Raw genomic sequence first — 136744 nt, forward strand, 5'->3', positions numbered from 1 at the left:
TAAGCACACTAAAACATCTGAGATCAGTTTCCTAATGGCTACATCTGGGCCCCACCTGATAGTCCTTCATTTACAACTTCCCTCCTTACCTAGAAGATAAATACCAAGAAGCAGCCTGGGAATTTAGCCAAGTCAAGAAATATTTATTAAGTACTTACTGTATGCTAGGCACCGTGCTAAGCTCTGGGGATGCAAGAAAAGTGAAAATAATTCCTTCGCTCAAGGAGGCTCACAGTCTCATACAACTCCTTACAAGCACCACATACAGAGGAGAACTTGAGAGTTGTCTTAGAGAGAAAGCACTAGCCATAAAGGGGACTGGGAAAGACTTCTTGCAGAAGGTGGGGTTTACTTGAAGGAAGTCAGGAAAGCACCAAGGTGGAGATGAGGAGGGTGGAGGCAGAGATAAGAGGACCTAGGAGCATCTGCTGGTGCTACCCATTTTCACAGTAATAATAGACATTCCCCATCTTCAAACTACTGTCCAGGATCTACTAGCTGGACTACTAGCTATGCCCTATTCTGTCTGCCATCTGCCATCCTCCTTGTCTGGAATGCACTCACTCTCTCATCTGCCTCTCGGAATTCTGACCCTCCTTCAAAACTCAGCTCAGGTGTCTCATGACTTCCTCCTACCCCCCACCCCCACTCCCTTCTCAAATTACCTTATATTATACTTATCTGCCTCCACATCCTATCTCTGAAGTAGAATGTAAAGTCCCTGCAGGTAGGGACCTTGTCACTTGTTTTTTGTATCACTAGTACCTTATGCATAGTGTTGAGGTTCAGGGGTGCTGGGGGCCTCATGAAGGGTCTTGCTTGAATGAATTCAACTCAAGCCTTCTTCAAGCCAAAGAAAAACAAAGCTTATTAAAGATTCGCCACCTTAGGTTGACTCTTAAGGAGCCTAACCATTTATTACGCTCATATTGACAAGCGGGCAACATAGAATCTCAGTTAGACAGAGCGTGTGCTGGATTAAATCTGAACTCCCTCATGAAGGCAATATGGAATTTAAATACCGAAAGTCCGTGGGAAAGATCAAGAGGTGGTCTAGTGGTATGGGAGGAGGGTCTAAGGAGGATCTAGATGGAACTGGGGTAACTAGTGATGTAATCCAGGGTGGGAAACAGCTGGAAGCAATTGGGAGGTATCAGACCATGGAGGGCTTGGGTGGGATGTAGGTGGGGCAATCTAGAGGTAACAGATAATGGCAATAGATTTGAGTATGAAAGGTCAGGTTAAGTGGGGAGATTCAAGGAAGTTCCCAGAGTCTGAACCCCATCACTTCCATTAATAACAGTGTGATTCTACTTCCTGATTATGAACTTAAAGGACCCTGTGAGAGCAGGAAAGTTATCACCAGCCCCATTTGACCTAATAGGAAACTGAGTCTCAGACAAGATAAGCAATTTACTTGTTTAATGTCATACAGCTTGTTATGTACCAAGCTATTCTCCCTTTCCCTCACTTCCCCTTCACAAATCTTAAACTTATGCTCGTCTTTCTGGGAGCCTACACATTTCAAGGGACATGGTGTGCTCTGTATATCCAAATCTGTAAAGTAGTAAATAGGGTTATAATAATGCTCCATTGTTTATTCATTTTTGTGGAGGCAGAGCACAAGCCATCAGTCCTCTCCCTGCCCACACACCAAAGGCTGGGAACAAAACCACCAGGCCAGTCTTACTTCCCAGGGAACAAATTTTCCAGGGGCACAAACTGTCAAATGAGCATTCCTTTTGCAACCTTGGGGCTGGCTAGTTCTATACACTCCTATATCACAATTCTACTTACTTAGCTCTTCCCCTTCCCTATTGCTAACATGCATCTCCAGCCTACCACTCCACCTCCCTCTTTCCTAATTAAAAATCATACACTGTTATCCTTCCCCGCTGCTATCTCTTCCAGGAGTACCATCCTTATCAAGTCTCATACTCCCCCTACCCTCATTCCTCTATCTCTCTTTCCACTACGCCCTTGGGAATCTGTTCTATTATGAACAAATTCCCACACATCCTCCACCAATTCACCCAAAATGAACTGTCTTTTTCCTAACAACACCCCTTCCCTGTGGAAGAAGGAGGATGTGACATTTTACTTGCTCCCCACTGCCATGTCCTAACCATTGTTCTGCCACCATCTCTCCAAAGCCTCTCCTCTTTTGGAAGTTCACAGCATCACCCTATACTATTGTCTCCCATCTTTGTGCCATTGTCTACTGACTTCCAGGATAGCTTCTTCAATTCCTTCTTCCTCTAAGGACCCACTTCTCTATTCTGTGACCTACCATCCTGCATAGTTATTGCATGGCCAACATTTGATGACCCTCCTAACACCCTGAATGCATAATATCTTGAACTATAGTGACCCTCATCTCCACTCTGTCTCAGCAACCTATCAGTATAGCCCAACCATAGAGCCCATAATCATTTCCTTTTCTGCTAATGGCCTCCTGGGCATATCTACCTCTTCCGTAGACTCCTATTGAATTTGCTCCTGGTTATCATCATGACCTCTCCCTACCCCTGTATTAACCAGTTTATTAGTTTCTACTTGGGTCTCTCCATTAAGGCTGGTACCCAGGGTCAGCCAATCAGAGATCAGTACTCCATTCTAGAATCCCTTGCCCCTTTGATGTTTCCCCCATTTTGCCATTTATCAGTCCTGAAAAGAAGAGAATGAGAAATCATTTATTAAGTGCTTGCCATGTGTCAAGCACCGTGCCTTCAAGTATGGCGGATGAAAACAGGAAAGCAAGAGAGACCCTGCTCTCCAAGGAGCCCACATTCTAATTAGGGGAGGATTTGTGTCCATGTTGGAAAGGGCAAGTAGCATTTTAGGCTCTGACAGGGAAAGTCACAGGAGCTTACAATCTAATAACTCAGATAAGACAAACGACTAACTGGAGGCAGAATATAAGGGTCATGAGAGAAGTTCAGACAAGGTTCTGTAGGGCAGTCAGAAGGGGAATGGGAAAAGCTCAGACTCAGCAAATGCAGACACAGAGAATGACAAATTGAGAAACAAAGCAGACCCCACCTTCAAGGAGTTTATATGAATAAGACAAACACACAAATAAGCTTGATGTGTAGTGGAATGAGATAAAGACAAAGGAAAAACTCTAAACCAATATGAGTCGTGCCTAAATATGCTCCAGTGGATCCTATTCCCCACTGGACAACCCACTTTGAATTCTTTTTCATACACTAGTGAGTTATAAACTGCACTTTTTCTCAATTAGTTACCTTTCTATCACCAGGACTACAGATCAGTAACTTCTGGGTTACAGTAGAAACAGTATTCAGACTTATCTGACCTTGGGTAAGTTGACTAACTTCTTTGAGCCTCAGTTTCCTCCTCTGCAAAATGGAAATAATCCTATCTCACTGGGTTCTTCTGCAAGTGCCAACCAACGTGAGCTCTTACTATTTCCTCCAAAGAGGTGCGGCCAGCCCTTTTGTCCCTGACACTGGCCTTATTTTCAGCATCTACGCCCACCAACAGTTTCAATGTATCTTAGCTCCCCACCTGCAAAACTGAAATATCTTCGACCTGGGAAGCGAACTGGGTCTGGAAGGGACCCTTGGGGTCCACCTAGTCCAACCACCTTATTTTCTAGATAAGGGAAGAGCTGAAGTTGTCGTTGGCTCAGTCACGCGTGTATCCAGTGGATAAGAACCCTAAGTCTGGCTCCAAATTCAAGCCCCGGGCTTGCAGACAGACGGCCCCCACCCCACCCAGGCACGGGGCCACACCACGGCCCAGTAGTCCGGAGCTGTTTTTGGATGGCTTTAGGTCCTCCCGAGCCGCGGGGTGACCACGGGTTTGAGGGGGGTCTGCGCCCCTCTGGGCCTGGAGCCCCTGCAGCTCCCAGAGGCAGCTCGGGGTTGGTTATACGGGGAGCACCCGCTGTTTGAGAGCCGGGACTGCGCTCCTCGGATAGTAAATGTCACGTCGGGGAGTCTGTAACTGACACGTCTGCCCCGCGTGGTCTAATACACGACAAGTTACTTAGTAATTGTAACAAAACGTGGCCCAAACCAGGGCAAGGCGAGCCGCTCTCCGCGGCCCCCCCTCCCCGCCCCCTGACCTTGGGCTCCGCGGGGGGCCCACCACCTGCTCCCGGCCGCCAATGGCCGCGCGGGGGGAGGGCGCGAGGCGGGAGCGGGTATAAAGGGCTCCGCGGGAGCGCGGCGCGGGTTCGAGGCGTGTCGCCTGCGTGCAGTGCGGGAACTTTGCCGCGTGCCGCCCCAGGAGACCGTCGCGATCGCGGAGCAGCTGCGCCCGGGGAGATGCTGCGGGTCCGGTGTCTGCGCGGGGGAAGCCGCGGGGCCGAGGCGGTGCACTACATGGGGTCTCGGGTGCGTACTGCCCCCGCCGCCCTGCGCCCCGCGGAGCCCCCTTGGAGGCGCGCCCGGGAGGGCACGGGAGCGAGGGGGGGGACGGGAGCGAGAGGGGGGGACGGGAGCGAGAGGGGGGGACGGGAGCGGGAGGGGGGACGGCACTGGAGGGGGGACGGGAGCGGGAGGGGGGACGGGAGCGAGAGGGGGGACGGGAGCGGGAGGGGGGACGGGAGCGGGAGGGGGGGACGGGAGCGGGAGGGGGGACGGCACTGGAGGGGGGACGGGAGCGAGAGGGGGGGACGGGACCGGAGGGGGGGACGGGAGCGAGAGGGGGGGACGGGAGCGAGAGGGGGGACGGCACTGGAGGGGGGGGACGGGACCGAGAGGGGGGACGGGAGCGAGAGGGGGGGACGGGACCGGAGGGGGGGGACGGGACCGAGAGGGGGGGACGGCACTGGAGGGGGGGACGGGAGCGAGAGGGGGGACGGGACCGGAGGGGGGGACGGGACCGAGAGGGGGGGACGGGACCGAGAGGGGGGGACGGCACTGGAGGGGGGGACGGGAGCGAGGGGGGGGACGGGAGCGAGAGGGGGGACGGGAGCGAGAGGGGGGACGGGAGCGAGAGGGGGGACGGCACTGGAGGGGGGGACGGGAGCGAGGGGGGGGACGGGAGCGAGAGGGGGGACGGGAGCGGGAGGGGGGACGGCACTGGAGGGGGGACGGGAGCGGGAGGGGGGGGACGGCACTGGAGGGGGGGGACGGGACCGAGAGGGGGGACGGGAGCGAGAGGGGGGGACGGGAGCGAGAGGGGGGACGGCACTGGAGGGGGGGGACGGGACCGAGAGGGGGGACGGGAGCGAGAGGGGGGGACGGGACCGGAGGGGGGGGGACGGGACCGAGAGGGGGGGACGGCACTGGAGGGGGGGACGGGAGCGAGAGGGGGGACGGGACCGGAGGGGGGGACGGGACCGAGAGGGGGGACGGGACCGAGAGGGGGGGACGGCACTGGAGGGGGGGACGGGAGCGAGGGGGGGGACGGGAGCGAGGGGGGGGACGGGAGCGAGTGGGGGACGGCACCGGAGGGGGGGACGGCACCGGAGGGGGGGGACGGCACCGAGAGGGGGGACGGCACCGAGAGGGGGGACGGCACCGGAGGGGGGACGGCACCGGAGGGGGACCGCGGGATGCGCTGGGCGTGCTGCGGCAGCCTCAGAGGGCACCGGCCCGGAGAGGGGGCGGGGCGGGGCTGCTGGGGGGCCGGGAGGGCACGCTGGAGTTCCGGAGCCCTCCGGGACCAGTAGCCTGGACCGCGCCCCGAGGCTGGCCGAGCGGCAGCTGCTCCTCCTCGCGCGGTCGGGAGCCCCCCACCTGCCCGCTTGCAGAGCCCCTCGGGCTGGGCCCGGGGGGGGGGGGGGCTGTCACGTTCTTGTGTCCCTTTGAGGCTCGTTATTAAACTGATTGATCCCCCCCCCCCCCTTCCGCCGTCTCTGTGTGTCCCGACTTAGTCCTAAACTCGGAGCTGTCCCTGATTGATGCCGAACGTTTGCCGGGGGGGGGGGGATGGGGGGGGACACGAGGCGGGCTCAGTCTGGCATTCTGAGAGCGTGGTGGGCCTTGTGTGCCCCTCTGAAATGCCATCCGCAGTTTGTTTGGCAGAAGAAACCCTTCATAGCAGAGAGGCCAAGAAGGGCAGGGGAGGACAGCATAGGGTAGAGAGCTGCCCCCTCACTTTCGAGGTACCAGCAGACATTCGGCGTCGCTCAGTGTGCGGGGCTGTGCCAAATGCGGGGCTGTGCCAAGGCCCTGGGCACCGACCCGGCCCTGCCTTCAAGGAGCCTAAGATTCGGCTTAGATCGAAAGCCGCGTGCGGTGTAAGCTAGGACAGGAGGAAGGGAACAGGAGAGGTTAAATGGGGAGTCCCGCGTGGAAGGAGATCCAGGGGTGGTCTTGGGAGCAGGTGGCAGCCAACCTGGGCACCGAAGAGCGTGATGCCCACGTCTGTGCCAAGGGGTCTTTCAGTGGGCAGAGCAGAGCTGCACACGGAATAATGTCCTTTCCTCTTTAAAGCTTGGCAGGGTCTTTACAGGATGGGTGCAGCGAACTTTCCAGAGCACCCAGGCTGCAGCAGCCTCCAGAAACTCCTTTGCTGCAGAGGACAAGGCCACAGACCCTATTCCTAAGGACTGCCCTGTCTCCTCCTATAACGAATGGGACCCGCTGGAGGAGGTGATTGTAGGCAGAGCCGAAAATGCCTGTGTTCCGCCATTCACTGTGGAAGTGAAGGTGAGGTCTGTGTGCTCCACAAGTGTTTGTGTGTCTGTTCCTGACCCATCTTAGGTGTCTTGTCCCAGCGTGCATTTAAGTGGTACATTTTGCAGCCTAGATGCTGCCTAAAGTATAAAATCATAATATCAAGTGAATGATTTTCCTTGAGAAGAAATCTGGAGCTCCTAACATCAGTCTAGCAAAAGTTAGGATACTTTCCAATCTATGTAACTCCGAGCTGCTAAAACTCATTAGTTACTGTATTGAAGATGGAGGGCAACAGTTATTTCTAAAGCTTTCTTTTTGTTTGTCTTAGACCTCTTAAGATTGTGGACTGCCCAGCTCAGAGTCCTGGGTTTTAGGCCTAGATCTGCCTCTCTGCTTAAGTGGTCTTAGACAAGTGGCTTAACCTTTTCTGCTCTTGGATCTATAACATGAAAGTGTTAAACTAGAGGTCATCTAATGTCCCTTCCAACTCTAAACATCTCCTTCCAGTGGGTAGTTAGAGGACAGAAAAATGCTTCTCCACTAAATCAGCATCTTAGAGCTAAGTCTGTCACATCACTAAACTAAGAGCTGAAGAGATCTTAGAAGGCACAGAGTCCAGTTCTCTCATTTTATGTAAAAGGAAGCAGATACAGAGAGGTTAAGTGTCTCAGACAGGATTTGTATCCATATCTTCCTGAATCTAAGTCCACTATTAAGTCCATCCATGCAGTTTTTCCAGCGATACTGTTCACTTCTCCCTCCCTTCCTTCTCCTCCTTTCTTCCCTCCCTTTGCCCCCTCTGACTCCTGCCCCCCTCTTGTCAACACAAGCTCATCAACAAAATTTAGATGATATTGTCAAGTATGAACAAAATTCCAGGTTGCTAGGAGAAGGTACTCTTAATTTTTAGGATTATTAACATTTTTCCACCATAGTCTTACTCTCGCTCCTTCATCTTGGTGTGGAAAGTGATTGTGGTCTCCTAGAGGCTGCCAGTGGAGCATAGATTCTCTCCAGTCCTACAGAGCTAGAAAGACCTTGAGTGTGGGTCTAGCCATAGAGTCTGTAGGTCTATCATCTGAGGAACATCTTAACAAAGTATGGAGAGTCTTATCACTATGTTGATTTGGGGATGATTTTTTTTTTAACTTGATAACTCTCAACAACTACTTTAAATGAGGCAGGATTGCGGTCTAAACTTGCATTGGTGAAGAGAGTGCCTATAAAGAAAATTTAGATTTTTGTAGTAACGTAAGAGTCAGTCTTTTGCACATTTTACCTATGCTTTAAAAATTACAATTTATGCTCACATGTGATGATTAGATCTAGATGTATGAGAAGAGAGGTAGGAAATTGAGATGGAGACTCCTAGTCTTCTGGGAGAAGTGAATATGTGGGTCTCTCCGCAGATTCATGATATAGAATGAGAAAGTAAACTGATTACCCCCAGCCATACTGTACTTGTGTCCTGAAGCCAAAGCCATAAAGTCTCAGAATGGAAAGGGACCTCAGAGGCCATCTTCTGATCCCTACCAAACAGATGGGCAGCCAACTTTTGCTTGAAGGTCTCCAGTGGGGGGTAACCCTACTACCTTCTGAGGCAGGCCATTCTACTTTTTGACAAGTTCGAATTGTTAGTAAGTTTTTCTATAATTGTGTGAGGTTTTGTTTCCTTAATTGAAATTTCCGAACCATATGAGTATTTCTTGTTTTTCTGTAAATAGAAAGTATCATTATTATTGGGGCTATTAGTCTAGCATAGATCTCTTATTCAATTAACTTGCATTTATTAAGCACTGGCTCTGGGCTAGATACCATGCTAAGTGCTGGGAATACAGCCACACAAGTGAAACAGTCCTTGCCCCCGAAAAGCTTAGGCCGATACATAAACCTCAGAGAGAGAGAGTGTGTGTCAGTCCGTATCAGAGCAAGAGGAACGTTTTTCTATTTCTAAGTAGGTCATAGTACTATAACAGCATAGGATTTAGAACTAGAACCAATCTTGAGAACTTGTAATCTAACCCCCTTATTTTTATACATAGAAACTGAAATTTAAGAGATTAAGTGACTTGGCCATGATTACTAAGCAACTGTGTTAGAGCTGGGATTTGAACCCACATCTTCTGCCTGCCTTGCAGTCTCTTGGTGCTTTACTTTAAAAAAACTTGTTTTGGTGTCTTGTTTTTATATCAAATTTATGCATGTTTGTATCCCCTTTGAATTTCAGTTTTTATTTTTAGCAAGTCAAAACAGAAAACAACCCATGACAGGCAATACAGTGTTCTCCCATCATAGTTTCCTGCCTGTCTGCCAAGAAGAGTCTTTATTAACCTATTTTCTGGGATCTTTACTGATTTTCTTATTAATTACATTAGAGGGAATGTGAGCCAGGGCATGGGGGAGGTGGACAAGTCTATTCCTTCCTTCTTCCTCACTCAGACCTGACATCAGCTTTGTCCTACATTGCCTCGGGTTCAGAGGCTGAGCAGGACTGAGCACCTGTGGGGTGATAAGAGACCTTCGTGGTGGGAAAAGCCTTGGATATGGAGGTAGAAGCTCTGTTTGTATCCCATGCCAGCTACTTATTACTTAGGTGACCTTAAGTCAGTCACTTGGCTTCTCTGGACTTCACTTTTCCTCAGATCTATAAATAAGGGATTGGATGAGATGGCCTTTGAGGCCCCTTTTTAGCCCTAACTCTGTGATCCTAGAACTTTTTAAATGATAACTTTCATTCACATTATTGCAGTTACCAAGAATGTTGTTATTCTGCACCTGCTTATTGCATAGGACATGTGTCTCTGAATTAATCAGATTAATTATTACTTTCTATAAAATATTCCATTACATTCATATAACATGGCCGGTGCAGCTATTCCTCTAGCCTTGAATGCCCACTTTACTTTGGTTCCTTGCTACCACAAAAAATGCTGCTATGACTCTTTTGGAATACTTTGGACCTTCTTTCTTTGTCTTTAACCTCCTTGGGCAGTGTGCCCAGGAGCATCAGATTGTAAACTCCTTTAGCTCAGGGTCTGGCTTTTTTACCTCTTTTTTTTTTTTTTTTTTTATATTCTCAGAGCATAAGCAGTTGTGAGGTGCTTAATAAACATTGATGGAGTGATTGGGATCCCCGGGTCAAAGTGCATGACATTTTCTCAACTCTTTTTTACTTATTTTTGGCTATGGTTATTTTTGTTAAAAAGGAGCAAGGCCCAGGGTATCAACAAGCACGGTGCCTGCTGTGTCCTTGTAGTTTTGTTGCCTACATGGGAAGACAGGACAGATGCACGGAGAGCCTGACCTAGTGTATTTACTATTCAGTCATAATGACGGCACTTTGGAATTCAAGGTGGCAGGTGAGGTGGTCAGAGAAAGCTTCCTGTTCTTCTGAGTGAGTCAAGACGAGGCACAGGACTTCTTAACGACTTGATGTCTGAAGTAATCTTTCCTTTCGTTTTAAAACTCTTAGGCTTCCACCAATGCCCCTTCTGATCCTGGCATTCTAGATGGGTAAAATCTAAAGGCTAGTGCCCTTATTTGATTTTAGAGACCTACATCATTTCCTCCATCACCCTTAATCTTTTATTTGTGATAGTCCTTTATATTCCTCCTACGTAAGGAATGTACGCCCGAATCATTTCTGTTACATAAAACCCAGAAAAAATCAAACTTGGACTGGTTTTTTTTTTTTTATCATCTTTGAAAATGCTGACCTGAGTTAGTCACATGCCATGTGATCTCATCTGGAACCAGACTACTTAGATTTTATTGCAATCTCTGTTCTGATTTGCTCTATAACCTTAGACAGTTCACTTGGAAGTTTCATGGTCTGGTGGAAAGCATAGTGAGCTGGAGGTCAGGAGACTTGAGTTGTCCAATTATCAAGTATTTATTGGATGTCTAGTCTTAGTTCTTTAATTAGCTTTGTGTCCTTGGGCAAGTTCATAGTTCCTGGTCTGGCTTTCTACACTTGTATCTACCTTATGCGACTGTGAGAGCAAAAGGAGTTAACAAGGGAAAGTAATTTTTAAAGAGTTTAAGCGCTAAATGCATTTTTATAAGTCAGATTTTGTTTTTTTAACTCTTAACAGTACAGATGCTATTGGCTAACATATTACTGAGTTACATTGTTGGGATTGTTATTATTAAAAAAACTTTATTTTTTGTCAGTAACTCCATTAGCTAGAGCATGGTGCTAATTAGACCAAGGCTGTGGGTTTAAAAACAGGTTGCTTGATTCTTAACTTCAGCGAGCTGTCTTGCAAATGAAAGGGGTAGCTCCTTAACAGCAGATAAGGAAGAAAGAAGAATCAGGCCAGAGAATATAAACGGTTTAGTAATACCAGCCATATCCTTATTTTATTGGAAAAATAAATTGTCTACCTTATAGATGGTGGGTCAGTTGCATCATCCTTTTGTTCAAAGGACAGAAATTAATTCATTATCAAGTGTTTGAGCTCTTGTTTTGAGCCTGGCACTGTGTTTGGTGCTATAGGGTTCATAAGACTTCTAATTCCTTCTCCCCAAAGAACTGTACTGCACAGTTGGAGAGGTAATAACGTGCAGATGAAATATTTAGGAAACAGTATAAGATACGATAAAACATTGGCGTAGATTGTAAGTGCCAAGGGAATCAGACACTAGAAGATGGCAGGAGATACGCATGCATACATACAGGTCCATAATATATGCACTGTTATTCTCAAGATGATACCTTTCTGTAAAAGATGACTACTTATTAATAGGATCATAGATCAAGCTGGAAGGGACCTCAGAGACCATTCCCCAGATGGAAACTGAGGCCTAATGAGATTAAGTGTTCATGAAGAATTTGAATTCAGATCCTCTTGGTTTTTTTCTCCTCTGCACCACACTGCTGGATGAAGAAAGGTGTGTATGTAAGATTCAGTGTAAATACAAAGGATATTTAAAGTCACAAGGTGAAAATCAGCTCAGTTTCCAGCTGAATAAATAAGGAACCAAACATCTGTTGAAGTTCCTTTAATTTCCAGGGACAGCAAATAGCTCTTTAACCTTTACTTGGCTATCGATGTAGAACTTATTCCTCCCAAAGCACCAAACGAGAGCTCAGGAACACAACAGCTTTTCTGTTCTCACTGTCTTCTCTCAAAAGAATTATGTGCTGAGCACCTAATATGGTGCTCTTTATCCTGTAGACACTGCGGAAATGATTGTTCAGTAATAGAGCCAGTTCATGAAGAAGTACAAATAGTTTCTCACTCTTGGAAAAATTATTATATCATGAGCACCTGGACCATGTCCAACTGATTTTCAAGTACAACTCTCCCAAGTAACCCTCATACTTGTTCAAACACTTCTCTCTCACTAGGCAGTTTGCTTCATATCTACCTAGGAAAATTCCACCCTTCACAGAAAACTATGCAGAATACTTGTTGGGATAGTGACTCACCGTTCAGCATGACAGGCAGCAGCCCATTCTGTTGTAGGCCTGGCTGACATCTAAAAGCCTCCTTGTCCTTTGGCTGTGGCCTGCAAGAGATGTGCTTGGCATGAAAAGAAGGAAAAAGTGAATGGGGGCTGTAGCACCAGCAGGTCTGAAAGGACTATAAAGAGTAATTTATTATCCCTTTTTGTTAGCTGCCATGGCATGAGTTTCCTCCTTGGTGGGAGAGGTTGGAATAAACTTGCCATTTACACCTCAGTGGCCACGGTTGGGTTTTGGATGGAGTCACCGTGAGCCTGATCACTTTTGTCCTCATTGTTTTGCCTTCGTAGAGATTGTGGCTGCCACAGTCTCTGTGATTTGCTCAGTCCTCAAGATGAAGGCAAAGAACCGCTGAGTTAGGGCATAAGTGATGAAAAGGATGGTGCTGGGCTGTCCTGCCTGCTGAAGATGTTTTTCCAACTTCTCCTTCCCCTCTGACAACATCTCATCTCATACCTGGAGCCCAGTAGTTGGGCCAGCCAGGCTCTAGATCAGTCTGCTCATAACAGGAGGTTCAGGTGGTTCATTCACTTAATCCCTCAATGCTCAGCAGCAGAAGTTAGGATCGTAGACATAGAGCTTAAAAGAGCCTTAGAGGTCAGCTAGTTTAACTCCCTTATTTTAGAGGTGAGTAAACTAAGGCCTAGACGAGTTAGGTGACCTGTTGTAGGTCAGACAAGTAGTGACAAGCAGAGTTTGAACTCAGGTCCTCTGACTTGAAACCCAATGCTTCTGATTAAAATAGATGTTTTTCAATTTTGAGATCAAATGGGACTTCAGTAGTGGAAGACCTTAAGGCCTGGTCTAGAAGTTACCCTCAATTTAAACCCAGTTTCAATTTAGAAGTATTGATAATTTTCAGGTAGTTGTAGAATTATTGATTTAAGCAATGAACTGTTTGATTTTTTTTTTTTTATAGTTCATATAAATTTCCTTTCAGTGAGAATGGGAAATATAAGCCAGGGAAGCAACCTGCTTTGAGAGGAAAAGGAATTGGCAAGAGTCTTCTGTCAATTCCTTTGCAACAAGCCTTTTTAAAATTTTTTTGCAGTTGCTGTTTGCAAGACATTGTAAGCAATTAAATAGTCCCTGCCCTCAAGGAGCTTACATTCCATTAGGGGAATAGGTCATATAAACAGATAAGTATATACAAAGAATTAGGAAGTTATTTCTAGCGTTAACAGCTGTGATACCAAGAAAGGCCTCATGTAAGTAATCCCTGACTTGTGCTTTGAAGGAAGAAGGGAGGTTCCAAAAGGCAATGAGGTAAGTGATACAGTACAGTTCCAGCAGTGGGGCCCAGCCTGTGGAGAGAGAAGGGTATGGAAAATAGAGGAACAGGTGAACAGTTTGCCTGGAATGGAGCATGTGTGAGGGGAGTAAAATGAAAGGGAGGCCAGAAAGGTAGGTTAGAGTCCAACAGTGGAGGGCTTTAAATGTCAGGTAGAAGGGTTTGAATTTTATGCTGATGGCGTTAGGGAGCCACAAGATGTGTCCTGATAACAAAACCACATTTTGCCTACCTCTGGAATACTGTGCATTTCTGGTCAGTGAACCTTAAGTAATAGACCTGGAAGATGTCCAGAAGGTAACTAGATGTGTTGTGCAGTTGCCATATGGTAATAGAAGAAAACTTCACCCGTCAATTTGGAAGGATATGTCTGTAGAATCATGAATTGAGTTGAACAGGTATTTATTAAGCACCTCTTCCTTTGTGCAGACCACTGTACTAAGGACTGGGGAGATGGAAAGTGTGGATATGTCCTCTTCCACAGTCTTTGTGTGGCTATAAGGGTATGATACGTGGGTAGATACGATATGAAGTAATAGACTAGATGTGCATGAAGGGTATGAATATTCATCGAGATAATGAAACATTAGAACTAGCAGATACTTGTTGAAACTTGGGAAAGAATAAGTTAAGTACAAACACCAGTAAGTTCTACTTTTCCTCATTGGTAAGGAGGAACTTACTGGCCACATGAGCTGCAGGGTTTACATATGCAACTATGTAGAATAATTTCATATTGTCACATTTTTAGAGCTGGAAAGAACTATAGAGGTTATCTAGTTCATCTCTCCTAATTTGACAAAGGAAGAAACTGAGATCCATCGTGGTGTTGAAATCATTTGTTCAAAGTAGTCCTTGACTCCATGTCCTCTTGCTCCAAATCGAATATTCTTTACCTGGCAACACAGAGGGACACTAGGCATATTCATCCCCTCACATCCCCGCAACCCCCCATAGATTGTCCACTGACCTGTTATTGAGGAGAACAATTTTACCTTTAAATATTCTTACAGTGCCACCAAACATCCTTTGATAGTAGAACGCTGAGCTGGATGGCCCTGGAGTCTGGCTTAGTATTGCGATATATGTTTGTCTGTTCACTGTCTCTCTTTAGAATTCTCCAAGACTCATAAACACTTAAGCTTGTACCTATGAAACACTGGAAACTGGCAAGAGTGTTCTGGGGGTGTACTTAAGACCATGTTATGGATGATAAGTTATAAATAATATCTCAGGCAGGAAGAAGATAGTGTCACACATTAGACCAGGAAAGCTGTCCCAGTTAAGTTGTGTTACATAAAGCTGTACATTGTCCTCAGTGAATGGTCTAATCTAGGATGAGTTATATTTTTCTTCCTTAGGAATTAATCTGCTTTCTTTTTGCGTTTAGGCAAATACATATGAAAAGTATTGGCCATTTTACCAGCAGTATGGAAGCCAGTATTTTCCCAAGGAGCATTTGAAAAAGGCTGTTGCTGAAATTGAAGAGATGTGCAATATTTTAAAAATGGAAGGAGTGACTGTTAAGAGACCTGATCCCATTGATTGGTCTTTCAAGTACAAAACACCAGATTTTGAGTCTACAGGTGAGTGGTTTCCTGTGGTTGACTTAGCTCATGAAGTTCTGAGCAGAGGGAAAGCAGTGGATGGATGACCTTATAGAAGTTCCTTCCTATTCTAGTGATCTTTGCAAATTGTAGACTAATTTTAAAATGATTTGTAGCAGTGAAAAATGCTGGGAACTTGTAAGTGATTGATTTGTACCATATTCTTAAGACCATTCCAATGAAGATGTTTTATGGAGAGAAGCCAAATCTTTCCTAAATTCTGCAGTTGTGGCGTTACAGAACTGGTTTTAGAGAATGAAAGATGAGTTGGAGTCCTATTCAACCACTTCCTCACTGTATGACCCTGGTTAAAGCCCTCTCACTTCTCAGAGCCACAGTTTCCTCATCTATAAAATGGGAATGATAACATTGGTACCACGTACTTCAAAGGATTGTGGTGAGGAAAATATCTGTTAAACTGTAAAGCACAGGAGAAGAACTCTTAACTGGGTTCTTCACAGTCTGAAGAACTACAGTTTTCATTTTAACCTGTTCCACCTGTAGAAAGCAAGGCATGAGGAGTATCTCCATTTTGTTTAGGAACTTGGGAACAGATGTAGCCGTGGGAGAACCCTGGGTTTTCTGAAGATTTGTATTTGTATTTCCATTGAAACTGAAGGTCACAGTTAATATTTTTAATCCTTGCCAAGCTGTTCCTTCAGATGTTTAATGTCCTGTGTTTGCTTAGCTCGTATGAGCAAGTGAATCTCATTAATCACTGTAATCCTTTCATTACATTTAATGGGATTTATTCAGTTTTCTTGTTTTCCTTAGAACAGTGGCCCTTAAATTATTTATTAGGAATGACTTGTCTAACGATTAACAACACAGAAGCAAAGATGTTTGCTGAGCTAGTCTTCTGTTTCATCTAGTTAATGATTTTTTAAGAAAAAAAATTAGAAATACTTCATGTCTCTAGACATCTAGGACACCCTTAGATAAAGAGCTTACTCAGGAAGTCTTTCTTAGGAAATGAGTTTCCTCCTAGGCTAACCACATTGTTTTTGTGCTGGAGTTAACTATTTTTATCTATAGTTTAGGAAATGAGATCAGGCTGATTTGTAACTTTACACGCTTCCGTGAAGAAGCTTATCTTTCTATATCACAAAAGATATGATAGAAAGAAATAAAAAGCTGTAAGATCTCAACGGTTATGTCTAGTGAGACCTGGAGGTAGCTCTAGGCTTATAGATGAGTCTCTTTGTAGGAACATAGGATTTAAGACTAGGGATCATCTGGTCCAATCCCCTCAAGTTAGAGATGAAGTAACTGAGGCCAGAGAGGAACGTGATTGCCCAAAGTGATACAGGTACTAGTGCGTGTTGTGTGCTTGTTAGTGGCCAAACTATTGATCAGGTACGTTTCCCTTCATTTTGTAGTAACTCATGTTTATGTTCTAGGACTTTAACATTTACCAGAGAGCTTTCCTTTCAACAGTCCTTGAAATAGGTAAGGTAGGTTTCATCTACAGTGACTTGCCCTGGCTTGGTTGTAACACAGTTCATAAATAGCAGAGTCCACACTTGACCTGAAGCTCCTCACAGTAGTTCCAGTGCTCCTTCTATTACACAGGAAGTAGTGGAGCAGGTGGACCGCTTGATTTAGATAGAGTGCTAGACTTGGAGTCAAAAAGCCCTGTGTTCAAATCCTGCCTCAGACACTTAGCCTCAGTGTCCTCTGCAAAAATGAATGTAATGATGTCATTTACCTGCCTTCTGACAGACTAAATGTGCAGAATCATACGCGCGTTTTTAGACTTGGCTTTAGACTTGGGAATTTGTTTTGCTTGGGTCTCTATGTATTTGTTGCAAAGGCTTTTGTTTTGCTTTTTTTTTTTTCCAATGGGGATGTGGGGAGGAGGGAGGAAAGAAAAAGCAAATTGTTATTCATTGGAAAAGATAAAAGCACCTCCATCAGGTTATTGTAAGAGTGCAGTCAAAACGCCGCAAATCTTAAAGTACTGTTTAGATGTGAAACATCATCATTGTTGTCATCGTTATGTTAACGAGCTTACCCTGGCTAAAACTTTGAACTCTCTTTTAAGCAAAGCCTTCTTACTGCCAGGAAAAACCAATAGTCCTCATTTTCAAGATGAAATAATGCATAGGGCCAAAGCTCGGTAGAATCCTCCCCTTTGTGTTGTGTTTTATACCTATTATACTTTCTCTGACGCTTATTTGGACATGATAGTACCACTAGAAGTACCCTGTGATTGTCAGCATTTCTTTGGATGGATTAGTATGTTTTTGTGTGGTTGTTGGGACAGTTTTGGGGATCAGATAATAAGAATTTCTCTAGTGACTCTTGTGTCAGGCACTGTGCTAGATGTTGGGAAGTACAAAGACAGAAATCAAACAATCCCTGTCCTCAGGGACCTCATTTTCTATAAGAGACAATCTGTACGTATATAAGGAGGTACAGAATAAGTGTAAGGTGTGGTGAAGAAGACACTGGCTGTGGCTGTGCAGGAGATGTCTGAATTAGTCCCAAATGTCTGGAGGACAGCTGGAGCTAATTGTTGATTTGGAGATTCCAATTTAGAATGTAAGCACCTTTGGGGGTAAAGGTTATTTCATACTTTGTATTTGTACCCCAAAGGCTTCTAGTATGGTACCTGGAACACATAATAGATATTTAATGTTTTTTGATTTTTTTTTTTATTGCTGAACCATAAAGAATTGGGATTTTGGTAACACAGAAACATCAAATTTCATTCTTTACAGGAAAAATGTAGCGAGAATTTGGTACCCCAAATTTGAGCTGTTAAATTTCTCGCTTGGAAATTTTTTTTAGAATAATCTGTTTCTGAAAATTTTCTATTATGATTATTTTAAGACTTTTTGACTTTTTCAGGTTTGTATGCTGCAATGCCCAGAGACATTCTCATTGTAGTCGGAAATGAAATCATTGAAGCTCCCATGGCATGGCGTGCACGCTTCTTTGAGTATCGAGCATACAGATCAATTATCAAAGATTATTTCCATCGTGGGGCTAAGTGGACAACTGCTCCTAAGCCCACAATGACTGATGAGCTTTATGACCAGGTACATTCCTAACTTTAATTATTTTTATTAATTTACCTTTTTCTACACAGCCCGTCAGAGATATTCTTAAGTTGTAAGTAGGTTCTAAATCACATACTCTAAGATTATGACCTGTTTGCTGCTGTTGAAGTGATTTTTCTAGTATGAATTTTAAAATCCAAAACAATAGCTTTATCCACAGTTGAACTCAGTTTGATGACTGAGGATTCTATTTTCATTTTGGACCTGTAGATCTAAGTTGATAGTTAGTCACTGAAAAGTGTTTACTTCAGCTGATTTAGTTACAAAAGTTTCTATGGTTTTGTGGGAGGTAGGGATTGTAGGGTCTGTGTTCAGGAAGGGAGGGAAGCTCCACCAGCCATCTTTGATTGGACTTAATGGAATTTGTTAAAGTATCTTTACCAGTCAGTCCCCTTAGAATAGAAACCCTAATTTAAGAATGTTTTACTTAGTTAAGAAATACATTTTAAATGTAAAGTCATATACCTAGATTCAGAAAATCGATTTTACAAATAGAAGATAGAGAGATTATCAGAGGATCTTGTGAAAGATTGAGGCTGGTGTAGGGGTGGGGATCTTAATATGAATCAGCAATATGAAGTGGAAACCAGAAAAGTTAATTTGATCTTGGGCATCATTTATACAGGCATAGCTTCCAAGAATAAGGAGCATTCTTACTGTAGAGCTATTATCAAATCACATTTGGAGTTTTGTGATTGGTTCTGACTACCACAGTTTAATAAAGATGTTAATAAGCTGGAAAGTCATCAGAGGAAAGGACCTAAGATGAAGGGTCAAATGAAGGAACTATTGACAAGAAAAGACTCAGGACATGAAAGCTCTCTTCAAGTATTGGAAAGATTTGTCATGTAGAAAAGGATTGATAGTCTTGTTCTGTTTGATTCCAGAGAGTAAAACAATGAACGCAGCTGGAAATTGAGAAAAGGGCGAATTTAAGCTTAATGGGAGAATTTTTTCCCTAACAATTAGAGTTATCCAAAAGTAGAATGGACCCTTTTGTAAGATGGTAGCTTTCTTCTCAAGAAGTCTTCAAGCAGAGACTAGATGTCCAGTTGTTGTGTATGTCATAGTGGGGCTTCCTTTTCAGATACGGATTAGACTAGACAGCTGCTGAGCTTGTGGCGACTTTCAGAGACCTTCTGCTAAGGAGAAGAAAGTTAGTTAGGATTTGCATTGTTGGAGAGAATACCCTGAAATAACAACATTTCTGACTTTTGAAGTATAGGGGACCCAGAAAACTCAATCTATACAGTGTTTTAGTCCATGGACCAATAGCATATTCCTTCTGTACAAGTACAGAATGACTTCTTTCTCGTAATTTCCAAGATTGTAGCTAAAATATATAAATTAGTGTATGGCTTATGGAATGTGCTCTAGAGGGTTCAGTTGCTGACCTTGGGCTCACACCACCTGTCTTGCTGACTGCCCTCGTTCTTTTTCCTTGCTCACATGGACACAAGTTTTCCATTCACATGCTTTCACTTAGTTTCAGAAATGAATAGTGCAGTATATTTCTTAAATAACAGACGTCATGCTAATGGGTTCTCAGTTGAGTCCAAGTTTAAACTGGTGTTCTCCGTTGCATTAGTTGCCTTATTTTTTTTCCTTAAGATTAGTGTTTCGATTTAGGTGTTTTGTTTCTCCTGTTAGGATTATCCAATCCGTTCTGTAGAAGACAGACACAAACTGGCTGCTCAGGGAAAATTTGTGACCACTGAATATGAGCCATGTTTTGATGCTGCTGACTTCATTCGAGCTGGAAGAGATATTTTTGCACAGAGAAGCCAGGTAGAGGACACCTGTATGGAAAATGCCATGCTTTTATGTATATTTTGTATTTTAGAATAAATTAGTCCACGTCTAAAGACAAATCTTTATGCTTTTCTTTCCTCTTATTTTCAGGTAACTAATTACCTGGGCATTGAGTGGATGCGTAGGCATCTTGCTCCGGACTACAGGGTGCATATCATCTCCTTTAAAGATCCCAATCCAATGCACATTGATGCCACCTTCAATATCATTGGACCTGGTCTTGTGCTTTCCAACCCTGACCGGCCCTGTCATCAGGTAAGAAAGAGTTAATGACCATGTTTCCATAGCAAATATGACTAGGCAGCTGACATAATAGTAATTCAGATGGCATTTCTAATTTAATGCTGTTGTTGAATTAGTTAGGTTTCTCTTGATTATATTCAGACATTAGATTGATGGGATGTACGTTACGGGCGCACAGGGGTGTTGGTGATAGTCATTGGGATTCCACCGGATATTAACTTAAGCCATTGGCTTTTAGGAAAGCTTTAGGTTTGTCTGTATGTACGCACACACACATGCCTACGTGCTTTGAAAATTTCCTTTGCTGCATCATAGTCATTGCTGCATAAAGCAGTCTAGCCTTCTCTCCTTCCAGCTATACCCTGCCTTATAATAACAAAATAAAAGTTAAATCAGAGCAGTCAGTACGTACAGTAACCAAGTCTTGACAGTATATTCACTGTTTTCTTCCCTTCTAATTCCCAGCCTCTATCTGGAATGAGGACGAATGTTTCATTATGTGTTGTCTGGGGCCAGTGTTGATGATAGCAGTTACTTGTAGCTGAGCTTCCTTTAAATGAATAGTTTTCGTTTATTTCGTTGTACATACTGTTCCCCTAGTTCTACTTACTCCAGTCTGTGTTAGTTCATAAAATATCCCATGTAATTTGTATTCCTTGTATTTATAATTTCATATGGTAAAATAATATGCTGCTAAATTAATAGTCCCTAGTCAGCATGCCTCCATTTTATTTCCAGTTCTTTACTCATGTTTTTAATGAAGGAAGTACTATTTCATAATATGCAGCAATTGAATTACAGACAAGAGGATGCCTGCATGCTCAGGGCAAGTCCCACTGAATAATGGATGTCTTCCCTTTCCACCTTATTGTGGCCTGATATGACCAACCCTAACCTTCAGGGGCAAAAATGGAGCTGCTGTGGTGGGTGCAGCTGACCTGAAGGGGGGGTCTGTACCTCATCTCCTGTGGCCTTATACTTCTGTTCACTGCCCCCTTCTTCCAGTTGGGCAGATAAGTGGTTTTGTTTTATTTTTAAATTTCTAGGAGGCAGTACAACTTTCCAATAATTTTATGCCACATCACTGCTTCTTTCTGCATCATCAAGAAAAGAAATGACAAAGTTTTATGTTTATTTAAATTTAGTACGCTTACTAGAATGATGTGGATAAATCCATAGGTCACAAGAATCTTGGGAATTAGAAGGGACCTCAGAAGCCATCTAGTTGGATGTGTATCTAAACAGGAATTCCTTCCACAGTCCATTCAACAAGCAGTTGACTAACCTTTAGAGGCTGAAGGCCTCTAGTGGTGGGAGAGGCCTGCCGCCCCTGAAGACAGCCAGTTCTGCTTTTGGATAGCTTGAATCAGTAGGCAGTTTTTCCTTGCCTTGAGTCTTTTTGCAGCTTCTGCTGGTTAAATGATAATAGCTGACATATATAGCACTTTAAGGTTTGTCCAATTATTTTTTATGTATTGTCATTAGAGCCTTGCAACAACTCTGTGTGGGAGGTGATACTATTTTCCTCATTTTACATGTGAGGAAACAGACTCAAAAGCTTAAGTGACTTCCCACGGACACTTTGGGAGTAAGTCTGAGACAGAGGTGCACCTGGCCCTCTGTACACTACACAGTGCTTCCCTCTGGGGCCAGGAGAGCAAGGCTTGTCAGAGAATTGAAGTCGGTTATTGTCTCTCCCAAGTCATCTTTTTTTCCAGGCTAAATAACCTGGTTCTTCATCTGACCTTCACATAGCATGAACTCAGGTCCTCCTGACTCCTGCACTATTGCTCGGTCCACTGCACCACTTAGCTTCCCTTTACACTATATATAAATAGATATAGACTTGACTCTCACTAGCTGTGTGACCTTGGGCAAGTCACTTGACCCAGGATGAGGCATTCATCCTGATGAATATCTGGTCACTGGATTCAGATGGCTCTGGAGGAGAAGTGAGGCTGGTGACCTGCGCAGCCCTCCCTCACTCAAAACCAAGTCAAGTGCAAGTCATGTCATTATTTCTCTGGTGTCATGGGCTTCTTCAGCAATGAAGGACAAGCACACACAGCATGATCTCAAGCTGCTTCACCATTCTGGTTCTCCTTCTCTGGATACTCTGTAGCTTACTGTCCTTCCTAAAATGTGCCCAGAATTGAACACAGTGCTCCAAATGCAGTCTGATCAGGGCATGGTGCAGTGGGAGCATCACCTGTCCAGTCATGGACATACCTTAATGTGACCTAAGACGTTACCTGCATTCTTGGCTTCTCTTAATGTGAGGTTCAAGCCCACTGAGCTTACAGCACCCTCAAACCCTGGGTCTTTATCTGAGCTACTGTCCAGCTCCACTTCCTCCACTTTTGACTTACGAAGTTGATTTTTGGAAACTGAGTATAAGATCTTATACTTACCCCAATAAAGTTCATTTTTATTTGATGTGTCCCAAATGTTCTGCTAATGTAGGAGTTCTTAAGTTCATCAAGGACAGCTATGTGTTCTCTCCATATCTCCCTGCTTACCTTGGTTATCAACTCATTATTAGCAATTTTGTTGAATTTTCTAGTCCTAAGATTATCAAGCATTAAATTCTGCCCTCTGTTCAGTTGAATATTCTATCCGATTCTCCCAGGACTATATCTTTTCTTTGATGTTCCTCCTTTCTCCAGGATATGACTTGGGGTGGGGGGAGGGACATAACCTTTAACTTTCCTGGTCAGTCTCAACTTACTCTGAACATTAGCATTTCTGGCACAATTCTTACTATCCTTTGCTATGTTTTTGAATTCTTCTATGTTACTTCTTGTTTGTAAATGTATTTTGAAATCATTAATTAGTTCCTTTCATTCAGAGTTTCATTTCAAAAAGGTTTAGGTTTATTTTCCTGAAGATATTTTAGGCCATGAAATCCTACCTGCTCTTTTTTTAACTACTTTGAAATCTCTCTTTCCTAAATCTATGATGTCTTTCAAACTATTCCTAGCTTTTCCTCTCCATTTAAAATAGAGTGATCACTTCTCTTCACAAGTTCCTGTCCTCTCCACCCCAGGAAACAGCTCCTCCGTGTTGGTAACCCAATCCAGAACAGAATTGCCCCTTGTGGATTTTACAGGTTTTTGAATAATGAAATTACCATTTTAGCAGATGAAAAAAATTATTGAACAGCTATTCTGTTGTTGACAGAGAGGGTTCCAGCAGATGACTGCCTAATTGAAAAATAACTGTTAAAGATGGGAAATACTGTGATGACATTTCAAATGGAATTACAGTAAAAACGGACAGAAAAATTTAAAAAATGTTTTGGATTTTTCTTTTAGATTGAACTTTTCAAGAAAGCTGGATGGACTATAGTTACTCCTCCAACTCCAGTCATCCCAGATGGTAGGAATTCCTTTCTATTGCGAGATTAACCCTGAATTTTGAACTTATTTATATGAAGTACAAAGTTGAGCAGTTTATGGGCAAATATTTCCTCCCCCAAAAGAAATAAAGTAGTTCTTAGGACTTGCTTTCTTCTATTTAGGGCATGAAAATGAGAAGGAAAAAACTGGCCAACAAGTAGAGGGAAATTGTTTAAAAGATATTTAAAAGAAGTATTGTGAAATCCAGATGTGTAAGCGTTAGAGACTGATACATATTTATATTTGTGTAAAAGACTGAAGAAATTTCAGAGGCCTCCTAGGGGAAGGAAATTGCTGCTTGCATGGAACTACTCTCACCTTCTTGTACTCCGTTCTTGAGAATCTCTGATTTAAGTGAAATAAGAATGGGTCCTGAGCCATAATTACTGATCTTGTTCTTTGTAGACCACCCGCTCTGGATGTCTTCCAAATGGCTCTCCATGAATGTCTTGATGCTGGACGAAAAACGTGTGATGGTAGATGCCAATGAAGTTCCAATTCAAAAAATGTTTGAAAAGCTGGGTATGTTCAATATGTTAGAATCTTTTTAAAGTAATGTATGAAAGAGTTAAGTTAAAGTGAGATCTTAAAAAGCATCATTCTGTGTCAAAGCAGTATTTTATTTCTAACAGTGGTACCAAGGAACATTTTGTGGAAGAACATTGTATTTCCCCTTTCATGATCTCAGTTTTTAAAAATTACATGTCTTCAAATACATCCAACTTTCCATTAGTAACCAGTTATTTAAGTTCTTAGATAATAGCTTTCTAAACCCTCAGGGACCAATGAAAACTTTATAGCTCATATGTGGGAACCACTGCTTTGTAGGTAGCTATGTGGATTGATCAGCTATGTTGAAATGGGGGAACCATTAAAAAGCTACTTAAAACTAAATGAAACACCAATTTAATAAGCTTTCATTAAGCTTTTAATAAACCTTATTAGGATACAGTTTTCTTCATGTTTTTGTGTGGAATAAAGTATTGAGATCCATCTGAGGACACATAACATCTTTAAGCTGGAAAGGAAAAAAAATCATTTTGATTTGGGTTCGGATTTGTCTTGATTTTTTTGAAGCTCATGCCAGCTATTAAAGTTTTGAAAGGCACAAGTCTTCATATGGCTTTTTATATATATATATATTTTCCTGTGAGAGCCTTGAATTTCAAAGCCAGTTGACTCAGTTTATGACTTGGATCTTACAAAACTATATACACACGTTCCTTAGGTCTCCCTTTTAAGATACATGGTCTTTTTAGATTGAGCCCAAGGCTAGGAGTTCTTCAAACATGCTTGATCCCCATGTTTTTGTCTTTTTAATCAAATGTGTAAAGATCTTCATTGCTTCTCAAGGATACAGAAGCTATTTTGGAACCCCAAAATGTTATAAGATGCCAAATGTTGATATTTAATCACCCTGCCCTCATGGATTTCCTTTCCTCTTTGGGTTTTAATGACCCTGCTCTCTCAGTTCTCCTACCTATCTGAGCCCATCTTCTCAGGCATTGCTGTGTCGTTCATCTCCGTCCCATTCCTTATCTTCAGGTACACCCAAGGCTCTGCCATGTTCCCTCTCCTGTCCCACCTCTACGCTTGCTCTTGGTAATTTAATTGACTTCTCTGTGAAGGTTACTTGCAGATTTATGTATCTAGCCTTGCTTTCTGTCCTGGGCTTGAGTCCCAGATCACAACCTGCCTATTAGACATTTCAGTCTGGATGTCCTGTAAACACCTCAACGTCAATATGTTCAGAACAGAATTTGTTCTCTTTCCTCCAAAAAGTCAACTCCACCCTGATTTCCCTGCTTCTGTGAAGGGTACCAGGGCCGGCCAGTCACTATTGATGCTCTCCTCTCCCCCGCTGCCACATCTTGTCACTTTTAGCCTGACAGCATCGCTCACACTCATCTCTTTCTCTTCATTCACAGGCACTGTCCTGGATCAGGCCCTTAGCACCTTTCTTTTGTTAGCCCCTTTCGTATGCTCCACAGTCTACCTAAAACTGCCTCTTTACTAGCTCTTACGTACAATTTCCCACCTCTCCTCTGGGTGCCTTAGCAGAGGCTGCTACTTTGCCTGGGATACGTTCCCTCTTTGACCCTGCATCTTAAAATCCTTAGCCTCCTTCAAACTCAGTTCAAGTCCTTCCTCCAGGAAGCTTTTATTGATAACCTGCTGGTACCTCTTCTCCATAATTATCTTGTAGGAGTAGCTAGGTAGCACAGTGGATAGAATGTCAGTCCTGGAGTCAGGAGGGCCTGAGTTCAAATCCAGCTTCAGACACTTAACTAGCTAAAAAGAACTGCCTTGTATTTATACCCCCGACCCCTCCACCCCCATTCCTATTTTGTATCTGGTGTTTCCCTTGACATAACATAGACTTCTTGAGGGCAAGGATTAAGGGTTTTAGGGAATTGTATTTCCAGTACCTGACACATAGTAGATGTTTAACAAATGCTTGTTGAATATTCCTAATTTTATTTCTAATAATTTAAGCCTTTTTAAATATGAAGCTTAATAAGTAACATAAACCAGTCCAAAGTCTACCAGTTAAAGGTTGTTTTGTCTTTTTAAAGGAGCTATTATCTTCCTATCACTTGGAATATTAGTCTGTTTTAGACTGAATCAGGAAGATGTAATATTTTAAAACCTAATTTCCCTTCTACTTTTTCAAACCCTATTCCCATCCATCAAGGTGCAATCCAAGTCTTACCTCATTGAAGCCTTCCCTAATTATTTCAACCCATATTCATCTTTTCTCTCTACTTTTTGCCTGATTGCCACACAGTTTTATTGCCTCATTGTATATTGTCTTACTCTGTTTTTTGTATATCTTGTCTCTCCTTTGTGCAGGAACCCTGAGGGTCTTCCCCTCCCAGTTTTTATTTTATTTTATTTTTTTGATTCAAGGGGCCATCCCTTGAGTAGCTACTTAAAGAAGCCTATTCATTGACTTGGGTGTATCTCACTCCAAGTGAGAATGTGACAAGACTTAGCCTGAAAGGGCCAGGGTCTCCCGTTGCCTCCTGGGCCATCTCCAGCTGTCCTGAGGAATATCAGGCCACTGGACCCAGATGGCTCAGGAGGAGAAAGTGAGGCTGGTGACCTGGCACCGCCCTCCCTCCCTCAGATCAAAGTCAGCTGCAAGTCATGTCATGGTCCTCTGAGAACAGAGGACAGACACGACAGCCAGCCTGTCTCTCTGATAAATTTAAGTTCTCAAAATATTTAAATGATCAAGGGACAGGTTGGATATTCGGTAGTGAATCGACTAGTAAGAGGTTCAGTTAGCTTAGAAATCATATTTCTACCATGGCATTGCTCACACACTATCTGAATTATGAATATATAATTGGACAAACCTCTAGCTTCTAATCAGTCAAGATGAGTCTTTGCACATTGGCATGTATTCTCTCCTGAGTTTTTTCAATATGTAAACAAGAAAGGCAAGTGTGGTTTCCTTATTCCATATGTTGTGAAGGGCAAGTGGTATGCCTGGGGGGTGGGATAGGGAAAAAGGAATGAAGAGGGGGAGAATGAGCATTTAACGCGCTGCTGCCTGGAGCCTGGCACCCTGCTAATATGCACTTTTTACAGATAGTGACTCATTTCTTACTATTAATTATCTCTGTTTTACAGCTGAGGAAACAATAAATTGCCCAGAGTCACATAGCTGGTAAGTGCTAGATTTGAATTCAGGTCTTCCTGATTCCAGGTCTAGCACTCTCCCCACCGCCACCTAGCTGCCAATATATATTTTACTGATAGACTTAAAAAACCAGGATTTCTACAATTTACAGCCATCAATTTCAATTTTCTATCTAGTAAGATACAAGATCTTGTTTGAATCCTGTCTCTTTGTTTTCATGCAGGTATTTCGACAATTAAAGTTAACATTCGTAACGCCAACTCACTGGGAGGAGGTTTCCATTGTTGGACCTGCGATGTCCGTCGACGTGGCACCCTGCAATCCTACTTTGACTAGAACTGGCCAGATGAGTGGTGGCGGCGGCTTATGTGGAAGCTTCATTCTACTACTAAAACACATGCATGAGCTAGCTATATAGTGCTTTAAGCAATCACATCCTTAGCTGGAGTCTTGAACCTAGTTTATTCTCTCTCTCTCATATAAGGGAAAACACTTAATTGCTAAGTCTTTGGGCTGACTTTACGAAACACTTTGTTTCTGCTCCTGAAGTCCTATTTACCTTGGCTTCAAGTGTGACAATGTGACAATGTGTTTCAAGGCAAAGGTTAGCTGCTAGAATAACTTGGCCACTAATGTTTAACCATCTACCTCTGTTTAATTTTCTATCCAAAAGGCAGCTTGAAATCATAGCCCGGAATTTAACATTCTTTTTTTTTCTTGGTTAAGTAGTGTTGTATATGTCACTTTTTTTCAAAATAAGAAAAGTACTCACATTTTAAGTGGTACCATATAACTGCCTCTTTTTCTAACAGTATTTTGGTTAATTTTTTATTTCTATTTTTTTAAGATAAGCTAAACTATGCAAATATCAAAGGGAATTCTCCAGGAATTTTGCTAATGTTCTCATCTCAACATTCAATATTAGTGTTATTCTAAAAACATTTTCATATGACTTACCTCATTTCAAATGAAATATTTTGTCCACGTTTCCTGTTATTTCTAAGGTTCTTACAGAAATATTCAGTGCAGCAAGATAGAATTGTAATTTCCCATCTCTAACTTTTTGGTGTGTTCAGTAGCTATACACTGCTCCACCTGCAAGTTTCCTTTCTCTGGTAAGTTAAGATTTGTTTACGTAAGTGCAGATTCTTTAAAGCTTAGCTGAGAATTAAGAGCATTTAGTAATTAATGGAAAAAACCTCCATACATGGTATGACCTGGTTTTAATGTTGGATACTTAGACATGTATTTTTTATGCTAATAAAAATTTTCATGTTCAAAACAATTTGGTGTGAATTTGGCATTGGTCGAAACCTTTAAAATACAGAAGGATGTAGAGACTGCACATCTAACTCAAAGCTGAATATTAGGTTCTAAAGTTATAGTATTGATTGCACTTTGGAGACAGATATTTCAGGACTGCATTAAACCATCAAGTTGCTTAGAAGAGTCATTTTTTTGTTCTTTTAGCTTGCGAATGTGTGAATTTTTCATAGATGACAGACTTTGGAACTAGAAGGGAAGGGATTTTGAGCTCATCTGTCTTGGAGATGAAAAAACTAAGGCTGTAAGAGTGACTTGTTCAAGGTCACACAAGTAATAGATCTGGAAATTAAATAGGTAAAAAGCCACTGTCCTCAATCTTTCTAATATGTGATATGAACTTTAATTGAAGGAGTTATTGATTTCTAGTAATCTATGCATTACAGTAACTTGTCCTGTAATTAATATTTGGGCAATTTATAAGGATAAAACCCAGTTTCTAAAATGTTATTATTTCTCCTACTATTTGGAAGAGTTGTTCAACCAGTATATTAATACAACTTATATAACTTAATGATAATCCTCTAAATTATTTGGCAACCTTAAAATGGCTTGCTTTCAAGTTTTAAGCTCATATTCTAAGCCTTTTTTAGTTTAGTGCAGGCCCTGCTAAAGCTTGTACTACTGTGCTAGCCTAACCTTTGAGGACCTCTAGTTCTCTTTCTCCCAAAGATGAGACATAACAGGGGGTCTGTGCATTAGGTGAGGCGTTGAACTTGATGGTCCCTGAGGGGATTTCTACGTCTTTGGAGTCTACCTTTCTAATCAACCCTCACTACTCCCTTTAATAGATTCTGTGTTCCAGCTAAACAGAATTACTTGCTATTGGTCAGAAATGCCCTGCCCTTTTGCCTCCATAACTTTGCTTACCCTGTCTCCATTTGGAAAGTCTTCCTCTCTCTCCAAATTCTGCCAATCCTCCAAGGCATAGCCCAGATGTTTCCTTCTTTGTGAAACATCCCTGATTCCTTCACCCACAATGATTTCTTCTGAATGCCCAGAGTATTTTCATGGCACTTAGTACAGTCAGCTTTGTATTGGAGTTCTCTGAAAGCTCATCTCCTTTAGAGTATAAAGTCTTCATGAATAGGGGCTGTTTTTTGTTTCACTAACATAATTCATTGCATAAAGTGAGTATGATGTCAGTTTGTTAAACAAGTGACTCTGGGAGTTCTACAGACGATAATTTTTTGTTTTTGTTATGATTCATATAAACAAACCAGTTTGATGCTGTGGCCTAGGGTTAGAGGGCTGTCCCTGGAGTCAAAGGCCTGAGTTTAAGGCCTGCCTCTGATTAGTTCGTTGCTGGGTCTTCATCATTGGAGGGATTTTCTACACTATTGAAGTCATAGGTGTGTCCCCCTCCCCAGAACCTTGCCATTATCCCAAGCATCTCTGATGACATGGTGGCCTCTGTGTTCTCTAAGCCCAATCCTTTCACATGTTCCATGTGCATTTGTGTGTATATATATGTACATGTTGGCTCCCCTTTCAGAATACAAGCTTTTTGAGGGCAGGCTCTGTTTCACTTCTGTCTATATCCCCAGCATTTCACTAGTACCTGACACATAGTAGGTATTTTATAAACATCTGTTGATTAACTGATTAAGAATTCGCAAACATCCTATACTATGAGCAGTACTTTAAAAAGGAGTAAAAGTAGCATTAACTCAAGACCAGAGAAAGTGATTCCACCAACTTCAAAGTATGCCTTCTAAAACATGACTGAGTAGTCAGTCGTTAAATCTTTACTTAAGAGCCGTCCGGTAAAGGAGAGCACATACACTTCCCAAGGGAACCCATTCCACTTTTGTATAATTCTAACGATGAAATTTTCCCCCCCATTTGGAGTTTTATTGGCAGAGATACTAGAGTGGTTTACCATTTCCTTCTCCAGCTCATTTTAGAGAGAAGGCAAGTATTCCAAAAAGGAAACTGGAAAGGATAGGCAGGCTACTGGTTTGATAGGGAACAGGGAATGTCAGTTGCTTCTTTGACCATGTGGATTCTCTTTTCCTTGTTTCTAAGTATTATTCTGAGCAGATTCTGACCTTCCCTTTCAGCATTGTCCTCAACATCAGTAACTCCCCTTCCTTCTCTGGTCTCTGGGAAGCGCAGTATAGAAATTCTGACCTTGCTCTTCAACCACACGCCCTGCCCACCTGGAAAGGCTAATATAGCCAGGAAGGCAATTAAATTGGCAGCAACCTTAGCAACACCTTCCACTGAAATAGCTGCTGCACTGGTAACGGCTTCTAAAAGGTTTTGCCCCTCCCTGTTGTATCAGGAATTTTTTTTACTAAATTGGTTTTAAACATTAGAGACTGGAGAGATCTGTCCCTGCTTTGTCCATTTGTAGTCTGATTTGGACAAACAGAAAATTCCTACTTAGTGAAAGCCTGAGATGAGGAGCCAAGAAATGACAAAATCAGATTCTCAGAAGTGGAAAGTATGTCCAGAGCCATCTTTCTTAACCTGTACCTGAAGAATACCTTCTATAACTTCTGACAAAAGATTATTCAACCACCTTTTGATTATATCCAATTACGTATGATCCAATATATCCAATTACATACAATCCAATGACAGGGTACTCCTATTCTTGAGACGTATCATTCCTCATTTGAATGGCTATAATTATATGCAAATTGTCCTTCCATTAGATCTAAACCTTCCTCTCTGCTCCACCCACCTCTTATCTAGGTCCTGTTATCTAGCTCCTGTTATCTAGGACCAACTAAAACAAACTTAAACTTCTACATAGCAGCCCTTCAAATACTACCTCAAGACAGGTTTCATTAACCTCTTTTCCTAAGTGCATTTATCCGGAGCATATGATAGAGAACATAGGTTTCTTGAGAACTATAAGGATGGGAAGTAGAAGGTTGATGGTTCAGAAAGGCTGAAATAATTCAGAGAATATTTAAAGACAAAAGTGAAAAGAGAAATGAGCGTGTGTAGAATGGGGAGCACAGCAGAGTGGAGGAGAATAAGAGGCAGGAAGAAAGAGTGGAACAAAACAACAACGATAGGATATGAAACATTTTTACAATTCAGACAAAAATGAGAAAGTCAGGAAATTTGGGAGAATGGTTGAGGTGGCGTTCCCAGAAAATGATAATGAAAAGGAAAGCAATTTTAACAAATGACTTTAAACAAGAGTTTGTAAAGTCAAATCAGGTAAAGAAGAGAAAGGTGGTACGTACAGAGTTGCTTCTTAAACAGCTCATATGAAAGCCACTCTTCCATAAGTACCTGAAATTGTTTTACTGAGACTGTAACCCTGTTGTCACTATTACACTAAGACTCACTCCTTTCCCACGCCTGCCTTGATATTTCTAATCTCTTTAACCCTGTTCACCTTATCAGACTCACCCATGTAGCAATGTTAACTCCCTCCTTGTCCTTCAACTTGAGACTTCTGGGTATACCAACTTGGACGGAGCAAGAGCACGAGGTGCAGCCATTACAGAGGCAGCAATCGAAGATACATAGTCAATCTGAAAGACTTTAACAGGAATTTAGTTCCTATGCCAAAAAATTCTAAATGGGGGAGGGAAGGTATACTTAGCTTCCCCAAACCAAGTCGGAAAATTTGGGTTTATATTTGAGAAATATCATAGAAAAAAAGGAAGTATTGAATACAATATTGCCTTAAAGCGTTAGATTTCCTTTCCTTTTTTCTCTAAAGTGCTATGAGAATGTTTCCTCTGCTAGATCTGACCTTCAACTCAGCATTGTCTTACCTGCTGTGGGAATTACCCAAGCAAGAACTAAATTTCATTATAGATAATGGAATGATGTTCTCATATTAATTTGTCACATAATAGTGATTTCAATAAGATTACATCTGATCCAATTAGATGTAATTAAAGAATTAATTAAGAAATGCCATTGTACCAGGTTGGCTTGTCCTTAACCAGATTATGCTTCCTGTTACATTTTGGGAATTCTCATAACAAAATTGGAAAAATGCAAAGAAGGGCAAATTTCTTTCTAGTATCCCTGGTACAAAAGCAAGTAGAGACAGCATTTGCATGGCTAAATTTCTGGGTAGCTGCAGGGCTCTCTCGGCCTACTCCAGAGGTAAGACATAGGAGAAGAACTAGCTTAGAGAAGAATTTTGTCCTGCAACTTCCGTGGAGGAAGGGGGCACCCCTTGGCCAGGCCAGTTCCAGATAATCAGAGGACTCCTCTCATTAGCAAGTCAGACCCAGGTCCACTGGAAGAATTCGGATTTAAGAGAGATCCCTGGAGCTTTCCCTTGAGCTGAATTAAATACACAAGATACCCTGGAGTAAATTTGACCACCTAGAAGATTGACTAGGAGGATATTAGGAGCCCAACATCATCCCAAGGTTTTTAGTGCAGACAGCTATGCCTGCCTTACCCATACAAACAGTAGAAGAAATGTGGCGAAATGAGATGTGGATAGGAAAGGGGAGCATTTAATTTCTCTGTGGTGTTGGCCTATGTCATATAATGGAGTAAAATATGGCAAAACTTCAGGCACTCTTTAGGGAATATTTTCTTGTCCTTGCCCCTATATAACATATCACAGGAAGCATACAGTGTTCCTGGGACTTTATTAAAAACAGGTGTTAAGAGAAATACGCTCCAGAAATAAGTCAAGAGAAAGTTCTCCTTAGGCTCTCATTTTCTCTCCTTAGGCTTTCCAAATGAGTCAAAGCTCTTAACATCCATAAGACATTTGCCCACATTTTTGCCCCATCAAAGAGTATCACTGAAGTAACATTACAAGCCTGGGAAACTTACCTAGGGAACTTGTGCTTTGTCGCTGGATTTGTCTGATGCTTTCACTTAGACAAGGCAGAGACAGTAGTTCTTACCCCAAAAGACATGTAGTCTCCCATGACTGCCTGCAGTTGTGGCAAAACCTCCACTCATCAAGGCATGGACTTCAGAAAGTGTCATATCTACGAGGTAAGGCTAGATTAGTAAAGATATCTCTGCAAACGAGAAGGAAGTCAGACTTAGATACGGGCAAGCCTAAACTGAAGTGGATTGTTGGCTACTTTGGGAAATAGCTCCAGAGAAATAAGCATGCTCTTTTTGTTACCAGATTTGCAAAACAAAGTAGTCACAAGTCAGGAAGGTTTTAAAATTGCTGCTAGTGTGGACATTTCTACATATAAAAGTTTTGAAAGGTTCTTTCCCATCTAAAGTAGAGCTCTGTATGGTTCTTAATAATCATGCTCAGTCTGCTACAGATTGCATACTGCTTACCATACCCACAAAGATATTTTCTGCCATACACAAACTCTCTGTGGCTATGGTAGCCATGGTGACCTGCATCAACCAGGAAATCTATAATAAAAAGAGAAACATTTCAGTTGAAGCAGGCAAAATAAGTACTGGATACAGATACTTTTCTTACTGTATCCCCTACATGAGTCTATAGGTCTATACACTGACATGAAGTGAGTCTAAAGCTACTTTAAAGCCTCTATAGATAAGTTTTACATTGATTTCAATTTATATACCACTATGGCTTAGTTATTTTTTGTCCTTTCCCTTGTCCTTACTAATGGTTTTCAATATGAAGAAGACGACCCATATTAATACAGAAGAAAGGACTTCATTATGGTTAATTAACATGTATATAACCTTTGTACTCTGAAGGCAGACCATAGACCAAATTCTTACCTGGTTGTACAGCTACCTTCTTTCACTTACATTCACTGAATTAACTTTTCTTACTTCCATTCCACCATCTCATGAAGGTTTATGTTTTCAGTCGTCCCCCTCTTCTTCACTGTCTAAACCAGGGGTGGAGAACCTTAGGCCTTGAGGTCACATGTGGTCTTCTTGAAGTTTGGATTCAGTCAAAGGGCCACACTTAAAGATCTAGAGAGCCAAATGGCCCGGAAATTGCAGCTTCCCCACCCATCTTAACCTAATATGGCATTCTGCATTCTATCATCAAGAAGGACTGAGTATGGGTAAAGATGAAAAGAGGAGGTGTGATGGTAACAGTTCCTTTAAACTCCTGATCGGATAGTCTGGTGTTCCTTAAAAAGCTGACTTTAAGAGGCTCAAGCTACTCCTTTTCCTTTTATTCAGACTTGTTTTTGGTTCAGCAAACAGTTGTCCTTCCTTTCCCATTAATATTATTACCTTTTGGATAAGGATAAGGAAAGGAGTATTTAGAGGTCAGAAGTGAAAATGGTGGTGGAAAGCTCTGGATGTATCACCTCTCCTTTAATTCTTCTCTCTGGCTACCTCTCAAGCTCCTCAACTCTCTTGTTATTTTGTTTTCTAAGCTTAAGATTCAGAGGTGTCTGACTACAGATGGATAAGCCATTATTTTATATTGTTCTTAGTATTATTTTGCATTTGAAAAACAAGTGTGTTAACTGCATTAATACCTATTTTAAAAAAAGAAAATAAAAAAACACACTAATAATGTATTTAATAGGGCCTCTGAGAACTGAGTAAAACTTCAAGCATATCCTAAGAACTACTTTCTCAATTTCTAAACTTAACCATGAACTTTCAGGTCCCAGCAATAAACCAGTGATTATTTAGATTGGTGGTGGTAGTAGTGATAGTAGTTTGAGAGATCTAGAAAAATATATACACAAATTATTCAGGATAGATTACAGGGGTGGGGAACCTGGGGCTTCAAGTGTGGCCCTTTGAATCCAAACTTCACAGAACAAATCCTCTTAATAAAAGGATTTGTTCTGTAAAACTTGGACTCATTCAAAAGGCCACACCTGAAGACCTAAAGGTCCACACGTGGCCTCCAGTCTGCAGGTTCTTCACCCCTGGATAGAACAAAGTCAGAACTTGCCATTTGTACAACTTTAATGAGATTGAACTGAGGGTGGTTGTGGGGAGAGGAGTAGAAATTCACCTTCTGGATTACCCACTACATAAGGCCCACAGGGCAGAGAACAGACATTATACAGGTGAAGAAAACAGTTATTGGTAAAATCTGTAGACAGAGCAAAGCACCATAGGTCTGATGTTTGGTCAAAGACAAATGTATCTTGCACAATGCTTTATAAGGTTCATCAAGCCAAGAGCTACATGCAATTTAAAGACTATAACTTCAGGTTTTTGCTAAATCAATTGGTCCAAGGGACCATAAGTTTGCAGGCTTCAAGGTCCGTTGGCTCTCAGTTGAAAATTGATGTGTTTATCCCAAAGAAACTTCTGGATAGCATCACTAGGAGGTTTAACTGTACAGAAATGTGGGAAGCATTTCCATGTGCTCTGTAAAACCACAGGACCATAGTTACAGATTTGAGATAGATTTTAGAAATCATTTTGTTTTAGAGCTGCTATGTAGTACAATGGAAGGACCACTGGATTTGGAGTCAGAGGATTTGGACTTGAATCCTGGCTCCTTTAGGTACTCCTTAAGAGACCTAGCCAAGTCATTCAAATTCTCTTCCCTTTCTATAAAATGAAGGGACTAGATGATCTCTAAGGTTCCAGTTCTAAGTCTATGGTCTTAGGAAACCCAATGGTGTTAGGTCCAGTAATTTATAAAACTTGGCAGCTAGGTGGTGAAATGGGTAGAGTGCTGGGCCTGGAGTCAGAATACATCTTCCTGAGTTCAAATGTGGCCTCAGACACTGGGCAAGTCATGTACTCCTATTTGTCTCAGTTTCCTCATCTATGAAATGAGCTGGAGAAGGAAATGACAAACCACTCCAGCCATTTTCTTTGCCAGGAAAATCCCAAATGGCGTCACAAAGACTGAAAAAATGACTAAACAAAGTAAAAAAAAATGCTACTAGAATGGCCAAAATCCTTCTCCCAGAAAATTTTCTTAGAGCAGGGATTCTTAATTTTTTGTGTGTGTATCATGTCAATCTGGTGAAGCCTAGGGACCTTTTCTTACAATAATGTTTTTAAATACATAGGTTTACAAAAGAAACCAATTATATTGATATAAAGATATTTTTTCCATTCAAGTTCATTGACTTCCTGAAATCTATCCATGTCTCCCAAATTAAGAACCCATCCATCCTAGAGGGATTTCAGCTCAATAGGCACCAGTGTTCTTAAATGGATTAATGACCTAAAGAAGCTTCATTAAGAAACATTTATGAAACAGTTTGCTGAAGAAAAAATTTCCATACTCTGTATTTTAGGCACAAGCCTGCCAGAAATACTGTCATTCAATTTAACATTAATATCTAAACATTTCTAGCATAGAAACAAATTTGCATAGTCCCCCCCCCCCCTTGTGATTGGACATGTCTCTGTACTCCAAGACAATTTTTGGTAACTTTTATAGACATCTTGAACAAGGAAAAGGTTATGATATGTTAAAATATAGTATAGGGTTAACATTCTACAATAACAGGAACTATTCATCTTCATTGATCATTCCCATCAAGGACTGAAAAGGATCTCTTCCCTCTGATCAGTATCACAATCCTTTACATGGTACACAGTAACACTAACTTTGATAGACTTGGCTCTTCTCAGGGATACAATGATCCAAGACAGTTCCAAGGAACTCATGATGGAAAATGCTATCCACGTTCAGAGAAAGAACTATAGAGTCTGAATGTAGTTCAAAGCATACCATTTTTCCTCTTTTTTACCCTTTGTTGTGGTTTTCCCCTTTTCTTCTGATTCTTCTTTCACAACATGACTAATGTGGAAGTATATTTAATATGATTATACATGTATAGCCTATCCTGGATTGCATGCCATCTTGGGGATGGCATGTAAAAGTGAATGTTGAAAACTACCTTTGCATATACTTGGAAAAAAATAAAATACTATTAAGTGGGAGATAAGATCGTATTAGCTCTGGAACTTATACCTCATTAGTACCCTTTGCCCCTGGGGCTCCTCTGATTGGAAGGTGGAGAGCCCTTCTCTGAACCTTCTTTTAAGAGGGGTAACCACTTCTGGACTTCTCCATCAAGGTTTTGTGTATTGTCTTCTCCATTACTTCATAAGTTCTTTGAGGGAAGGGAATTTCTTTATTTGTATTCCTAGTGCTTAGAATAGTGCCTGGCAACTACCAGGTGCTTAATAAATGTTTATCGACTGGCTGACTGAATATATCCAATCTTAGTCTCTCTCCTAATCTCCAGTCTCACATCACCAACTGCCTATTGGGCATTTAACAATGGATGTCTCATAGCCATCTCAAACTCAAAATGTTCAAAATTTGTTATCTCTGCGTGCCTCTCCCACTCCAAAGCCATCCCCTTTCCTAAACATCACCATATCTCCAGTCACACAGGTCAACAGTCTTGGCTATCCTCATTCTCCCTCTTCCCACATATCCAATCAGTTGTCAAATCTTGTCATTTCCACTTCCACAACATCTCCTACTCTCCATTCACATAGCCATCACCAAAGTTAAGACCCTTATCCCCTTTCATCTGTATTATTATTACCAGTCTCCTAATTTATCTCCCTGATTTGTCTTTCCTCTAACCTATCTATTCTCACAACTGCTGAAAACCTTGGATGATTTAACAATTTTGTTTAGCTTTCGCCTTGTTTGTTTTCTGTCACTTTCCATCTGCCCTAATTACTGCTTCATCCTCCAGACCACTGAATCTGTCTATCCCCCTTGCTTCTGTACCTTCTGGACCAGAAATTATGTGCTGGGAGACCTTCTAGAGCATGGATTCTTAACCTGAGGTCTGATATATAGATTTCAGGGAGTCTGTCAACTTGTAAAGGAAAAACAATTACACCTTTATTTTTTTATTAACCTTGAATTTCTTTTGTAATTATATGTATTTTATACATTTAAAAAGATTATTCTGACAAGAGGTCTATAGGCTTCACCATATTATCAACAGGATCCATGATACGACAAAGACTAAGAATCCCTGTTCTAAAGAAAGAAGATAATTTCTTCAAGGACTTGGAAAAAGATTACTTAGAGAGCAGAGCCAACGAGTTATTTGAACAGTAATTGGAAGGGAATTACTTGTTTACAAGTCCATAAAGTTTGTTTATATTCCAGGGGGAGTCTAAGCTGCACGTTGGTTCTACAAGTTTTGGATGGAATTCTGTGGGAGAAAATCACTAGGATGGCAAAAGATTGTTCAGATGACAACCTCAAATTTAATTCCCTTTCAGGGGAGGTGATGGGCTATTTGAATGGTGTGTGTGTGTGTGTGTGTGTGTGTGTGTGTGTGTGTGTGTGTGTGTGTATTTATCTAGTTATGGTCTCCTGTGAGTCTTTGAATCTTGTGCATTTTTGAGTGGTAAAGTATTTGATATGGATCTGAAGATCTTATTATCTGAATTTTGGGAAACCCAATCATAAGCTGTACCATGTAAGTATATACTTAAAATACTCAAATAGATCTGTGATCTCATAGACTTGGAAGTTCCCTCCATTGATGCAGATCATATTGTGTGAGCAGAATGAGCAGATCTCTGTTTGGGACATGTTGAGTTGGCAGAATTGATTTTACAAAGCATCCAAAGGCAATAAGAAACATAATTTCACCAGGTACTTGGCCATCTAGCTTTGCAGTATTCACCACAAACATAAGCAAACAGACAGACCACTGAAGATAACTGCAAATTATGTATCAACATCCATTGCATAGGACAAAAAAGTAAAAATAAAGGAAAGACTTTGCAAGATCCCTCAAAATAAATGAACATTTGCTTTAATACTTGGAAACTTCAACACAAAGTACATAAGGACTGCAAAAGTTAAGTTGGAAATTATTCAGGATTAAGAAATAAAAATGAGACTATCCTTATTATGGCCATGGGAGTGGAAACAAAACTGCTTAGCTCTCTCACAACTTCTCATTCAAGGATAAAAAAAAAATGGGTAGCTTACCAAGAAATGATCAGAAAAATCCAAGGAAGGACTACAGCAAGTGCATCTTGCTGCTTCAGTCCTCACAAAGAGATATCCAAAAGCTTATAGGTTCTTAGAAAGAAAAATTTGGCTTTCAGGAGCAAAATACACAGAAACATTCTAGTGCAGAGACAAGGAAGCCAGGGAAGGTTTAGAGGAGAAGCTGTATCACCCAATTCTGAACCGGGGTACAGAAACCTATAGGGCTTAGAGGGGAAAGTCATGATCAGAGTATACCCTGGATGAAACTATCCTACATAGATAGTGCTAGCACAGACTGCCAGATACATTGCCTTCACATAGATCACCTGCATAGATCACCTTCACATAGATCGTTAAGACTGCTCCAGTGACCCACATAAACCACTCCCAGGGCAGTAGGCTAGTCATTGATTCCTAAAGTCCTTGGAGAACACAGATCCCATTACCAAGACCCACGACTATGTAGAGATCAGCATCAAAGTAAGATTCATTATTCCTTTCAGACATGCACAGAGTCTGACCTGTCACAGTACCAATTCAGGAAGACTGGAGAGTGAGTAAACAGAAGAGAATACCAATGATAAAGAAATATTATGGAGACCAGGGTCTCTCAAGAAACAAATCCAGAAGATGGGAATAATTCCATATTATCCACAAGCAAAAACTCGAAGAAATTCTCAGATGTACCAGAAGCTCTCCTAGAATTCTTGGAAGAAATGAGGAGTCTTAAAATAATCATATGGATGAAGTGCAAGCTCCAGAGGAAAGAAAGGGAAAGAAAATGAGAGCTCTAGAAGAAAGAATTAGAACAAACAGATTAGAACAGAAAAAGAAAACCTTAATCATTTAACAAACTCTTGGAAAATCAGATTGGATAACACAGAAGTTGGTGACTCCATGAGATGAGAGGAATACTAGAACAAAATTTTTAAAAACTGAAAAAAAAATCAGAAAATGTAAAGGATTCTTATTAAAAACAATTGACCTAGAAAGTAAAGGAGAGAATCTAAAAATCATGAACTATCTAAAAAATCATGATTGTAAAAAAGCCTAGATATCATATTTTAAGAAATCATTAATTAAAACTGACCAGATCTATTAGAAAGAAAAACATAAAGAATCTATAAGTCACTTCCTAAGAGAAACTCCAAAATGAAAACTCTGAGGAACATCAAAGCTAAAATCTAGAGCTTCCAGATGAAAGAAAAAATACCACGAACAGTCAGAAAGAAAGAATTTAGATCCAAAAGGCCATATTCAGGATCATACTAGACCTGGCAGCTACCAAGAAACAGGAAAGGAGAGCTTTTAATAATTTATTCCAGAAGGTAAAAGATAAAGGATTACAAAAAGGGAAAATCCTATCTAGCAAAGAACACAAAGGATTTGCTATAGATATACATTAAACTTCATAGAGAATCTGGCAGAGAAAGAGGGAGGGGAGAGGAAGACTAAGAAGAACAGTTTTGGGGAGAGATTAGAACAAACTTAGTCTTCAGAGAGCAGATTGTGAAGACAGAATGAAGAAAAAGAAAGCGAAGAAAAGAATCTATGATTGAAGATTGGGTGAGAGAAAAAGAGGAGAAGTGGAAGAGAAGTGGATTGCATCAAATACAGATTGCTAGTACAGAGCACATTCCTTCTCTCTCAACATCTTCTTCTTTGTAAAAAAAAAGGGGGGGGAACAAAGAAAGGGAAAATGTAAAAGGGAAGACTAGAGGGAAATACATAATTAATCCTAATTATGGACATGAATGGGATGAATTCACCCATAAAATAGAAAAGAATGGAAAAAAATTAGAAAATAGAATCCAACAGCATTTTATTTTAAAGATACACACTTGAAAGAGGAAAGTTTATAAGTTAACAGGATGGAGCAAAATCTTAATGCTTCAGGGGAATTCAATAAAGCATGAGTAAGAATTATAATCTCAGACAATAATAAAAATTGGCATGTTAAAAAAAGAAAGAAGAATACCATATTATGCTTAAAGGCACTAAGACAATGAATATCAATACTTAATATAGATGTACCAAATGGCATAGCATCTAAATAGCTAAAACAAAAGTTAATCAATTTACAGAAATAGTAAAACTCTAGTAAATTGGGAATCTCAATGTAACCTTCTCAGACCTATATAAATCTAAACAAAAAGTAAACAAGAAAGAAGTTAAAGACATGAATAGTATTTTAGCAAAGTTGGATACCATTGATCTCTAATGACTACTAAATGAGAAAAGAAAGGGGCATACATTTTTCTCAGCTGTGCATAACACCTCTACAAAAATTGACTCTGTACTAGAGCATAAAAAGACCTAAGAAACAAATGCATAAAAGCAGAAAATGTGCTGATCACAATACACAATGGATTATATAGTTTTTGAAGAAAGGACTGAAATTTAATTGGAAATGAAATAATAATTCAAAAGAATTTATGTCAAATAACAAATTATAGAAACTATAGAAAACTTCTTCAAAGACAATTACAACAATGAGACAATACACCAATTTTTGGGGGATGCAACCAAAGTATTTCTAAAGGGAAATTTTATACTTGTAAACACTTTAATCAATAAAAAAGAGAAAAATTAGATCAATAAATTAGGGATGCAACTAAAAAAGAATTTAGAAAACCAACACATTTATGAAAACCAATAAATACCAAAGCAAAAATTCTGAAAATCAGACAATATTAAAAAAACTGAAGGTAAAAAAACCCTCATAATGAGTTGATAAATAAAACCATGAGTTATTTGAAAAAATAATAAAATGTATATTAAGAGAGGAAAATTAAATTGTCAGTAACAAAAATAAAAAAATAAATCACAATAAATGAACTACTTCAACTATTATCAATTATATGCCAACTGATTGTTAAACAAAATGAATACCTATAAAAACTATAAAATACCTTGATTAACAAAACAGAAATGGAGAAATTAAATAATACAACCTCAGAAAAAGACATTGAACAGGTTTACAAATGAATTCTCACTGGAGAAATGCAGAGGGAGATGCATATAAAAGTGAATTCCATCAAATATTCAAATAACAATGTTACATAAACTGTTTACAAAAAGAGAAAAAGGGATCCTACCAACAATGATGCAAATATGGCACTGATACCTAAACCAGGAGGAGATAAATCAGAGGGGAAAAAAAATCTGCAAACCAGTGTCCCTAAAGATTATCAGTACAAAAAAATTTAATATTACCAAAGATGCCAAAGCAACATATCAAAAAGATTATACGTGACAACCAGGTAGTATGTATACCAGGTGGCTAGGTGGCATAGTGGATAGAGTGCCTGGGCTTGGAGTCAAGAAGACGTAAGTTCAAATCCAGCATCAGACACTTCCTAGTTGTGTGATCCTGGGCAAGTCACTTAACCCTATTTGCCTCAGTTTCCTCATCTGTAAAATGAACTGGAGAAGAAAATGGAAAAGCACTCCAGTTTGACAAGAAAACCCCAGATGTGGTCATGAAGAGTTAGACACTACTGAAAAAATAGCTCAACAATAACAGGATTTACACCAAGTACAAATTTAGTTCACTGTTAAGAAAACTATAAATATAACAGACCATATCTGTTAAAATAATCAAAATCTAATGATTATATCAAAAGATGCAGGAAAAGCTTTTGACAAAACAAAATATTTACTTCTGTTTTTTTAAACTAGAGAACATAGAATTAATGAACCTTTTTTATTTTTATTTTATTTTTTAAAATACATAATTTATTTATTTTTCAATTCTCCCCAATCACTTTCACAAGAATTTGAATTAAAGAATTTCTCCCAATCTCTCTCCCACCCCCACCCCAGGACAGCATGCACCCCATCCACCCCTTCCTCCAGTCTGTCCTCCATTCTATTACCCAGCCTTCTTCCACCCCCTTTCCCCTCTGTTTTCTTGTAGGGCAAAATAGATTTCTATACTCCATTGCCTGAATATCTTAATTTCCAGTTGCATGCTAGAGCAATTTGTAACATGCATTATGAAAGCTTTAAATTCCATAATCTCTCCCTCCCTCCCCACCCACCCTCATTGAGAAAACAAGCAATTCAGTATAGGTCATATATTTGTAACAATGCAAAGCAATTCCATAATAGTTAAGTTATAAAAGACTAACTGCATTTCCCTCTGTCCTATCCTGCCCTCGATTTATTCCATTCTCTCCCCTTCTCCCTTGCCTTCCTGCAGGGTAAAATAGATTTCCATATCCAACTGAGTGTGTGTTATTCCTCCTCAGGCCAAATCCCATGAGAGTAAGGTTCACTTATTTCCTTTCATCGCTCCCCTCTTCCCCTGCATTGTAAAAGCTCTTTCTTCCCTCTTATGTGAAATGATTTGCTACATTCTACCTCTCCCTTTCTCTTACTCTCAGTACATTCCATTCAACAGTAAATTTTATTTTTTTTGGTATTCTCCCTTCATATTCAGCTCACCCTGTGCCCTGTGTGTGTGTGTGTATGTGTGTGTGTGTGTATGAATACACACACAGAAACACAGACACTCATGTACATATACATACCTATACAATATATGCATACATACATACCCATATACACCTACATATATATCCATATATATATATATACACCTATATGCATGCAAGTATGTACACACATACATATGTATATTCCCTCTAACTACTCTAATACTGAAAAAGGTCTCATGAGTTACAAATAAGATCTTTCCATGTAGGAATGTAAACAGTTCAACTTTAATGAATTTCTTAAGGCTTCTCTTTCCTGTTTACCTTTTCATGTTTCTCTGGATTCTTGTATTTGAAAGTCAAATTTTCCATTCAGCTCTGGTCTTTTCAACAAGAACATTTGGAAGTCCTCTATTTCATTAAAATTTCATTTTTTCCCTGAAATTTTATACTCAGTTTTGCTGGGTAGATGATTCTTGGTTTTAATCCTATCTCCTTTGACCTCTGGAATATCATATTTTAAGCTCTTCTATCCCTTAGCGTATAAGCTGCTAAATCTTATGTTATCCTGATTGTATTTCCACAATACTTGGATTGTTTCTTTCTGGCTGTTTGTAATATTTTCTCCTTGACCTGGGAACTCTGGAATCTGGCTACAATATTCCTAGGAGTTTTCCTTTTGGAGTCTCTTTCAGGAGGTGATCGGTGAATTCTTTTCATTTCTATTTTACCTTCTGGGTCTAGAATATCAAGGCAGTTTTCTTTGATAATTTCTTGGAAGATGATGTCTAGGCTATTTTTTTGATCATGGCTTTCAGGTAGTCCCATAATTTTAAATTGTCTCTCCTAGATCTATTTTCCAGGTCAGTTGTTTTTCCAATGAGATATTTCACATTATCTTCTATTTTTTCATTCTTTTGGTTTTGTTGTATAATTTCTTGGTTTCTCATAAAGTCATTAGCTTCTATCTATTTCATTCTAAGTTTTAAAGAACTATTTTCTTCAGTGAACTTTTGAACCTCCTTTTCCATTTGGCTAATTCTGCTTTTTAAAGTATTCTTCTCATTGTTTTTTTGGACCTCTTTTGCCATTTGGGTTAGTCTATTTTTAAAGGTGTTATTTTCTTCAGCATTTCTTTGACTTTCCTTTAGCAAGCTATTAACTTGCTTTTCATGCTTTTCTTGCATCACTCTCATTTCACTTCCCAATTTTCCTCCACCTCTCTTACTTGATTTTCAAAAGCCTTTTTGAGCTCTTCTGTGGCCTGAGATAGTAGCATTTTTTTGGTAGGTTTTGTATGTAGAAGTCATACTTTGATGTCTTTCTCTGATGGTATACTTTTTCCTTCTCTGAAAAGATGGAAGAAAACACCTTTTCACCCAGAAAATAACCTTCTACAGTCTTATTTTTTTTCCCTTTTTTGGACATTTTCCCAGCCAGTTGCTTGACTTTTTAGTCCTTTGTCAAGTAGAGGGTATACTACCCTAGGCTTCAAAGGTTTTGTGTGGCTGTTCTCTGAGATATCTCTAGGGACATTTATGTTCTCAGTTCCTCCAAGGTGGCACAATCAAGGGAGAGGAGTTTACTCCTCTCCTGACCTGAGCTCTGGTCTATGAGCAACCACAAGCACTCTATATTGCCCTGGAACTGTGAACAGGGTTCCCTTTCCACAGTCATCACCAGCTCTACCACACCAGTGCTCTTCCTTACCCCAGGACTTCCACTCAGGACTGAGACCCAGATCAGTGACTCAGTTCCCCCCAGAGACTTTAGACTGAGAGCTCCAAAAGTGGATGTTGCTTCCTCAGTGGCTAATGTTGCCCTGGTTAGGGCCAGACTGTGCTCCCTTTTCACCCAGGTGAAAGATCTTTCTTATTGACTTTTGAAGTTGTCTTTGGCATTTGTGGATTGAGAAATCTGGGAATCACAATTGCTACCTGTGATTCCATGCCCTGAAGCCTGATTCCATCCTGTCTGTGCCATGTGGCCCATACTGGGCTGCACTCTGCTCTGAGCCTGCTGCGATAAATCCTTCCTGTTGATCTTCCAGGCTGTCTTGGGCTGGAAATCTGTTTCACTTGGTCATTTTGTGGCTTTTTGATGTTCTAGAATTTGTTTAAAGTCATTTTTTACAGGTATTTTATGGGTTATGGGGGGAAAGCTAGAATAGGTCCATCCTTCTACTCTGTCATCTTGGCTCTGCCCCACAATGAACCTTTTAAAAAATATGGTAAATAGTATCTATCTAAAACTCAGAGTCAGTATTAGGTGTAATAGAGATAAGCTAAAGGCTCTTCCAATAAGATGAGGGGTAAAGAAAGGATACTCAATATCACCACTATTAAATAACACCATGCTAGAAATGCTAGCTATAACAATAGGATGAAAAATAGAGAGAACAGGCACAGATGAAGTAGAAAGAAAATTATTGCTTTTTCATTCTTGCAAATGGTAGGGTGGTCTATGTTTATTTAAGGAGTTAACTAAAACCTAAATGAAACAATATCTTCAGCAAAATACCAGCTTATTAAATAAACCCACATAAATCTTCACCCTTTTTGAATATTACCAACAAAGCTCGCCAAGAAGAGATATAAAATAGAATTCCATTCAAAATAACTGGAAAATGTATAAAAGATTTAGAAGTTCACCTACCAATACACAGAGAAACTACATGAATGTAACCATAAAACACTCTTTACAGAAAGACACATCTAAACAAATGGAAAGATATTAATTGCTGAGCCGAGATGGTGGAGTGAGAGCAAACACCTAAGCTCTAAGACAAACTCCTTCAGACACCTCTAAAAAGAAAATCTGAACAAATTTTAGAGTAGCAAAATACAATAGGATTCAGAGTGTGGCAGATTTCCAATCCAGGACAGCCTGGAAGGTCAATAGGAAGGATCTGTTGCATGGGATTAAAGGAGTGCACAGCACGTAGACTGTAGCAGTGGAGACCCTGCCATAGAAAAGCCAATCAGGAAGCCCTGGGTGGTCTGAAGCAGCAGCAGCACTGTGGATTCTCAAACATATCAGCCCAGGATGGGGGTCCAGTGGAAGTGAGTGAGAGAGAACCACAGAATGCCAGGTAACTGCAGCAGCTGGTTCTGAGACTATCATCCCACAGATTAAATGTCTGTAAGTCACCTACTTGAACTTCCAGGAGCCAAGATGGGAGAGTGATCTGTAAATGTTGTCCCCCTCCCCTTGTTGACCTTGAAAAACCCAGACAATATTTCCCCCGGAAAAATGCTGGAACAGAGGGATCAACTGAAGAGTCTCTTAGCCCATGAGGCTAGGAAAATTGCAAAGGAGGGCCCCTCGTGCTGAGATTGAAGGGGACCAGTGGAGGACCAGAGCTGTCCCAGACAGCCCCACCTTAGTGAACTGGGAGGAGATCCTGAGCCCCAGAGGACTGGAGTCTGTAATTACCAACACCAGGATCCCAGGCATGCCTCAGCACAGTCAAGGGAATCAGGAAGACACTAGTGCATGTGAGGTTCACCAACCACTGAGCGTGCCTATGCTCTAGCTCAGGAGAAGAGACTTCCTGCAGTCAGACCACCCCTCCCCCACACTTAACACAGCTAGCTCCAGGGTAAGTCTGGAGAAACTCAGAAAGACTTCACCTGGCCTCTGCTTTGGCACACCAGCCAACTCAGCACCAGGTAAGCTGCAGCATTTTAGCTTCTAGCTGAAAGAACCAGAAGCCACAATACACAAAGCCTCAAGTTCTAAGCACAAGAACTGTGGGACAGAACTTCCTGTGCCCCAGAACCAGAGATCCACTTTAAAAACCAGGAAAGGGATGATCATCATGAGCAAGAAGCAAATCAGAAAAGAAAAGACCATAGAATCATTCTATAGCAACAAGGACCAAAACACGAATACCAAAGAGGTCAGCAATGAGATTGTACTCCTATCTGAAACTTCAGAAGGGAATATGAACTGATCTTAAGCCTAAAGAGCATTCTTGAAGAGCTCAAGACGGATTTTAAAAGCCAAATTAGGGAAGTAGAAGAAAAACTGGTCAATGATTTTAAAAATATGAAAAAAGAATTCACAGAAAACAGCTCCTTAAAAAGGAAAATTGGACAAATGGAAAAGGAAGTACAAAACCTAACTAGAGAAAATAACTCCTTAAATGGAACAACTGGGCAAATGGAAAAGGATATGCAAATGTTAACTGAAGAAAACAATTTATTAAAAATTAGAATTGGGTAAGTAGAAATTAATGACTCTATGAGACATCAAGAATCAGTCCACAGAATCTAAAGAATGAAAAAAATAGAAGAAAATATAAACTACCTCATTGGAAAAACAACTGACCTGGAAAATAGATCTAGGAGAGAAAAATCTAAGAATCATTGTTCTACCAGAAATCCGTGGTGAAAAGAAAGAGTCTGGACAGTATCTCCCAAGAAATCATCAAGGAAAACTTCATAGAGGTCCTAGATCCAGAGGGCAAAATAGTCATTGAAAGAATCCATCATTCACCCCCTGAAGGTGCTCCCAAACTGAAAACACCAAGGAGTATCATTGCCAAATTCCAGAACTATCAAGTGAAGGAGAAAATACTGCAGGCAGCCAGAAAGAAACCATTCAAATATTGAGGAGCTACAGTCAGGATCACACAGGACCTTGCAGCTTCTACATTAAAAGATCAGAGGAATTGGAATATGATATTCCATAAGGCAAAGGAGCTGGGACTACAATCAAGGATCAATTACCCAGAAAAATTGAACATAATATTTCAGGCAAGGAGAGAGACATTCAGTGAAATAAGGGATTTCCAGACCTTTCTGATGAAAAGGCCAGAGCTCAATAGAAAATTTGATCTTCAAACACAAATCTCAAGAGAGGCATAAAAAGGCAAACAGGGGGAAAAACTTGCCATTCAAATTTGGCAAACTGTCTACATCCTGATAAGGGAAGATAATACTTGTTAATCTTGAGAACTGCATATTTATTATTATATTTAAAAGGGATATACATAGATAGAGGGAGTGGGTATAAATTAAATGATGTGATGATAAAGATGTAATTTAAGGATATGAAGGGATTGTAACAGGAGATGTGAAAAGGAGGAGACAGAAAAAGGTAAATTACATCACAGGAAGAGGCACAAAAACATATAATAGTAGAGAGAAAGAGGGGAGGGAGATGAGCATCATTTGAGATTTACTCTCATCTGATTTGGTTCAAGGAGGGAACAATAAACTCAGTTAAGTAGAGAAATCTAACTAACTCTATAGGCAGTAGGAGAGGAAAGGGAAAAGAAAAGGGAGGGGAGGCTAAAAGGGAGGGAAGAAGTAGTAAGGTAAAAGGGGAGTAAAAGGGAGCAGGGCTGAAAGAAGGGAGGCAAGACTAAAGGAAGCAGTGGTCAAAAATTAAAACTCTATTGTGGAGGGGAAGGGAGAAGGCAGAACTAAGCATAAAGGGGGAAAGAGGATGGAGGGAAAGACACAGATAGTAATCATAACTGTGAATGTGAATGGGATGACCTCTCTCATAAAATGGAGGAGGAAAGTAGAATACATTAGAAAGCATAATCCAACAATATGTTGTTTACAAGAATACACACAAGGTAAAGGTAAAAGGTTGGAGCAGAATGTATTATATTTCAGCTGATATAAAAAAAGAAGAGGTAGCAATCCTAACCTCAGAAAAAGCAAAAGCAGAAATAGATCTAATCAAAAAAGATAAGGAAGGAAACTATATCCTGCAAGGCACCATAGATAACAAAGCAATATCATTACTAAACATATATGCTCCAAGTGGTATAGCATCCCAATTCTTAGAGGAGAAGTTAAGGGAGTTACAGGAAGAAATAGATAACAAAACTATACTAGTGGGGGACCTCAGCTTCCCCTTCTCTGAACTTGATAAATCCAACCTCAAAATAAACAAGAGAGAAGTTAAGAAAGTGACTAAAACTCTGGATAAGGTACAGATGATAGATCTCTGGAGAAAATTGAATGGAAATAGATAGGAATATACCTTTCTCAGTGGTATATGGCACATAAACAAAAATTGACCATGTACCAGGGCATAAAAAGCTCACAATCCAGTGAAGAATGGTAGAGATAGAGATAGAGATGCATCCTTCTCAGATCATAATGCAATAAAAATTATATGTAATAAATGACCATGGAAAGATAAACCAAAAATTAAGTGGAAATTAAATCATCTAATCCTAAAAGAATGAGTAGGTTAAACAACAAATTAAGAAAAAAATCAACAACTTCATTTAATAGAATGACAATAATGAGACAACCTACCAAAATTTATGAGATAAAGCAAAAACAGTTCTTAGGAGAAGTTTTATATCATTGAATACCTTAATGAATAGAATAGAGAAAGAAGAGATCAATGAATTGGGCATGCAACTGAAAAAGCCAGAAAAAGAACAAATTGAAAACTCCCAAGTAAATACCAAATTAGAAATACTGAAAACTGAAGGAGAGATTAATAAATTTGAAATCAAGAAAACTATTGAAATAATAAATTAAACTAAAAGTTGGTTTTATAATAAAATTGATAAAACTTTGGTCAATTTGATTTAAAAAAAGAAGAAAGCCAAATTACCAATATTGAAAATGAAAAAGGTGAATTCACCTCCAATGAGGAAGAAATTAAAACAGTAATTAGAAATTACTTTGCCCAAGTGTATGCCCATAAATTTGACAATCTAAACGAGATAGGTGAACATTTTAAAAAATATAAATTGTCCAGATTAACAGAAGAGGAAGTTTAATATTTAAATAACCCCATTTCAGAAAAAGAAATTGAACAAATCATCAATGAGCTCCCTAGGAAAAAAATCTCCAGGGCCAGATGGATTTACAAGTGAATTCTATCAAACATTTAAAGAACAGTTAATTCCAATACTATATAGACTATTTGGGAAAATTGGTGGAGTCCTCCCAAATTCTTTTTATGATACAAATATGGTTCTGATACCTAAAGCAGGAAGAGCCAAAACAGAGAAAGAAAATTATAGACCAATTTCTCTAATGAATATAGATGGAAATATTTTAAATAATATATTAGCAAAAAGAATACAGCAGCTTATCACAAGAATAATACATTATGATCAGGCAGGATTTATACTAGGAATGCAGGACTGGTTCAATATTAGGAAAACTATCAGCATTATTGATCATATCAACAAAAAAACTAATAGAAACCATAAGATTATCCCAATAGATGCAGAAAAAACTTTTGACAAAATTAGAATTAGAATAGGCAAAGAAGAAACTGAGTTATTGCTCTTTGAAGATGATACGATGATATATTTAGAGAATCCCAGAGAATCAAGTAAAAAACTACTTGAAATAATAAACAACTTTGGAAAAGTTGCAGGTTGCAAAATAAACCCAGATAAATCATCTGCATTTCTAAATATTACAAAGCCCAACAGCAAGAGACAGAAAGGGAAATCCCACTTAAAGCTATGGTAGACACTATAAAATATCTGGGAGTCTACCTACCAAAACAAACTAAAGGACTATACGAACATAATTAGAAAACACTTTTTGCACAAATCAAGTCAGATCTAAGTAAGTGGAAAAACATCAGTTGCTCATGGGTAGGCTGAGCTAATATAATAAAAATGATAAGTCTAGCTAAATTAATTTACTTATTCAGTACTATACCAATCAAACTATCAGATAATTATTTTCTAAAGTTAGAAAAAATAATATCAAAATTCATCTGGAAGAACAAAAGGTACAGAAAATTAAGGGAACTAATGAAAAGAAATGCTAGGGAAGGTAGCCTAGCCCTATCAGATCTCAAATTGTATTATAAAGCAGCAATCATCAAAACCACTTGGTACTGGCTAAGGAATAGAGGGGTAGACCAGTGGAATAGGTTAGGTACTTGACACAGTCAGTAGTCAATGAATATAGCAATCTACTGTTTGATAAACCCAAGGACCCTAGCTTCTGGGATAAGAACTCCCTGTTTGACAAAAATTGCTGGGAAAACTGGATAACAGTGTGGCAGAACCTGGACATAGACCAATGCCTGACACCATACACAAGAATAAAATCCAAATGGATAAATGATCTACGTATTAAGACTTATACTATAAACAAATTTGGCAGATTTATGGGGAATGGAGAAATTTCTGACCAAACAAGAGATATAGAATATTATGAAGTGCAAAATGAATATTGTTAATTACATCAAATGGAAAAGTTTTTGCATAAACAAACCCAATGCATCCAAGATCAGAAGGGAAGCAGAAAACTGGAAAAGAATTTTTGCAATTAGTGTCTGTGATGAAGGCCTCATTTCTAAAATATATAGAGAACTGTGTCAAATTTATAAGAATACAGGTCATTCCTCAATTGATAAATGGTCAAAAGATATGAACAGGCAGTTTTCAGAGGAAGAAATAAAAACTATCTATAGTCATATGAAAAAATGCTCTAAATCACTATTGATTAGAGAGATGCAAATCAAAACAAGTCTGACGTGCCACAACACACCTATCATATTGGCAAACATGACAAAATAGGAAAATGATAAATGCTGGAGAAGTTATGGGAGAGTTGGACCAGTAATTCACTGCTGGAGCTGTGAGCTGATCCAACCATTCTGGAGAGCAATTTGGAACTATGCCCAAAGGGCTACAAAAATGTGCATAGCCTTTGATTCAGCAATATCACTTCTAGGACTGTATTCCAAAGAGATCATAAAAATGAGAAAGGGTCCCACAAGTACAAAAATACTTATAGCAGCTCTCTTTGTGATGGCCAAGAATTGGAAATTGAGGGGATGCCCATCAATTGGGGAATGGCTGAACAAGTTGTTGTATATGAAGATAATGGAATTCTATTGTCCTATAAGAAATGATGACCAGGAAGACTTCAGGGAGGCCTGGAAGGACTTATGTGAACTGATGCTGAGTGAAAGGAGCGGAACCAGGAGAACTTTGTATATAGCAACAACCACAGTGTGTAAGAAATTTTTCTCATAGACTTAGCCCTTCACAGCAATATTGGCAAGGACCTAGAAAATTCCCAATGGACTCTTGAGGCAAAATGCTTTCCACATGTAGAGAAAGAACTATGGAATTGGACCACAGAATGAAGCAGACCATTTTCTCTTGTGTTAGGTTTTCTTTTGTTTCATTTTATGGTTTCTCCTATTCGTTTAATTCTATGCAACATGATTAAGATAAAAATGTCTTTAATAAGAATATATGTGTAGAACCTATATAAGATTGGATGCTGTCTCAGGGAGGGAGGGAGGGAAGAGGGTGGGAGATGGAAAAAAATCTAAGATACATGGAAGTAATTGTAGAAAACTGAAAACAAATTAATTAATTAAAATATATGTATTAACTGCTCATGATTGGCCCATACCGGTAATTCATATAACTTATTCATTTCTACACCAATTCAACTACCAAAGCATTACTTTACAATGCTAGAAAAATTAATAACATCTGATTAAATAAAAGGTCAAAATTCTCAAGAAAAATGATGAAAAACTGTGAAAAAAGGTAGCCTTGCAGAATCAGATCTCAAACTATACTACAAAGCAGTAATCATCAAACCTATTTGGTACGAGTTAAAAATAGAAAAATTAATTATTAAAGTACAGTATTAAGTGTATAATATATAGAAGGAAACAAACATAGGAATATAATATATAATAAATCTCTAAACCACAACTACTGGGTTAAGGACTCACTATTATTCCATAAAAATTTCTGGGAAACTGGATAGCATGTTGTCAGAAATTAGGTAGACACCAATATCTTGCACCAAATATCAAGATAAGTTCCAAATAGATACAAGTTCTAGATACAAATGTTCACATCATAAATAACTTTGAGAAACAAGGAAGAAAATACCTTTTGGAATCACAGATATGAAAGAAATTTCATGATAAGACAAAGAAAACCAAAGAAGATAAGATGGACAATTCTGATTACATGAAATTTAAAAATTTTTGTACAGACAAAATAAAAGTAGTTGTAATTAGAAGAGAAAACAGTTAGTGTTAAAAAATCTTTGCAACAAGTTTTTCTGACAAAGCAATAATATCCAAAGATTATAAGGAACTAATTTGGTTATTTAAGAATGAAAGCAGTTCCCCAATAGATAAGAATGGTCAAGGATACAAAAAGTTTTCAAAGGAAAAAATCCAAGCCATTAATATCCATATGGAAAAAATGCTTCTCATTATAGAGAAATTCAACTTAAAATAATTCTGAAGTTCTGTCTCACAACCATCAGATTGGCAAAGATGACAAAAAAAAAAAGAAAAAGAAGATTACAATTGTTTGAGCTGCTGTGGGAAGAGAAGCAAATACTTTGAACTGGTTCAGTCATTATGGAAAGCAATTTGAAACTGTGACCCAAAAGTCATCAAACTATGAATATACTTTGACCCAGTACTACCATTACTAAACCTAAACCACAAAGAGATTAAAGTGCAAAAAGATGCATATCTCTAGAAATATTCATAGAAGATCTTTTTGTTGAGGCAAAGAACTGGAAAGGGTTAAACAAAAGGTATGTAAATGTCATATAATGTAATATTATTGCAGTGTAAAAAATATGGAAAGAAAGAGTTTCAGGGAAACCTGGGAAGACTTTTACAAAAAGAAAAGTATGTAGAACTAAATCAATTTCTGTAAAATTTGGATTCAGTCGAAAAGTTATACTTAAGGATCTAAAAGGCCACATGTGACCTCAAGGTCTCAGGTTCCCCATCCCTAGATTAGAATCTAGTCACAGATTATGGCCTTGTGATCTTTGAAAGGTCAAAAGAACCATGAAGAGGCCTAGCAAGTGTAGTTTATAGCAGTTCTTCTGCCAATGATGGCAGCTGAATCCAGTGAGGACACAGCCCCGGGAAATGACCAGCTTAACACATTACAGAAATCAATCAACATGATGTCCAAGACACCATGTTTTATAAACCAGGAAGTGGTTTATAAAACCACTCATCTGAACTTGATGCAGACTCTATGAAGGGAGAAAAGAACTTCTGGGCCAGGAAGTACTCCTTGGTCACACATGTTGCCTACATGTATGTTTTAGTAATTTTGTGCTTCCCATTTGAGCCCACTCTCCCCAGGGACCTTGTATATGTGTAGAAGAAAAAGTGCACCCTGTGTAGAGGAAGACTGTTTCATATCAAGCACTTTTATTTTGAGTCCATTTTCCCTAGGACCAAGCTGGTGCAGAAGGGAGAAAGGCATCTTCCAGTTTAGGAGAATGTGTTTTGTACTTGGGACCTTGCTCTGCTTTTTTAAACAAATATCCCTTTGCTTTGTAAAACATAATTGATGTGAATTGACTGAAAGTTATGAAAGAGATATTTGAGACCATACAGGATGGAGATTCATGAATGAACCACCAAGATTCTAGGAGTTACCTCTTGACCCTTGAGAAATAGTCAGTTACCATCTGGGGACAATACCAGCTAGTGGAAATGGGAGTTGAGAGTTCCAGAAGAAGCACTACATGTAATTTTTTTTTTCTTTTTAGAGCAAGCTGTACACAAAAGAGATTCAAGTTTTCATATGTGTTTCACTCTTTCTGTTCTATTTTACATATGGAAATTTTTTTCTTGTTCAATAAATTCAGAATTTAAAATTAAAATAAAAAAATATATAATCTTGAGGGCAGAGACTTGTTTATATTTTGTATTTCCAACTCTTAGAACAGTGCCTAGAACATAGTAAGTACATAATAAATGTGGGGTTTTTTTTTTTCATTTAAAACAGAAAAAGAAAGAAAAAGGTTAAAGTTCTATAAGGTACTCTGAAGCTTTCATGATACTTCTAGGATGTTATCTTCACCCTAAACTGTGATATCTATATGAAACCTCTCTATATTATTATGATTTTTAAAAACACAATAAAAGACATTAAAGCACCTAGTGATGTCACAAAATATGATACTGACTACAGACTAATAAATGAGAAGTAACTGGTTACAAAGGTAGTACCAATTTCATAATCCACTGTCTATGTGTAACCAGGTCATTGACTGATTACAGCAAATGTCAGAGTAAATACCAAATCAGAAAGGATAGAGATTCGAAGAGGTTGGTATAAATTTAGCAACTCTAGCCCAACCTGTTTAAATAAACTATCAATTACAAAAAGTGGGAAGTGGATAAAGGTAACAACTTTATCAACATTTCTTGGAAAAATTTAACCAATGCAGAACAATCATCAGTTCAGAGAGGCCAAAAGCCTCAGAAATTGACTCAGCTTGCAGAAATGTGATCTTACCCAAGGTAGATAGATGGCAGCCAAAGGCAATATCAATATAAACTCATTTGCAAAACACTAAGAAGGAAGACAGAAGGAAGAAATATCTTCTCACAAACAATAAAAAGCAGCAGAGGAGAAAATGAGACTGTAGAAAGCTTAGGACAAGAAAACCAGAAAATCTTTAGAGCTCTTGTATATAAGGTTTAAAGTCCTTGACCCGCTGACAGCCAGGACCACCAGAGCCCTCATGTCAGCCCAAAACCTCCTGGTGAAACCAGGAGTTAAGTAAATATTCTACGTGAAGTGTGTTTCCTGGGTATGCCTCAGTCCCTGCCAATTTGGAGCAAGACTAAGGAATCAATTGAGTTTAGTACAGTCCTAGGGATCTAACGATCAGGTATAAATCACTGAACATGCCCATCCTAATCTCCACACTGGTTCCTATCCTATTGTTAAGAAATGCCTGACTCTTTCCCTAGTCACAGTGATTCAGAACTGCTACCTCTCTTTACCCTATCAAACTCTATTGTACCCCTACTCTGGCCCTCTCTTGCTTTGCCCTCCCATTCTATTTGTGCTTTCTGAATCCGCTGCTCTATTATTATTAACAAATTCTCTCTTTCATCCTAAATCTCTTCATCTTGTTCTTTCCATATGACAACACTCGGAGAAACTTAGGTTTCTCTGGAAGACCCCTCAAACCTGACTGCTTGGAGGATTATATATTTCAGACAAATTGGGTAAAGAGGAGGAAAAGGGAGTTAGCATATTCCTTACTCCCTATTAACACTTCCAGCACCTTCCTCTATTGTCATCACTCTGAAACTTTTCTTCCTTTGAGATTCACTCCATTTTTTATTTTACCCAGTCCAAATCCTAGTTCCTGTAATCTAGTTGCCCCTTTGTCATCCCTCCTCTTTTCTCAAGGACTTCGGTATTCAGTTACAGTCTTACTCTACACTCCAACCCCTTTCCTCATACTTGAGAACTTCAATATTTACAATGATGTCTTCTCAAATTCTTGGACCTCTTAATTCATCAACTTCCTGTGCAAAAGGACTTAATCATTTAGTGGAAACAGTGAAAATTTTATGGACTAAATAGAATTTTGACCATTCAACTTTTGAAAACTATTTGCAGTCCATATAAAGATTTAATAGATACTTAAATTAGAATTTTCTACCCCACAAATGAGCAGATCTGAAAAGTAAAGACCTCTTGCATGAGCCTGTCTCCAAAGCTTGAACCAACTTTGGTATAATTCAGGAAAACCTGGAAGTAAGGACATGTTAAACACAATCTTTTCAGTTTTCTAGACAATATCCCTATAACCTAGAATTGTTTTACCTTGTAATATCATAAGCCTTCATTTAGTGGGTTCTATCATTATTCTACAAAGACAGGTAAACTAGATGTTGAATTCTATGTTTGGAAAATTGTAGGTAAATCCCCAAGCCAAGCAACTGAACAGCATAAAGAAAATATTTTTTTAAAAAGTAATATTAGCCAACTATCACCACCCAAATCAAGGTGCCATTCTCTGGGGAAACATCTTTTCCCTTTCCATTCTCATGATAAAATATTTCTTAGAAATTTCCTGTTCCTTTGTTTGTAATATTGCAAGAACTCTGGGAATCTTAACAGATAGAGAAGGGTTCCTGGTACCAGATCACAATCAGTATTTGATAATATGGCTGTTTGAATTAAAGGACATTATAACTGAGACCTGGAAATATCAAGACTGGTCAGTTGCTGGTATCTGCAATGCCACCATACAATACTAATGTGGCCCACTCTTGGATCTTGTACATATCTCTGCTTCCAAACCTTCTTTTTCCCCAGAATTCCTCTCTGACATTTGAAAATAGAAGACCAAGTAGGGAAGCTATGGTCCCAGGTTAATAGCCCCTTTTCACACTGTATCTTCTTAGATTATGCCCCTCCATACATGTCCATTATGTACAGTTTAATCCACATAGACTATGAAAGGGAATTATTTCTTTGTACTGAAGCAGCAAAAATAATCTCTTTTTGTGTTGTGTCTCATCTGTCTCTGGTTCTCTCTTCTCCATATGTTCTACTGCTAGATCTCCCCAGTCTCCCCAGACTATACCGTTAAGAGAACTAAATGGACTTTAAAAGAATACTTAGCCATCCAGTCAATTCCCTTATATCTTGACAGAACAAAATCTGAGCTTCCTCCCAAACCTCAGTCCTTAGGGACCCAAAAGTACAGGCTCCTGGCACCTGAATCTGGATACTCAGCCACTGAAATGCAGTAAATCCAGGATTAGCTCTGATGACAAAGACTCCAAGAGAAAACTGGAGTATAAGGCCCCACAGCACTGTCCTAGAGGATACCTGAGATATCAGATACATAACCCTTCAGTGTATTCTAATACATTTTTTTACTCGTCAAGGCTGAGGATTCCCCCACAATTCTTGCATGTAATACTTTTAAGGTCACTGAAAAGCAGTAATTTTTTCAAAAGCAATACGCTGCTGTTATATTCAACTTGGATTCTAACCTGGAATCTACCATGACAAGCAAATTTTGTTATCATGGCACTCAATAGCCACTTACTAGTCTTTTTTGGGGAAAATATTTTCCAACAATTACCTTCCCTGATCTTTTCCTAAATGAATGAAATTCTATTACTGATTATTTCACCAACTTAGTTTAGGATCCTAACACAAAGTTCTAAGAACTAATCTTTGAGAACCTATGAATTGGCTTCTACTAGCCAGAGGGAGTATATTCTCACATTGTTGTGCCCTTTGTGTTCGTAGGTAGCCGCTTGGGCTGGGGTAATTAGTTATGTCTCTCCCAGTTTCCTGAAGTCAGTCTAGGCCTCAGCTAGAAACTTACTGCATGATGATGTTCAGAGCATACAAAAAAGATGTTGATGAACAGATAGAAACCAGTGAAGGAAATCAGTTACTTTGGACTTCATGACGTGTCCAGAATTAGCCACGAAACCAAGCTGATTGGAATGATCGCCCCCATGTAGGGGGAACTTATTATTCACTTATATAACTTGACCCGTAGGTGCCCAAATCAATGAGTGAAAGAAAGGATGGGCTTTAAAATAATTCAATAATCACCCAATCAATCTCCCTGACTGTAGACAAGATTGTCTAGGATCATTGAATCTCCTTGGTGTTACAAGGTGATCCTTCCCTGTGCTTTAGCTAAAATGAATTCTTTGCTCTCCCTTAAACATTAGGCAGTGAGAAGTTCTTGAAGTTTAAAAATATGTTTGAGGCTAATAAAAAATAACTATCATTACCTAACAGAGCATGTTCTCCGAAAACAGTTTAAACTTCAAAATGCAAACTAAAAATTTGCATGCAGTACAGAAAATTATACACAATTTATGTGGTATTTTATTGTTCTAACTTTGGTTTTAGGAAAATATCTAGATAGAATGATGTAGAACACTGATTTTCATTAGCTGATCTTAAAATAATTTTGATGTCAATGGTAGGAACTTTTAATCTATTTTTATTTTTTAAACTTGAAAGATAAAAAAGCCTTTAATATCTCCTTTAACCTTGAAAATGTGGGAGATAGCTAAAATGTTGCAGTGTAGTTTAAAATTCTGATGGTTTCATAGAATTTCAAGAGAGTTTCTACAATTCTATTGCCTCTTTTCGTTAAAGGATAAAAGCACTTCTCAATGTCAATCATTAGGAAGCTTTTAAAAAAATGTCTTCTATTATAGTTTCATACCCTTTTTTGTTACAAAAATAAGGAGGTCTGCTTATGGGCCATCAGTAAATGCTAAAAAAAAAAAAACCATCTATTTTATAATTATAATCTATTATTATAAATTACATGGATGATAACCAAGTATTTTCTAAAAGTGAAAATTTTTGACTTCTATTCCTACCTCTGTCACTGAAATAGTACTCTTGGGAAACACATATTCATTCATATCTTAGTTTCTCCAAATTTTCACATGAACTATCTGTACCTAACCTGTGGTAGGGCATTCCGAGCTCATATTGATCTGATCAGTTACAGTTGGATACACTGAAATTTTACTTTAGCATGGTGATGTCATTTTGGTCCTCTTTGAGAACAAAGGACAACAACCAGTTTCTCCAAATATGGAACCATTATTTGATAATAGGTATCTCTGTGCTTTAATTATCCATCTTCACCAAAAAGATTAGTAAATATGTGAATATATACAAAATGTTTATAATATAGTAAATCTTTACGAAAGCTACCAGCCCCGCTGCCTCTTCACATGATAGAAAAGTTCTTGTAGGAGTCCATTTATCTAAAAGCAGAAAAGTCAATCAAATGAAAGGCATCTGAAATATTCTTTTCTTTCCTTTTTAATGTTTATTTATTTATTTTTAGTTTTCAACATTCATTTCCACAAAATTTTGAGTTCCAAATTTTCTCCCCATCTCTCCCCTCTCCCAACCCCATAACACCTTGCATTCCTATTACCCCTTCCCTCAATATGTCCTCCCTTCTATCACACCCCTTGAAATATTCTTTTCAACCTACTTTTGATATGGAAACATTTGAATAAATTAGAAGAAAATCTGTTTTTTACTAAGTTGTAAGTACTAAGTGGCCAGTTCTATGGGTTAGATTTTAAATGAAGATATGTGGGTGGCATCAAGGTAACCATACATAGGATCATAGGATTCAGAGCTAGAAGGGACTTTAGAGATTATCTAGATCAATCCTCTAATTTTACAAAAGGGGCTGATAAACTGAGGCCCACAGAAGTTACATGAGTTATCCAATATCACAGAGGTAGTAAGAAACAAAGGCAGTATTCCAACTTGGGTCTTTGGGTTAAAAATGCAGTGCTCTGTCCATACTGCTGTCCATCATATAATAAAAATGACATTCATGCTTCAAGAAATGTAATTCTAACTGTACAAATTAAGAGTTATATATTTACTACAAAAGCGATCACATAGGTTAAGGGAAAAAAACTCATTAACTTGATATCAATCAGATTTTTGTTTTCTGTCTTCCTTCTTAGTGTTTTGCAAATGAGTTTATATTGATATTGCCTTTGGCTGCCATCTATCTACCTTGGGTAAGATCACATTTCTGCAAGCTGAGTCAATTTCTGAGGCTTTTGGCCGCTCTGAACTGCTGATTGTTTTGCATTGGTCAAATTTTTCCAAGAAATGTTGATAAAGTTGTTACCTTTATCCACTTCCCACTTTTTGTAATTGATAGTTTATTTAAACAGGTTGGGCTAGAGTTGCTAAATTTATACCAACCTCTTCGAATCTTTATCCTTTCTGATTTGGTATTTACTCTGACATTTGCTGTAATCAGTCAATGACCTGTTACACAGACAGTGGATTATGAAATTGCTACTACCTTTGTAACCAGTTACTTCTCATTTATTAGTCTGTAGTCAGTATCATATTTTGTGACATCACTAGGTGCTTTAATGCCTTTTATTGTGTTTTTAAAAATCATAATAATATAGAGAGGTTTCATATAGATATCACAGTTTAGGGTGAAGATAACATCCTAGAAGTATCATGAAAGCTTCAGAGTACCTTATAGGACTTTAACCTTTTTCTTTCTTTTTCTGTTTTAAATGAAAAAAAAAAACCCACATTTATTATGTACTTACTATGTTCTAGGCACTGTTCTAAGAGTTGGAAATACAAAATATAAGCAAGTCTCTGCCCTCAAGATTATATTTTTTATTTTAATTTTAAATTCTGAATTTATTGAACAAGAAAAAAATTTCCATATGTAAAATAGAACAGAAAGAGCGAAATACATATGAAAACTTGAATCTCTTTTGTGTACAGCTTGCTTTAAAAAGAAAAAAAAATTACATGTAGTGCTTCTTCTGGAACTCTCAACTCCCATTTTCACTAGCTGGTATTGTCCCCAGATGGTAACTAACTGTTTCTCAAGGGTCAAGAGGTAACTCCTAGAATCTTGGTGGTTCACTCATGAATCTCCATCCTGTATGGTCTCAAATATCTCTTTCATAACTTTCAGTCAATTCACATCAATTATGTTTTACAAAGCAAAGGGATATTTGTTTAAAAAAGCAGAGCAAGGTCCCAAGTACAAAACACATTCTCCTAAACTGGAAGATGCCTTTCTCCCTTCTGCACCAGCTTGGTCCTAGGGAAAATGGACTCAAAATAAAAGTGCTTGATATAAAACAGTCTTCCTCTACACAGGGTGCACTTTTTCTTCTACACATATACAAGGTCCCTGGGGAGAGTGGGCTCAAATGGGAAGCACAAAATTACTAAAACATACATGTAGGCAACATGTGTGACCAAGGAGTACATCCTGGCCCAGAAGTCCTTTTCTCCCTTCATAGAGTCTGCATCAAGTACAGATGAGGTGTGGCATGGCTAATTGAGTCACTTCCTGGTTTATAAAACATGGTGTCTTGGACATCATGTTGATTGATTTCTGTAATGTGTTAAGCTGGTCATTTCCCGGGGCTGTGTCCTCACTGGATTCAGCTGCCATCATTGGCAGAAGAACTGCTATAAACTACACTTGCTAGGCCTCTTCATGGTTCTTTTGACCTTTCAAAGATCACAAGGCCATAATCTGTGACTAGATTCTAATCTAGGGATGGGGAACCTGAGACCTTGAGGTCACATGTGGCCTTTTAGATCCTTAAGTATAACTTTTCGACTGAATCCAAATTTTACAGAAATTGATTTAGTTCAACATACCTTTCTTTTTGTAAAAGTCTTCCCAGGTTTCCCTGAAACTCTTTCTTTCCATATTTTTTACACTGCAATAATATTACATTATGTGACATTTACATACCATTTGTTTAATCCTTTCCAGTTCTTTGCCTCAACAAAAAGATCTTCTATGAATATTTCTAGAGATATGCATCTTTTTGCACTTTAATCTCTTTGTGGTTTGGGTTTAGTAATGGTACTACTGGGTCAAAGTATATTCATAGTTTAATGACTTTTGGGTCATAGTTTCAAATTGCTTTCCATGATGACTGAACCAGTTCAAAGTATTTGCTTCTCTTCCCACAGCAGCTCATACAATTGTAATTTTCTTTTTCTTTTTTTTTTGTCATCTTTGCCAATCTGATGGTTGTGAGACAGAACTTCAGAATTATTTTAAGCTGAATTTCTCTATAATGAGAAGCATTTTTTCCATATGGATATTAATGGCTTGGATTTTTTCCTTTGAAAACTTTTTGTATCCTTGACCATTCTTATCTATTGGGGAACTGCTTTCATTCTTAAATAACCAAATTAGTTCCTTATAATCTTTGGATATCATTGCTTTGTCAGAAAAACTTGTTGCAAAGATTTTTTAACACTAACTGTTTTCTCTTCTAATTACAACTACCTTTATTTTGTCTGTACAAAAATTTTTAAATTTCATGTAATCAGAATTGTCCATCTTATCTTCTTTGGTTTTCTTTGTCTTATCATGAAATTTCTTTCATATCTGTGATTCCAAAAGGTATTTTCTTCCTTGTTTCTCAAAGTTATTTATGATGTGAACATTTGTATCTAGAACTTGTATCTATTTGGAACTTATCTTGATATTTGGTGCAAGATATTGGTGTCTACCTAATTTCTGACAACATGCTATCCAGTTTCCCAGAAATTTTTATGGAATAATAGTGAGTCCTTAACCCAGTAGTTGTGGTTTAGAGATTTATTATATATTATATTCCTATGTTTGTTTCCTTCTATATATTATACACTTAATACTGTACTTTAATAATTAATTTTTCTATTTTTAACTCGTACCAAATAGGTTTGATGATTACTGCTTTGTAGTATAGTTTGAGATCTGATTCTGCAAGGCTACCTTTTTTCACAGTTTTTCATCATTTTTCTTGAGAATTTTGACCTTTTATTTAATCAGATGTTATTAATTTTTCTAGCATTGTAAAGTAATGCTTTGGTAGTTGAATTGGTGTAGAAATGAATAAGTTATATGAATTACCGGTATGGGCCAATCATGAGCAGTTAATACATATATTTTAATTAATTAATTTGTTTTCAGTTTTCTACAATTACTTCCATGTATCTTAGATTTTTTTCCATCTCCCACCCTCTTCCCTCCCTCCCTCCCTGAGACAGCATCCAATCTTATATAGGTTCTACACATATATTCTTATTAAAGACATTTTTATCTTAATCATGTTGCATAGAATTAAACGAATAGGAGAAACCATAAAATGAAACAAAAGAAAACCTAACACAAGAGAAAATGGTCTGCTTCATTCTGTGGTCCAATTCCATAGTTCTTTCTCTACATGTGGAAAGCATTTTGCCTCAAGAGTCCATTGGGAATTTTCTAGGTCCTTGCCAATATTGCTGTGAAGGGCTAAGTCTACGAGAAAAATTTCTTACACACTGTGGTTGTTGCTATATACAAAGTTCTCCTGGTTCCGCTCCTTTCACTCAGCATCAGTTCACATAAGTCCTTCCAGGCCTCCCTGAAGTCTTCCTGGTCATCATTTCTTATAGGACAATAGAATTCCATTATCTTCATATACAACAACTTGTTCAGCCATTCCCCAATTGATGGGCATCCCCTCAATTTCCAATTCTTGGCCATCACAAAGAGAGCTGCTATAAGTATTTTTGTACTTGTGGGACCCTTTCTCATTTTTATGATCTCTTTGGAATACAGTCCTAGAAGTGATATTGCTGAATCAAAGGCTATGCACATTTTTGTAGCCCTTTGGGCATAGTTCCAAATTGCTCTCCAGAATGGTTGGATCAGCTCACAGCTCCAGCAGTGAATTACTGGTCCAACTCTCCCATAACTTCTCCAGCATTTATCATTTTCCTATTTTGTCATGTTTGCCAATATGATAGGTGTGTTGTGGCACGTCAGACTTGTTTTGATTTGCATCTCTCTAATCAATAGTGATTTAGAGCATTTTTTCATATGACTATAGATAGTTTTTATTTCTTCCTCTGAAAACTGCCTGTTCATATCTTTTGACCATTTATCAATTGAGGAATGACCTGTATTCTTATAAATTTGACACAGTTCTCTATATATTTTAGAAATGAGGCCTTCATCACAGACACTAATTGCAAAAATTCTTTTCCAGTTTTCTGCTTCCCTTCTGATCTTGGATGCATTGGGTTTGTTTATGCAAAAACTTTTCCATTTGATGTAATTAACAATATTCATTTTGCACTTCATAATATTCTATATCTCTTGTTTGGTCAGAAATTTCTCCATTCCCCATAAATCTGCCAAATTTGTTTATAGTATAAGTCTTAATACGTAGATCATTTATCCATTTGGATTTTATTCTTGTGTATGGTGTCAGGCATTGGTCTATGTCCAGGTTCTGCCACACTGTTATCCAGTTTTCCCAGCAATTTTTGTCAAACAGGGAGTTCTTATCCCAGAAGCTAGGGTCCTTGGGTTTATCAAACAGTAGATTGCTATATTCATTGACTACTGACTGTGTCAAGTACCTAACCTATTCCACTGGTCTACCCCTCTATTCCTTAGCCAGTACCAAGTGGTTTTGATGATTGCTGCTTTATAATACAATTTGAGATCTGATAGGGCTAGGCTACCTTCCCTAGCATTTCTTTTCATTAGTTCCCTTAATTTTCTGTACCTTTTGTTCTTCCAGATGAATTTTGATATTATTTTTTCTAACTTTAGAAAATAATTATCTGATAGTTTGATTGGTATAGTACTGAATAAGTAAATTAATTTAGCTAGACTTATCATTTTTATTATATTAGCTCAGCCTACCCATGAGCAACTGATGTTTTTCCACTTACTTAGATCTGACTTGATTTGTGCAAAAAGTGTTTTCTAATTATGTTCGTATAGTCCTTTAGTTTGTTTTGGTAGGTAGACTCCCAGATATTTTATAGTGTCTACCATAGCTTTAAGTGGGATTTCCCTTTCTGTCTCTTGCTGTTGGGCTTTGTAATATTTAGAAATGCAGATGATTTATCTGGGTTTATTTTGCAACCTGCAACTTTTCCAAAGTTGTTTATTATTTCAAGTAGTTTTTTACTTGATTCTCTGGGATTCTCTAAATATATCATCATATCATCTTCAAAGAGCAATAACTCAGTTTCTTCTTTGCCTATTCTAATTCCTTCAATTTCTTTTTCTTCTTTTATTACTAAAGCTAATATTTCTAGTACCATATTGAATAACAGTGGTGATAATGGACATCCTTATTTCACCCCTTGTTTCATTGGAAATGCATCTAGCTTATCCCCATTGCATATAACTCTTGCTGATGGTTTTAGATAGATACTACTTATTATTTTATGGAAAGCTCTATTTATTCCTCTTCTCTCCAGTGTTTTCAGTAGAGATGGGTGTTATATTTTTGTCCAAAGTTTTTTCTGCATCTATTGGGATAATCTTATGGTTTCTATTAGTTTTAATGACCCCATTGCTGACCAGTAGTGAAGCCTCTGCCCAGGGCTGGCCAACAGTGAGACCCTGTCCCTGGGGTCTACCAGAAGAGAGACTCTGTTTCCAAAGCAACCCAGCAGCAGGGCCTCACCACTGGAAAAGGCCAGCTGCTAAACCTCAAACCCAGGAGAGAAAAAAGGGAGGCCCCAGTACAAGCCAGAAGGGAAGCCCACCCTCTGGAGAAGGCAAGTAGTTAAGCCCCAAAGTCCAGTGAAAGCCACTAATAAGACAGAGAGTCCCAGCACAACAAGATTGGGACACTGCAGGATCAGAGTCCAACTCTCACATAAAAAGATCAATTCACTTAAAAAAAGGCAGAAAAAAGCAAAAAGAGCTTGACTATGAAAAGTTACTATGGTGATAGGGAGGATCAAGGCATAAACTTAGAAGAGCATATTAGTGGAAAAATGGCTACATGTGACACCTCAAAGAAAAATGTAATTTGGTCTCAGACTCAAAAAGAATTCCTGGAAGAGCTTAAAAAGGATTTTAAAAAGCAAATCAGAGAAGTAGAAGAAAAACTGGGGAAAGGAATGAGAGTAATGCCAGAGAACAATGGAAAAAAGAGTCAATGGTATGGGAAAAGAGATACAACAATTTACCAAGGAAAATAACTCCCTAAAATATAGAACTGGTCAAATGGAAAGTACAGAGGCTAACTGAAGAAAAGAATTCCTTAAAATTAGAACTGAACAAACGGAAACTATTGACTCTATAAGACACCAAGACATGATAAAACAAAATCAAAAAAGTAAAAAAAGAGAAGAAAATGTGAAACTTCTCATTGGAAAAATGACTAAAGTAGAAAACAGATCCAGAAAAGATAATATAATAATTATTATACTACCTGAAAGTCATGATAAAAAAAATGCCTGTGCAACATCTTTCAAGAATTTATCAAAGAAAATTGCTCTTGTATATTAGAACCAGAGAGCAAAATAGAATTGGAAAGTATCCACCAATCACCACCTGAAAGAGATCCCAAAATGGAAACTGCTAGGAATACCACAGTCAAATGCCAGAGCTCACAGATCAAGGAGAAAGTATTCCAAGCAGCTGAAAAGAAATAATTGAAATATCATGGAGCTACAATCAGGATTACACAGGATTTGGCAGCTACCACATTAAAGAACCAGAGGGCTGGGAATATGATATACCAGACAGCAAAGAAGCTAAGATTACAACCAAGAATTATCTATCCAGCAAAACTGCATATGATCTTTCTGGGAAAAAAATGGACATATAATAAAATAGAGAACTTTCAAGAATTTCTAACTAAAAGACCAGAGCTGACTAAAAATTCTGACCTTCAAGAGAAGCATAAAAAGGTAAAAAAAAAAAAAAAAAAAGAAGAAAACACAAGAAATTTTAAAAAGTTCAAATGTTTATATTTCTATATGACAAGATAATATTTGTAATTCTTAAGAACTTCACTACTTTAAGAGCAATTAAAAGGAGTGGATATAAGGTGACTGATGGGATGATACCCACACACTTATCGAAAAAATAAAGGGGTGAGAAAAAAATTGAACTGGAAGGAGGGTGGAGGTTAAATTATGGGATAAATTATCCCACATGAAAGAGCTATTATAATGGAGAGAAAAATAGGGATGGGGTGAGGGGTGACAGACAAAGCTTAAACATTACTCACATAAAAATTGGCTCAAAGAGGGAATAACATATACATTCAGGTGGATATAGAAATCTATCTTGCCCTATAAGGAAATAAGAAGGGTTGGGGATATAATAGAAGGGGGAAGGGGGCCTGTTAAAAGGGAGGGTACATTGGGGAAGGCAGTGATTAGAAGTAGTACACTTGTGAGGAAGGAAAGGGTGGGGGTTAAGAGAGAGGAGAGATAAAGAAATGAAAAATAGCATGGAGGGACATACACAGTTAATTATCATAGCTATAAATGTGAATGGGATGAATGCACCCATAAAATGGAAGCAGAGAGCAGAATGGATTTAAATATGTTGTTTAGAAGAAACACATTTGAAGTAGACAGATGCACATAGTTATCCTGTGGGAAGAGGCTGGAGCAGAACCTATTATGCTTAAACTGAAGCAAAGAAATAAGGAATAACAATAATAATCTTGGATAAAACAAAAGCAAAAGTAGATCTAATTAAAGGAGATAAAAAGGAAACTATATCTTGATGAAAGGAACTATAGACAATGAAGTCATATCAATACTAAACACATATCCACCAAATGGTATAGCATCTAATTTTTTTTTTTTGGCTTCTAGGGTCTTACTTTTTTAATCACTTTTTTGTGTGTGTACTTGCTTAATAAAGTTGAAAGCATAGAACTATTTTACAAGGATTTTTTTTCCCAATCAAGCCATTTATTGCTTTGCTTAGGAAAAAATCCTTTTATACTCTTTTTTTAAATATTTATTTTTAGTTTTCATCACTCATTTCCACGAAATTTTGAGTTGCAAATTTTCTCCCCATGAGAGATGAGAGCCCTCTCCCCACCCCAAAATGGCATGCATTCTGATTACCCCTTACCACAATCTGCCTTCCATTCTATCACACTCCTCCTTTCCCTTATCCCCATCTTCTCTCTTTTCTTGTAGGGCAAGACAGATTTTTATACCCCATTACTTGTATTTATTATTTCCCAGTTGCATGCAAAAACAATTCTCAAAATTCTTTCCTAAGACTTTGAGTTCCAACTTCTCTGCCTTCCTCCCTCCCCACCCATCACCACTGAGAAGGCAAGCAATTCATTACAGGCTATATATATATATGTAATTTTTCAAAAGACTTCCATAATAGTCACGTTGTGTAAGACTAACTATATTTCCCTCCATCGTACCCTGCCCTCCATTTATCCTATTCTCTCTTTTGACCTTGTCCCTCTCCAAAAGTGTTAACTTCTAGTTACTCCCTCTTCCCATTTGCCCTCCCTCCTATCATCCCCCCCACTCCACTTCTCCTCTTCTCCCCTACTTTCCTGTAATGGAAGATAGATTTTCACACCAAATTCAGTGAGTATGTCACTCCCTCCATAAGTCAAATGTGATGAGAGTAGGCTTCACCTTTTCCCTTTCACCTCTCCCCTTTTCTCCTCCATTGAAAAAGCTTTTTCTTGCCTCTTTTATGAGAGATAATTTGCCCCATTCTGCTTCTCCCTTTCTTCTCCCAATATATTCCTCTCTCATCCCCTAATTTTAATTTTTTAGATATCATCCCTTCCTATTCAACTCACCCTATGCTCTGTGTGTGTGTATGTGTGTGGGGGGGTGCATGTATAATCCCTTCAACTACCCAATTACTGAGAAAAGTTTCAAGAGTTACAAATATTATGTTTCCATGTAGAAATGTAAATAGTTTAACTTTAGTAAGTCCCTTATGATTTCTCATTCCTGTTTACCTTTTCATGCTTCTCTTCATTCTTGTGTTTGAAAGTCAAGTTTTCTATTCAACTCTGATCTTTTCATCAGGAATGCTTGAAAGTCCTCTATTTCACTGAAGGACCATTTCTTTCCTTTGAAATATTATACTCAGTTTTGCTGAGTAGGTGATTCTTGGTTTTAATGCTAGTTCCTTTGAGTTCTGGAATATCATATTCCAAGCCCTTTGATTCCTTAATGTAGAAGATGCTAGATCTTGTGTTATCTTGATTGTATTTCCACAATACTTGAATTGTTTCTTTCTAGCTGCTTGCAGTGTTTTCTTCTTGATCTGGGAACTCTGGAATTTGGCTGCAATATTCCTAGGAGTTTCTCTTTTTGGATCTCTTTCAGGAGGTGATTGGTGGATTCTTTCCATATTTATTTTGATCTCTGGTTCTATAATATCAGGGCAGCTTTCCTTGATAATTTCATGAAAGATGATGTCTAGGCTCTTTTTTGGATCATGGCTTTCAGGTAGTCCCATAATTTTTAAATTGTCTCTTCTGAATCTATTTTTCAGGTTAGTTGTTTTTCCAATGGGATATTTCACATTATCTTTTATTTTTTTCATTTCTTTGGCTTTGTTTTGTAATTTCTTGGTTTCTCATAAAGTCATTAGCTTCCATCTGCTCCATTCTAATTTTTAAAGAACTATTTTCTTCAATGGACTTTTGAACCTCTTCTCCATCTGGCTAATTCTGCTTTTTAAAGCATTCTTCTCCTCATTGGCTTTTTGCCAATTGAGTTAGCCTATTTTTAAAAGTGTTATTTTCTTCACCATTTTTGGGGCCTCCTTTAGCAAGCTGTTGACTTGCTTTTCATGAATCTCTTGCATTGCTCTCATTTCTCTTCCCAATTTTTCTCCACCTCTCTTACTTGATTTTCAAAATTCTTTTTGAGCTCTTCCATGGTCTAAGACCATTGCATATTTATTTTGGAGGTTTTAGATGCAAAAGCCTTGACTTCCTCGACAATATGGATTGTTCTTCCTCATCCAGAAGGATGGAAGAAAATACCTGTTCACCAAGAAAGTAGCCTTCTATAGTCTTATTTTTTTCCCCTTTTTTGGGCATTTTCCCAGCCAGTTATTTGACTTTTGAGTCTTTTGTCAAGAGGAGGGTATACTCTGGGGACCTGTAAGTTCTCAGTTCCTCCAAGGTGGCACAGTCAAGGGAGGGGAGTTACTTCTCTCCTGATCTGCACACTGGTCTGGGAGCAACCAAAAACTTTTCTGCTTAGAATCTGGGAGTAGAATGCCTTCTCCACAACTACCTCCAGCAGTACCACGTCAGTGCTTCTCCTCACTCCAGGGCTGCTACTCCAGGCTAAGATTCTGATCAGTGGGCTCAATTCCCCCAGGGGTTTTAGGCGGAGGGCTCCAAAAATGAGTGCTGCCACTGCAGTGGCTACTGCCTGCAGCCCAGACTGCATTCCCTTCTCCTGGGTGAAAGAGTTTTCTCACTGACCTTTGAAGCTGCTTTTGGTGTTTGTGGGTTGAGAAATCTGGAAACCACAGCTTCTACCAGGTCCTGTCCCTGCCGCACCTCACAGCCTACACTCAGCTGTGCTTTGCTCTGCGCCTGGTGTGACAGACCTTTCCTGTTAGCCTTCCGGGCTGCTTTGGGCTGGAAATCTCTTTCCCTCTGTCATTTTGTAGCTTTTGCTGCTCTAGAATTTGTTTAGAGTCATTTTTTACAGGTATTTTATGGGCTATGGGAGAGAGCTTTTACAGGTCTGTCTTTCTATCCATCCATCCTGGCCCCTAGCATCTAAATTTTTGAAGAAGTTCAATGTGCTAATAGATAAGAAAAGTATACTATGAGGGACATCAACTTTCTCCCCTCAGAATTAAATACGTCTAACCAAAAAAAATAAACAAGAAAGAAGTTAAGAAGGTGAGCAAAATTCTGGAAAAGTTCAATATTATAGATCTCTGGAGAAAATTTAGTGGGGATGGAAATGAGTATACTTTTTTACTCAACAGCACATGGCACCTACACAAAAATTGACTATGTATTAGGACGTAAAAACCTCACAATCAAATGCAAAAAAAAGCAGAAATAGTAAGCACATCCTTTTCAGATCACGATGCAATAAAAATAATGGACAATGAAAAGAGAGATTAAAAATTAATTGAAAATTAAATAATCTAATCCTAAAAAACAAGTGGGTCAAAAAATAAATCATGGAAACAATCAATAATTTCATGAAAAAGAAAACAACATACCAAACTTTATGGGGTGGCACCAAAGGGGTCCTTAAAGGAAAATTTATATTCCTAATTGCTTACATCAATAAAATACAGAAAAAGCAGATCAGTGAGTTGGGCATACAGCTAAAAAAACTAGGAAGAACAAATTTTAAATTCCCAATCAAACACCAAATTGGAAATCCTGAAAATCAAAGGAAAAATTAATACAATTGAAAGAAAAGTATTGAACTAATAAGTAAAACTAGAATTTGGTTTCACGAAAAAAAATAAAATAAACTGTTAGTTAATTTGATTTTAAAAAGGAAAGATGAAATTCAAATTACCACTACTAAAATGAAAAGGGTAAGCTCATCACCAATGAAGAGGAAATCAAGACAATTGTTAGATGCTATTTTGTCTGATCATATGCCAAGAAATTTGACAAATTAAATGAAATGAAGAATATCTACAAAAATATAAATTACCCAGATTAAGAGAAGAAATAAAATGCCTAAATAACTCAATATTAGAAAAAGAATTAGAATAAGCCATCACTAAACTTTCCAAGAAAAAATTCCCAAGCCAAGATGGATTCATAAGAGAATTCTGTGAAACATTTAAAGAACAATTAATCCAAATACCATATAAACTATTTGGGAAAATAGACAAAGAAGGAGTCCTACCAAATTCCTTTTATAACACAACTATGATGCTGATACCCAAATGAGGAAGAGCCAAAACAGAGAAAGAAGATTTTAAACCAATTTCCTTAATGAATATTGATGTATAAAATTTAAATAAAATACTAGCAAAGAGATTACAGCAATATATCACAGAATCATTCACTATGACCAGGTAAGATTTATACCAGGAATGCAGGACTCATTCAATATTTTGGAAAACTATCAGCATAATTGACCATATCAATAACAAAACCAACAGAAATCATGATTATCTCAATAGATGCAGAAAAACCTTTGACATAATACAGCACCCATTCCTATTAAAACCACTAGAGAGCATAGGAATAAATGGAGCTTATTTTAAAATGATAAGTAATATTTATCTAAAACCATCAGCAAGCATTATCTGTAACAGGGATAACCTAGAAGCCTTTCAAATACAATCAGAGATGAAGAAAGGATGCCCATTATCACTTCTATTATTTAAAATTATACTAAAATGTTAACTATAGCAATAAGAGAAGAAAAAAATTAAAGGAATTAGAATAGGTAATGAGGAAACAATTATCACTCTTTCAGATGATGTAATCTTATACGTAGAAAATTCTAGAGAATTAACCAAAAAATAAATATTTGAAATTATTAACTTTAGCAAAGCTGCTAGATACAAAATAAACCTACAGAAATCATCAGCATTTCTATATTACCAACAAAGTCCAGTGGGAAAAGGTAGAAGAAGAAATTCCAGTTAAAATGATTGTAGACAACATAAAATACTTGGGAGTCTACCTGCACAGACAAATCCAGGAACTATATGAACACAAGTATAAAACACTTTTCACACAAATAAAGCCATATCTAAACAATTAGAAAAATGTTCATTGCTCATGGGTAGGCCAACTCAATATAATAAAAATGACAATTCTACTACAATTATTTATTTATTCAGTACAATACCAATCAAACTATCAAAAATTATTTTATAAAGCTAGAAAAAATAATAGCAAAATTCATCTGGAAGAATAAAAGCTAAAGGATATTAAGGGAATCAATGAAAGAAATGGGAAAGAAGGTGGTCTAGCCATAACAAATTTCAAACAGTATTATAAAGTGGTAATTATCAAAAACAATCTGGTACTGGCTAAAAATAGAGTGGTGGATCAATGGAATATATTAGATACAAATTACATTGTAGTAAATGACTATAATAATCTAGTACATAACAAACCCAAAGATCTAAGCTTTTGGAACAAAAACTCATTATTTGACAAAAACTGCTGGGAAAACTGGAAAACAGTGTGGTAGAAACTAGGTGGAGACCAACATTTCACACTATATGCCAAAATAAGGTCAAAATGGGTACAAGATTTACAAATAAAAGGTGACACCATAAGAAAATTAGGAGAGAATAGTTTATCTGTCAGATTTATGGATAATGGAAGAATTTAGGACTAAAGAAGATAAAGAGAGCATTACAAAATGTAAAATAGATAATTTAATTATGTAAAATTTAAAAGCTTTTGCAGTAACAAAACCAAGGCAAAGAACAGTATAAGGAAAGCAGAAAACTGGGGAAAATTTTTGCAACAAATATTTCTGATAAAGGCCTCATTTCTCAAATATATAGAGAGCTAGGTCAAATTTATTTCTTGATAAATGGTCAAAGGATCTATAGTCATATTAAAAAATGCTCTAAATCATTATTGATCAGAGAAATACAAATTAAAACAACTCTGAAGTACCACCTCACACCTATCAGAGTGGTTAATATGACAAAAAAGGAAAATGTTGGATGTTGGAAGGGATGTGGGAAAACTGGGACACTAGGTGAACTGCTGGTGGAGTTGTGAAATGATTCAACCATTTGGGAGAGTAATTTGGAACTATGCCCAAAGAACTATAAAACTGCATGCTCTTTGATCCAGCAATACCACTGCTAGGTCTATATCCCAAAGAAATACAAAAAAGGGGGAAAGGACCTATTTGCACAAAAATATTTATAGCAGTTCTTTTTGTGGTGGAAATCAAAGGGTTGCCCATCAACTGAGGAATGACTAAACAAGCTGTGGTACATGATTGTAATGGAATATTATTGTGCTATAAGAAATGACAAGCAGGATGATTTCAGAAAAAACCTGGAAAAACTTATATGAACTGATGCATAGTGAAGTGAACAGAGCCAGGAGAAGGTTGTACACAGTACCAGCAATATTGTTCAGTGAAGAATTGTGAATGACTTTAGGTATTCTCAGCAATACAATGATTCAAGATAATCCCAAAAGACTAACGATGAAGCATACTATCTGCCTCCAGAGAAAGAGCTGATGTTGATTGAATACAGACTGAAACATGCTATTTTTCACTTTCTTTCTTTCATTTTTTTCTTTTGAGTCTTCTTGTACAAAATAACTAATGGAAATGTTTTACGTAATTGTACATGTATAACCTACATATGAATGCTTACCATCTCAGGGAAGGGACAGGGTATGGGAAAAGGGGAAGCATAGAATTTGGAACTCAAAACTTTAAGTAAAAATGTTTAAACATTTTAAAAAAGGGAAAGAAATTGTTATTATAATCGCTGCATTGATTTCCCGGACTAACATCCCTTTCCCCAAGTGGCAATATAATGTCAACTCTTTGAAAACTTTTCATTGGAATAAAAAGGAGAGACACTGCCCTTGATTGACTATGTCATCCACAACTGTGACTGGCTTTCTTTTTACTAGGATGCATTTCAGTCTCTAGCTTTTCTTTTTATGAACCCCCTTGGTGATACTTTCCCCTCATTAAAATAAAGATTGCTAAAGTTAAAGATTTCTAAAATTAAAAACAGTTAAAAAAAAAAAGCCTTAGCCTCAGATAAACTGTATCTAGCCATCTTGTACTTGTGCAGTTGGCTTTTTGAACCCAAGTTACATTTAGCTCTATTACACTTCACACCTCATTAGAGTCAGCCCTTAATTTTAGTTAGAGATCCTTTTGGATCCTGATTCTGTCATTCAAGGTATTGTCTTTCCCTCCTAGCTTTGTGTCACCTGAAAATCTGATAGGTGTCTCAGCTATGTCTTTTCGCAAGAGCAGTCCTGCTCTTACCCTGGGCTGTCAATCCCCCCTGCACAGAAAGAGAAAGGTTTTGGCTGCTGCTGGGGCTCAATAGAAGACATATGAAAATTTAACCAAGAATAAAAGTCAAGTCGTGAGTTCTTGTTATAAAAAAACAACAGACAGGTGCGAGTCTGGGAGCAGCAGCCTCACATCTTAGAACTTTTGCAGCCTGACTAGCAACCTCTATATTCCCCCAGATGTCCCCCAAAATGGCATCTATCATCCAGGATCAGCTGATTTTGAATATCCTAAAGGAAGAACCCAGAACAAGGTCACTGTTGTTGGGGGTGGTACAGATGGCATGGCATGTGCCATTAGTATCTTAACAAAGGATTTGGCTGATGAACTTACTCTAGTTGATGTAATAGAAGACAAATTAAAGGGAGAGATGATGGATCTCCAACATCAGCCTTTTCCTCAAAATGCCAAAGATTGTTTCTGGCAAAGACTACAGAGTGACTACAAACTCAAAACTGGTCATTGTTATGCCTGGGGCACATCAACACGGGGGGAGAAAATCGTCTTAATTTGGTCCATTGTAATGTGAATATCTTTAAATTCATCTTTCCCAATGTTGTTAAATACAGCCCTAATTACAAGCTGCTTATCCAATCCAGTGGAATTGCTATCCAATTGCTATCCAATCCCATGGATATTTTGACATATGCAGCCTGGAAGCTAAGTGACTTTCCTAAAAACTGTGTTGTTAGAAGTGGTTGCAATTTGGGTTCTGCCCATTTTCATTACTTAATGGGGAAGAGACTTGGTGTCCATTCTTCAAGTTGTCATAGATGAGTCCTCGGGGAACATAGAGACTTCAGTGTTCCTGTGTGGAATTATGTGAATCTTGCCAGTGTGTCTCTGAATAATCTTCATCCTCTTCTGTGAACTGATGCTGATTCAGAGAATTGGAAAGATGTTCATAAACAGGTGGTTGAAATTGCTTATGAGATGATCAAGCTGAAGGGCTATACTTCCTGGGTCATTGGCTTGTCTGTGGCAAATCTGACAGAAAGCATTGTGAAGAATGTTAGGAGAGTGCATTCAATTTCCACCATGATTAAGAGCCCACATGGAATTCATGAGGATGTCTTCCTTAGTGCCCCATGTGTCTTGTGGCAGAATGGCATTTCAATTGTGGTGAAGGTAAACCTGAAGCCGGAAGAGGAGAGCCATTTAAAGAAGAATGCAGATACTCTTTGGAGAATCCAGAAGGAGCTGCAATTTTAAAACCTTTTAATGTGCTGCCATCAAAAGAACATGACAGTGGTTAAGGGATTATATATGATGCACTTTTCAAATAGGTCAAGTCCTTCCTCTGATTAGTAACTCAACACCAGAAATGTAAATCCTGTGAACGCACTCTAGTTTCTTCCTAAAGTTAGAAATGGGGAATAGTACAGTGTGATTACTATTTGTTAAATCCTGTTGTTGTTTGCATATCACCTTTTGAGAGGGCCTGATTTTGTCTGCCTATATATACATACATACATACATATGTAAATATATATGCATCAATAGTTATAAATTTCCATATTATATAAAAAGATCTGTATATGTACAACAATGTAACCAATTCCTCAAGAGTCATACTAATCCTAAATACTGAATAAATAACAAATAACTGATTTAAAAAAACAACAAATAATCCAAAAACAATTATTATTTAGTTTTGGAGTGAATGATGTGATTTTAATAGCAGAATTACCTTCCTAAGTAGTTATGCTTAGACTTAAATTAAAAATTAGTTCAGTCACCATCCCTGCAACAGGTTTGTTGAGTAGATACCAAATGTTTCAATGGCCCAAAAACATGCTGAGTAGGAGGAAAATCAGCCTAGAACTAAGGTTTTCCACAGCAAGGTAGGTGGTAGAGTAGATTATCACTTATGTTTGTTTGTATATATTGAAATGACAATGTTATGTTAATAGTTGAAAATAACATTTGACTGCCCCAAAGTGATCTGACAGCTAAGCTCTTTGTAAATCAACTGTTTTAAGCATCTTTGTTCATTGGAGGTTGTAACAAAACCCAATAATATTTCCCAACTTCTCTCCAAAAGAAGACTGGCCAGAGAATTTTCACATACATACAAATGAAATTTGCTCAAATGCTTTCCATCCATGTCACTACCGGGCAGAACCTGTGTTGACAGAAACAATCCAACTCTTTTTTACTCACCATGTCAGACAATAGTTCAGGTGGGATTTTCCAAAGAACTTATGATACCTCATCAGCTTCTTTCCAAAGGGCCTATGAAGTAACAGGCTCTGAGACAGGAAGAAGAACATCCACAGATAAAGATGAGAAAGGCCAGGGCCCTCTGGAAATCCCAGGACACAAGCAGCCAACAAGAAGGCAGCACAAGCTAATAATAGGGGAAATGGAAGAGTCAGGGACTCAAAGGAGGCAACTCTAACCTCTGCCCGGGCTGGCTCTCTTTTATGCTACAAAAGCCACCTACTTGTTGGAAGACAGTGAAGATGTGTGGGGAGAAAGACTAACTCACTGTCTAGTGTAACTAGTTTCTGAAAGACGTGACTGCTCAGGCAGATGCTAGAATGGCCACTACCCTCCTGGAAGACTCCTCCAGATCACCAAGGAGACACGCACAAAGAAACCTTCTGCAGATTTACCCAAGAATTAAACAGAATAAAAAGAGGAAACACATACAAAAATTAATTTTTAAGTTAGAAGAAGCATGAAATGTTTGTAGAGAGACAATTACTTTACTTCTTTTCTATTATTTAGTTTGACAGAAGCAATAGTTTACAAGATGACGTGTGAAAGAAATACACTGAGGGACCTTAACTTTTAGGAAACAGAAGCTACTACCTCTTGAGGAGGACTCCATGAGAACCTATCAGAAGGTCTGCAGTAGTTTCTTTCTTGCCAAATGCATGTACTTCCAAAGACAGTGTGAGAGATAGCCATATACTTATTTAAGGGAATTTGAATGAAGGGTGTCCTCTGAAATACAAATTTCAGAATGCCTGTCAGTTCTTGAACCCCTATTACACTAGGGCTGTATAAGAGATAGTAACTGACTTCTTTTTAAGGATGACTGAGAAAGGGAGCTAATGTAGAGATTTTTCAGGTTAGACTACAATGGCAGAAAGAAGAGAAAACCATAGGGGGATCCCAAATTTACAGGTGGCAATCATGAGTAATGACCACTTCTGGTCATTGTCACAGTCTCTTATTTGAACAGATAGCTTAAAAACACCTAACTATGGCTTTGGCTTCTAAAAGCCTGGACAATACACTCAGAATTCAAAAGCAGAGGTGGCAGTAACAGGTGCTTTGGAGAGATAATTCTACCAGAACATGGCACACTTCACTGATCCTGCTTTGCTTCTGGCAGTCATTCAATAAATGTTGTTTGCTTGTTTCTTTTGTCTGTTTAAGCCTTCTCTGCGAGTGGCTAGGGATGGAAATAATGGAGATCTCCAGAAAAGGCCAGAAGAATACCTTAGAGTGAGTCTAAGAGCAGAGAATATAAAAAGTCAGCAGCTTTTCAGAAAGATAGGTTAGGTCTGGGAGATCTCAGTACGGTTTTTGTTTTTACTCATCAATCCATCAAGGTTGTCTTGTAGAGAAAGGTCACTGAAACCTCAACAAAGGAATCTCAAGGCAGAACAGAGTTAGAAGGAGTAATCTATGAGAAATGACCCTGGCCCCTGAGGATAGCTAAGACTCTACTGGTGTTTTCAATCTCTAATTTTTCTGCATTTTGGAAATACAACATACAGTGTCTCATCTACACACATCAATCCCAGTAGGATCCATCAAAACAATTGGACATGAACTTTGCAGAAATGTCTTGCCTTGGAGAGAGACTTCAGGCTCCTCCTGAGAAGAATGTAAATTGTCCAATGTTGAAACAATCCTGAATTCTCAAGTTTTACTCAGAAAAGGATTATTGTGTGACTTCCAGCAGAATCTCCCCTTGTTCAAGGGAATAGAGAAGAGGATGATGAGATGAAGGGAAGACTTTCTGCTACAGAGCTTCATATTGACCCTGATTAAGCCAAAAGGACCATATCCATTGAGCAACACACCAGAGCAATCTCCATCTGAATCTGGACCCAACAGCATTCCAGTTAATCCAGGTACGTTAAAAGGTACAATTAAACGCTGCTTGTTTTAGGAAAACAACTGGTTTTGTTTGCCCTTCTGTCACTTAAGGATACCAAATAGTCAATTTCCACATTCTGAAAGACATCATTTTATTCTTTTTCTTTTTTTAAAAGACTGAGTATCCTCATCTTACCCCAGTTGGATGTATAGGGGCTACTCACAAGCCAGTCCCACAATAGACCCAAATGGGATCTTTTTCTGTTTCTGATCTGGGTTAGTTCACCCCTCCTCAGACAATGTGTTTACCATTGTTGCTGAGTGTAATGTGGACTCTGGATTGGTACAGCCCATTGTAGCTCAGAACTGCCTTGCTCAAGAGATTTGCTAACCTCAGCCTCCTCAGCAGCTGCTGGAATCACACATGTGGGTTGCCACGAGGTACCAGTATAGTCTTTTTTTTTCCTCCAAAAGACATCTCATCACCTTCAAGGTATATAGCTCCCATTTCTTACTTTCGTTTCCAGATTGTTGATTGTGTGAGAAAAGCTTAGATTGAGCTTCACTGGAGGAAGACAGAGGCAGAACTCAAAGCTAAGACATCCTGAGTGCAGAGAATGTCGTCCAAACTGAACTTACTTCTTGTCTAACGATTTTTTGGGGAAATGCATAAATATTCTTTTTCTTTTAATGGAAAAAATTTTCAACACTGGATTTTGAAGGCAATCAATCTCTTTAAGACAGAGCCTCTGAAGCTTTGCCGCCATCTGGTGGAAATAATCTCCCTGGCCCTAAGTCTGCTGGAAACCAGAATTTTAATGCCCCTTCTTCCTTTATTTCCCCTTTTATGAGGAGAAATATAATATATATATACACACAATATATGTTATGCTATATACATTATATTATATGATATATTATATATATAAACATATTAAAATATATAAGGGGAAATATAAAAAGGAGAAGAAATGAAATCTTGAAGAAATCTCATACCTCCAAGAAATGAGAGGCCAAATCTCTTCACCGTTCAGATGAGTCCCTTGAACTTTAGTCAATGTAGTTCTCTCTCTATTTTGTTTTTCCTCCTATAATAACAGGCAAAATCACTGTTGTTAGGCTTTAAAAGAAAGAGATATTAAATTAGTATAGTAATTTGAAAGAGATTACTGGGAGATTTGAGGGGGAGAATGCCATTAGCTCATTTAGGGATGCTCTGTCCCCAGCTGGAACTTCTTCTCCCTCTTCCCCCTATATTTTTGCTCCTCTGTAATTTTATGTGTCCCATATGGTTATTTCTGAATTTCTTTTATATATCTTTAAATGAAAGATGATGTCACATTAACAGGACTAGAAATCTAAAAAGAGAGTGATGCCTCTGACAGCCCTGGGACCAGTACACAGAGCCACATAAGTAATAAAGGCAAAGTTGCCAGAAGCTCCAAGCCTAGATTCTCCACATCATTCTCCAAGGAAATTCAAGAAATAGGCTCTCTTTGTCTTTTCTTCTCTTCCATCTTCTACCTTTTCCAGATAAAAATAAAATTTTAAAAATATCCAAGGTTGAATGATAAACAAAAAAGTTATTAAGCAAAAACTTATGTATATTATACAAGTCACTGTAAAACAGAAATGCTTCTGTCCACAAAAAAATACAATTTAAGATCAATCAACAAGTATTTATCAAGCACCTTCTATGGAGCAGGTCCTTAGATGGTATATAAAGACAAAAAACAAACAGTCCCTCTAAATGACCTTATTGAGGAAAACAAAATATGCCCGTACAAGTGAAATAAACACGCCCACCCACCCACACATACACACACAGAGTAAATATAGGGTAATTTTGGGGAGTGGGATTAGCACTGGCAGGTGAGGGGGCAGGTAAAGACCTCCTGTAGAAAATAGCACTTGTGGGAAAAGATACAAAAATATTTATAGCAGCTCTTTTTGTGGTGGCCAAGAACTAAAAATTGAGGGGATACTCATTTATTGGGGGAATGGCTGAACAAGTTGTGGTATATGAGTGTAACGGAATACTATTGTCATATAAGAAATGATGAGCAGGCAGACTTCAGAAAAACCTGAGAAGTGCTGAGTGAAGTGAGCGGAACCAGGAAAACACTGTATACAGCAACAACCACATTGTGCGATAACTGACCTTGATAGACTTAGCTCTTCTTAGCAATGTAAGGACCTAAAACGATCCCAAAAATTCCTGATGGAAAATGCCACCCACATCCACAGAAAGAAATATGGAGTTTGAATGCAGATCGAAGAATACTATTTGCTCTCTTTTTTGTTTTGTTTTGTTTTTTCTTTCTCATGGTTCCTCCCATTCATTCTAATTCTTGCATACAACATGACTAATGTGAAATATGTTTAATAATAATGTATATGTAGAACCTATATTCAATTGAACACCTTGGGGAGGGGGAGACAAAGGATGCAAAGAAAATTGAAGTTAAGGAAATAAATGTTAAAAACTAAAAATAAATAAGAAAATTTATAATTAAAAAAGAAGAAAGTAGCCCTTGAACTGACCTTTGAGAGAAACTGAGGATTCTAAAATGTCTTGTGTATATCTCACATTCAACATGTCCAAAATGAAATTCAATATTTTACTTCCAAACATGTTCTTCTTTAGGATTTTCTTATTTCTAAGACATAACTATCTTTCCAGTCACCCGAGGCCACAACTTTTGATTCATCTTCCATTACTTATCCACACCCCACATATCTAATCAGTTGCTAAGACAATGATTGTACCCCACAACCTCTCTCACATCTACAGTCTTTTCTCTACCAGGGTGACCACTCTAGTTTAAGTTCTTGTATTAAGGCATGTGCAAAACTATCCCATCTGCTTCTGGATGAATATGCATGCCAGTTCAGAGCTTGAGTGCTTTGGGGATGACATAGCCTTTGGATGTTTCCAGCACTAAAGGCTGCTTTGGGGGTAACAAAGGAATCTGTTTGCTGGTCACTGAGCAGAAAGAGCCAATGATTCAGTGGATTTTTAAAAAATGCGTGACTTTCCATGAGTCAGTCATCCTTCCTCTTCTCTTCCCAGCTGCAGATGATGTCAGGTCTATTAAAGTCTATCCTGGAGGAGCAGGGAAAGGTGGTCACCCTTCCTCCTACACTGACAAAAATGGTGGCCACTCCTATGAGGGAAATAGAGTAGCTACCTGACTAGACAAGCTGTGACTGGGCTTTTTGCTTGCCTCTTATACTTTTTCTTTCCTGTATGTAGATGACTGAAAAACAATCCTGAGGTGGAGGTGTCCAGTTTGGAGGTAACCCTGTGTGTGGTTCTGAGTCCTCAGTCAAGGTTGTCTACACTTCAGGAGGAGTCCCCAACAACTTCTCCAGAATGCTTAAAGATGACCACTAGAGGATGAATTTAACCCCTGCCTCACTGTAAGACACAGACTTTGAGGCTGACAATGCAGAGACCAGATGAAATATAAAGATGTCTACTCAGAATCATATAATCCTGAAAACTTCTTTTTATTCTAATGTTTAAGTCTCAACTTCCTAGGTGAGTCTAATGGTAGTTATAGGTCACTATCCTGTTTTAAGTTGGTGGAAGTTTTTTTGCCAAGCATTTCTTTAGTGTTTAGGAAATATTCATCTCATATCTAATTAACAACTGTGCATTGAGTACCTTTCTAGTCCCAACTTGGGGAGAGCCTAGACACAAACCAAACCTAAGACACATAAGGAATTTTTTCTGTGGGGTACTTGGATGGGGGCAAAATAAGCCAGAATGCAACAAAAGGAGTCTGACCCTTCTCTGATGGGCTCAGGATCCTGCAGGACCAAACCTGGTTGATCAGCCAAGTTCATCAGAGCAGAGGGAGTCTCAGTAGAAAGGGGGAAGGTGCAAAAGCCCAGTCCCTTGGGAATAACACTTTTATTGAAAAAAAAATAGCAAGTCTCTCCCTTTTCCAATCCAACTTCCATATAGCTACCAAAGTGATTTTCCTAGGGAACTGCAGCTACCCTCTCCTCTGTGAACACAACTACTGAAGACTCGGGGAAAAAAAGTTGTTAATATCAAAGTACTTGGTGCCATCAAATAGCTCGATACCAGAAACAAATATGGTTTGGGCTATCCAAATGACACTAAGGATGCTTGTTCATTAGCCTGAGCTCTCTTCCATAATCCTATCAAACTGGGTTACTTGTCATGTAGACCACCTGGAATTTACTCTCTGTCCTTAGAACAGAGGCTATGGACCACCAAGGTTTTCCATTTACCCTTCAGCTGAACCCTCCACACATTTCTCCCACTATTAGATTGTAAGCTCCTTGAGATCAAAGATGATCTCCTTTTTCTATTTTCCCCCAGCACTTAGCATAGTGCTTTCATCAAAAGAGGATTAAAATGGTTTTTTTTTCCAGTTCATTCATTCATTCAAGAGAAATAGGTTTTGGGGAGTGAGAAGATGATGAATTCAGTTTTGGACATGTTGAAATTGAGATGTCTAGGTGACGTTCACTTCAAAATGCCCAATAATCAATTGTCAGTGCAGAACTGGAGTTCAGGAGAGATACTAGGGTTCAGTATTTCAATAGTCTCCTAACAGGTCTTTGAGTCTCTACTGTCTCCCTACTCCATACTATCCTATATAGTGTTGCCAGATTAATCTTACAAATACATGTAATCACATTACTACTCTGCTGAAAATCTTTTAACGTTTCTCTTTTGACTGTCATGCTAAGTTCTAACCCCTTTCTTGGCATATAAAATTCTTCAGAGCCAGGTGCCATCATCCTTTTCTAGTCCTATTTCATACTCTTCCTGTCCATATTCACCTTTGTTCATATAATTCTTTATAATGGAACATTAATTCTGATAACACGCACTTTTCCTAACACAGCAACCATGAAATAACCCATAAAATGCAGCATACAAAATAAAGCTGGTAACATGCAAAATGGAGGCAGCTAGGTGGTACAGTGGATCGAGTGCTGGGTGTGGAGTCAAGAAAACTCACCTTCCTGAGTTCAAATCACGCCTCGGACACTTACTAGCTGTGTGACCCTGAGCAAGTCACTTAACTCTGTTTGCCTCAGTTTCCTCATCTGTAAAAGGAGATGGAGAAGGAAATGGCAAGTCACTCCAGTATTTCTGCCAAGAAAACCCCAAATGGGCTCATGAAAAGTTGGACACGACTGAAAAACAACTGATCAACAACAACATAAGATATGATATACACGTATGAGAAAGGGGGGGAGATAAAATTGAAATGATAGAAGCCAGTATATTAGCAATCACACTAGCACACAGGGTGGGCTGCTAGCACAGCCTCTTTAATCTGCTTTTTCTAAAGGAAAGACAATTTTAAACAGTGAACAATCTAACTTTAATTACAGATACGTAGAAAGAAGTGAGTATACAAAATACAAGCAGAGAAATTAACGCAGAGATTCAACAGACAGGATTCAGCTGTCTGAACAAAGTAATTCAAACACCTACATACACCATCAAACTGGAGGAGCACCAACATCGGAATAGCAGGGGGGCTCTTAACAAACAGCTACCCAGAGCCTAGTTCAGGGAATCAAAAGGTCCTACTCATCGGACCCCAAAGCAAAACGCCAACCTCCCAGAATATATAAAAAAAGATTCGGACCCTGATTGACTCAGAATCAGAAGGCATGAGACCTATGTGACTCAGCACAGGTGTGAATTATCAAGGTTCAGAGGCAATTAATCCTTCAGATGTTTACAATTTAGTCTGAGCCTGGGAAACAGAACTCCAAAAAGAAAACAACAAAAATCCCACCTTGCTTGCCCTTACAGAAGGTGGCAATGCCTAGGGTCTAGTTGTAGCACACACAAAAAAAAAAAGTAAACTCAAGGATGGAGGATGGAGTACTGAGGCAAGAGTGACAGACTCTTCTACCACAGGAGATAGTTCAACAGTTACTGAAGAAAACACCAAAAAAAGAGTTTAGAATAGTGGTAGGCAAACTAGATAGGCATTGTATTGTGGAGTCCAATGTTGGAGAAGGGAATTGAAGCTCTTAGATATCCTATGAAGGGAAAGATGGGAATAAAGCTGTTCCGTTATTAAGACTGGAGACCTAGGGAAACTCTAAAACCTCAGTATCATTCTCATGGGTAAGCTTAAGTGAGAGTCAAGGAAAAGAGGTACACTCAGTCACTAATTATCCGGCAGAGTCAGGCTACAGTATTATGATCCATTCCTTCCGGAGATCAAATCAGTCAATACTTAAACAAATTAAGGCTATCCATCCATTGGAAGATCAAACATCAAAGTTGAAGGGTGGGGTCCAGTCCCTTCTGACTCAACCCTGCGAGCCTGTAAACGAGGTGCCATCTGACTGAGTGAGGGGAGTCCCTACAGAGGACATCAAGGGCGTATTGCTGTCAGCTGTTATGGGGCTTTTTTCCCTTTCTTTCCGTCCTTTATTTTTTCTCATTCCTTCCCTTTCTTCCTGGACCTTTCGCGTCCTATCATCTCCCCCCTCCATTCTCTGCTCCTTCCCCACACACCTCCTTCTTCCACCTCGGTCCCGCACCGTACCGCCTCTACCCCTGCCCCTATACGACCCTGCTCTCATCAGTCCAGACTGCAGCTCATGTTCAGGAGGAGAGGGGCTGGACAAGAGGCTTGAACCCCAAGAGCTTCCCTGGGGCTTCACAACTCCGCCTTACCCCCTTCACCCTGGCCCCTCTCCTTCTTTATGCCCCGTCCCTCCATAACTCCTCTCCTTCACTAAGCTCCACCCTCTTCTCACCTGCTCCTGCCCTCCTTCATTCTATCCTTCCCCCCTGCCCCGCCCATGTGCCACCTCTCCTCTCGGCCCCGCCCCTCCTCTCCTTCCTCTCTGCCCTCCCACGACTGGACTGGGCACTCAGGGCAAGGCTTGTTCCCCTTCTTGTAGAATCAGTCGGTCTACTGGCCCCTGCCGCTTCTTACTTCACCAGAGCGAACTTCTTGGGGCAGATGCTGTATCCATTCCCCTCCCGCACCCAGACCAGGTTCAGTGGTCTACACGCCAGATCCTGGACCCGTTCACCCATCTCTCTTACCGGGGTGTACAGTCATTGAACTCAATCGAGCAAGCATTTATGAAGGTGCGGCTATGTTCAAGACATTTTTCTAGGTGTCACAGAAAATGAACAAACAAAAGAAATAGTGTCTTCTCCTGAGTGAACTTTTCTTCTACTGGGGATCCAACATAAGCACAGATAAATACATTATAAAGCCATTTTAGGAAGAAGATAGCACTGATAACGTGTGGGAAGAGGAGCGCGGACAATGCTTCCAGAAAGAAGTGGCCCCTGAGCTGAGAGAACCTGGAAGGGAAGGCAAGGATTCTGGGAGGTAGAATATGGGGTACAGACTGGTAGGAGATGGAGTTTCCAGTTTGGGAAATGACTGGAACATAGGTTTGGTTAGTTTGGAACATAGATTTCAGGTAGAAGTAGATAATGAAATAAAACTGGGAAAAGGTTGTGAAGGACTTTAATTCTTATTTACTTAGGGAAATGGGGAATACAGAGGACTTGAGAATGTTGTAAAGGAAACTTTAGTCCTCTCAATAAATATACATATACGTTTCAAACATGGCTATGGAAATTCGCAAACCCCAACTTGACCACAAAACTCAGAAAAGCATTCCTTTCTTTCACTTGCCCCAAATCTCACACATTAAATGATATTTCCGCTTATTACCCTGCCAAATAATTTCCACTACAGCTTCCAGGATTAAGGTTATAATGTTTTATGTGAAATTCTTTTACTCCTTCAAACCCAAGTTCATTCTTAGAACAGGCTTTAATTTGGCACAGGAGGAAAATTTGTCTGCTCTCACACGGGTATTCACTTTCATCAGGGAACTGTGAACAAAAATGAAAATTTTTGAATTTTACATGAATGTTAAAAGAATTTGGTGGGTTAACTGTATGGTAGGAACTATGTGAAATGATTCATGTGGACCGTGACCCTATGTGAATCAGTATTAATCACTTTGGTATGATTCCACAGGAGTAGTGGTTATAATTTCTATATCTATGGCCCCAGAGCTGTGAACTGCAAATTGTAATTTCATTTGCTTATTCATAGCAAGCTAACTAGAGACCCTCCACCCTTGGTTTTCCTTGTTATGGTGACCAAACCCAGCAAGGCGGTGGTGACTCAGTGACACAGAAAGCCCCCCAACTTATTTGTATACCTCCAAACCACTCTTTCTTGTTCAACATGAGCAGGTGACCATCTTATGACCACATGAGATACCCTATGCTTCACTCAACTGAAGTTACTCTCTTCCATTACCCTACCTTCATGCCATATACCATTTTTTGGCTGATACATCCTTTTTGGCCCTCAAAGTAAGGTCTATTAATCAGTGGGATTCTATATTTTGTGCAGATCCTCTAGAGTGTTCAAATATTAAACCTGATATAAAACCTTATTAAAAAAATAAAGGGTCTGAGGAAGGAGGCATCTCAGATTGTGAGGAAGATCTGAGGTCCACTTCATTAGGAGGGAGTATAGACCCTTTTATAAAGTGTCATTGTCTCAGAGCTCTGCCTCAGTTTCTTTTATTGTAGGTTTGACAATTTAAAACCCTACAGAACCATGTATTAAATTAGTCTGGACATTAAAAAGGAATTGGAAACCATTTTGTTTTAAGTGTAAAATCCAAGGGGTGACTATATCAGAGGTACCAGATTTATGGCTCTGACCCTTGGGAACTCTCAAGTGTAATCTGAACCTTGTTAAAATGTAATTGGGAAATGTTTAACAAAAGAATTAAAATATAAAACAACATAGATAACGTTAATTTGTGGTTTTCGCAATTCATATACAGTTGCAGGAATTACTACTGAACTAGGTGAGCCCAAAGATCTTTCCAGATTCTATGAATTATGATCAAATATTGTTACACAAAGTGGCTGTTTTTGGTACAGCTGGCATGGTTGTAGAGTCCACAGCAGTTGGCAAGGGTGTTAGCACTGAATCCTGGGCTTGTCCAGACTTGTGAAAAAGGGAGGTGGCCAGTGTTGTTGAGTGGGATGCTGAAATGGAAAGCCAGAGACATTTCTCAATTGGTCAGAATTGGATTTCTATTGAGGAAAAATAAAACAAATAGCTTTTTTTTTTTTTAGCTATTTCAGCTAATGGGAAGGAAACATTGACCAATCAGAAATAATCAAGTTACTTAGTGAAATTTATCACCTCCTTCAAGCCTAGGGTTGAATTTTTTTATTTTTATTTTTATTTTTATTTTTTTATTACTATTTTTAATGGTTTACAATCGCTGCCATAAAATTAAGATTTTATCCCCCCCACACCTACCCCCCACTACCCCCCTTCCCCCCACGACCGCATACAATTCTGTATAGGTTCTACATATACTTTCCTATTGAGTACATTTTCACTATAGTCATGTTATGTAGTCGAACTAAAATAAATGGAAGAAATCATATAACAAATCAAAACATGATGCACAAAAACATGCATACACACAAACATGATCTGCTACATTCTGCAAATGACTTCCATATTTCTTTCTCTGAGTGTGGAAGGCATTTTGCCTTAGAAATCCACCATTGGGATTTTTTTTTTTTAATAAGTTCTTGCATTATTACGAAATTCCAAGTCTACCAGAAAAAGCTCTCGCACACTGTGGTTGTTGCTGTGCACAAAGTTCTCCTGGTTCTGCTCCTTTCACTCAGCATCAGATCATATAAGTCCTTCCAGGCCTCTCTGAAGTCTTCTTGTTCATCATTTCTTATGGCGCAATACTACTCCATTACATTCATATACCATAATTTATTCAGCCATTCCCCAATTGATGGGCATCCCCTTGACTTCCAGTTTTTGGCAACTACAAAGAGTGCTGCTATAAATATTTTTGTACATGTGGGACCCTTTCCCATTTTTATGATCTCTTGGGGATATAGTCCTAGTAGCGATATTGCTGGGTCAAAGGGCATGCACATTTTTGTAGCCCTTTGGGCATAGTTCCAAATTGCTCTCCAGAATGGCTGGATGAGCTCACAGCTCCACCAACAATGAATTACTGTTCCAACTCTCCCACATCCTCTCCAGCATTTATCATTTTCTTGTTCTGTCATGTTTGCCAATCTTATAGGTGTGATGTGGTACTTCAGAGTTGTTTTGATTTGCATCTCTCTAATCAAAAGTGATTTAGAGCATTTTTTCATATGATTATAGATATCTTTAATTTCTTCTTCTGAAAATTGCCTGTTCATATCCTTTGACCATTTATCAATTGGGGCATGACTTGTATGATTATACATTTGAGTCAGTTCTCTATATATTCTAGAAATGAGGCCTTTATCCCCGAGCTTAGCCATAAAAATTCTTTCCCAATTTACTACATCCCTCCGAATTTTGGTTGCATTGGGTTTGGTTGTGTAAAACCTTCTCAGTTTAATGTAATCAAAATTACCCATTTTGCATTTCATAATGCTTTCTATCTCTTCTTTAGTAAAAAATTCTTCCCTTCTCCATAAATCTGATAATACACTATTCCTTCCTTCTCCAGTTTATTCATGATATCAATCTTTATACCTAAATCATGTACCCATTTGGACTTTATTCTTGTGTACGGTGTCAGATATGGGTCTATGCCTAATTTCCGCCACACTGTTATCCAGTTTTCCCAGCAATTTTTGTCAAACAGCGAGTTCTTATCCCAGAAGCTGGGGTCCTTGAGTTTATCAAACAGGAGGTTGCTATATTCCTTGCCTACTGTGTCTTGAGTGCCAAGTCTATTCCACTTGTCTACCTCTCTGTTTCTTAGCCCATACCAAGTGGTTTTGATAATTGCTGCTTTATAGTACAATTTGAGGTCTGGTAGCGCTAGGCCACCTTCCCAAGCATTTCTTTTCATTAGTCCTTTTGATATTCTGGACCTTTTGTTCTTCCAAATGAATTTTGATACTATTTTATCCAGCTCTAGAAAGTAATTATCTGATAGTTTAATTGGCACTAGGGTTGAATTTCAAGAAGAGCTCCCTGAATTTGGAGTTAGAGGATCTGAGTTCAAATTTGACCTCTGATACTGCATGTATCACTTTGAACGTCACTTATGTTACCTGGGCCTCAGTTTCCTCATCTGTAAAATGATAGGGTTGGATTAGATGAACTTTAGAGTCCCTTCCAGCCTTAGATTTATCATCCTTTCCTGTATTTTTTCCCTCCCTCCAGAATTACATATGACTAGAGAAAATAGAGCCCGACCTGTTAATTTGGGCCACTGCCCAAAGCAAAGTTTTATGGCTATGTCACACAGCATACATTCATTCCCAGAGAACAGGGAGGAGACAGCATCACCATGCATACACATCCCATGACCAAGTCATGCCTTTTTTGAGAATCCATTTCTAGAACAATTGAGTGAAAATGATCTTTCTAACCATAACCTAGAGGTCTAGTTTCCTTAAAACGGGAATCTTCCTCTTCTGAAAAGATGCTTCAAGTGTCCTAATGCACCTTTCTAACTATAGGATGTTGTGAGCTAAATACAGACCTATAAATCATTATAACTGTAGGAAGATACTTTCAACCAATGGTCTCTGGTACTTTCTGATGGCACAGAGATCACCCTGAATACATCAAAGCTAGGCTGGTACAGCATAAAGTCTGACAGGTCCTACTAAACTGGAGGGGACTATGGACTATGGCCTGATGACTGATTACACGCATGGCCAAGGGCCAGCCCAACTGGGTTCAGAGAGGTTTATCACCAGAAGTTGACCATCAGAATGTAATTATTTTTGTCCACAACAACACATTCAGCTGTCTCCAAAGGCCTGGGAAGGGAATGTGATTTGTCTAAGTGAAGGGAACAGTCACACTTTTACAAGAGGTAACGGACATTAATATTATTGGTGAATTGAAATGGATTTCATGTTAATTGGTTAATAATTTAATAGGAAATTTAAAATGAATAACATTTTGACTCTCTTAAAATGTGATGCAAATGTCATTTCCTCCATGAAGCCTTCCCAAATCCCCTTTGGACTCACACTATACTTTGTTTTACAGCTCTGATGACTTACCTTGTCCTTTTGTGTATTACAATATTTATCCTAATGTTTTGTTCCCCCTGATAGACTAGTGATCTATCCAGCTTAGAAGTCTGCCTTTGACAATTGTAGAAGTGATTTTGGTGAAAGTCCATCATGGGATTCAAGGAACAACTTCCATTACTAGCTTGGTATACATCTCATCTCTTCAACCTAACCTATTAACATATATTTTCAGTCTTACCAGTCCTTGGTATGAATTTTATGAATTTTATATAGTATTCTTGTGCATCCTAAAACAATGTCTTTCCAGCTTCATGGTATATTCCCTTTCTTGTGGGAGGAGATGTGGGTGAACTCCCCTAACCTTTACCACTCATGATCCAAAGGTCAAGTTCTAACATCTTTTACTTTTTATCTACCTGTCCACAATAACAATCAATTCCTTCCTACATCCCCTTGCTACATAAGAACAGCTTCCAGCCTTTCCATTTCACATTTAACACTCAGATTATATGCACTGCTACTGTGACTAGCAGCTACCCCTTAAGTTAGTACTTGACCCCTGACCAATTCCCCTGCCACAAAGAGGCTCCTTTGAGGAAATGCAGAAGGAGTCAGGAATCACAGGGTCCTCACCTCTGGAAGTGTACTCTGCAGCACACGTAGATCTCATAGCTAGGACTGGTGAAATTTGTTGTGTCCAGGAAAGAGGCACAGCTGGCCTCAGCCCCTCTGGGGACATAGAGGATTCCTGGATGAAGGAGATAAAAAGCATTGAACAAGAAGCAGGCCCCAAACATTCATTCTCTTTCCTTTGGAATGTGAACTCATAACCCTTGGGAATTTCCTTTATACTATAGGATTGGGTTACCTTATTTCAACCCAGATACTTGGATAATTAGATTATGCCCTGCTCAAACCCAAAAAGTGGGTATGAGGAAAGTTGACAGAGGCACCTACCTGCCACACAGGAGTTGACCAGAGATACACAGGATCCTGTCAAGAGGGCCCTTGTTACCACTTTGGCAAAGTCACTCTTCCGTTGGGGCACTATTGAAGCTTCAGGGATTGGGAGATAAAAGGAACTTAGTGTTGGTACTTCATATTCCAGAAAATCAAGCCTACTCTGAGCCCCCACTGACAATAATTCAAAAGAATAAAACATGCTTCAAAATCATCTGTATCCCCTGCAATCTCACCACTAAGAGGCCAGATACAAAACTGACCCAGAGTGGCTCCATGAATTGCTATGAATCTGTTCTAAGTGATCACTGGTCTGGAGACTTCCAGGAACATGTGTATCCAACGCAAAAGTTTCAAGGCAAGATTGGCTGACCTAGTTAATTCCAGGGCCAGCCTATAGCAAGACCAAGTCTTAGCAATGGTGCCTTAATTGTTCCAGCATCCCAAGGGTCCTATGGATCAAGTTTGATTTGGGGTTGCTCCAGACTGGAGCAAACCCCCTGCACCTTTCCCAGTCAGAAATTCCAAGGCTTGGCCAGAGTCAGATTAACCTCTAGAGAGAGAGAGGAATAATGTCCTATTCATTCAGTCCTGGCCATAATGAATTTGCCTTCCTCTCAGAGGCTGTCTCACATTTAATCAATAGTTAACTTTCAGAATTAGTGCAATGCAGAGGAGTACTGAGCAGGAGGGGGGTGAATGACGCAATCTCTAATGAACACAACTCAAGAAGCAGCCAAATCAATAAAGCTAACGATTCTGTCCCTGAAAATAAACGAGGCAAAAATAGATAGGGAGTTTCCCTTCTCTGTGCCTTTGACACAGATTCTCTGTGGACTTCTGCTCCAAGAGGGATAGCCACGGCTGCAATCTAAACACACAAAGTACTTTGGCTGTCAGATTACAAATAAAGCAGGAAAATTTGCCTGCAATTAGCATTTTACTCATTAAGTGTCAAAGATATCAATGTTGCTATGATACTTTTCATGATAGAACAGAATTCATTATAAGACGAATCTATCTTAGACACAATCTAGCTAAAGAAAAATGATTACTCAAGAGAAGGGGAAAGGGGGAACTGAGGAGGGGTAAATCCCCTTTAATTTAAAAGCATCTCATCCACAACATGATGGTGAAACTAGACCAAATGTGTCATACTCAAATAGAAATGGAGGCTATTAATCCTTATACAAGACTTCCTATGAGCAGCATGTTGACTTAGTTATTAAAATATAATGTCATCTATATTTTGTGAAATTTTCATTTGTTTTGTTAAATATCTCTCAGTTAAACTTTCACCTGGTTCAAGCTGCACGTGTCTTGTGACTCCATGTCTGACATCTCCAAGGATAAACAGAAATCTCCCTAGCCCACTTTTCTCTCCCCTTAACTAACTGCTGCTCTGTTACTTCCAGTTGGGTGGGTTTATCTTAGCTGCGATTTCTCTGCCTAGGTGCACCTGCCTTTGTAGTATCAGGGCTGCAAATTAAAAGGCTTTCAGTGTCTTGTTGAAGCCCTGGTTTGCAGCCTTCAAGAGACACAGGGATTTCCTGTAACTCACTTAAGGCTCCTAAGGTGATTCCCATGGAACCGAGATTAGCAAATCCACACAGTGCAAAAGTTGTGATGACTTCTGCTCTCACCTGGAAAAAAACAACTTTAGAAACATATATAAGTACGTGTATATATATATACACACACTTATGTGTGTGTGTGTATATGTACACATACAAGTGTGTCTGTATAATTTGTGTGCACTACATGCATATACACAGGTCAACTAGTGTATGTATACATGTATATACACACATACAGTGTATATATGTGGCATATATAAGCTGTCTATATATACATATACACACATATGTGTTTATGGCTTAATGGATAGAGTACTAGGTCTGGAAGATTTGAGTTCAAATCCAGCCTCAAACGATTATTAATTATGTGACCCCACACAACCTGTGTGTGCTTTAGTTTCCCCAGCTGTAAAATGAGGACATTAATAGTACCTAACTTGTTGTGAGGATCAGCTGATAACATATTCGTGAAGCACAGGGCTGGGCACATGGGAGCTGCAATATAAATGTTAACAACATGCACATATATATATATATATATACACACATACTGGAGATGTTTCTACAGAGGGAGACAATGAGAGAGAAAGAGAGAGAGAGAGAAAGAGAGAGAGAGAGAGAAAGAGAGAGACAGAGAGAGAGGTGGGAGAAAGAGAGAGAGAGAGATCATCAAATTACAAATCAAGGAAACCCAAAGAGTTACTTCAAGACTCTAAGTGAAGAAGGAGTGACACTACTACCACACCAGAACATTATCCCTCTGACCAGTCAACCACTCAGTGTTAGAGTAGAGGAAAAAAAAATGACAAAAGATGAAGCAGAAACAATACAGGCCTCAAGGAAGTTCAAGGTCCTAAGACTTCTGGATTTGCCTTGTTGGTCAGTACAATCTTAAAGCTTCTTTTAGGGCTCATCCTAGGAACCTAGAAGAGGGACCTGGAACCTGCTCCAGCATTTCCCATGGCAGTTTCTTTCTGCACATGGGTAGCCTTGGCTGGGACCCTATAGTGTTTCATATATCTCTGAATGTAGCACTTACCGAAATCCACTGCTTCTCACCGCCAACCCATTCCTCAATTCCAGAGAGACGTTTGTTCTTGTACTGAGACAACTGTTCATAGGCCACAAACTCATTCAGAAAGAACTTGATCCCCAGCATCTCAGCTACCATTGGACAGTCTGCCCAGTCCACACCCATCATGAAAACGATGGGCTGTAGAATGTAGGAACAGATGACCTAAGAGAGAGAATGAGAATGTGTGTCTATCTAGGATAAGGAAAAAAGTGGCAAAGGTCAGGTAAGAATATCTATCCCAGTGGCAGCTAGGTGGCACAGTGGAGAGCACTGGCCCTGAAGTCAAGAGGGCCTGAGTTCAAATATGACCTCAGACACTTACTAGCTAGCTGTATGACCCTGGGTGAATCACTTATTGTCAATTGCCTCCAAAAGAAAAAACATCCACTCCTGTAGCTAGGGCTCAATCTCTCCCATCCTTCCAGTTTTCTCTGTAGGTTGTATAAGATCAAGGGAACAGGCTCATTATTAGTATCAATCTGACAACACTCCAGTGCAATGGACTGTGATGGGTCACTGTGACATACATTACCTGGAAGGTGAGTCCCTTTATGTTCACCATCTCACCCAGCCAGGAAAGGGCAGCATTGATAAAGGCTAACACAGCCAAGAAGGTGATTAGGTTGACAGCAATGTTAGCAATGAGTCCTATAGAGTCTGCAGCTCCACTGCTGGCGGCTTCTAGAATGTTCTTCTGATCACTGTGATTGTCATCAAAGATAACAGGTAAAAAAGAACAGTTGGCAACTCTGTGTGTGTGTGTGTGTGTGTGTGTGTGTGTGTGTGTGTGTGTCTTGTGGGGGGTTACACTCAGAGGAAGTAGCTTTAAATTTGCTCCATGGAGGACAGGGGCGCTCAGAAACCTCCTCAGTGAAACTGACTCTGAGCTACTGTCAGAAATAAGTGTTACAAAACCAATCAATCTACAAATATTTAATAAGCATCTATTCTGCTGAACTTCATAGACAACAGGCCAGAGGATGTGCCAATGTTAGGAAAGGAGGCAGAATTATTTGGAAACAGTGTAGGGGAAGGAAAGAGCAGACTCTTCTTGCCATGGCACCTCAGGCAGATGAGACATGGAACCCCATTTCACAGCTCCCTTCTGCCTCTGTACATGGCCCCTACCCCACAATCTCCCATGTAATGTGTTTCACTGAACTCACCCATGGGAGACTTTTACCCCTTCCTTATTCTTGAACTTGGATTCTTCCACTTCTGGGTAGACGAGCTTAGACAAGGCAAGAGAACCAGGAGCAGCCATCACAGAAGCAGAAACCAAGGATGCAGGATCAATCTAAAAGATCAGATCTCAAGGTCAGTGAGTGTTCAGGAACCGAGACTGCCTGCCAATTGGTGCCAAGGAATTCCCTGTGACCAGGGCATATTGTTACCTACAAATAAACTGAAAACAACCAAAAAACATGGCAGAAGGGAACCTAGCATGATAATAATGACAAAAAAACAAAAATAATAACTCACATTTTGAAAACTCTTCAAGGTTTGGAGAGCACTTGCTTCCCAAGAACCTTATGAAGTAGGTATTGAAAATGTTATTATCCCCATTAACTTCTAGGCCACAGAAGAAGAAGAAACATGGTATATGGAGAGGGTAGTATTTGGGGTACAAGAAGACAATCTCTTGTTCAAGATGATATATTCTTTGGGTTATCATACTGAGGAGAGAATCGAAGTCCTCCAAGTACATCAAGACTCAAGTTTGAAATGCTTGTTCTATAATATGTGTGCATTCCTGACTTCCTGCTAGCTGATTACACCCATACAGGAAAGTCTTAGGACCTTGAAGCACCTTAGCTGAAGCTCCCTAGGGCCCAGGCATACACCATAAATGGAAAGAGCAGGAGTAGCCTGAAATCAGAAAAGCTCCTTGAGGAATTTCTGTGGGGAATGGCTACTGCCCCTGTGAAAGAGAGCATGGCATTCTGGTTCACGCAGGGGCTAAGTGATCAAGGCCTACCCCAAAAGAGATGTAGGCTCCAAACACAGTGGCTGACATGGTAGCGAAACCTCCAGTCATAACAGCATGGACTTCTGAGGATGTCATGTCTGGCAGGTATGGCCGAATCAGTAGAGGGGCCTCAGTCTGGAAAGAATAAAAAGTAAGTTGGTGGGCTTGGACACATGAGTGTCTCCAAACACCATCATCCTCATTACTCTGCCTAAGACACAGAATGTATTCCCCCAAGGAGGAAGCTCTGTAAGGTTTATAAAGCACTTTCCACCCAACAACTCTGTGAGGCAGATATTCCAAGTGTTATTATCTCTACTGACCTAGAACAGAAATAATGGTGTGTTGAGAGGGCAGAATTTGGGATGTAAAGAAGAGGAAGACAATGTCTTATTCATAGATTAATTATTCCTTGGGTTTTCCTTCATCGGCTCACTATGCTGAGAAAAGAATGGATGATGGATGCAGATCTAGGAATCCCTTACCCTTCTCTTCTCCTACCTCTCTATGTCAGTGTCATTTGTTGTGGCATTTAATCAGCATGGCACTTTTAAAAGAGCAAATAATTTGAATTAAGAATTTGCATCTTGGTTCAAATCCCACCTTTTCCATTTACTACCTGTGTGACCTGGGGCAAGGCATTTAACCTCCTCAGACTTCAGTTTCTCCATCTGCAAAATAAAGGAGTTGCACTAGATAGTCTCTAACATTCTTACTACCTCTAAATCTATGATTCTATAAACCCATGATCTTATGCCGCCTTAGATTGTTAGGGGATGTTCAGAGTCCTCAGTGAAACTGACTCTGAAGCAGTATCAGAAATCAGTTCTACAGGACCAAACAATCAATCAATTATCATCTGTTCCTATACTGCTAAGCTATAAGCTCCTAAATGAACAAACTATTTTTCCTATTTCTTCTGTGCCTTCTGAGCACACTGCATCTAACTACAAACTAGGCATTTAATAAATATTCTTTGGATGTTGAGTGAAGTATAGACCTACAGCCAAGGTCTACCTTGTCATTAACTCTATGCCACTGGATGAGACACTAGTCCTATTATCCAGTTATGCAGTCAGAAGCATGTATTGAACACCAACTGTACACTGATATTTCTAAGATATTGGGGGGGGGGGGGGAAGCACAGTTCCTGTGATGAATGAAGCATATGGAAGATGACCATTAAATCCTTGTGGAAGTAAAGGAAGGAGGAACAGAAGGAGAGAAGACTTAGTCATGAATGATTAGAAAGTTTGGACTAATATAAAAGTTTGTAAATAAATAATAAATGAATAAACAAATAAACATAGAAATAACCTATGAAAACTCACATACTCTTTGTTGTACTTGACACAAGTAATTTGAGGATGGGTGGAAACTAAAATTCACCAGAGATATTCATGGATATAGGGAAATGCAGATTGACAGAAAAATATGATAGAGGTCATAAGGAAGCCTACAACATTAATATTCCCCTTCAAAACAGCAACAGAAACACTAGAAAAAAGAAAAGAATCATAACTTTCAAAATAAAATGTAAAAATCCTTCAAAACCTGATGAACCAAAGAAAAGCTCTGAATGACACAATACAAGATGTCCAGTAAGTTAAGTCTCTTAAAATTAAAGCAGACTTAAAGCTTGTCTAAGACTTTAGGGATATCCTGTATTATAAAAATGAGAATAAGAGTATGTACCTATCAATCACTTTCTACTAAGGACCTTCAAGGTGAGAGGCGAGATGGGTAAGTTGGGGAGCAGCTGGTATCCTACCACAGGTTCCACTCATTTTGTTTATCCTACCATTGTAAAGAGCTCCCTTCCATTTGTTCCATATTTTCATTGTTTGACTTTAAAATTCAAGTTTTGTGTTGAAGTTATGTCCCCAAAAAGTAGTGCAAGTGCATTGGTTCTAAGTGCAGGCATGCCAGAGTCAGTGATTCGACTTAGTGAGAAAATACAGGTGGGAGATAAACTTCATGCTGGAATGACTGTGGCTACTGTCCATCAGAAGTTTAGAGTTAATGAATCAATGATTCTTTATATTCACAAAAAGGAGGAAAGTGTTCCTAAATGTGTGCGAATCCCTTCCAGAAAGTGCTAACATAAATGCTGAAATGCATGATGAGGGAATTGAAATAAATGAAAAAGGGACTATGTTTGTGGCTAAATGAAAGGATGAAAGAATGAATAAGAGTAGCCAATATGGCAAGCACCCACTTGAAGGCCCAACAAGTTTATAAGCATGTTACAATAGGCCAAGAAAATAAGAATCTTTGTGTAAACTAGCCTGGGGTGGGTATATTGTTGTAAGTTATGGAATGGTTTAACAAATGTGAAACTTTCTAGCAAAGCTAGTGGTGATGAAACAGTGAGGTCGAATGTTGAACCAAGTGTGGGTCTAGTGAACACCTCTGGAGGCAAAGGTCCAAGGATATGGGAGAAGATGTCTCTGGCATCTTGCAGGAGAAAATCCCAGGAGCTGATGAACGAGGAGTTAGATGAGTTGACTCTGGAAGTTCTTCAGGACAGCAAGGACAATGATAATGAAGTAGCTTCCAACATTGTGTCATTCACAATTTCCAAGCTTAAATGGGAGGCTGGCATAATCAACCAGCTGGCTAGAGATATCGAAACTCCTGATGCTGACACTGATTGCAGTCTCAACACTAAACATGAACTCGCTTCAGCTATGCTCCCATACTCTCAGATCCTTAAAGATGTCAAAGAGCCCCTGAATGAGACATAGCTGAAGGATCATTTTAATTTGGCAAGTCCTTCACACTCTCCAGTGCCATCCATCAGCCATAAAAGATGGGATGTCAGAAGTGATGTTGAGACATCTGTCTTCTCACAGCAGTGACTAAAGTTGCATCAACTTCTCCCTTGTTTTTCAGAAGTAAGGTTTTATTGTAAAGAGTTGTATGCAGAAAAGTATATTTTCAGCTATCTCTAGAAGAAGATTATAGTTGTTGGTGGTCACAGGAACTTAACCCCTTATTTCTCATAGCTTCAATTTATCATCATTCATGTTGTTAACTTTCCTACTATTTTCTAGGAATGGCACTTCCATGAAAGTTGAGGACTGACTGCATTAATGGCAGACCAATATGGGGGCCAACCTTTTCTCTCTTCCCATTACCCATTCCTCTATTCCTGTGGCTAAAGATATAAAAATGATACTTAAGCCAGGAAGTTCTTTGAGATTCCTGGGATAAAAAGAAGTCAAGGTAGTTTCTAGCCATTCTGCCTAAGGAAGTCAAGAATCTGACTGCAGAACATCAAACTGTATGTGAAAGTATGACTGTAAAGATACCAAGAGGTTATTTGTTGCTTACCATACCCAAAAATATGTTCCCTGCCACGTTCACGGTCTCTGTGGCTGTGGTGTCCAAGGTAATTTGCAACATCCAAGCAATCTAAGAAAGAACAAAAAGAAACATGTCATAGTAATACCCCTTCATTTCACAGATGAGGAAATTGGGACCCAGAAAGATCAAAGTTTGTTATGAAAATAAAAAAGATAACCCCATGTAAAAAACTTTGAAAACTTTGAACTTCATAGAAATTGTGAGCTATTATTGAAAGTGTGTGTTGGAGCGGGGAGGACAGATTTGCTCAATTACATGAATCAGTTACTCTCTTTATTGGGAATATCTGATGCTTTAAATAACAGAAAAAGTCAATTGAATAAAATAATTTATTTATTTTTAAAAATTAATTTAATAGAGCAGCCTAATTTACTGAAATTGGTGGTGGTGCTACTTGGAAGGATATAACACTGAATTCTACTTCAGTTCTGTGTGTGTGTGTGTGTGTGCACATATATATTTATGTGTATACACACAGCTCTACCCCAGACTTGAATACTTTCTAAAGCATTTCAGACCTGAGACTCCACCTGTTTTGACCCCAAAGATCACAAAGAATGGGTTATCTCATGACCTGAGTGGGAACAGGACCCACCTTTACAATCACCCACTGCATGATTCCCAGGTAGTAGAGGATGGACATCACACAGCTAAAGAAGACAATGACTGGTACGACCTAGAAGGAGAATGGCAAGAGGCATTTAAGAGATGAGATATGGTATTTAGATCTTATTCGTACACCTTTACACAGATAACTCCCCTTCACTCATGTTAAAATCCTGTCCAGTCAAAATAGTCAAATTGTTGCTCCCAGGACATGGCATTCCATCACCCTTCAAAGGGCCTTTGCACAGGTAGACCCCCACACCTAGAATGCACTCAGCTCTATCTCTTTGAATCCTGGTTTGCCTCAAAGCTTAGGTCAAGGGTCACATTTTAAATGAAACCTTTACTGATTCCACCCAGTTGTATGTGATTTTCTACCCCCATGACCATTAACTTGCTTTCCTTTTGTTATTTATTTCTTTGTAGACTTATAGATGTACATTTTGTTTCCTCTGATAGAATATAAATTCCTTGAGGGCAGAGACTGTTCCATTTTGGTCTTTATAGCTAAGCACCTACTACAATGCCTGGAACACAGGTATAATATTTGATTAATGAATGTTTGCTGATTGAATGATTGATTATATGACGACTCTATGCCACACCACCTTAGCAGGTCAAAGCACCCTGGGAACACTAGGTCCAATGCAGTGCCCAGCACAGAGCAAATTCTCAATGACTGTTAAATACAAGCTAATTCAGGAGGAAAGTGAAACCATACCAAACTGACTTGAACCTTACTTTCCACCAAAAGTGAGTCTAGTTTCTGAAGGTGATAGCCATGGAAGGAAATCCAAGGGTGCCATTCCACATTTTGTCTTTCCTCTTCCTCTGCTCCCCCCCCCCACCCCAGGACTTTCCCTCAGTCCAAAAGTCTTATGGGATGCAGCCCCTTCCCACTCTTGCTGCTTGAGTTCATACAAGATTTCAATGAGATGGAAGTTAACAACTCTATTTCTTCCAGTGACATGGAAGATCTCCAGGCCTTGCCTCCTGCCCTTGTCCTTCCCTCTCAAGGTCCTCCAGGTCTTACCGATGCTCTGCTTCCATGCCATGTAGTCCCCTAAAGACACCTGGGCCTTGCCATCCACCCTGCTATACACTTGTGTAGTTCAGCTGTGTTTTGTCTTATCCCCCCCACCTGGAAAGTGGACTTTCTAGATAGGAAAGACTGTCTCACTTTTCCTGTCTATGTTTTGCTCATTGCTTGGAGCAGAATGATAGCTTAGTCAATGAGGAATTAAGATCCTTGCTATTTTTTGTACCTACTGAAATCCAATTAAGATCATATTGCCAGATTGACTTGGCAAGCCTGACTTCATAGGACAGCCCATTAGTTCACTTTCTTCATGACTGTGAGGGCTTTGATGTGGCCAAAACTAAAACCTGTTGTGAAAAGCCATTTTCCCACCACACACACATACGCACATGCACACGACACACATAGGTGCACATACACATGCACATACATGCATGCATACATGTACATACACACTAACGCACACACGCTCACACACACACACTGGGTCAGCCACTATCCACTTACTACCCATTTCTACCCACAAATATAGGTGTTACCTGAAAGGCAAAAACATCACTGATGAGAACATTTCCAAAGACAAAACTGGAGCCAGCCACTGTGTAACTGATGAAAACCTAAAGGGAAAGAAAAACAAGGCAAAGATGAGGAAGAGTCATGTGGCAAAAGATGAATCATATACATCACTAAACTCTGCCTGTGCTCACAGTACACAGAAGTGGAGGCTTATTGTGGTGACTCAAAGCAGGGCCCAGTCAAGGCCTGTGACAATGTTAATGATCCCTCTTACCCTGGTATGCATACAACATCCAAATATTGCTATTGGACATTACAATGGGGTCACCTCTGAAACCATTAGGCATCTGGTATGTGGTTGGCTGCCTTTCAGGGATGTGTCCAGGGATGTGTCCAACACCAGTCTGATGTTGAGGACTCATGCTCTCTGGCCAGGACACACATGCTGTAGGTCACCTGCCTAGCTACCAAGTATAATGAGTTTTCCTTTCTAGGGCCTTTGGTGAAGCATCAGGCTCTGAGTTCCTTGGTAAAACAATCCACATCCAAAGAGTAAAATAGATCTCACTGACTCCTAACTGGTCCTGCCATTTCTAGATCTGAGCCAGTGACCTCTGTCCTTGGCATAGGGAGGGAGTAAAAAAAAATTCTCCCAGTGTATCTTGACTTTCCTGATTAGAATTGTTTGGTGTGTTTTTTGTTTCTTGTGGAGGGGCTGTGTTGGAACATCTAAGCAAAAATGTTGGCTCTTACTCCACCATCTTGGCTCTGCCTTTCTCCTTGTCTATCTCATGGCCTTATTCATAATTCATTTACAAACTCCCTATGTGTTTGGATCTCCTCCTTTGAGATCTTTCCCTGGTACTCAGGATAGGATCTGAATTTCCCTTTCTCCCTTCTCTCAACCCCTCTCTTTCCAGAATCCTGAGGCACAATACAATCTAAAGCTCAACTTCCCATACCTGAACCTGTTGACCAAGCCATTGAAATGCAGCAAATCCAGGATCAGTTCGGATAACCAAGATGCCAAGAGCAAAGTCCAGCATAAGCCCCCAAAACACAGTCCTCCAGGACACCTGGGTTTAAGAAATGGCAGTTAAATGGCACAATGAAAAGAGATGGGACCTAAGTATGAATCCTTCCTGAGATACTTAGTAGCGGTATGACCCTGGGCAATACCTCCCTGTCTCAGTTTGCCCATCTGCAAAATGGAGATGACAATATAATTTTCCCCTTCTTATCTAGGTCCCTATCCCAGAATCACAGAATTTGAGAGTTTGAGGGAACCCTATACTACAACATGCTCAAGTGGTCATCCAGCTTCTACCTGAAGATCTCCAAGAAAGGGGAACCACCTCTTAAGAGAGCCCATCATACCTGTATATCATTTCAAATGTCATTACCGGAGGCAACCTGAGATTTTAGATACAGCCTGAGGGCTCATTAGCAGTCTAATGGCATGCAGAAAAACACAGAGGTAACTAACCTGAATAATTTCAGAAATCTTGGTTAATGGTTAGGTGACACCCATCCAGAGCCTCTGGGATCCCTGGAACTATTCCCTGGGCTTGAATTGGGGTCATTCCAGAACCAGGCATTCTAAGAGTTTATAAGACAACTTTTAAAAAGAAAGCTTTGCTAAGCTTGCATGATAAAATTACACTTCTGATATTTCACAAGTATGTACAAATTGTACTTTCTGAGAGACAGTATGACAATCTGTTGTCCTTTAGGAATCTAGCCAGAAAGATTCTGCTCATGCCATATACTGTTTTTTTAACCATAGAGTTTTCTGCTCCATGCATTTGACTTCTCTGATTTGTTTTCTAAATTCCTAAGCACTCCCAAATACTTAAGTCTTCCTGGCTGCTCCTGATCAAAAAAGGACAGGATTGGATTCAGAAAGGTTCCCTGGCATTGCTTATCTCCCTGCTGATTCCCCACCTCACACCCACATATTATTGATTCACTGTTGGTTCTATGCTCATGTAGTCAGAGTTCACATCACCTTCATGGTAGCCACCTGAAGGGCCTCCCAGTGATTAAATAGGAAGTCACTGGGGTAGCTTTCTTAGCCTTGTATATAAACCCAAGTCTTACTGCAAAGTGGTGTTTGGAGCAGGCAAAGAGAATGATAAGGAACATACAGATTCCAGCAAAAGAAATGAGCTGCTTTGGCTTTTGAGCAGTGTCGAGGACCAGCCACAGGAAGAGGCCAACCAAGGCAACCACCATTAGACCCCTAAAAAGAGAAAGTAAGAGAGGATATTATTCACTGGAATAGCTGAGAGATAAAAGGGCATTACAGGCACAGTAGGGAAGTCTTAAACATAATTGTTCTCAGTGAAAACCCACTATAATCAGCAAATAAAAACCATTTCCAGAATCGTTGGTGTAACACAAGTTAGAGATGTATACCAATTTCTCACAATTACTAATAATAATTTTTGAAGGGGCCTGTGGTTTCACTGGTGTGGGGAAATCTGAGTGTATACACTCCCTCTGCCACTGAAACTTGGTAACTTGACTGTAATGTACAATCTTAGAGAGTTGCCCCAGATATTGAGAGGGTGCTTCCCCATGGTCATACAAGTCAGTAAGTCCATGGGCAAACCTTGAACTCAGGTCTTCCTGACTCCAAAGCAGTCCCTCTTCCATGCTTCTTATTCCAATGGGATAACATGTAATATATTTGACAGACTTGAAAGTACAAACATAGATGACAGCTATAGCATTATTATTACTATTTCAAACACTAATAATACTAGTTGACACATATGATGCTTTCAGGTTTACATATTCCTTGATGTGCATTATCTTATTAAATCTAATAAAAAATTCTCTCTTTGCTCTATCTGCTATAATGCCACCTACCTCAGGGACTCAGAGTGGAGCTGAAAGGATCATTGATTTAGAAGTCAAAGGGGTCTTTGACATTGGCTAGTTTAATTTCCTCATTTTACAGATAGGAAACTGAGGTCAAGAGAAATGTAAGTGCTTTGCCCAGGATCACATAGGTTATAATCTTCAGAGCCAGCATTCAAACCACATACTCTGATTCCAAATCATCCCCCATTCTACTGTGTCATAGTGTCTCCCAATGATGGATTTATGTAGATTCAGGCTACTATAAATTCTCACTGGCCTCTTATCCCTGGGCTTTCCATTGAACAACTCTAAGAGGACAGTGAATATCCAAAAACAGGAGGAGTCTCAGAGTTATCACATTATCCTTTCAAAAGACCACAAATATATTGTTGGAAATGGTGTCCCATTCCTCACTGGCTAAGCAGTAAGTGCACTGCTAGAAATTCTAGAATTGTAAAGGGCAGATCTGTCTGCACTATCAATAGTCCCAGGAAGTCTGTGCATATGATGCAGGAATATGGGGAAGATATGGACTTTCTGGAACAGGATGATATCAGCACAGATAACGGAGTAATGACCTATCCAAAGGTTTTCTGTTCGTTGTCTAATTGCTTCACAAAATTGGATTGTCATTTCTCTGATTCTTGATATGGACATTGGAATGGTGAGCCAATTTGTTTCCTTCCCAAAATATCATTAGACCTTTCAGGCATGCTAACCTACATGGATGCAAGGGACAGGGCTAAACCCAATGGACCCATTGAATCCACCAATAATCTCTCATAGGATAGAGAGAGAGAGGGAGAGAGAGAGAAGGAGAGAGAGAGAGAGAGAGAGAGAGAGAGAGAGAGAGAGAGAGAGAGAGAGAGAGAGAGAGAGAGAAAGAGATAGAGACAGAGAGAGACAGAGAGAGAGAGAGAGAGACAGAAAGAGAGAGAGAGGACAGAGGAGAGAGGTGGAAAAGAACTCCATAATCCATAGTAATAGAATCTCAAAGATAACAAAACTGTGGGGCAATTGGCCATTGAAGCTCTCTTCTCACTCACCATTTTAGCCAAAGCCTCAGCTGAGAATTTCCAAAGGGCTTCCCATATCTCAACAGTTTCTGCCCAAAATGCCTTTTAATGAGACTGTAAGCCAAGAAGAAGAGGCCCAAACAGGTGAGGACAAACAAAGCCAGGGCTCTCTGGAAATCCAGGATACAGGCTGCCAGGAGGTAGGCAGCATAGGCTAAAGACAATTCAAAGACAAAAGGATAAAGGTCGGGGAATGGACTTGAAAGGGGCAACTAGAACATCTGCCATCAGTTTGAAGGATCTGAGCAAGAAAGACCCACAGTGAATCTCTCAAGCTCAGCCTGGTCCTTGACATCACACAGCCTTTGACCTAAGCTGAATTGCTCAGATATCTGTCATTTTCTGTTCTTCTTTAAAAATGTTATTTTATTCAATCAACAAAAAAGGGTCCTTTCGCCCTCTTATCTCATCCCTTCCCCTAAATGAGAATTTTAAAATGTTGTTAGAAATAAGTTTCATCAAGCACACAAACTTCTGCATTGATCATGTCTGAAAGAAAAAATATATAAATACACGTTCATGCATATATGTCTCATTGTGCACTTCAAGTCTAGGACGTTGGTAGTATGTTTCATCATGAATCCTCTGAAATCATGTTTGAATATTACATTGATCAAAGCCCTTAAATATTTCAAAGTTGTTCGTCTTTACCACATTGTTGTTCTTGTATAAACTGATCTCCTGGCCCTGCTCACTTTACTCTGTATCACTTCACACAAGTTTCTCTGAAAACATCCTTTTCACTGTATCATTTATTCCCCAAGTGATGGACAAGGTTCAGTGACTTGCCCAGGGTCACATCACTATCAAGTATGGGAGATGGGCTTTGACCACAAGTCTAGTGCCTGCCCCCTATGACATGCTGCCTCTCAACATTGGAGGTCATCTGTTTCACAGAGGAAAAACTGAGGCCTTTACAAGTTCTTCTTTGGAGCCCACCCTGCCTTGAGCAAGCTGATAATTCTTTGATTTTCTTTCTCATGTTTCTTTCTTTTTAAAAAAATTTCTCATTTCAGCCAAAGAGACATGATTTTAACATAGCCTACTAGGTTTTTTTGATAGTAAAAACAAATGAAAACTCTAACACTCTACCACCCACTGATGTAGCCATCGTAATACCTAGTATTTACAAAACATTTCAATATTTGCTTAGGCAGCTAAGTGGTGAAGTAGATAGAGTGCTGAGCCTGGAGTCAGGAACCCCTAAATTCAAATCTGGCCTGAGACACTTTCTAGCTCTGTGACCCTAGTCAAGTCACTTAACCCTGTTTGCCTTAGTTTCCTCGTCTGAGAAATGATCTGGAGAAGGAAATGGCAAACCACTTCAGTATCTTTGCCACAAACACCCAAATGGGATCACATAGAGTCAGAGGTGACCTTAACAACTGAACAACAACAAAAGAGTAAAGAGTCTATTTGTACCAAAAATAGTTATAGCAGTTGTTTTTCTAGTGACAAAGAATTAAAAATTGAGGGGATGTCCATCAATTGGGGAATGGCTGAGCAAGTTATGATTATATATATACATATGATTAAAATAGAATATTATTGTGCTATAAGAAGAGACAGGCAGGCTGATTTTAAAAAAAACTGGGAAAGACTTATATGAACAGATGCAAAGTGAAGTGAGCAGAACCAGTAGAACATTAGACACGGTGAGAGCAACACTGTATGATAATCAGTTGCGAAAGACTTAGCTCTTCTCAGCAATACAATGATCTAAGACAATACCAAAGGACTCAGAATGAAAAATGCTGTCCACATTCAGAGAAATAATTGGTGGAGTATGAATGCAGATCAAAGCATATTATTTTTTATTTTCTGTATATTTATTTTGTAGGAATTTTTTGTTGGTCCTGTTTCTTGAATGTGACTAATATGGTAATATTTTTTGCATGATTGAACATATATAACCTATATCAAATTGCTTACTGACTCAGGGAACAGTGATATAAGGGAGGGAGAGAGAAAAATGTGGAAATTGAAATTTTAAAAAATGAACATTAAAAATTGTTTTGACATGTAATTGGGAAAAAATAAAATATTATTGGGGAAAAAAGAGAAATGTGCAAAGTGATGGATAGCTTACTGATCTGGAAAAGGAGCAGAATGGACAAAGCTGGGTTCTGGCACATGGCCATTTTCTCCTTCACTTCCTCCCCTTCTTCTTCTTCCTCCTTTTTTCCTTTCCCTTCCCCCAGTCCAGCTTAGCCTTGTCCAGGCCAGCCCATGCCACTCTGGCTCTGAGGGACCACCAGAGACCTCTCTGTTAAAGTTGGGCAAAAGAAAACAACTTTTTGAGTAATAAAGATGCCTCCTAAGTTTGATTAACCCCAAATTGAAGAGGATGTTACTAGATCCATGAAAAGTAAAGGAAAATATTTTTTGGAAGAAGATTCAGATGAAGAAGAGGACTTTTTTTTTTCCTAAGGGGTCCATGCAGATCAAGATTTGGATCTGAAAATGACAAAGTTAGGCATGTATAAGATCAGGTGCAAATAACTGGTGTCATTCAGGAAATATTCCAAGAGTATTAAAAAAGAGAAGGGACTGGATGAGCTGCAAGACAAATCATAAAGTTAAAAGATAATGCAACAGTTCTTAGTAACAGATCTAAACAGCCTGGAAGACAAATGTGGTGGCAGGAGGCAAAATGAGGGCCATTTAGTTTTGGCTGGTGATTATAATTTTTATTGTCCTGAAATATCAGGTTGATTAGTTGAACAGAGAACTTCACTACAATTCTGGGACAATTAAAGAAAGAAGATTGCTGCAAAATTTAATGAAATATGTATACATTTTTTAAAAGCTTTTTTCTCAAAAAGTAAAAGAAGGAAAGTGTTCAGTTCACATCGGAGCACTAAGTTTGTATGTCCTCTCGTTCAACAAAATATGCTTTTATTAATTTATTTTAAAAACAGAAACTATTTGCAAGTTCTAGGAACCTAATTTGGAATAACATATTTGCTAATACATTATTTACCTATATAGCTAACTTTGGGTGATGATTTATACAACTTAACGTATTTTTTATACTGCAAACAAAAGAGGTAGGCATTTATTGCATCAAGTTCAGCAACAGGGTAGGAGGTCAGAAGCATATAGAGAGAGATGGAATGTTATATAAAAGGGGATGGCTACTACTAAGGAAATGATTTCAAAATGTATAGTTTTTGTCATGCAAAAAATTAGATTTTAGAAATGGTTTCTATATATTTTCTTATTGATGTTGGTCAGTTGTTTCAGTCACGTGTGACTTGTCATGATTGGCAAGGTTTTATTGGCAAGGACACCAGAGTGGCTAATCACTATCTGCTCTAGCTCATTTTACAGACAAGGAATTCAGGTAAATAGGGTTAAGTGACTTGCCCATATAGTTATGGAGAACTAATGTTTTCCAAAATTAGTACTTTCAAATAAAGTGACTTAAGATATTCTGCAAACCTGAAAAGAATATTTCAGAGTACTTTGTGTATATTCATTGACTTGAGCCTCACAGCATCCCTGTGTGTTATAGGGGGTATTATTTCCATAAGCAGACCCAGAGCAGTTAAGGTACTTGCCCAGGATCACAGAGATGGGAAGTTTCTGAGGAAGGATTTTAACTCAGGTCTTCTTGACTCCAGACACAGCACTCTATCCACCGTACCAACGAGAAGCATGTTTTATAGTGATGCAGCACCAATCCCACAGTGATTTCATCTGTCACTTCTCAGTATTTGAAGAAAAACTTCACTCAGGATGTCTTACCTGTACATAGGAGGCCCAAGAGGATTTGCCAAAACAACTGGGCATGAGTTCTGCAGAACTGTTGGGCCTTGGAGAAAGTCTGCTGACACCTTCTTATTAAAGACCAAATAGCAAGAAAGTAAAATTACCTCAGCTCCCTCTCAAGAGCTCCTACACTCACAGCCCAGGAGGGACACCTTACTTCCAGGCCGAACCTGTCCTTATTCAGTGGATTCACTCAAAAGATGATGGTCTTTGGTATGAGGAAAACTGACCGTGTTTGTGTCCAATCTACCCTTTCTGGGCCCCAAACAACAACAAACTTCATTCACCCTGGACCCTGTGATATCCCAGATTATCCCTGATGCCTCAGAATATGGAATAGGTTTTTTCTGCCTCTTTCAAACAAGGTTTTCACTCATTGCTGTCCCCTAAGGTCACTAAATGCAGAGTAGTTACATTCTGAAGTGGGGGAAAGTAAAGGTCTCCTAAGAAGCCCTTCTGGGCTTTCTTCCCCCCAGAGACACACCCTGGAACAATCCACCAGAAATGTGTTTACAGACTGGAAAACTCCAGTGAGGGAGGGGGTTTTCTCTAATTGGCTGGTTTGTAGGGAGGTGCCTAATAGGATGAGGGCTTCAGAATCATCCTGTCTCTTCATTGGCCCCTCCTCACTTGTCCCTGATATCTCTGAGCTTCCTTTATACCTGCAAGGCAAGAAGCAAACCTTGTTTCTCTGAGCTCAACTGCTCACTCTTTGAGGATGGTGATTTTTCCAGGGAGAGTTTTTTTGTGAACAGTAGGAGGGTGTCATTCAATTGCTCAGTGTGCCTAGGCAACTAAGGCTGCATCAGTTGAGGGGGAAGTGGCCGAATGTGAAGAGACAGGCATCACAGGATCATAGGAAAAGAGCTAGAAGGGACGTCAAAAGCTCCCTCATTTTACCCTGAATAAACTGACGCTAAGTGACTTAACTTGGTCTTGGCCTATGCCTAAGTTGCAATAGGGAGGCACCAGAGTCAGCATTTGAACCTAGATACTCATTCCACTATAACAAGCTGCCTTTGAATAGGGGTGAAACTAAAGGTTGCCGAGGGAGAAAGAAATAGTCAGTCAATAAATATTTATCGGTCACCCCTATGTGCCAAGCACTCATATAAGTTCTGGGGATGAAAAAAGAGGCAAAAGATAGTACTTATTCTCAAGGAACTCACAATCTGATGAGTGGACAGACAGGAAAAATAATGAAAAAGAAATAGTGAAGAGAGACAGATATGAGAGACAGGAAACAGAAGAGAATGACAGAGATATAGACAGAATAACAGAGAGGAGAGAGGAGAGGGAGAGACAGAGAGAGACAGAGAGATAGAGAGAAGGTGGGAGGAGAAGAAGAAGAAGAAAAAGAAGATGAAGAAGAAGAAGAAGGAGAAGAAGAAGAAGAAAAAGAAAAAGAAGATGAAGAAGAAGAAGAAGGAGAAGAAGAAGAAGAAGAAGGAGAAGAAGAAGAAGAAGGAGAAGGAGAGGAAGAAGAAGAAGAAGAAGAAGGAGAAGGCAAAGAAGAAAAATAAGAAGAAGAGGAGGAAGGAGAAGGAGGAGAAAGAGAAGGACAACCAGGAGGAGGCAGAGAGAGAGAGAGAGAGGAGAGAGAGGATAATCTAACATTTGCATTTAAAGTATAAAGGGGCATCCAGGAAACTGGAACCTAGAGGGTTCTTCTAGAGTCTAGATTAGGGAAGTGAACTTCTGGGAAGAAAAAAGGTTTGACTTGAAGAAGTATGGATGAAAACAGTAAGTACTAGAATAGCTATGGAAAGTGGCACCTGCTAAGAGAACACATGTAGAGTTCCAGATATGCCCTCCCACACAGTAATTCCAATTCTGGGGCAATAATAGTGAATGGCCATTGTTCAGATTTGGTCTCTCATCCTTTTTCTTAGGTACCTTCCAGCTCTAAACTGATGCTCACCTGATTCCTGCTCCCCCCCCCAAACTTCATCCTTTCTCCCAGTTTGTAACCAATTTTTATTTTGTTGTATCAAGTTGACCTAACACTGAAGTGAATCCCACTTTAGGAACAGATTACAAAATGAGAGAAGCATAAATTTAAAGTAGTAAGTAATCTTGAAAATCATTTACTTCAACTTCCTCATTTTAGAGGTGAGACAGCTGAGGTCCAGCATAGTTCAGTGATTTTTTTTATTTTTTATTTAAAGACATGCATTTGAGGAATCCACAGAACACTGCCTGAAAGAGATCCAAAAAGAGAAACTCCTAGGAACATTGTGGCCAAATTCCAGAGTTCCCTGGTCAAGGAGAAAATATTGCAAGCAGCTGGAAAGAAACAATTCAAGTATTGTGGAAATACAATCAGGATAATACAATGTCTAGCAGCTTCTACGTTAAGGGATCGATGGGCGTGGAATATCATATTCTGAAAGTCAAAGGAACTAGGACTAAAACCAAGAATCACCTACCCAGCAAAACTAAGTATAATACTTCAGGGGAAAAAATGGTCTTTCAATGAAATTGGGGACTTTCAAGCATTCTTGATGAAAAGACCAGAGCTAAAAAGAAAATTTGACTTTCAAACACAAGAATGAAGAGAAGCATGAAAAGGTAAACAGCAAAGAGAAGTCATAAGGGACTTACTAAAGTTGAACTGTTTACATTCCTACATGGAAAGATAATATTTGTAACTCTTGAAACTTTTCAGTATCTGGGTATTGGGTGGGATTAGACACACACACGCACGCACACACACATAGAGACAGAGTGAACAGAGTGAATTGAAGAGGATGGGATCATGTCTTAAAAAAATGAAATCAAGCAGTGAGAGAGAAATATATTGGGAGGAGAAAGGGAGAAATGGAATGGGGCAAATTATTTCTCATAAAAGAGGCAACAAAAGACTTATTAGTGGAGGGATAAAGAGGGGAGGGGAGAGAAAAACATGAAGTTTACTCTCATCACATTCCACTAAAGGAAGGAATAAAATGCACACTCATTTTGGTGTGAAAACCTATCTTACAATACAGGAAAGTGGGGGATAAGGGGATAAGCAGGGTGGGGAGGATGATGGAAGGGAGGGCATGGGGAGGAGGGAGCAATTTGAGGTCAATACTCATGGGGAGGGACAGAATCAAAAGACAGAACAGAAGTAATGGGGGACAGGATAGGATGGAGGGAAATATAATTAGTTCTTACACAACACTACTATTATGGAAGTCATTTGCAAAACTACACAAATTTGGCCTATATTGAATTGCTTGCCTTCCAAAGGGAAAAGGTGGGAAGGGAGGGAGGAAGAGAAGTTGGAACTCAAAGTTTTAGGAACAACTGTCGAGTACTGTTCTTGCCACTAGGAAATAAGAAATACAGGTAAAGTGGTATGGGATGGAGACAAGGGAAGAGAGGGATGATAGAAGAGAGGGCAGATTGGCAGATGGGGCAATTACAATGCTCAGTGTCTTGGGGTGGGGGGAGGGGACATAAGGGGAGAAAATTTGGAACCCAAAATTTCGTGAAAATGAATGTTAAAAGTTAAATAAATAAATAAAGAAAAAAATAAATAAATAAAAAAGAAGGAAACCAAATTACTAGTATCAGAAATGACAAGGGTGAATTCGCAATGAAAAAAAATAGAAGAAATTATTATGAAGAATCACCTTTACAAATAGACTAACCCAAATGACAAAAGAGGTCCAAAAAGCCAGTAAGGAGAAGAAGGCTTTAAACAGTAGAATTGGCCAAATGAAAAAGGAGGTTCAAAAGCTCACTGAAGCAAATTGTTCTTTAAAAGTTAGAATGGAGCAGATGGAAGCTAATGACTTTATGAGAAACCAAGAAATTACAAACAAAACCAAAAGAATTAAAAAATAGAAGACAATGTGGAACATCTCATTGGAAAAACAACAGACCAGGAAAATGGATCCAGGAGAGACAAATGAAAAATTATGGGACTACCTGAAAGTCATGATCACAAAAAGAGCCCAAACATCATCTTTCAAGAAATTATCAAAGAAAACTGTCCTGATATTCTAGAACCAGAGGGTAAAATAAATATTGAAAGAATTCTCTAATCACCTCCTGAAAGAGATCCAAAAAGAAAAACTCCTAGGAATATTTTAGTCAAATCCTAGAGTTCCTAGGTCAAAGAGAAAATATTGCAAGCAGCCAGAAAGAAAAAATTTGAGTAATGTGGAAATACATTCAGGATTACATAAGACCTAGCAGCTTATACATGAATGGAGTGAAGGGCTTGGAGTATGATATTCCAGAAGTCAAAGGAACTAGAATGAAAACCAAGAATCACCTACCCAGCAAAACTGAGAATAATGCTTCAGGGCAAAAACGGTCATTCAATGGAATAGAAGACTTTCAAGCAGTCTTGATGAAAAGACCAGAGCTGAATAGAAAATTGAACTTTGAAACACAAGAATGAAGACAAGCATGAAAAGATAAATAGGAAAGACAAATAATAAGGGACTTACTAAAGTTGAACTGTCTACATTCCTACATGGAAAGATAGTATTTGTAACTCTTGAGACTTTTCTCAATATTTGGGTAATTGAAGGGATTATATACATATAGACAGACGGCACAGAGAAGGGATGATATCTAAAAAAATTAAGGGGTGAGACAGGAATGTACTGGGAGGAGAAAGGGAGAAATGAAATCTGGGAAATTATCTCTCCTAAAAAAGGAAAGAAAAAACGTTTCATTGGAGGGGAAGAAGGGGCAGGTGAGAGGGAAAAAGTGAAGCTTACTCTCATCACATTTAGCTTAAGGAGGGAATAACATGAACACTCAATTTGGTATGAAAATCTATCTCACACTACAGGAAAGCAGGGGAGAAGGGGAGGAGTGGGGTGTGGGGGGGATGATAGAAGAGAGGGAAAATGGGAGGAGGGAGGAATTACAAGTAAACAGTTTTGGAGAGGGCAAGGTCAAAGAAGAGAATAGAATAAATGGGGGGGGGCAGGATAGGATGGAAGGAAATATAGCTAGTCTTTCACAACATGACTATTATGGAAGCCTTTGGCATAACTCCACATTTATAGCCTATATTGAATTGCTTGCCTTCTCAGTGGGGATGGGTGAAGAGGGAGTAAGGGAGAGAAGTTGGAAGTCAAAGTTTCAGTAATGAATGTTGAGAACTGCTTTTGCATGCAACTGGGAAATAAAAAAATACAGATAATGGGGTACAGAAATCTATCTTGCCGTACAAGAAAAGAGAGAAGATGGAGATAAGGGAAGGAAGGGAAGTGATAGAAGGGAGGGCATATTGGGGGAAGGAGTAGTCAGAATTCATGGTGTCTTGAGATGGGGGGAAGAGAGAGATGGGCAGAAAATTTGGAACTCAATATCTTGTGGAAATAAATGTTGAAAACTAAGAATAAATACATTTTTAAAATATAAATAAATAAATACATAAATAAAGAGAGAGAAACAAAGGAAAGAGGGAAGTTAGGAAGGAAGGAAGGAAGGAAGAAAGAAAGAAAGGAAGGAAGAAAGGAAGGAGAGAAGAAAAATGTGATGTAGTGCTCAGAATTGAGCTCAGTAGCCTTAGTGGTGGTCTGACCAGGACAGAGTGAAAGCTGGCTTCCATTTCCCTTTGTCTGGACAGTCTCTACTGCCTATTGTGTCATACTATTGACTCGTATGGAAACTGTGGGCCACTTAAACCCCAGAATCCACAGTTGCACACAAACATGTCTCACAAAAACTATCCAGTACACTTTGTCAGTTTGCCTACTATCACGTTCTACGTGCCAGGCGCTGTGCTCAGTGCTAGGAATACAAAGAAAATCAAAAGACAGTCTCTGTTCTCAAGGAGCTCACAGTCTAATGCAAACAAGACACAAACAGTATGAACAAACTTTATGCTGGATAAATGCTGGATAGTCACATAAGGAAAGCACTAAAATCAAGGCCAACCATGAAATGCTTCTTGAACAAGGCTGAACTTTACCTGGGAAGGAACCTAGGAAAGGTGAGGATAAGGGTGGGGGAGAGCCCCAGATATGGGAGACAGGCAATACAAACTACAGGTACAGTGGGTTTTTTGAATTCTTGTAGGACTTTATATTCATCCCCATGAAATTTCATACTGCACCTCCGGAAAGCAGAAAGCTCTGGTGTATTCCCCAAGTTGATTCCTGTATCTCCATTCCTTGTTGTTTCTGCAATATCTCGTTCTTCCACCTATAAGTATGCACAAAGACTACATAAGTGAGAGAGAAGAGCAATGGTTTAGACATGATGTTGAGGCCAACACATATTTTATATAAGAAAAAACCAAATTACCATGATATCCAGTCCCTGATTGTCCATGTAATTCTTTCTTGGAGAGAGTGAAACAGATTCTTTCTCTCTTTCTTTTTCCATCTTTCATTAGTTTTCTTTAAGCTAAAAAAATACAAGATTAAAGATTGAGTTGAACAACCCATAATGGAGACAGAAACCTTTCCTCCACTAGGCTTACTGATGCATCAAGTCACGTCAACCACCATTTATTAAGGATCTAGCATGTTCCAGGCACTGTGCTAAGCCTTGGAGTTCCAAAGAAAGGCAAAAGAAAAAATTAGTTCCTGCTATCAAGAAACTCAAAGTCGAATGGGAGATATAACATGCCAAGTGCACTGTACAAACAATGTATACCTGATAAATCGGAGATAATCACCCAGACGTAGAGAGCTAGCGTTTATGTAGCACTTGAAAGTTTGCAAAACACTGTACAAATTTCTCATATTATCCTCACAACAACCCTGGGAGGTAGGCACTCTTATTGTCCCAGTTTTACAAATGAGAAATCTGAGGCAAATAGAGGTTAAGTGACCTACCAAGGGTCACACAGTTACCTGAGGACAGATGTGAACTTAGGTCTGCATGACTCCACATCTAACACTGTATGTTCTAAGCCACCTCTCTACTTAAACAGAGAAGGAACTAGGAAGAAGGTGAAATATCAGTTAGGACTTGAAGGCAGCAAAGGAAGGCAGGAGACAGATGAGGAGGAGGGAGAGGATTGCAGGCATGAAGGACAGCTAGTGAAAATGCCTGCACTTGGAAGATGGCTGTCTTGTTGGAACAGCAAAGATCACTGTCACTGGATCACAAAGAATAGGGTGGGGAGGTGGCATGAGATATAAGAGGGCAAGAGAGGGATATTGGGGAAAACAGGAGAAGGAATGAAGCCAGGGGACAGTGGCTGAGAAAACTGAGCCAATGCAGTCAAGGGAATTAATGGATTAAGGGAACCAGGAGACTGAGATGGTTAAGGAAATGAGGGAATAAAAATGCCAGGGGATATAACAGTTTATTATCCATATGTGTATCACAAATAATTGCACAGAATAGCAGAAACAGTTATGCATGATGAGTCAAGCAAATTGTACAATGATTTATGAATTCTTGTTCTATAAGGTGTCCCCATTTGAGTATGAACTAAAGAGTATGTGTGAGTCTATATGTGTGAGTGTGAAAGATATGAAAGTGTAAAAGTCAAAATTGGGGAGGGTTCCAAGGTTGAAGCAGATATGCTGAGGACTATAGGATAATATTGCTTGATTGTCCATTTTTCCTTGAGACCCTTTCCCATAAAACAGCTATGAATACTCTCTCTTTGTCTAAGGGCTTGGAATCTAGTTGGCCCTCCAAAGCAACCAACCCATCCTATCCTGTCTAAAGAAATGTTTCTGGTAAACCAGTATGGGACATTATCTAAAAAGATGCATGTAAATGTCCACCTTAGATTTATAAAGCACCTCAGGTTTTTAAAAATTCATGAAGAGGCAACAAAGGCAAGAGTAAGTAACTTACAGCACTTTAGATTTTTAAAAGACATGAACAGACAGCAGAAGCAAGGATAGGTATCAGGAACACACTGCATAAAATGAGGTTCACCAGAACAGTAATAGAATTAACTGATTTAGTTACCAATTAGGCCTCTTGCTTACCCTAATGTGTGAGTTTCTGCTGGATGTGTCCTGGACACCTTAGGGAGAGCGCTTCTGAGGCAGTGAACATGAAGTTGAGTGAGAAGACTCAGCAGAGAAAACGGGTGGGAAGATAAAGTCGTGACTGGGGAGGAGGAGGGGGAATTTAATTATGCCCCACCTTCTTTTTCTCCCCTTTCCCCGTTGCCCTTCAAAAATACACATAAATCCACACCTTTTAATAAAAGACCCAGAGCTGGGTTGAGAACAAATGTGTAGCTTCAGATATCCCTTAGAAGATGAATGATGCCAAATGGGTGTGCCATCTCTGTCCTTGCCTTCTCCTCTTCTTGCCCCATTAAAAACTAATTATGAAAGAAATTCTACTTTTCTTGAACACCAAAAACGAAGAGAGGAAGCTTTTGCCAACACTTCACACAAATGGATTGTAAACCCAAGCAGCTCCCTTAAGAAACTCAGGGCTTCCCTAGGCAGAGGTTTTGGCAGAGGTTGTCTCTAATGAGGAACCGCTCTCAAATTACCAGCTCCACCATTCTGGAGAGCAGTTTGGAACTATGCCCAAAGGGCTACTAGGACTGTATCCCCAGGAGATCATAAAAATGGGAAAGGGTCCCACATGTACAGAAATATTTATAGCAGCACTCTTTGTAGTAGCCAAAAACTGGAAATCAAGGGGATGCCCATCAATTGGGGAATGGCTGAATAAATTATGGTATATGAATGTAATGGAGTACTATTGTGCCATAAGAAATGATGAACAAGAAGACTTCAGAGAGGCCTGGAAGGACTTGTATGATCTGATGCTGAGTGAAAGGAGCAGAACCAGGAGAACTTTGTGCACAGCAACGACCACAGTGTGAGAGAGTTTTTTCTGGTAGACTTGGAATTTCGTAATAATGCAAGAACTTATTTAAAAAAAAATCCCAATGGTGGATTTCTAAGGCAAAATGCCTTCCACACTCAGAGAAAGAAATATGGAAGTCATTCGCAGAATGTAGCAGATCATGTTTGTGTGTGTGTGTGTGTGTTTTTGTGTATCACGTTTTGATTTGTTACATGATTTCTTCCATTTATTTTAGTTCGACTACATAGCATGACTATAGTGAAAATGTACTCAATAGGAAAGTATATGTAGAACCTATACAGAATTGTATGCGGTCGTGGGGGGGAGGAGAGTAGTGGGGGGTATGTGTGGGGGGGATAAAATCTTAATTTTATGGCAGTGATTGCAAAACATTGAAAATAATAATAAAAAAAATTATAAAATAAATAAATAAATAAAATTAAAAAAAAAAAATTCCCAGCTCCACCATCCAAGGCACAGGGCAAGAGACCAACCTGACTTCAAATCTGGATTTCCACTCTCAGGTCCTTCCCCACCTTAGGAAGAAGCAGCCAGTACCTAGCCTGCTTTCAGACCTCTTGCAACTCCTGGGTAAATATCCAAAGCCCTCACTCTGCTCCTCCCTCCTCCACCCTGACTCCCCAATAAAAACCTTATTCCTTTCCCCTCTCTCCACTCTAGGGGTGGGGGAGAGGAAGGGGAAGGAGTGGTGGGTCCAAAGGTTACATCCTCAGCTTCAAAATCTATTTACTTGTGAATAAATGCTTTTTTTCAAGTGCTTTCCTATGACACAGTGTCAACAGATCATACATTTAGAGCTGTAACACCAACATGTTCATCCTACAAATGAGAAAACTGAATCACACAGATAGTTAGAAACAGGTGAGAATGAAACCTGGGATTTCTGACTACTAATCCAGAAGGTTTTCCTTTACGGCAAGTTAGTGGAGACTATTGACCAGAGTTTTTGATTCCAAATGAGAGTTTAACCAGGTCAGGTATCAACTTAGTTTGTTACAAGGAAAAGCAAAGACATCCATGAGAGGACCCCTGCATACAGAGTACAAGAGCATCTGGCTCTGCAGGTAAAGCCTGAGATATCTGTGGGTCTTTCAGCAACACTGAAAGGTATAGGGGGAGGAGAAGGGTCAGTCCTTTCCAGGGACCACTAGAGCATTGAGGAAGGATGTTCTTGTTTTTGATGACTTGGAAGGGGACTTTGGTAAACCGTAGCATTGCTTTCAGTCACTTCTATCTAGCTCTTCAGTGGGCTAGTTCAGCAGGTGCAGCCAGAGTAGCATTCCAAAGGAAGGCAAGTACAAAAGATCACTGGTATGTCAGCCTGAGCAAGAGTCAGACTGGCTACTGAGCAGTCCTCCATTCTCCATTAGGTCCTCCATTCTCCCCTTCCTCCTAGGGAACAGGATAGCTCCAGAAAGACAGAGAGGTTTGTGTTGGTGCATAGTCAAAAGGCAGAACCTGAGAGAGAGAGAAAAGGGAAAAGGAATGTCTGTTATTTGGGTGGAAGGTAAAAGACACTTAATAAGTCAGAGGAACCACATTCAACCCCTGTTTCTGACACTCAACACCTGTGGGTGACAAGTCACCCTATCGACGTATCAGTTTCTTCAACTGTAAAATGAGGTTGCACTGGGTGACCTCTGAGCTCCCTTCCACCTCAAGACCTGTGGTCTAACAAAGAGGAAAAGGAAATAAGTTTTCTTGCCATGGACAGAGGGAAGAATTGACCAGTTGCTAGAAGAGTCAGTAAAGCCCCTAGGTCTGAATGTGGTTTGAAAGAAAGACTGGAAAGCAGAATCTCCTCTTGGGTTCCCTCACTGTACTTGGCACAGGATAAAGTGGGACAGCCTGAACCCAGATTTCGATTTCCTTTCTTAGAGGTCCCTTCAGTTTATGGAAAATTTCAACTAGTCGGGAGCACTTGGCCTGCTGCTATTGGAATGTCCATGCAGTTTTTGGTCAGGTGACTCTATGAATGCAATTGACTTCAACCACTATGTATTAAGCACCTGTAAGGGTGAACTCAAAAGTCTGAAGGCTTTTCTTAATATGTCTTCATACCTATAAAAGACCAGGAATCTGGCTAGATAGGAATGATAATGAGTTGACCCTCTGGACTTAGATTCCCGGGTTTTGACTCCTCAAAACTCATCTACACAGGAAATTTGAAAGGATTGGAGAGGAAAAAAAATTGGGAAACACTGAATCCTAGAGCTATCTGGCTGTTTTGGAGCCTTTGAATACCCCTTACATGGAGAAAGATCAAACATAATCTAGTTGTCAGAAATTAAAATCAGAAAGTATCAGGAAATTGTGAAGAATTGATAATATATGGAAATAATCCCGTAGGGGTTATAGAAGGAAAATTACACATACACGGTTAGTGGAGTGGTGCATCAGTCTAGACAAATTTCTCATCTTCTTCCATTCAATAAAAAATACTTTTATTAAATTATTTTAAAAACAGAAACATCATCTTTGCCAAGTTCTAGGAATTTAATTTGAAATTAGATAATTGCTAATACATTACTTGATTAAAAAGCTAAACTTTGGTAATGATATTTGTAATTGAACCAAATCTTCTACTCTAAAAAGGTACAGACTTATTCCGTCAAGTTCAGCAATAGTTTAGTTGACATTATGTGTAAAGGAATAGCAACCACTCACTTAATGATTACAAAATGTATAATTTTTCTCATTTTAAAAATTAGCTTCTGAAAAAGGTTTCCATATATTTTGTGGTTGTTCTTCAGTTGTTTCAGTTGTGTCTGACTCTTTGTGATACCATTTTTTTTTTGTTTTATTGGCAAAGAAACTGGAATGGCTTATCACTTCCTTCTCTAACTCATTTTATAGATAAGGAATAAGGCAAACAGGGTTAAGTGACTTGCTCCTACATTTATGGAGAACTAATATTTTCCAATATTACTGCTTTCAACTGTGACTAAAGACATTGCAGGAAACCTAAAAAGAATTTTTGAGAGTGCTTTACATATTTTAATTGACTGAGCCTCACAACACCCATGTATGTTGTAGGGGATTGTATCCCCACAAGCAAACACAGAGCAATTAAGTCTCTTGCCCAGGATCACACATCTAGGAAGTTTCTGAGGAAGGATTTTCACTCCTGTCTTCTTGACTCTAAACTCAGCACTCTATCCAGTGGACCACCAAGCAACATGTTTTACAGTGATACAGGACCAATCCCATAGTGATTTGTTTTCTCACTTCTCAGTATCTGAAGAAAAACTGCACTCAGAATGGCTCACCTGTGCATAGGAGATTCAATAGGATTCTCTGGAACAACTGGGCAGGAGTTTTGTAGAACTTCCTTGCCTTGGAGAAGGGCTGGGGGCACCTCCTTATTAAAGACCAAATAACAAGAAAGTAAAATTGCCTCAGCTCCTTCTCACCAGCTCCTACACTCCCAACCCAGAAAGGACACCTTGGTTCCAGGTAGAACCTATCTTTGTTCAATGGATGCACTCAGCAGGTGATGATCTTCACTATGAAGAAAATCAACCCAGGTTATGACAATTCTACCCTTTCTGGGCTCCAAATCACAGCAAACGCACTCCCTCCCTGGACCCAGAGGCATCCTAGATTACTCCTCATGCCTCATAAAAGGGAATAGCTTTCTTCTGCCTCTTTCAAAGAAAGTTTTTGCTCATTGCTGTCCCCTAAGGTCACTGAATGCAAAGTAGTCACATTCTGAAATGAGGGAAGGTGATGCTCTCCAAAGAAGACTTTCTGGGCTGGCTTTCTTCCCCCAGAGACACACCTTTGGACAGTTCATCAGACATGTGTGTATAGATTTGAAAACTCCAGTAAGGAGACCTTCCCTGATTGGCTGGGTTTTAAGGAGGTGCCTAATAACATGAGAACTTCAGGCTGACCCTGTCTCCTCATTTGTCTCTTCTCACTTGTCTCTGATATATCTGAGATTCCTTTTCACACATAATCCAACAAACAAACACCATTGTTTCTCTGAACCCAATTGCTGGATTTGCTGGATGGTGGTTTTTCTGGGAGAGTTATGTTGTGGAGAATAGGAAGGTATCATTTAGTTTCTCAGTGTACCAAGGCCATTAAGACTCCATCAGTTGAGCGAAAGGGGCCAGATAGGAAGAGGGAAGAATCACAGGATCAAAGAAAAAGAGCTAGAAGGGACCTCAAAAACTCCCTCCTTTTACATTGAATAAAGTGAAGTTAAGTGAGTTAACTTGGACTTGGACTATGAAACGTCTGAGGTAGCATTTACAGCTATATTCTCATTCTATTATAACAAGCTGTCTTCAAATAGGCGTGAAACCAAAGTTTTCCAGAGAGAAATATAGATAGTCAGTGAGTCAATAAATAATTATTAGTCACCACTACATGCCAGGTATTGTGCTAAGTGATGGGGATGCAAAAAGAGGCAAAAGATAGTCCTTATTTTCAAGGAACTCCTAATCAAATGGTTGGGCAGGCAGGAAAGAGACATAGATAGAGGCAACGCCATATAAAGAAAATGAATAGAGAGGACAGAGAGATATGAGTGACAGAAAAACAGAAAAGAGTGACAGAGATATAGACAGAAGAACAGGGAAGAGAGAGGGACAGAAAAACAGAGAGAGAGAAAGACAGACAGAGGGAGAGAGAGACAGAGACAGAGAGAAGAGAGAAGAGAGACAGAGAGAGAGAGAGGAGATGATCTAGCATTTGTGGTTAAAGTATGCAGGGGCATGCAGGAAATTGGAGCCCAGAGGGTTATGTCAGAGTCTAGTTAGAGGAAGTGAGCCCCTGGGCACAACAAAGGTTTGACTTGAAGGATTATGGATGAAAACAGCAAAAAATGGGATAATTGTAGAAAATGGCACCTGCTAAGAGAACACATGGGGTGTTCTAGATCTGCCCTCCCAGACGGTAATTCCTGTTTGGTGGAGTAATGGTGTAAAGCCAATGCAATACCCATAGCAGCTGCTATGAATATGCATATGTATTCCAGGGGTTGCTCTCTTCCTAGGAGACAAAAGCAAAACATTGATTTTGAGCACTGCTATTAGGATACCAGAAGACAATATTTACTAAGGTACTCTTCACCAGTCCAGGGAGTGCTGACCTCTTAAGCAAGTTCCCCTAGACAAGTTCCTCCTTCCTCCTGTTTTTTTCTATGCCTGCTTCTCTCTCCTTCCACCCTTACCCTCAAAGCAATACAATATATACTGTTTCCAATGAAAGTCTTGGCACTTGATTGGCTTAGTGCTGAGACGCTTAATTGGAAAGATATGAGAATCCCTATGGTCCAGAGCCTAAATATCTCTGAGCCTGGTATACATGGAAGGTCTTTTAATGGGTGGAGAAGATCTTACATCCTATTAACATTACAAATGGTGAATGGCCATTAATCATATTTGGTCTCTCATCCTTTATCTGAGGCTCCTTCCAGCTCTAAATTGATGCTCACCTGATTCCCAGCTTACCATTCTCTCATCATCTGCCTCTGGACTCATTCCACTTCCTCAATATTTTTTCTAAAATGCAGTGACCAGAACTGAACTCAATAGCCCTGGTTGGGGCTGACCAAGACAAAGTGAAAGAGGGCTTCCTTTTCCCTCCATGTCTACAGTCTCTACTGGGTACTGGATCATACTGTCAACTCAGATTGAAATTGTGGACCACTAAAACCCACAGAAACTCTATTTCCCCCCCCAAAAACCCCAAATCTACCCTCTGCGCTTTAGTTGTCAAAACGTGTGTCTACTGGCACCCACTATGGGCCAGGCACTGTGCTGAGTTCTGAGAATACAAAGAAAGGCAAAAGACAGTCTCTGTTCTCAAGGAGCTCACAGTCTGGTGGAGACAAGACACAATCAGTATGAACAAAATATACGCAGTAGAGATGGTGGATCATGTCTTAAAGGAAGCACTAAAATTAAGGGAGACCATGAAAGACTTGTTGCAGAAGATTGGACTCAGCTGGAAAGGACATCAGGGAAGGTGGGAATAAGGAGACAGAGAGTTACAGATATGGGAGAGAGGCAGGGAGAAGTCCTCATACAGTGGTTTTTTTGAATTCTTGTAGAACTATACATTTATCTCCATGAAATTTCATACTGCATCTCTGGAAAGTGGGAAGCTCTGATGTGTTCCCCAAGTTGATTCCTGTATCTTCATTCCTTATTTTCCTAGAATATCCCATTCATTCCCCTAATGGTTTAAACATAATGTTGAGGTCAACACACATATTTCCATAGAAACAGAAACAGAATTACCGTGATATCCAGTTCCTGTTCATCTCTCAGAGACAGCAAAAAAGATTCTTTCTCTTTTTCTTTCTTCATTTGTTTCTACTTTTCTTTCAAGCTAAAAAAAATACTAGACTAAAAATTAAGTTGAACAACCTATAACTTGGAGATAGAAAATTTTTTCCAGTTAGGGCCAGTGACCCATGAAGTCAAGTCAACCACCATTTGTTCAGCACCTACTATGGGCAAGGCGCTATGCTAAACATTGGGGTTCCAAGGATAGGCCAAAAAAAATATTTCTGCCCTAAAGACACTCACAATCTAATGGGGGAGATAACATGCAACAGACAACGTACAAATAAAGTGTATACAGGATAAATTGGAGATAATCACACAGAGCTAGAGAGCTAGCATATATATAGCATCTTAAAGTTCATAAAACACTTTACAAATTTCTCATATTGTCAGCAACAACCGTGAGAGGCAGGTACTGTTTTGGCCCAGTTTTACAAATGAGAAATCAGAGGCAAACAGAGGGCAAGTGACTTACCAAGGTTCATACAGCTATCTGAGGCCAGAGGTGAACTTAGGTCTTCACGACTCCGTATGTAACACTCAGTGCTCTAAGACACCTATCTGCCTAAAGAGGAAAGGAACTAGGAAGAAGATGAAATATTAGCAAGGACTTGAAGGCTCGTAAGGAAGGCAGGATTTAGAGGATGAGGAAGGAGAGGATTCTAGGCATGAGGGACAGCCAGTGAAAATGCCCATATGGAGAGATGAGTGTGTTGTTGGAACAGAGAGGACACCCATGTCAGTGGATCACAAAACACAGGGTGGGGAGCAGACATGAGGTGTAAGAAGGCAAGAAAGAAATGTTGGGGAAAAGAGGAGAGACAGAGGAAGCCAGGGAACAGAGATTGAGAAAACTGAGTCAATGAAGTCAAGGGAATTAAAGGATTAAGGGAACCAGGAGAGTGAGATGGTTAAGGGAATAAGGGGACAAAAATGCCAAGAGGACAAAACAGTTCATTATCCATATGTTAACGTCTATCCTACGTAACTGCATAGAGTAGAAGAAACAGGTAAGTATGATGAATCAAGCACATTGTACAGTGAGTATGAATTTTTGTTCAATGAGGTTTCTCCCTTTGAGTATGAACTATAAATAAATAAAGGATATAAGTAAATATGTTATTGTCAAAGATACAAAGGGGTAAAAGTCAAAATTGGGAAGACCTCCAAGGTTGAAGCAGACTTCCTGAGGACGATAGTATAATATTGACTATTGCTCTTTTCTGCTTGAGACCCTTTCCTGCACAAGACTTATGTATGGATAGTCTCTCTTTGCCTAAGGGCTTGGAATCTAGTGACCCCTCTAAAGGAACCAAGCCATACTATCATATTTGAAGAAAGCTTTATGGTAAATCAGTGTGAAAGACTATCTAAAAAGATCCATGTAAATGTCTTCCTTAGATTTACAAACCACCTCAGATTTTTAGAATCCATGAATAGAAAACAAAAGCAAGGGTAGGTACCTTAGGAACTCTTTTAGATTTTTAAGACATGAAGTGACAGTAGAGGCAAGGATAGGTATCAGGAACATATTGCATAAAATGGGGTTCATCTGAATAGTAATAGAATTCACTGAATTTCGTTATTCTCTCTTAAGAGAAGACCCACAGATAAGTTTATCATTGAGGCCTCTTGCTTACCTTAACGTGTTAGTTTTTGCTGGATGTCCCTGAGAGGTTTGGGAGAGTGCTTCTGAGGGAGTGAATGTGGAGTTCAGTACAAAGACCTAGGGGAGAAAAGAGGTTGGAAGAGAATATCATGTGGCTGTGGGAAGGAGAATCCCTCCACTTATGGGAGGAGAAATAGGGGGAAGTAAAGGCATGGAATTTGTAATCCTATCAGTGCTATTTCTATCCCCCTGCAATAACCTTAATCAGTTTCTTCATTTGTAGAATTAAGGAGTTGGCATAATTCCAGTGAATTGATGATGACACAGACCACCAACGTCCTCACAGAGGGATGACAGATTCAAGATGCAGAATGAGACATGCATTTTTGAAGTCAGTCCATGTGGATATTTCTCCTGCTTGACTAGTCACATGGCTTCTATTTTTCTTTCTCTTATCTGGATGATGAGGTGGGAAGGACATAAAACAAATGTTTGTTCATTAGAAGGAAAGTGAAAGAAAAATAAAATTTACATTAAAAAAGATACAATAAAATAAAACAAAATATACCCAAGAACACTAGAACCAAAATGAGAGTATTGTCCCCAAGGAGCTCACAATGAAAAACAGGAGAACATCTGAGATTCAAGACAACAACTGGATCTGGAGATGCTAATGACAAACTTTAACAACTTCACAATTTTACCCAAGGTTGATCCAGTCCACTATGAAGGAATAAACCAAGTATTCAAGACCTATTTTTGTCTTGCCTGGTGTCTTCAAGCCAGGTTAACAATAGAGTTGGTGACCTTGTCTGGCAGTGTGAGATGTGCAGGGGGATATCACCTAAAATTAAAATATAGTCCCTGATGAGAAGCTTATGATCTCTTTGAAGAGACAATACAAACTCCTATAAGACAGTTAGAAAAGAAAACAATACTGCACCATGTTATGTCTAAAGGACTCAGGGAGACAAGGGGGTTACAAAAATTACAATTACATGAGTTAGGAAAAAGTATACGTGAACGTGGGCAGGAGTAACTACCTCCAGGCATCTCCACTTGGATGGAAGGCTGTCACAACAAAATGATCCTGTGGTCTTTTCTAACCTCATTCTCCTTCCTGTCTCTCTTTTTCTCCCCTTTCCCCATTTCCCTTCAAAAATACATAAAAATACAAACCGTCTAATTTCTGACACAGAGTTGGGGTGGGAAAAAATGTGCAGCTCCTGACATCCAGTAGAAGATGAATGATGCCAAAAGGGTGTGCCATGTCTGTCCTTGAATTCTCCTCTTCTTGCCCAACTTCCCCTAAAAAACTTATTATGAAAAAAATTCTACTTTTCTTGAACACCAAAAAATGGAGAAAGAAAGGATGTAATTGCAAGAACTTCACACAGATGGGTTGTAAAAGTGAGCAGATGCTTTAAGAAACTGTGGGGTTTCACAGGCAGAGGTTTTAGCAGAGGTTGAGTCTCTAAGCAGGAGGAGGGACTACTCTCAAATTACCAGCTCCACCCTCCTAGGCATTGGACAAAAGAAAAACCTGTCTCCAAATTTGAATATCTTGTGTAAGGTCCTTCCTCACCTTAGGAAGAAGCAGTCAGTAACTAGTATGCTATTCAGACCTCTTGCAACCCTTGGGTCAACACCCAAACCCCTCATTCCATTCCTCTCTTTTCCACCCTCACCCCCCAATAAAAACCCTATTCTTTTCCTCTCTTTCCACTCCAGGGGGTTGGGGTGGGGGTGGGGAGTCCAAAGACTACTTTCTCAGCTTCAAAATCTATGTACTTGTGAATAAATGCTTCTCTCTCAAGTGCTTTCCTAGGACATAGTGTCAACAGATCATAGATTTAGGGCTGGGAGACCAACCTGTTCATCTTAAAAATGATAAAACTGAATCATACAGATTGTAAGAAACACAGGCAAGAATGAAACTTGGGATTTCTGACTCCTAATTCAGAAGGCTTTCCATACACTACCTCTATGGCATGTTATTGGAGACTGTCGACCAAAGTTCTTGGGTCTAGATGAGACTATTGTATCAACTTAGTTAATTCCAAGTTAAAGCAAAGATACACATAAGGGGATGTCTCTATACAGAGGGAAAGGATGGACAGTAAAAGGGAGGGAGGAAAAACAAACGAAAAATAGCACTGAAGGACACACACAGTTAGCTATTATAAATGTGAATGGGATGAAGGCACCCATAAAATGCAAATAGAGAGAAAAATGAATTAAAAACTAGAATCCTACAATATATTGTTTCCAAAAAACACATTTGAAGTACATAGACACACAGGGTAAAGGCCAGAGGATGGACCAGAATCTATTATAATTGAGCTAAAGCAAAGAAAGCAGGAGTAGCAATAAAGATCTCAGACAAAGCAAAAGCAACACTAGATCTAATTAAAAGAGATAAAAAAGGAAACCATTTCATGATGAAAGGTACTATAGACAATGAAATCACTGCAATACTGAATATATATGCACCAAATGGTACAGCATCTAAATTTTTAGAGCAGTTGAATGAATGACAGGAGGAAATAGATAATAAAACTATACTAGTGACGGACCATAACTTTCTCCTCTCAGAACTCGATAAGTCTAACCAAAATTAAACAAGAAATTAAGGAGGTGAATAAAATTCTGGAAAAGTTAGATATGAGAGATCTCTGGAACAAACTGAATCGGAATGAAAATAAATTCTTCTTTTTTTCTCAGCAGTACATGCCACCTACACAAAAATTGACCATGTATTAGGACATAAAACCCTCACAACTAAATGCAGAAAAGCAGAAATAGTAAGAACATTCTTTTCAGATCATAATTCTCAATATGGATATGTTATTCAATAATGAACGATGAAAGGAGAGACCAAAAATTAGTTGGAAATTAAATAATCTAATCCTAAGAAAAAAATGGGTCAAAGAACAAATCAAACAGACAATCAATGATTTCATTAAAGAAAATGACAACAAGACAACATGCCAAAATTTATGTGATGAAGCCAAAGTGGTACTTAGGGGAAAATGTATTCCCCAATTCCTTACATCAATAAAATAATGGAAAAGGTAGACCAATGAATTGGGCATCTATTAAAAAGGAGGAAAAGAACAAATGAAAAATTCCCAATTAAACATCAAATTGGAAAACCTGAAATCAACTGATAGATTAATAAAATTGAAAGTAAGAAAAACATTGAACTAATAAAACTAGAACTTAGTTTTATGAATAAAATAAATAAATCATTGGTTAATTTGATTTTAAAAAGGATAGAAGAAAACTAAATTATTAGTATCAAAAATGGAAAGGGTGAATTCATCACCAATGAAGAAATTAAGAAAATTATTAGGAGCTATTTTACCCTATTTGACAATCTAAGTGAAATGAATGAATGTCTACAAAAATATGTTACTCAAAATAACTAAGAAGAAATAAATACTTAAATAACCCATTCTTAGAAAAAGAATTTGAACAAGCCATCAATAACCTTTCTAAGAAAAAATTGCCAGGACCAGATGGATACACAAGAGAATTCTACCAAACATTAAAAGATTAATAATCCTAATACTGTATATTTGGAAAAATAGGCAAAGAAAGAGGCTTATCAAATTCCTTGTATGACACAAATATGGTGCTGATACTCAAACCAGGCAGAACCAAAACAGAACCAAAAAAATCGTAAACCAATTTCCCTATTGAATAGTGATGCAAAAATTTTAAATAAAATATTAACAAAGAGATTATAGCAATAATCATAAGAATCATATAATCAAACACAATCAAACAAGAACCATATACTACGAGCAGGTGAGACTAATAACCGGAGTGCAGGACTGGGTCAATATATAGAAAACGATCAGCATATTTGACCAAATCAATAACAAAACCAATAGAAATCATCTCAAAAGATGCAGAAAAAGCCTTTGACATAAGACAGCACCCATTTCTACCGAGAACACTAGAGAGCATAGAAATAAAAGGAACTTACCTTCAAATGATAAGTAATATTGATCTAAAGCCATCAGGAAGCGTTATCTGTAATATCATCTAGATAATCTAGAAGTCTTCCCAATACAGGCAGAGAGGAAGCAAAGATGCCCATTATCATGTCTATGATTTAATATTGTACTGGATATGTAAGCTATAACAATAAAAGAAAAAAGACAGTAAGGGAATTAAAATAGGCAATGAGGAAACATAACTATCACTCTTTGCAGATGATATGATCTTGTAGTCAGAATATCCTAGAGAATCAATCTGAAAACTACTTGAAATTATTAACTTTAGCAAAACCTGGAAAGACTTACATGAACTGATGCATAGTGAAGTGAACAAAACCAGGAGAACATTGTACACTGCAACAGCAATACTCTTCAACGAAGAATCATGAAAAACTTAAGTATTCTTGGCAATATAATGATTCAAGATAATCCCAAAGAATTAATGATGAAGCATACTATCTGCCTCCAGAGAAAGAACTGATATTGATTGAGTAAAAACCAACCTTCTTCCAAAAACTAAGCCCCAAAGTAAAACCTCACACTCAGAGTACTTACACATTTTTTAAAGCCAGAAGATATCACATCCCTTGAGAACCAGTACCTCATTAGCAAAAGGTGTGGACCTTCCTATAAATCTTCCCAGGCCCATCCATGGGTGGGAAAGATCTTCCTCAATCACATTATTCAATCAGAGGCACATTGAATAAAACAGAAACAGCAAAAGATACTACTTTGCTTGCCCTTACACACTTCTTCCCATTTGCCCTCCATTCTATCATCCCCCACCTTCTCCCCTTTCCCCTACTTTCCTATAGAGTAAGAGAGATTTTCATACCCAATTGAAAGTGCATGTTATTCCATCTTTAAGCCAAATCCGATGAGATTCAAGTTTACTCATTCCTTCTCAACTCTCCCCTCTTCCCTTTCATTGTAAAAGCTTTGCAATACATTATTTTACTTCCAAACATACTCTTCTTTAGGAATTTTTATTTCTGCCCAGGGTATCACTATCTTTCTAGTCACCTGAGGTCACAACTTTTGATTCATCTTTCATTATTTATCCTACCCCACCTATCTAATCACTTACTAAGACATTGATTCTACCCACCACCTCTCTCACATCTATGGTCTTCTCTTTACCAAGACTACCACCCTAGTTTAGGTCCTTGTATCAAGGCATATGCAATACTACTCCATCTGCTTCTGTATGACCATGCACACCAGCTCAGACATAGCCTCTGGATGTTTCCAGCAGTCCATGTGGGATTCAGTACTGAAGGCTGCTTTCAGGGTAACAAATCTATTTACTGGTCACTGAACAGAAAGAGCCAGTGATTCAGTGGATTTTTAAAAAATGAGTGACCTTCCATGAGTCAGCCACCTTTTCTCTTCTCTTCTAGATCATTTCAGGTCTATTAAAGTCTCTCCTGGAGGGGCAGGGAAAGATGGTTATCCTTTCTCCTACCCCAAAATGGTGTCTGCTCCTATGAGGGAACTAGAGCAGCTACTTGACTAGGCAAGCTGTGACTGGGCTTTTTGCTTGCCTCTTCTGTTTGTTCTTTCCTAAATACAGGTGACTGAAAGGCAGTCCTGAGTTGGAGGTGTCCAGTTTGAGGGTAACCTTGTAAATGATGCAGGATCCTCACTCAAGGCTGGCTATCCTTCAGGAGGTATCCCCAATGACTTCTCCAGAAGTCTTGAAAATGACTATTAGTTAGAGGATGAATTTAACCCTGGCTTGCTGTAAAACATAGACTTTGAGACTGACAATACAGAGACCAGATGAAATATGAAGATGCTTATTCAGCATCGTCTCATCCTGAAAACTGTTTTTTATTTTAATGTTTAAGTCTCCACTTCCTAGGTGAATATAATAGTACTTATAGCTCATTATTCTGTTTTTAGTTGGTGAGAGTCTTTTTTGTCAAACATTCCTTAGTGTTTAAGAAATATTTATCTCATACCTAATTACCAATTGTGCCTTGAGTACCTTTATATTCCCAACTTGGGGAGAGCCTAGACACAAGTCAAACCTAAGACATAAGTAATTTTTCTGGGGGTGCTTGGATAGGGGCATAATAAGCCAGAATGCAACAAAAGGAATCTGACCCTTCTTTGACAGGCTCAGGATCCTGCCGGACCAAATCTGGTTGATCAGCCAAGTTCATCAGAGCAGAGGGAGCCTCAGTAGAAAGGAGAAGGTGCAAAAGCCTAGTCCCTTGGGAGTGACACTGGTGCTTATTGAAAAAAATAGCCTCCTAAATCGTCTCCTCTGCAGCAAGTCTCTCCCCACTCTAATCCAAATCTACCAAAGTGATTTTTCTGGGGAACTGCAGATACCCTCTCCTCTGTGACCACAACTACTGAAGACTCAGGAAAAAATAAAGCTGGAAATATCAAAGTAATTGGCAATATCAAATAGTTCAATGACCAAAACACATATGGTTTGAACTATTTAACAAAAGGTGTCTGTTCATCATCCTATCAAACTGGATTACTTGTCATGTAGAGCACCAGGAATTTCCTTTCTATCCTGCTAAGTAAAGAGACTAAGGACCACCAAGGTTTTCCACTTACCCTTCAGATGAACCCTCCTATACATTTCTCCCACTATTAGATTGTAAGCTTCTTGAGATCAAAGATGATCTCATTTTTCTCTTTTTCCCCAGCTCTTACCACAGTGCTTTTATCAAAAGAACTTAAAAATGTGTTTCTTTTCAATTCATTTATTCATTCAAGAGGAGTAAGTGTTGGGGGTGAGAAGATAATGATTTCAGTTTTGCACATATTGAAATTGAGATGTCTAGGTGATATTCACTTCAAAATGTCCAAGTCGATTGTTAATGCAGAACTGAGTTCAGGAGAGAGACTAGGGTTCATTACCACCCAGATTATTTCAACAGTCTCCTAACACATCTTTGGGGCTCTTCTGTCTCCCTCTTCTATACTATCCTGCCAGATTAATCTTACAAATACATATAATCGCATTACTAGTCTGCTCAAACTCTTTAATGTTTCTCTTTTGACTATCAGGCCAAGTTCTAACCCCTTACTGGGCATATAAAACTCTCCAGTGGCTGGTGCCATCCTCCCTTTCTAGTCCCATTTCATACTCTTCCTCTCCATAAACTCTTTGTGTATATCATTCTTTATAATAAAACATTAATTCTGATAACATGAACTTTTTCTAGCACAGTATACAAAAGAGAATCCAAAATAAAGTTGAGAGCACGCAAAATGGAAACAGCTAGGTGTTGCAGTGGATAGAGTGCTGGACCTGGAGTCAGGACAACTTATCTTCTTGAGTTCAAATCAGACCTCCAACACTTAGTACCTGTGTGACCCTGGGTAAATCCATTAATCCTGTTTGTCTCAATTTCCTCATCTTTAAAGTGAGCTGGAGAAGGAAATCCAAACTACTCCAGTATTACTGCCAAGAAAATCACAAGTGAGCTCATGAAAATTTAGACATGACTGAACAACAACATAAGATATAATACACGTATATGAGAGGGAGGGCAGATTTAACTGAATCAGTGGAAGCAGAGGACAATGCCTAGGGCTTAGATACAGCAAAAAAGTGAACTGAAGGATGAGGGATGGAGTAATGAGGTTAAGAGTGACAGGTTATTCTACCACAGGAGATAGTCTAACAGTCACTAAAGGAAACACCAAAAAGACAGTTTAGAACAGTGATACACAATTTACTTAGGGACTGTATTCTAGAGTCCCATGTTGGAGAGGGTACTGAAAGAGGGTTAAACACGAATCTCTTAAGTACCTTATGAAGGGAAAGAGGGGGAAGAAGCTATTCCCTTTTCAAGACATGAGATCCACCAAAACCATAAAATATCAGTGTCATTCTCATGGGTAAACTCAACAAGTGAGAGTCAAGGTAAAGAGACACACTCAAAGTCACATTGCCAGATGAGACTGAGTAGCCACTAAGGAGCTTCACCCACCTCCCTGCTTTGAAAACCCAGATGCTGGTGCTTCTTTCTCTGGAAACTCTGTATGTACGTAATGGTCAGACAGTTGAATCTGTCTGTTGATAAGTGATGTACATATTGGTTATGGTCAGACAGTTGGAAGCCCTGTCTATTGGTCTTCATTTTTCTGTTTGCATTATCTCTGAAATTCAGGGCACTGACTTTTCCCCCTGAACAAAGTGAATGATATATGTGCTTGATTAAATTAGATTGCTGACCCCTCAAAAGTTGCTTTCCTTTTAGAAAAGCAGATCTAAGGATCTGTTCAGCAAACCCTCCTGTGTATGCTGGGATCCTTGCTATTACAACTGGAAAGAGAGTGGTGCCAAGATTGTGAAGGACTTTAATTAGTATTTACTTAGAGAAATGGGGAATATATGACTTTGAGAATGTTTTTTTTTTCCATTTAAATTTATTTAAGTTTTCAAAGTTCATTTCCACAATATTTTAGGTTCCAAATTTTCTCCCAATTTCTCCCCTCCCCCACCTCAAAACACTGAGCATTCTAATTACCCCTATCACCAATCTGTCCTCCCTTCTAACATACCTCCCTTCCCTCATCCCCATTTTCTTTTTTGTCCTGGAGGGCAAGATAAATTTCTATACCCCATTACCTTTTTTTCTTATTTCCTAGTTGCAGGTACAATACTCAACAGTTGTTCCTAAAAGTTTGAGTTCCAGCTTCTCTTCATCCCTCCCTCCCCACCCATTCCCTTTGAGAAGGCAAGCAATTCAATATAGGCCATATCTGTGGAGTTTTGCAAATGACTTCCATAGTAGTCATGTTGTGTAAGACTAACTATATTTCCCTCCATCCTATCCTGCCCCCCGTTTCTTCTATTCTCTCTTTGGATCCTATCCCTCCCCAAGAGTGGTCCCTCCTCCTGCTGCCCTCCCTTCCATTATTCCCCCCCGCCCTTCTTATTCCCTTCTCTCCCACTATACTATATTGTAAGATAGGTTTTCATACTAAAATGAGTGTGCATTTTATTCCTTCCTTTTTCGAATATGATGAGAGTAAGCTTCATGTTTTTTCTCTCACCTCCACCCTTTTTCCCTCCACTGAAAATTCTTTTACTTGACTCTTTTATGAGAGATAATTTACCCCCTTCCATTTCTCCCTTTCTCCTCCCAATAGATTCTCTCTCACTGCTTAATTTCATTATTTTGAGATATGATCCCAACCTATTCAATTCACCCTGTGCTCTCTGTCTCTCTGTCTCTGTCTCTCTCTGTCTCTGTCTCTGTCTCTCTCTCTCTGTTTGTGTGTGTGTGTGTGTGTGTGTGTGTGTGTGTGTGTGTGTAATCCCACCAA

At 39.2% G+C, this 136744-nt stretch overlaps 2 protein-coding genes, 2 long non-coding RNA genes and 1 pseudogene across 4 annotated transcripts; 2 read left to right on the top strand and 3 right to left on the bottom strand.

The window, feature by feature from the left end:
- The first annotated feature begins 4031 nt into the window (after positions 1–4031).
- On the top strand, positions 4032–28419 carry GATM (glycine amidinotransferase). Its single transcript, XM_072624333.1, has 9 exons — positions 4032–4364; positions 6414–6629; positions 14751–14946; positions 17821–18011; positions 19683–19820; positions 19935–20099; positions 23402–23465; positions 23891–24007; positions 27358–28419. Exons 1-9 carry the CDS (start codon positions 4296–4298, stop codon positions 27468–27470), a joined length of 1269 nt encoding a protein of 422 aa, XP_072480434.1. The 5' UTR covers positions 4032–4295; the 3' UTR covers positions 27471–28419.
- A 1991-nt stretch (positions 28420–30410) lies between these two features.
- On the bottom strand, positions 30411–78077 carry LOC140514667 (sodium/nucleoside cotransporter 1-like; annotated as a pseudogene).
- Positions 78078–79206: 1129 nt separating this feature from the next.
- On the top strand, positions 79207–83355 carry LOC140514218 (uncharacterized). The gene is made up of 2 exons (XR_011970477.1): positions 79207–79898; positions 83120–83355. It is a non-coding gene; the product is annotated as an uncharacterized lncRNA (long non-coding RNA).
- Positions 80860–85466, bottom strand: LOC140514217 (uncharacterized). Its single transcript, XR_011970476.1, has 3 exons — positions 85356–85466; positions 84870–84957; positions 80860–80951 (listed from the first exon to the last, which is right to left on the bottom strand). It is a non-coding gene; the product is annotated as an uncharacterized lncRNA (long non-coding RNA).
- A 1890-nt stretch (positions 85467–87356) lies between these two features.
- On the bottom strand, positions 87357–117163 carry LOC140513302 (sodium/nucleoside cotransporter 2-like). Its single transcript, XM_072622893.1, has 17 exons — positions 117006–117163; positions 116815–116903; positions 110721–110812; positions 106941–107124; positions 105127–105268; positions 103989–104102; positions 103050–103127; positions 101461–101541; positions 100833–100913; positions 97506–97631; positions 96694–96824; positions 96060–96228; positions 95492–95689; positions 94437–94518; positions 92873–92971; positions 92549–92663; positions 87357–88927 (listed from the first exon to the last, which is right to left on the bottom strand). Exons 1-17 carry the CDS (start codon positions 117084–117086, stop codon positions 88792–88794), a joined length of 1998 nt encoding a protein of 665 aa, XP_072478994.1. The 5' UTR covers positions 117087–117163; the 3' UTR covers positions 87357–88791.
- Between the last annotated feature and the right edge of the window lie 19581 nt (positions 117164–136744).

This window comes from Notamacropus eugenii, chromosome 7 (genome assembly GCF_028372415.1).
Source record: "Notamacropus eugenii isolate mMacEug1 chromosome 7, mMacEug1.pri_v2, whole genome shotgun sequence".
Classification (NCBI taxonomy): domain Eukaryota; kingdom Metazoa; phylum Chordata; class Mammalia; order Diprotodontia; family Macropodidae; genus Notamacropus; species Notamacropus eugenii.

Excerpts from the sequence above, each read along its gene's own strand:
- LOC140513302 (XM_072622893.1), bottom strand. The coding sequence starts at position 117,086 with ATGGAAAAAGAAAGAGAGAAAGAATCTGTTTCACTCTCTCCAAGAAAG. Across the intron at positions 96,825-97,505 it reads GAGCCTACATCTCTTTTGGG|ATTGATCCTGCATCCTTGGT; the intron begins GTAGGCCTTGAT and ends CTGATCTTTTAG. Across the intron at positions 92,972-94,436 it reads AATCACCTTAGGAGCCTTAA|CTTCAATAGTGCCCCAACGG; the intron begins GTGAGTTACAGG and ends CAATCCCTGAAG.
- GATM (XM_072624333.1), top strand. The coding sequence starts at position 4,296 with ATGCTGCGGGTCCGGTGTCTGCGCGGGGGAAGCCGCGGGGCCGAGGCG. Across the intron at positions 4,365-6,413 it reads TGCACTACATGGGGTCTCGG|CTTGGCAGGGTCTTTACAGG; the intron begins GTGCGTACTGCC and ends TCCTCTTTAAAG. Across the intron at positions 19,821-19,934 it reads TTTTTGCACAGAGAAGCCAG|GTAACTAATTACCTGGGCAT; the intron begins GTAGAGGACACC and ends TCTTATTTTCAG.